Source organism: Dipodomys merriami, unplaced genomic scaffold (assembly GCF_024711535.1).
Source record: "Dipodomys merriami isolate MVZ:Mamm:240054 unplaced genomic scaffold, mDipMer1.0.p SCAF_7, whole genome shotgun sequence".
In the NCBI taxonomy this organism is placed as follows: Eukaryota; Metazoa; Chordata; class Mammalia; order Rodentia; family Heteromyidae; genus Dipodomys; species Dipodomys merriami.
The window spans coordinates 67437019-67578003 of NW_027206290.1; the positions used below are offsets into that span (position 1 = coordinate 67437019).

The window sequence follows — 140985 nt, forward strand, 5'->3', positions numbered from 1 at the left end:
ACTCGCTGGACTTGCTGCTCTTTTTGACGCTTCTTAGCTCGGCTTTCCCTGTTCGCCTTCCTGTGTGGTCCTCTCCCCGCACCTCCCCCAGCGAACCTGACCTCGGGTGTTATCACCTTGGACTCAAGTCTGTCTGTCTGTCTGTCTGTCTGTCTGTCTGTCTGTCTGTCTGTCTGTCTGTCTGTCTGTCTGTCTGTCTGTCTGTCTCTGTCTCTCTCTCTCTCTCTCTCTCACACACACACACACACACACACGGTCCAGGGTGAGGGGTTCAGAGCCCAGATCATCTGTTCTTTCTCACCTCCCCTCTCCCGATCTTATTCCTCTTTTATTAGTTCCTGGCACAGAAATCATCTGGCCCATGACTTTGGGGCAGAGCCATTTCTACCCCTCTCCCAACATTCTGGCGGGGTGTACCTTCACCAGGACAAGCCTAAGTCCACTTTTCCTGCAGAACAGCACGGGGGGGGGTAAATGGGGGGTAAATGGGGGGGTAAATGGGGGAGTGACCTGCCCTTGCAGCCGCTGCCACTCTAATACCCACACACATCCTCTTTTGGGATTTCCCAAGTGTGCAGTTCGTCTTCTGCCTCGTGTTGACCTAGCTGAAGGATCGCAAGGGACACTTTTGGGCTACCTACAACCTCAGAAGTATTCCCCCTACCCCCTCCTTTTTATGCTTCATTCCTCACCTTTAGGGGTTGCCATTGCCACTCAGACTTCTCCAGATCTCAGCTTTTACCCCTGGTAGGATTATGGATGGTGGGTCTCTCTCTGGGATGAGGTCTTTCACCATGGCCAGCCCCATCTGTTTAGCTGACTCTGTGGCCCCTGGACCAGAAGCACTAACATTAGCTGGGAGCTTGTGGGAAATGCACATTGTTAGGCCCCACCCAGACCTGTCACATCAGAACCTGCACTTGAATCTTTGAGTTGATTCTGTGCACACATTACCTTTGAGAAGCAGGGCTCTAGAGAACCCTCCAAAGCTGTTCCATACTTGCTAACTTATCTCCCTAGCTTTCACATGTATCCATGGCTCCCTAATTTCCAGTGGGCACCCTGCCTCTTACCTAGTAGTGAGGACACAGCAATCTTGGCTGAAGCCTGCTGACTTACGCATATCTCAGTCTCCTCCAGTATTCTCTTCCTTGGTCCCAGAGATGGATGTGGAACCTCTTGCTCAACCGTTTTGAAATGGTCCCAACTGATTCCCGGTTTGGTCTTGGACTCTCTTCTTTTCTCAGATCTCCCTCTTGCAAAAACATTGCCCCCAGTTCCTTCTTCAACCCGCACCCCCTCTTCTTTCTGAGGACATTTACAGGAGCACTCAAGCTTTGCCAGCCCCAGCAAGCTACTCCGGAAGGCTGCAGGCCTGTTTGTTTGTTTGTTTGTTGTCATTCATGGGGCTTGAACTCTGGGCCTGGGCACTGTCCCTGAGCTCTTCAGCTCAAAGTGAGCACTCTACCACTTAAGCCACAGTGCCACTTCTGGTTTTCTGGTGGTTGATTGGATATAAGAGTCTCAAGGACTTTCCTGCCCAGTCTGGCTTTGAACCACAATCCTCAGATCTCAGCCTCCTGGGTAGCTAGGTTTACAGGAGTGAGCCACTGGCATCCAGCTTGCTGTTTGTTCCTGTTCTCCATGGCCTCTCTTAGAGTTCAAGCATCATCATCTCACCCCACCTCCTCCTCTCATACACCTGGGGAAACTGATCTGAGCAGCAAATTTCCCTTACCCACGGAAAACCCAACCTCCAAACTGCTACCTTCCCCTTTCCTCTCCTCAGAGAATCCACGTGTTCCCCTAGCTCTGGAGCTGGGGAAATTGCTCTCCAAGCATGGGCCTCTTCCCTGTTTCTGTCTGTGCTGTCAAGTTGTAAGAACAGTGTGTGGCTGAGTGATGAGGCAGAAGAGAAATCTGTCTCCAGGGAGGGTCCCTATCATAAGTGACTCTGCCACTGGGCTATGATGGGGCTGCTTGCTCTCCACAGGCCCAGTCCTTACAACCCTGCACTTCTGTGTGTGCTCCTAACCACTTCCTGACCTGCTGCCCATCTGGTTGGGGCTAAGGAGTCATCTCTGGTATCTTTCCCTCCCTTCAGCCACTTGTTTGTGAGGTCTTAACAACTCTCCCCTCTATGTCCTTTTCCTGCTCAAGTTTTACAGAGATTGTCTGTTTTTCTTTGGTTTGGGGCAGTAATGGGGTTTGAACTCAGGGCCTTACACTTGCTAAGCTAAGATCCCAAGGACTCTACCACCACCTGAGCCATGCCTCTGGCTCACAGAATATCCTTAATAGTGAAACTTCCCCTTCTATGGACTTTGTACTACTTGGTTGTTTCTCTAGTCTCCAGCTGTGCAATCTCACCTATATTCTATCTTCAGCCCTCCTGTCACCTTTTAAAAACATTCCTTGAGGGGCTGGGAAGGTGGTAGAGTGCTTGCCTTGCATGCATGAGGCCCTGGGTTCGATTCCTTAGCACCACATAAAAAGCTGTAAGTGGTGCTGTGGCTCAAGTGGTAGGGCACTGACCTTGAGCTGAAGAGCTGAGGGACAGCACCCATGCCCAGAGTTCAGGTGCCACGACCAGCCAAAAAAAACCAAAAACATTCCTTGAATGGGGCCATCACTTGCTTAAGAACTGTTCATTGCTTTCTGTAGCTTCCCAAGTAGACAATTAGGGACTCAGTTTAGGAACCTTGTAGGCCCTTTGATGCCTGATCCAATATCTCTCACTAGCCATCTTCCCTCCCTTCCCTTGCTATGCAAATTCCTGGCTTGCCTGACACAAAGAGCTCAATATTGTTCAAACTGAGTTCCCACAATCTCAGCTGTCCCCTCCATCAAGAATGCTGTCCCTTAGGCAACGTTTTTGTTTTTTTTTTCTGTCAGGAAACACTGGGATCTCTCTGTCATTTCATGGTGTTGCATGGTGGCTTTGGAAAGTTCTCTTCAAGATAGAGTTGAGGATTAAGTGCTCAGAATTAACCTGGCTAGGTGGCATGGGTTGGTTTTTGGTGGTGGTGGTAGTTTTTAGTTGGTATTAGAGCTTGAACTCAGAGCCTAGGTGCTGTCCCTGAGATTTTTTTTTTCCACTGAAGGCTAGCGCTCTTAGCCTTGAGCTGAAGAACTGAGGGACAGCGCCCAGGCCCAGAGTTCAGGCCCCACGACCGGACCCCCCCCCCCAAAAAAAGAAGGCTAGCGCTCTACCACTTTGAGCCACAGGCCCATATCTGGTTTTCTGGTTAATTGGAGATAAGAATCTCATGGACTTTCCTGCCTAGGTTGGCTTCGATTCGTGATCCTCAGACCTCAGCCTCCTGAGATAGCTAGGGTTACAGGCATGAGCTACTAGTGTCCAGCTACCATAGGTTGGTTTTTATTCTTTACTAACCCAAGGAATAGAAAAGAGCTAGCCAGGATGGTGTTTGAAGATTCTCAAAACTTGTAGCCCCGGAACTTCTGAGTTAGAGCTGCTGAGCTAAGGAGCCAGCTGAGGAGACCAAACAAACATTCTGTTTCAGTCCTTGGAATCAGAGTTGAGTATGTAAACTCAGTGTCACTCTAGAGTGTAAATAAATAAATACACTGGGTTAAGCTCAGAAGGCTCCATGACTGTGAGGAGAGATGGGCTTCTCAGGAAGAAGAATCAGCCTATGGGAAGACTAGCAGAACTGAATGACTGGGTTTACTGCCCTTGCCTTCAAGGTAAAGGATGTTAGCACTTGGGACATCAGATTGGCTGGTGCCTGGCCTGACATACTAAAGAACTTGAATTTGTTTCTGTAAGTCTAGGTCTTAAAATAATATTTTATTCAAATTAAAAGAGAGCACTCTTCCATTATTATTATTATTATTATTATTTCCCAATCAAATGCCACTGTCCATCATAGAAAACAGATCCAAAAGTTGTTTTAGGCTGCTTTTGTGTGTTGTACTGTAGCGCCCCCTGGAGGCTTCAGAAAATCAGACACTTGGATCCAATTTTGTTAAGCTCGCCCATGGGAATTTTAAAAAGTGAGACTATAGGAATTAAAGTATGCACTCATCATAGCTATTTTGTAGTTCCATGGAGAACACAATTGCAGAGTGATTTCCTGGAATCTACAGCCCATCTCAAAGTCTTCCTTTCTGTTGACTCTTGAAATCTTCAATCCTTTCAGGAAAAACTCATACCACAAATGTTAGTCTTATCTAAGGATCCATCCCATTCCTGGCACCGAATGACGAATATATAGAAGTTGATTAATTGTGCAAATGAAATTCAGAAGGGAATGGCAGATACTGGCGGTGGAGAAGTGGTAGAGTGTAGGTCAACTACCAAGGGGAGACACAAAATATGAGAATGAACATATGGCCATCATTTAGGACGGGCCTTACCTACAGGAATTTCTCTGTTTTCATAGCACTTGAATGGCATGATAAATCTAGAAAGGGTCAGTTTTCAGTCATAGATGCTGCTTGATTGAGATGGACCAAATGATAGGGTTTTTTAGGCTGTTGCACTAAAACTAGGGCCTAAAAGATGCATTAACCACTAATCCTGCACCTCCTAGAATCTGTGATGACTCCTCACCAGTCTTCCATGGCCAGGAAAGCAATGCATCTGGTAGCTATGTCATCTTTTTTGCTAGTCCTGGGGCTTGAACTCAGGGCCTGGGCACTGTCTCTGAGCCTCTCTGTGCTCAAGCCTAGCACTCTACCACTTGAGCCACAGCACCACTTCTGGCTTTTTCTGTGTATGGGGTTATGAGGAATCAAACCCAGGGCTTTATGCATACTAGGCAAGTACTCTACCACTAAGTCACATATAATGTCATCTTTTATTCAATATTTCCCTACTCAAACCCAAACTGGTCATCTGGATGGGTCAGATAAGAGAGTGACAGAGGCAGTTACAAAATACATAAAGACTTACTGTATCTTCTACCTTGGCCTCTGTGGTCTAGTGTGTGGGAACTTGACAAGCATGTACTTAACCAAGTGGTCATTATCTCTGTGGTCTGGGATTATACTAGCCCATCAAGAGAATCCAGGCACTACAGCAGAATTAGAATTAAGTCCAGAACCCTAGGATTCCTTTTGCCAAGCCAACACCTAGAGTGTGTACCAACTAAGCTGGTGTGGGTTGCTGTTGGTAGGGCATGGAGAGAAGAATACCATTCTCAGGAATGGTCAGATCTTACCTTTTGAGAATAGCTCTATATACTCCCTTCCACTCCTTCTGTTCTGATCATTACCCAAGAAGTGGCTGAGAGGAAGTGGCCCATGGTTAGCACACAGTGTTGGCTTTTGCATCATAAACTTAGAATTCTTTACTTTGTGCCCATCCCATGATAGCAGAAGCACAATAGGCAATGGGAAAAAGGTACTGGAAATGTAGTAAAGCTCATCAAGTAGCATATTAACCAAGACTATCAGTATTGCCTTGAATTCTACCCACTTGGCAGAGTGACCAGGCCTGCTTTTGATTCTGCTGAGCTGGCACCCGGTTAAATGTGGACATGGTAAATTGTCAGCTAGTTGAACCACCAGTGTACTAAAACAAGCACTTATGGGATCCACTGTGACTCAAGGACTACATTGATCTAGCAGCTTTGCCTTCAGTAGTGAAGAGTTTTCTCCAAAGGAATTTTGGCTGCTAGGTTTTGAGTAAAAATCAAATAATGTTAAGCCCAGGCAAGCTCTGCTCTTGAACATAACATTTACATTTGTGCCTCTCTCTATTAAAGTCACCAAATCGAAGTTGACACATCACAAAGTGGAGGGTGTCAGGATGGACAGTTATGGAATCTCTAGAATGTATTTTCCTTAAAGGGGAATGTGCTTGCTGATCATGTTGGGCAGATGGCGCTGTTGGGCTGGAAAATAGTCTTTTGAATACTCTGTCTTTGAGTCTTCAGTGCTCTAATTTCTGTCCTTGAAGATCTCTACTATTTCTTTGGGCTCAACCAAGAAGGTTCTGCAGAGGTTAGAGGTGTGGTTCAGTTGGTAGAACACTAGCCAATGAGTAAAAGCAGCAAGTACTGAGTTTGAGTCCCAGTTTTAGGTCTAAAAAAGAAGGTTCCATATCACCTTTCTTCATACAGTATTCTGGGGGTTTTGTTTGTTTGTTTTTGCCAGTTTGGGGCTCAACTCAGGGCCTGGATGCTGTCCCTGAACTTTTGTACTGAAGGATAGTGCTCTACCACTTGAGCCACAGGCTACACTGTCAATATTTTGGTGCTTAATTGGAGATACGAATGTTACTGATTTTCCTGCCCAGACTGGCTTTGAACCATGATCTTCAGATCTCAGCCTTCTGAGTGGCTAAGCTTACAGCATGAGTGCCTGGCACATACAGCATTTTCTGAAGTCATGAATACCCTCATATATCTACAGTGAAAGCCCACTCAAGCATCAATACTAGGATATGTTGAATTGACTAATTGTGAGGGCCTGAGTTCTAGCCCCATATTGGCACAAAAATAAATCAATAAGCAAATCAATAAATAAATCAATAGAATTTCCCCAAATCAATAAGAATTTCCCAAAGTTAAATGAAATGCTGATTCCTCAGATAGTAAGCACACTGAGTATAAGCTAGCTATTTAGATATTACTTACAGAGTACTGTGGCAAAAAAGAAAAACACTAAACATAATGAGTTGCTTCAAAGCAAATGCCCCAAACAATTTTTAAAAAACTGCATACAAACACTGGCATCATTTTGAAATGTTGACAAATGTCTTAAAATGTTGTATGGGGATTTAGTTAGAATAACTTCATATAAACTTGTTTATTTTGGGAACTAACATTGGGACATGAACTCAGGGCCTCATGCTTTCATTTTTTTCTACTCGAGGTTGGTACTCTACCATTTGAGCCACACCCCAAGTCTGTCCATCCAAATTAAAAAATATTTCTACATAATTAATATTTTATGGCTAAAAGCAAAGTATGAAAGCAATACTCTAAACAATTGCATGTTGTAGTGAACTATTAAATAATTATTTCAAAAGATCTAGTAGATAAACACACTTTGGCTCTTAAAAGTCTGAATGTAAGCTGGTGTCAGTAGCTCATGCCTGTAATCCTAGCTACTCAGGGGTCTGAGATATGAAGATTGGTTGAAGACAGCCTGGGAAAGAAAGTCCTTGACACTCTTTTCTCCAATTAATCAAAAAGCTGGAAGTGAAACTGTGGCTCTAGTGGTAGAGCACTAGAGCCTTAAGCACAAAAGCTATGGGTCAGTGTACAAGTTCCGAGTTCAAATCCTAGGACTGACAAAAAAGCAAAACAAAAAACAAAAACAGGTCTGACTATAGCTATGTACATGTCTCTCATGCCTGTAACCCTATCTACTCAGGAGGCTGAGATCTGAGGATTGTGGTTTGAAGCCAGCCCAGGCAGGAAAATCTGTGAGACTCTATCTTTTATTAACCAAGGAAAAGCTTGTGGTGGAGGTGTGGCTCAAATAGTAGAGCACTAGCCTTGAGCAAATAAAGCCAAGTGAAAATGTGATTCCTTAAGTTCAAGCCCCAGAACTGGCATGCGTGCATGTACACACACACACACACACACACACACACACACACACACACACACACACACACACACACACACACACACACACACACCTGAAGTTAAGCACTGTAGAGCATAGAAAAAGTAAACAGTAGTATAAGAGAGCAGATTGTATGTGTGCAAGCACATGCCAGTCCCAAGACTTGAACTCAGGACTTGAGAACTGTTTCTGAGCCTTTTTTGCTCAAAGCTAGCTCTCTACTACTTGAGGCACACCTGTATCTCCCACTTTTTGCTGGTACACTGGGGAAAGAGTCTCACAGACTTTTTTGCTCCACCTGGCTTCAAACCTTGGTCCTCAGATTTCAGCTTCCTGAATAGCTAGGATTACATGTATGTGCCACCAAACCACCTACAAAGAACTTTGTAGGATACTATGCAAGAATATTTTCATAACCTAAGGTAGAGAAAAATTTCTTGGACAGGACATAAAAGTATAAATCATAAAAAAAGCTCCTGATAAATGAAAACTTTAAACTATTCTTAATAAAGACAACACAAAAAGTAGACAAGCCACGAAGTAGAAGACGTTTGTGAGACAGAATTGGTATAGAATCACTTTTCAGAAAAATAACAAGAACTCTTATTAGCCCAAAAGAAAGATCAATACCACAGCAGAAAAACAAACACCTGTTTTTTTCTTTTGAAACATTTTTATTAGCATAAATTGGTTGTATATGGAGAGGTTTCATTGTGATATTTCCATATGTACATTTATCTTGGTTAGACTCGCCTACTTCATTACTCTCCCTCATCCTGTCTTTTTCCTTCTTAAAACAACTTCAGATGTGTGTTGGTGGCTCACACTTGTAATCCTAGCTACTCAGGAGGCTGATATCTGAGGATCATCGTTCAAAGCCAGCCCAGGCATGAAAGTCTGGTGAGACTCTTATCTCCAATAAACCACCAGAACACCAGAGGTGGCATGTGGCTCAAGTGGTAGAGCACTAGCCTCCAGCTGAAGAGCTGATGGACAGCGCCCAGGCCCAGAGTTCAAGCCCCATGACCGACCAAAAAGCAAAACAAAACAAAAAAAACAAACTTCAACAGTTTTCATTGTTTTATTTTCATACACGAATGTCACTTCTACCATATTCACCTTCTCTGCCTATACTCATTCTCCCACTGGTGTTTGTGCCCCAGAGGGGACCTGTCTGACATTCTATCACAGCAATTTCTGAGAAGAGTAAAACAAAAAATTTGCAACAAAAAATTGAGATGTTTTTTCTTAGTAATCAGAGATGCAAAACAAGAGGCCAGCATGGTGGTGTGGCATAGAATCCGAGCCTCCCTCTACACACACACACACACACACACACACACACACACACACACACACACACACACACACACATAATCAGAGATGCAAAACAAGAGGCCAGCATGGTGGTGTGGCATAGAATCCGAGCCTCCCTCTACACACACACACACACACCCTCTACACACACACACACACACACACACACACACACACACACACACACACACACACACACACACACACACACACACACACACACACACACACACACACACACACACACACACACACACACACACACACACACACCCTGGAGTCAGAGGCAGGATGGTGAGTTCAGGCCGGTCTGAACAATATAGTGAGAATATTCTCAAAATAAACAAAACAAAAATGCAAGGGTTGGAGGTATGGCTCAGTTGGTAGAGGGCCAGGCAATGAGAGAAAGTATCAGGTACTGAGTTTTGAGTCCTGGTCTCAGACTTTAAAAAAAAGGAAAAAAATCATATAAGATCAATTAATTATTTGCCTTATCTTTTTGCAAATATCAAGTATAGGCAAAAATGTAGAATTATCATAACATGTATTTACTGGTCCATTTATGTTGCAAACTGCCACTCACCTGCTGTGACTGGCAACAAGGCAGTGATGGAAACAAGACTATGAAACTGGTTTTAGGGCACCAGGGGACCTGTGTCTCTCACCAGCAACAGATGCTCCAAAGTCCCATTAATAGGGTCTTTATTGATTATCAGACAGGGGAGTTTGCTTCTGATTAGCTCAAATTTAGAGTAGAATCTTGGGTCTTTGTAATGCTAGGAGCAATTGATCTTTCTCAGTCCACTCCCAGCTTTCTGAGAATCAGAAAATGTCATTCCCATTCTCTTTATTAGACTTCATGGCTCAGCATTCACAAATTCCACACATTTAGGTTAGAAGATCTTGGCTGTACCAGTACTAACAATTCTACTAATAATTAGCCATAAACTCCCCCAAACAGTTTATTTAACTGGTAAGTCCTGACTCATTAGTGGATAGCCACGTAATTATAATGACTCTTGATTAGTTTCTTCTCTCCCACCCTGCCCCTGCCACACCAGTCCTGTGGCTTGAACTCAGGATCTGGGCACTATCCCTCAGATTCTTTTGTTGAAGGCTAGAACTCTACCACTTGAGCCATAGTGCTACTTTTGGCTTTCTCTGTTTATGTGGTACTGTGGAATTGAACTCAGAGCTTCATGCATGCGAGGCAAACTCTACCACTTAGCCAAATTCCCAGCCCTTGACTAGCATTTTTTTGTTTTTATTATTACTTAAGTGTGAACTCAGGGCCCTGTGTTTTCTTCTCTGGAGCTCTACCACACTAATCACTCTCCCACCTTTTTTGCTTTGTTATGCCTCAAATAGGGTCTTCTATTTGAGACCGTAATCCACCTAATTTATGTTTCCTGCATCTGTGAGATATTTAACACATGACACCATCTTTGGCTTTTTTTTTTTTTTTTTTGGTCCAGTTGTGGGGCCTGAAATCTGGGCCTGGGCATTGTCCCTCAGCTCTTCAGCTCAAAGCTAGTGCTCTACCACTTGAGCCACAGCGCCACTTCCAGCTTTTTGCTTTTTGTGGTGCTAAGGAATTGAACCCAGGGCCTCATGCATGCAAGGCAAGTGCTCTACCACTGACCCACCTTCCCAGCCCCGGCTTTTTTTTTGGGGGGGGGGGTCGGTCATAGGGCTTGAACTCTTGAACTCTGGGCCTGGGCGCTGTCCCAGGTCAAGGCTATCACTCTACCACTTGAACAACAGCTCCACTTCCTGCTTTTTTGGTGGTTAATTGGAGATAAAAATCTCATGGGTTTCCCTGCCCAGGCTGGCTTCAAACTGCAATCCTCAGATTGCAGCCTACTGAGTAGCTAGGATTATAGGTGCCAATCTTGTTTCTTCTTTGTTTCTTCTTCTTCTCTGCTTCTAATACCCCCTCCTTCTTTTTCTTGAAACAGATCAATACGGAAAATTACAGAAAAGGAAACTTTGTCTTATATTTTTATGCCTATTAATGTACTGAAGCATAAAGCAGAATGTTTTTCTTATTGAAATAATAATACAAAAAAAACTATGGTGGAGACACTCAAGTGTACCAGTGGACCTCTTCTCAGTGTTCAGAAAAGCACTGTTTATAATAGAACAACAGTAACATGGAAACCCAAAAGTCTATAGTAGGAAATACATGGTCAAATATTCAAACAATAAAGTATTCCAGGAGAATTGTGAGTTCAATGCCAACTTGAGATACACAGCAAGACCTGATCTCAAAAAGAAAAAAAAATTGAAATTCCCTGTAGCAATGAAATTACATAAATTAGAGCTGCATGCACAACATAGTGAAAGAATATCAGGAACAGAACAATATGTTTGTTTTATTATTGTTGTTGTTTTGAAGCACTAGGGCAGGGGTTGAAAGGATGAGAAAGTGAAGGGAAAAAGAAAAGTTGCAAATAACTATTTAGAGTTCAAAAAGAGATCAAACAAATAAAATAGCTGGGTGCTGGTGGCTCACTCCTGTAATCCTAGCTACTAAGGGGGCTGAGATCTGAAGATTGTGTTTCAAAGCCATCTTGAGCAGGAAAGTCCATGAGACTCTTACCTCCAAGGAACCAGCAAAAAGCCAGAAATGGAAGTGTGGCTCAAGTGATAGAGCACCAGGCAAGCAAGAGAGCAAGAGTGAGGCTCTGAGTTCAAGCCCCCGGACTAGCACAAAATAAAAAATAGTTTAGGGAGACATATATCAAAAAGAAAGATACCCATTACCTCTAAGGGGAGGAGAGAGTATGCAAAGCAATTAAAAGGACAATTTTCTTTTTCTTCTTCTTTTTTTTTTTTGTCGGTTGTGGGGCTTGAACTCTGGGCTTGGGCACTGTCCCTGTGCTCTTCAGCTCAAGGTGAGAGCTCTACCGCTTGAGCCACAGCACCACTTCCGATTTTCTAGTGGTTTATTGGAGATAAGAGTCTCATGGAGTTTCCTGCCCGGGCTGGCTTTGAACCATGAACCTCAGATCTCAGCCTCCTGAGTAGCTAGGATTACAGGCATGAGCCACCGGCACCTGGCAAGGACAATTTTCTTGAACTGGGGATTAGATATAGGATATTCAATATATTGTATAGATACTATTGTATCTATTTAACTCGTTTTATTCATCTAAGAATATACCTCCTACACTGGATGAAGATGCTAATGTAAGACCAGCAGCTGACTGTGATGGCAGGGCCGGGACAGAAGATGCACCTGAGGTGACTGGAATAGCAGGCAGCATTGGGGTCGCTGAATCTTGAATGGTGGAGTGTGTGTGGACATAGCTGACCTTGTCTGTGATATGATTTATAGAGTCTTGATCTTGTTGGAGATTCCTCCCCCACCTTATACAGATCCTTTTTTTTTTTTTTCTTTTGTGGGTCTTGGGTCATGGGGCTTGAACTCTGGGCCTGGGTGCTGTCCCTGCACTCTTCAGCTCAAGGCGAGCACTCTACCACTTGAGCCACAGAGCCACTTCCAGTTTTCTAGTGGTTTATTGGAGACAAGAGTCTCACGGAGTTTCTTGCCTGGGCTGCCTTTGAACCGTGATCCTCAGATCTCAGCTTCCTGAGTAGCTAGGATTATAGATTCTTAATGAGAGCTTTGATGTCATCCTTAGTGGGTAGGGATGTTGGGAGTGATAATCACTCCTTTTGTTTTTCAAAGATTTGACCTACAAGTGTCAAAAGGGCATTGACTGACGTTGCCAAAGTTGATATTGTGTTGATTTGGTTTCCTTCTGTGGTATGTTGAACAAGCTCTTCAGTCCATGAATCCTCACTGGTTTCAGAGTCTGGATCCATAAAATTCTCCATATCTGTCTCAATTGCCACTGTCACAAGCAGGCTGACATTCTTGCTCAGGGTCTGAGGAGGTATCCTCCCAAGATCCTCTTCCAGGTCTGTCCGGCCTTGTTGTCAGATCTGAGGGTATATGCCTTTTCCTTCTTGTCTTCATTCTAATCTTGGACATTTGTCTCCTTATTTTTCTTTTTTTGTGTCGGTCGTGGGGCCTGAACTCTGGGCCTGGGCACTGTCCCTCAGCTCATCAGCTCAAGGCTAGTGCTCTACCACTTGAGCCATAGCGCCACTTCCAGCCTTTTCTGCTTATGTGGTGCTGAGGAATGGAATCCAGGGCTTCATGCATGCAAGGCAAGCACTCTTACCACTGAGCCATCTTCCCAGCCCCTCCTCAATTTCCATCAGGTGCTTAGTTGCTCTTGACCTGCAGAGCAGCTCAACCAAGTAAAAAGGAGTTGGTCTTCTGATAAATAACAAGTATCACTTGATTAAGATGGGTTCAACTGGTGCTTGTGGCTCATGCCTGTGATCCTTGCTGCTCAGATGGCTGAGATCTGAAGTTCAAGGTTTGAATCCAGCCTGGGTACATAGACTCTCTCATCTCCAATTAACAAGCAAAAAGCCCAAATGGAGGTATGGCTCAAGTGGTAAAGAACCAGCTCTGAGTAAAAAAGACAAGTGAGAGTGCAAATGCAAAACCTAGAATTCAAGCTCCATTACTGACACAGTTTTTTTCCCCTTAAAGCTACAATGTGTTATTGAGATGCAGCTCCATCAGAAATCAGGTAGCATCTGTATTTGATAGAGGAAAAGATACATAGAGAGGATACTGGGGCAATTAGGTAAACTTTTTTTTTGGTGTGGGGGAAAAGTTATTTTTTATGAAACTAAATTTCAGATAAGTTAATCACCTATATATCACACTAATATACATGAGACATTTTTATTGATTTATTTATTGATTGTGCCAGTTCTGGGACTTTAATTCAGGACCTAGACACTGTCCCTCACTTTTGTGTTCAAGGCTAGTACTCTAGATAAGTCTCACAGACACTCCTAACTGGGCTGACTTTGAACTACAAGCTTCAGATCTCAGCCCTAATGAGTAGCTAGGATTATAAGCATGAGCCACCAACACCCAGCTCACAAGACATTTTAACACTAGAAAACACATTTGAGAATATAGTTACCATCTTAGAATATAAACGAAAGCTAGAGCTTTGAAGGAAAAGATGGACACATTTCTACGTACATGACACATAGATACAAAATAGCATGTGCAGTCCAGGAAGAACTGGAGGCCTCTACTCTTTTCCTCCTCTGGCCTTCTTCTTGTTTGGAATGCCAGAAATGGAATATCTATCTTGACTTGAATGACTTTGAGAATCGAGGTTAGGCAAGACAGACCAGTGAGATGATGAGTATGCTTCTCTGGCACTGTAATGGGACATTGCAGCTTTAATTTATTATTTAACTTGGAGACTGAGACCTAAACTGCTCTCTTGTTTGGGTGTAGTTATGTTGTGTGTGTCATTTGAAGCTGAATCTAATCCTGATACATCAGCTCAGCCCACCAATGAAGGATCATATTGGGGGATTTCTTTTTTCTTTTTGGATGGTACTGGGGATTGAACTCAGGGCTTCTTGTTTGCTTGCCTATCCCAGACAGGAAAAAACTTAAAAGCTCTCAGGTTATTCTCACTTCTAATCAAGATGTTTAAGGCAATCTATGAAGGACTTGCCTCTCCCCATCTTTTTATGTATCTAAAGATGGCATATGAAGGATTGGGTCCTGCCTTATTCCCCAGGGTCAACCAAAGCACTCAGGTGAGTGCTCACATGCTTATCCCCAGGCAGGCCATTCCAACCTTTGCCACCAGGAAACAACAGCCCCACACACCAGGTGGAGCATTCTACTGTGGACCTGGCCAAGGACATTGCCCTGGGCCTCAAGAGACCATAACTCATTTTTTATTTATTTTATTTATTTTATTTATTTTGGGGGGGGGTGTCCGATCATGGGGCCTGAACTCTGGGCCTGGGCGCTGTCCCTCAGCTCTTCAGCTCAAGGCTAGCGCTCTACCACTTGAACCACAGCGCCACTTCTGGCTTTTTTTCTTTTTGCTTATGTGGTGCTGAGGAATCGAACCCAGGGCCTCAGGCATGCAAGGAATGCACTCTACCACTGAGCCACCTTCCCAGCCCCATAACTCATTTTTTATTCTCTGCTTTCTTATTAAGCTACATAAGCCCACCCCCAAATCCAGTCCCTTGCACAACCTCCAAACCCATGGGAAGGTCTGTGACCCTCACTATTCCTCAATAAACAGTCATGGCCTGTTGATTGAATCCGGCCTATTCCTTTTCCGTTCTCCTCCATTTTCCCAACAATCTGTACAAACCTCTTTTCCAGCTTCTTTTCTATTCTTCCAACAGTGGCTATGGTTATAGATCTGGCTCTGATTTGTGATATCTAAGAAATTTGGTGAGAAAATTCCTGGAAAAGTTTTGACATTTCTTTTTCTTTCTTTTTTTCTGGGTGGCTTTGGGGTTTGAACTCAGTGCCTTGCACTTGCTTGGCATTGAGTGCCTAGTATGTTACCTCTTGAGCCATGCTCTACTCCTTTTTTGCTTTAGTTATTTTTTTCAGATACAGTGTTACACTTTTTTGCCTTTAGCTACCATCCTACCGGTGTGTCTTGAGTAACTGGGATTACAGATATGGACCATCACGCTCAGTCAATTGGCATTGCTTATAAAAGGAAATATGTGTTGCTGAGAATGTCCATTTTCTAGCTCTGAATGCCAAGATGGAGAACAGGCACACATTGACTATGAAATGAGGATGAGGACATCAGACAGCACATGAAGGCTGGCAGAGCAGAATAGAGAGCCTGGTTGTCTAGCAGCAGCATCATGCAGCAAAACCAATCTCAGTAACCCCTACTTCAGAAACAGAAAGGGAGGGGCTGGGAAGGTGGCTCAGTGGTAGAGTGCTTGCCTTGCATGCATGAGGCCCTGGGTTCAATTCCTCAGCACCACATAAGCAGAAAAAAAAAAGCTGGAAGTGGCACTATGGCTCAAGTGGTAGAGCGCTAGCCTTAAGCTGAAGAGCTGAGGGACAGCACCCAGGCCCAGAGTTCAGGCCCCACAACCGGACCCCCCCCCACACACACACAAAAAGAAACAGAAAGGGAGAAGCCAACAGCCCCTTTATGCTGAAACACATACTCTATATACAGCAATGCTGCTGATAACAGCTGAAGATGTTGCCACATCTAGCAAACCAACTTCTTTAATAAATACACACTAATTTAAGAAAGGCCCAATAAATTCAGTAAATTCACTTTATATTGTACAGTGTTGCAGAACAAAAGAATAGGCCTGTTTACTAAGACATGGTATGGTGTCTTAGATCTCTAAGACATCTAATTTATAGTGTTGAGGGGAAAAATGTAAATCACAGAACAGTAAGCATGTTGAATATGAAACTGTATACTGAAGCACACATCCATACACCAAAAACAATACTATAGATACTGCATGTATGTCTGCATGCCCAAGTATGCACAGGAAAAAGCTTTTGAAGGAGACAACTACCTCTGAGGACAGAGCAAAGGGATTGGGGACCGTAAATGAAGTGGTAAGAAACTGCACTTTATTTACAAATTTTTAAACAATCTCTAATTAAAATTACTCAAGCAAGTCATAGGCTAGTAATTCACACCTGTAACCCTAGCTACTCAGGAGGGTGAAGTGTGAGGATTGAGGTGGTTGAAAGCCAATTTGAACAGCAAAGTCCATAAGACTCTTCAATTAACCACCAAAAAACCAGAAATGGAGCTATGGCTCAGGTGGTAGAGTGCTAGCCTTGAGCATGAAAACTCAAGAGACAGCATCTGGCTTCCGAGTTAAAGTCTAAGACAAAAAAAGCCCAAAGTGGAGGAATGATAGACTGGGACTCATTATCACTACCAGCTGTTTTACTTCCCAAAGTCCTGGTGGAAGCAAGGTCCTCTCTTTCCATCTTATCTTATTCAACTCCCATGAGGACTACTTTGTGAGTGCTTTAATTGTTTCTCACCTATATCCAGTAGATTGCTTCAGTTTTCATGTATCTCCTGCTATTACTACTACTACTACTTCTACTATTGTTATTTTGCCAGCTATCTCAACTCCCTTTTACTTCTCTCTGGAAAAATAATATGATTGGGTGAATTCAAGTGTTCATTTGTGAAATTTCATAGTTGCTGATATCATAGATCTCTCTCCATTTCTCTCAGCCACAGAACTTACACCCATCCTACTTTATTGTTATGCCTCACCAAATATGCTTCATCTCCTCATACAAGTGTCAGCTCTTCTCTGTTGCTCAGTTCCTCTTTACTAGCTGGTCTTTTTTTTTTTTTTTTGTCGGTCCTGGCATTTGAACTCTGGGCCTGGGTGCTGTTCCTCAGCTCCTCAGCTCCTCAGCTCAAGGAGAGCACTCTACCACTTGAGCCACAGGGCATTTCCTGTTTTCTGGTGGTTAATTGAAGATAAGTCTCACAGACTTTCCTGACAAGGCTGGCTTTGAACCATAATCCCCAGATCTCAGCCTCCTGAGTATCTAGGATTACAGTCATGAGCCACTGTCACCTGGCTTGGTCATTCATTCTTCCTAGCAGCTTTAGTGTTGACAATCTCCTTCTTCTGGTTGCGGTTGGGTCTGGCCTATGTCATACAATCCAAAGAAGGGCTAGTAATCCTTCAAACAGGATAACCTTGAGATGTTACTTATGCTCCAGCGTGCCCCAGATCAGGCTGAGGTCTTAACCTTTTAAAGCTCCTTATTCTTCCTTCTTCTGCTCATGCATGTGACTCCTGAGAATATTTCTTCAGTAAGTCACTTGCTTAAAAACTTATAACAGCCTATCTTGGGTTTTGCTTCTAGGCAACCTGATCCAAGACACCATCATTGTTTACAACACCATTTTCCCTGGCATGCGGACACTTTTCTGTAATCCTGTTTATCCTTTAATCACAGATTAAAGTCTTGCTCACATAAGAATCTTTTTCAGTTTTTAGTCTTCAAGGAATTATTTGTTGTATTATCCATTTGGCAATTCAGATGTAGAAAAACACCCATAAGCCCAACAACAGAAATTCTGAATTCATTGCTTGCCACAGACCTCTTTGGAAGGTCATTGAAACCTGTAGATCCCTTGTTCCTCATTTTTTTTGGGTGCCAGCCCTGGGGCTTGAACTCAGGGCCTGAACACTATCCTTGAGCATTTTTTGTTCAAGTCTAGTGCTCTACCACTTGACACATAGCTCCTCTCTAGTTTTTTTTGGTAGTTAATTGGAGATGAGAGTCTCAAGGGTTTTTCTGTATGGGCTGGCTTCAGACTGTGACCCTCAGATCTCAGTGTTCTGATTGCTAGGATTACAAGTGTGAACCACCAGTGCCCAGCTTCTGTCTTTCTTTTCCCTTTCTCCCTCTCTTTCTCTTCCCCCCTTCTCTCTCTCTTCTTTTTTGCAAGTCCTGGGGCTTGGACTCTGGGCTTGGGCACTGTCCCTGAGTGTCTTTTGCTCAAGGTTAACACTCTACCACTTGAGCCACAGCACCACTTCTAGCCTTTTCTGGGTATGTGGCACTGAGGAATCTAACTCAGGGCTTCATGCATGCAAGACAAGCACTCTACCACTAAGCCATATTCCCAGCCTCTACACTTATAAAGTAACATTTTTAAAAGTATTCTGTTGATAATAAGAATGCTTCCTTGTAATATGGCAGTATGTGTACTGCTTTATAAATGCATTAATCTAGCATTGGGACAGATGGTATCCAAGAAGGAATAAGAGCAAGGGATATTTCAAGATAACTATTGCAAATGATATGTAACATGAAAATAGCTGTTATTTCTATTAGTAACCAATACAAGTAACAGATAGCCATGAATAATGAGGAAATGCAAAAGGAGCCTAAAATGGATCATATAATCACAAGGTCTATGAGAGAAAATAGTTTAATTGAACTTCCCAACCACCTGTAGACTGGATTTAGGGATAGGACTTCTTCATAGGTGATCTCAATAAGTTCTCAAGTGTCAAAAGTTAATTGTTGTTCTCACCTTAGAGGCAATCCACTTTTATTGTATGAAGGTGTATCTGTAACAAGTACTTAACTTTTTTTTTTTTTTTTTGGGTCCGGTCGTGGGGCCTGAACTCTGGGCCTGGGTGCTGTCCCTCAGCTCTTCAGCTCAAGGCTAGTGCTCTACCACTTGAGACACAGCGCCACTTCTGGCTTTTTTCTTATGTGGTGCTGAGGAATCGAACCCAGGGCCTCTTGCATGCAAGGCAAGCACTCTACCACTGAGCTACCTTCCCAGCCCAAGTACTTAACTTTTTTATGCCATGAGTTATCTAGAAACAGTGAACAACAGCAATAGCAAAATATCCCCCCCCTACATCTCTGCTGCCTTTGTGTGCGTGGTGGTGGTGGGGTGCCATAACTCACAGCCTGGGTGCTGTCCTTTAAGCTTTTTCCTCAAGGCAAGTGCTCTACCACTTGAGCCACAGCTCCACTTTTGGGTTTTTGGTGGTTAATTAGAAATAAGAGTAACTGGGCACCAGTGGCTCACGCCTGTAATCCTAGCTACTCAGGAGGCTGAAATCTGAGGATCATGGTTCAAAGCCAGCCTGTGCAGGAAAGTCCATGAGACTCTTATCTCCAATGACCCACCAGAAAACTGGAAGTGGCACTGTGGCTCAAGTGGTAGAGCGCTCGCCTTCAGCTGAGGAGCTCAGGGACAGAGTCCAGGCCCAGCGGAAGGAAGGAAGGAAGGAAGGAAGGAAGGAAGGAAGGAAGGAAGGAAGGAAGGAAGGAAGGAAGGAATCACAGACTTTCCTGCCCCTGGATGGCTTTGAACCGCGATCCTCAGATCTCAGCCTCCTGACTAAATAGCTAGCATTACAGGCATGAGCCACTGGTGTCCTGCCTATGACTGGGATTTTAAGCATCAGTGTGAAGTTTCCTTTTTTAGTTCCACTTACAGGCTTGAACTAATTTGTAGTACCAATTATGATCCTGCTCTGAGAAGTCCAAGCTTCGAACACTTAGAGGAACAACTGCAGAGGGAGGGAAGGGTATGGGAGGGGAGAGGGAGCCCTGGTACAGCATGAGAAGGGGTGACACTGTTAAAAAAGAAATGTACTCTTTACCTGACCTATGTAACTGTAACCCCTTTGTTCATCACCTTTATAATAAAAGAACAAACAGAAAAAGCCAGAAGTGGTGCTGTGGCTCAACTGGTTGAGTGCTAGCCTTGAGCAAAAGAAGCTCAGGGGCAGTGCCTAGGCCCAAGTTCAAGCCCCCAGGACTGGCACCAAAAATTAAAAATAAATTATAATTAAAAAAAATTTTTAAAAAAACGACAGGGAAATTTGATGAACTGCAGGGTAACTTTCACACATCTGCGTGCGTCGTGCGGTGTTCACTTAATGAATGTGTCTGACATGCGTTCCGAGCGTACTGGTTAAGAGTTAACACTCAGACACACACAAAAACCATTTGCACACAGATTCTCCGGAACGGGCTCTGCACCGCAGGTCCCTCGTTGGCTAGGGTTACAAATCCCCCTTTAATATCATCCTGAAGTCACGTCATAAATTAACTATGGCGACTGAAAATAAAGCTAGCAGCGGCTGGGTGACCGCCACCCTCCACCACTTGGGAGAAGGAAGGTAAGCGGGGGAAGAAAGAAGGCCCAGGATGGCGGGGGAACGAAACAGAGCCACCCACCTCTCTCCAGGACGGACCGGAAGTCGGGCTCCCGGGCCGCGCCCGCTTCTTACGTCACTCCCGCGCGACTTCCGTGCTCTGAACATGGCGGCGCTGAGCGGTGTCCGCTGGTTGACCCGAGTGAGCCGCGGGTGGGATGCGCGCGGCAGCGGTTGGGCCGGGAAGCCGGGCAGGAGAGAGGGGGGCGGTCACTTCAGTGTTTGGGGTATAGAAGCCCCAAATACTATCCCACCGAACCCTGCTTAAGGCTGTTTTTGCCTCTGTCGCAGGGGGTGGTCGCCTCCCGGTTCCCTGGGGCATGGAGAGGTCTGAGTACCACGGCCGTCGCGCCTGCTGCTTCCAAGAATCAGGTACGGGCGATTGCCGCTGGCGCCTCTGCCACACCCCTGTGCCTTCCTCGCGACCACCCCCTGGCTCTCCCCGACCCCACCTTTCGCAAGGTCCCGGTCCCTGCCCCTGCCTCAGCTGTGCTGGCCCTACTCACAGGCCGCAGACATGAGAGTGGAGGGTGCCTTTCCTGTGACCATGCTGCCGGGAGACGGCGTGGGGCCCGAGCTCATGCACGCAGTCAAGGAGGTGTTCAAGGTGAGTGGCCTGGCGGGGGAGGGGGAGTAGTGTAGGGAGGTAGGGGGGATTCGATCACGCTGCTGGGAGGAGGAAAGTTCTTCATCTTGTGCTTCTTTGGGCTGGGGGGGACCTGTCCCTGAAGGCTGCTGATGTCCCGGTGGAGTTCCAGGAGCATCATCTGAGTGAAGTGCAGAATATGGCTTCGGAGGAGAAGCTGGAGCAGGTGTTAAGTTCCATGAAGGTGAACAAGGTTGCTATCATAGGTATGTGAAGTGAGCAATGTTCACTAATCCTCACTTTACACATAGGAATACATCAACTTCCAAAAATGTCCACTAATTGATACCTGGGCACTTGTTCCTTCTCAGTGGGAGTGTGGAAATCAGGTCATCTGTCAGCTGTCTCTGAGGGTTAAGTGTCTGTTGATACTGTATCATTCATTATCAAGTCTGGTAAACTGTTTCTAGACTGCTGGTTATGGCTGCCCCTTTTCTTTTGTCTTCCCTTCTGCTGCTGTGCTTTGTTTTCAGTCTTGGGCTTTCAGTTCTACCCCTTACAGTCTCAACTTTCACATCTCTTCTCTTGAATGCCTAACTTTCACATAGGCAAGTTAAATTCTTTTTAACAGGCCTTTGTCTTTTCTGCTTTGGTTTCCACAACACTTGTTCTGTGCTTTGATCCAACTTGACTGCTTTGGTGTCCAAATATATGTAATGCTTTGACTTGGCCCTTCCTTTCTGCATGTCAGAGTTCTCACAGTATAAGTTTCGTGTGGCTGCTGTAACAAACTACCACAGCTTGGTGGGTGGCTAAAAATAACACAGGTTCTGGGAGGGAGTTCTCTGGGAGCCGGGTGCTGGTGTCTCATGCCTGTAATCCTGACTAATAGGGTACTCCAATTAAGGCAGCATCCCAATATCCGGTCCGTGATCAAAAGAGCGAGACTGACACAAAGCGTTAAGCAAGCTTTATTTCCACACCTAGCATCAGGAAACAGACTGGTCAGTCAGGGACTGCCTCGGCAGAGATGGAGCCTGGGCTATTGTCTGACCCTATTTTTATAGCAGATTGACTACAAGGGACAAGCTGGACACGTACAAGTGACCAATAGGGTTGTAAAATTCACACGAAACTGCATAGTCATGTTGGGTCACACGCAGGTGACCAATTAGGTTGTAACCCATCTCTGGGCAGTTGTTTGAACTGGCCAATCCTTCTGGCCGATTTTGGTGCGCAGTTTTGGTGGGCAAAAGGCAAAGGTCAGTAACTTCAGTGGAAATGGGAGCCGCATATGTGCTTGTTACTAATTGGATGTTCCACCTGGCTCCTAACCTTGGTTCTCTGAGCTCTGTTATCAGGGATTTACAAATTTCCCAAGTTGACTCGGTAATTGGGGCCAATCTTACAAGATGGATGTTTAGCAAGCCATGTACTGCTTGTCACTGACATGAGGATGGGAAATACTTATAAGGAGGATATCATTTCCTCTCTGAGCACTGTTATTAGAATGGGGTCCCAACACTAAGGAGGCTGAGACCTTTTTTTTTTTTTTTTGGTTGGTTATGGGGCTTGAACTCGGCCTGGGCATTGTCCCTGTGCTCTTCAGCTCAAGGTTACTTGGAGAGTAGAGTCTCAGGGACTTTCCTGCCTGGGCTGGCTTTGAACTTCGATCCTCAGATCTCAGCCTCCTGAGTAGCTAGGATTATAGGCATGAGCCACCAGCTCCCAGCCCTGAGACTCTTATCTCTAGTAAACCACCAGAAAATGGGAAGTGTCACTGTGGCTTAAATGGTAGAGTGCTAGCCTTGAGCTGAAGAGCTCAGGGACAGCGCCAAGGCTCAGAGTTCAAGCCTACAACTGACCAAAAAGAAAAAAGAAAAAGTTCTCTTAGTCAATTCTGGAAGCCAGAAGTATGAATCTAAGATGATGACAGGGCCACAGTCCCTCTCAAAGCTTAGAGGCCTATGCTTCTTTGACCCTAGACTTTTAGATGTGATTTTTCTCTTACTGTACATGGCTTTCTCCCCCTCCCCCACAAATGTCACTGTTTCTTTAGTTCTTATTTTCCTGTGTCTGTGTGTGTTTTCAACTCAGGGCCATACAGTTGCTAAGTAGTTGTTCTACAATTTGAACATGCCCCCTGACCCTTTTTAATTACTTTGTGGATGGGTGAGTGTGTGTGTGTGTGTGTGTGTGTGTTATGAGGCTTGAATTCAGGGCCTATGCATTGTCCCTGACCCTTTTTAATTGTGTGTGTGTGTGTGTGTGTGTGTGTGTGTGTGTGTGTGTGTGTGTGTGTGTGTGTGTGTGTGTGTGTGTGTGTGTGTGTGTGTGTGTGTGTGTGTGTGTGTGTGTGTGTGTGTGTGTGTGTGTGTGTGTGTGTGTGTGTGTGTGTGAGATGAGGCTTGAATTCAGGGCCTATGCATTGTCCCTGAGCTCTTTTCACTCAAGGCTAGCACTCTAGTACTTTAAGCCACAGCACTACTTCCAGTTTTCTTGTAGTTAATTGGAGATAAGACTTTCATGGGGACTTTCAACCTGGGTTGGCTTTAAACTGCAATTCTAAAATCTCAGCCTCCTGAGTAGCTAGGATTTTTTTTGGGTTGGTAGTGGGGCTTCTTGAACTCTGGGCTTGGGCGCTGTCCCTGCGCTCTATAGCTCAAGGCCAGTGCTCTACCACTTGATCCACAGCGCACTTCTGATTTTCTAGTGGTTTATTGGAGATAAGAGTCTCACAGACTTTCCTGCTTGGGCTGGCTTTGAACCATGATCCTCAGATCTCAGCCTCCTGAGTAGCTAGGATTACAGGCGTGAGCCACAGGCTCCAGGCTAGTAGCTAGGATTATAGGAGTGAGCCACTAGTGCTGGCTTGTCTTGTGTTTTTGCCAGAGGCCAGCTTTGAACTTTGATCCACCTATGTCTTCTCTGTAGCTAGGATGACAGATGTACACTAGCATGCCCAGCTTATTGAGATGAGGTCTCATTAATATTTTGCCTGGGCTGGCCTTGGATGGTGATTCTTCCATTCTCTGCCTCCCAAGTAGTATCATGTACCACTGTACCCAGCCCCTTTGTTTCTCTAAGAGGAAGAACTTAAGTCATTAGATTTATAGCATAGAACAATTCTCAAGATTCTTTCCCTTTGCAGTCTTTTCCCAAAGATCACATTTCTGGGTTTTAGGGCATCAACTTTCCAGAAACACTATTTAACCCACTGCACTCTTAACCAAGGACTAACTGAAGCATCAGCTCTTTTGTCATTTTTCCTATTATTACAAGAACAGATTGTTTCTCAGTGCTCCTATTGTATTGCTAATACTGTTCATCTTACCTGTCTTCCTGTGTATTATTTGCTCCCTGAGGGCAGGTCAGATGATTTTGGATTGATAGGCATTTGGCCTGACAGGCATTTGTCACAGATGAGACTATCACAAAAGTAGATAGAAATATCAGGAAAACTTGTAGATCTCTAGCATTGTTTCAACCTATTGTGAAAACTATCTGTCCTCTATTAGACCATTTTGAAGTTTCAGTAGAAGTTATATATGGTAAGTAAAGCAGTAAATTAAGATGTTCTGATTCTAACTATATTGCCTTTGCTTGCCCTTCCCAGAGGCAACTAAGGGTCATAGATTTGGGGATGGAGATGGGAGTCTTGAGTTGTACTATCTTACTGGGTGGATTTGACACTGGTCTCTGCTTTCTTGGGTTTGGTCTATGCCTAACACTGCTCTCCACACTTGGTTTCCACAGGGAAGATCCATACCCCGATGGAATATAAGGGGGAACTTACCTCCTATGGTATGCGGCTAAGGTAGGTGGATGGGTGAACTTGGGTGAGAGAAGTGCTAAGCACCAAGCACAGAGCTGATGGCGCTATCTACCTTAGGCGTAAGTTGGACTTGTTTGCCAATGTTGTCCATGTGAAATCACTTCCTGGGTACCCGACTCGGCACAACAATCTAGACCTGGTGATCATTCGAGAACAGACGGAAGGGGAGTATAGCTCTCTGGAACATGAGGTGAAGCTCCAGAAATGGGTGTGGGGGTAGCGGGGACATGAATAGAAGTTGGAAAGAGGTAGATCTTCTTGCTTCTCTTACCCAGAGTGCAAAGGGAGTGATTGAGTGCCTGAAGATTGTCACTCGAAGCAAGTCTCAGCGGATTGCGAAATTTGCCTTTGACTATGCCACCAAGAAAGGCCGTGAGAAGGTTACAGCTGTCCACAAGGCCAACATCATGTGAGTTGCGTGCCTTTGTGTGGGATGGCTCATAGGAAGGTAGCTTCACATTCTCTTCACTGATTCTGTTCCCTTTGGCCTATGACCAGGAAACTTGGAGATGGCTTATTTCTGCAATGCTGTGAGGAAATTGCCGAACTGTACCCCAAAATCAAGTTTGAGACAATGATCATTGACAACTGTTGCATGCAGGTGAGGCCCTCCCCATGTCTCTCCTGTTACAGTACAGAGGGAAAGCAGGCAGTAGAACTCATTTCTCTTCTTCATGCCCACCTTACTCCTTAGCTAGTACAGAATCCTTACCAGTTTGATGTACTTGTGATGCCCAATCTCTATGGAAACATCATTGATAATTTGGCTGCTGGTCTTGTTGGGGGAGCTGGTGTGGTCCCTGGTGAGAGCTACAGTGCAGAGTATGCAGTTTTTGAGACGGTGAGTGAGGCTGCTTTCTCCATCATCTGTACTCCCCTGTTTGACCTCAGGCCTCTTTTCTCTCATTCCCCTCAATCTTAGTGTTCTTCCTCCTAAATGACCCTGGCTTCTTCCTGGGATTCCCCCAATACTTGTCAGGGACCCTAGCCTGTTCTCCCTTTCACACATGATGCCCTTTCTGGACCTCAGCCTCTACTTATGCTTGCCTCCTCCCTGAGACTGGCTTCTTTTTTTTCTACAGGGTGCCCGGCACCCATTTGCTCAAGCAGTGGGCAGGAATATAGCCAACCCCACGGCCATGCTGCTGTCAGCTTCCAACATGCTGCGGCATCTCAAGTAAGGCATGGGAGGCTGGGTGTGGTAAGGGGTAGCACAGATGGGAAAGTCAGGGGCAGGTGTTTTGGATGGAATCTCAGTTTCACCCTGTTCCATTGACAGTCTTGAATATCACTCCACTGTGATAGCAGATGCCGTGAAGAAGGTGATCAAAGTTGGCAAGGTGAGTTTAAAAGAGTGCTGGGTTCAGGGCCTTGACACTATGAGGAATCTGAAAAGGAGTCTCCTTGGTACCCAGAACATCTGCTCTTTGACTTTTGCAGGGCTGCTCACCTCCCTTCTTTTGGCTGCTTCATCTTCTTGGTCTGCCTTAGTTCCCATCTATTCCTTCTTTCTGCTCCATTGCTTCATCCACTGCCTCTTTCTTGGGCCATCCGAATGCAGACCCTGCAGCCAATGGGAGTGGCAGGGGAGAGCATGAAGGATGAGGTGCTACCTTCACCTTGGTCATACCTACAAGCCTTCTTTCCTTCCTCCCACCTGGTCTGTCTCATTTCCTGACGTAGCCTCATCCTTTCTGATATGCATCTTCCTCCCCATCCCACTGCTTGCTTGGCTTCTTATTCTGCCTTGGTGGCAGTGGATCCCTCAGTAGCTCTAGAGTAGTGAGGTCTCTGCTCCTTCACTCCTGGCTACCTCCTTCCACTCCTGCCGCATTGCATCTTCTGGCCATCTGTCACCTGTCTTGGATTCCATCTTCCTTGATTACATTGCCCTGCCCCACTTCATGGGCTCTCTTCTCTTCTTCCCCATGGCTACTGCCTGTGGTGGTTGTAGGTGCGGACTCGAGACATGGGCGGCTACAGCACCACAACTGACTTCATCAAGTCCGTCATCAGCCACCTGAACCCCCAGCACGGGGGGTAGAGCCCTTTATTCCCTCCAACTTCACAAGGACCATGCTACCCTTCAGCAGTGGACCAGGAAAGGAGACCTGGAACCTCTATAGACAGTGGACCATAATTGCTTTTGTAGGGGACCTAGGTTGTCCTGGCTGGCTTCTTTAGGGAATTGTGTTGGTTGGTGGTGGGTGGGTTTTGTTAGGTAGGGCCCCACCTCTAACAAGGTATCAAGATCATGGTAATTTTCCCCCACAGGTTCGAACTTCTGACATGGGTGGCTATGCTACTTGCATTGACTTCACTGATGCTGTCATTGCTGCCCTGCCTCAGTCCTAGGTCATGCTCATACCTGTTAAATAAAATGTCTTGAGAAAACAATTTTGTTAGTTTGTTTTTATTGGGGTTTAGGACATGGGATGAGAAAGGTCCCCTTGGGGCATGCCCTTCCCCCCAGGAAATGTCCATTCTAATCCTGGGATGCTTTTTTGAGCTTTTTCTTTTTCTTGGCACTACTTTTGCTGCTAGCAGCCTCTTCAGGCCCACTGCTGACTGGCTCCTCCTTGGAGGAGAATTTCCTCTTTTTCTTGGGAACAGGGAGGCTGGTTGCCTCTTCAGGTTCATTTGCCACTTCCTTAGGTTGCTTCTTCCTCTTGAGAGGACTTGGGCTGCCACCAGCTATCTCTTCAAGATCACTACTAACCAACTCCTCCTTGGAAAAAGCTTTCTTTTTTTTGGGTTTGGAGAAAGAGACAGAGGGCTCTGGTTCTTCCATCCCATTTTCCTGAGGAGCCTCCTGGGGCTTTTGCTTTTTCTTCTTTTTGGGTTTTTCATGTGTTTCCTAATGGGAAGAGACACAAGAACAGTGTTATTCATGGCATGTGCACCCCCCACCCCCCACTAGAATCAAGGCAAAAGGTAAACTGCAGTGCTGCTGGATGGCTGATTGGCTTGAGTTCCACCCTCAAAGCTCCTAAGTGGAAGTCAGAGAGAACAGGTGAAGATCAACTTAAGAGAAAACCCCCTCCCTTCTGGTCATAAAGCCATCACCCAAGTTGTTCCAAAAGGAACCCTAAGAAGTGTCAAACAATGAAAATCCCAAGTGATTTTAGTCCACCACACTGAAGACCTCCCCACCCCCCCACCCTGTGACCAGAGACCATTTTCTGGGACAAGCAGAGCAGGAATTTATACTACCCCCTTGGTTGAAGACTTGGAAGGCAGCTGAGGACAGAGCACACTTGCCCAGGGAATGGGGTATGTGCTACACAACCAGCTGAGCTCCAGATCAAGTCCTCTGAGCACCTATCTGCTTCCTATAGAATCAAGAGCTTGCTTTAGATGTTTCTGTTCAAAGGCCTGAACACATGATAGCTTGTAGGCAAAGCCTTTGTTCTGCTCTTGGAGATCTTACAACCTATGATCTGCTTGTTTGGAGGACTTCCCTGCTGACTGACCTCATTCTCCTCTGGAGTACTACTGCTATTTTCTGGAGATGCCATGGCAAGCGCAGCCAGTCGCTTCTTTTCTTTTTTCAAGCGTTTCTTCTCCTGTTTCTCAAGCTTCCTAGTAATTTCAGCAGCTGCTTCCTCTGCCTGACCAAGAAACAAACAAAAAGTGCTGAGTGGTTTAAAGACTCCTGGCTTATCAGATTTCCTCTCACTTTTTTTGGATCAGGCTCATTAAATCAGTATTTTTGCCTCCACTCCAAAAGGTCAGGCCAAAACAGCTCATCACTTCCAAAAACCTCTTAAAAAGTTCAGGAGCCACCCAACAAAGTCCACTGACCTGAACCATTGCTTCCTTCATAACATCCAGATTCTTTCGTGGAATCTCTCCAGTCTCATAGAAGGACAATCGTTCCTCAACTTGTTCTCGAAGCTTCTCCCCAAATACACTTGTGGGTACCTCTGAATTTGTGTGTGGAAAACAAAACCTGTCAGCTCTTGGAGGGACAAACACTGCCCACCTCCAGTATCCTTCTACCCTCAGCTTTACTCAGACCCAATGTGTCAACACTCACTAAGTGAACTCTGTTGACGAAAAATATTTACCATCATTGTAGAAGCTGTGAAGGTAGTTGGTCTCCCCTTCCCTTCCCTTCCCTCCCAGTTCTTGTTCAACTGCAATTTCCCCACTCCATACCAGAGAAGCAATCAATTCGGGAGGCAATACTGCATTTGTTTGCGAGATATCGGGAGATACGGCCTTTGTTCTTGGCTGCTGCTCGGCCAATGAAAGTGGAGTGGAAAATGAGTCCGTATTTTGGTGTGTTACCCCTTGTCTTCAGGGCTCTGAGAGAATTTTCAGAATTTGAGATTAGAAATTGCAACCCCATCAAGCCAAGGCAGATCTCCCCGCCATTGCCCAGCCTCAGGCTGGACTGGGTTCTCTACCCCAACACAACATGCCAACCCAGAGATCACTCCCAGAAGCAAAGGGAAGGCACCCAATGTCGCTGACCTGGAAACTCAGTCCCTTTGCTGGGCCCTGGGAAATCACTCAGACACCAGGACTGGCCATCACCCCTATAGCAGAGGCTTCTATAGGTCAGGGAGCCCTGAAGAGCCATCACCGTGATCCCCAAACAAGCAGTGGGCACCAGAAGTGGCACCTGAGAGGGGCAGGTGCCCTCACTGGTACCTGAACAGGGCCTTTTCAGCCCCAAGGATCTGCACTGTGGATGCTGGATACTTGGCCAGGTTGGTGAGGCTGCCAGCATGAGCAATGAGACGAGCACCTACCTGGAAAAAGATTTAGTAAGTTGAGAAATGGGAAAGTGCTGGGGACCAGTTGCATATGCCCTGCTTTCCTCCGCACCTGGAGAAGAATACTAAAAACCTCCTCCCCGATTTCTTTGTTTCCTATGACCTACCGCTTCCCCAATTAGGGCTGACAGGCTGGGGGCTACTTGGCTCATCTTGGAGCGCAGGTAAGTGTGGAGGCTCTGACGGTACTCTGATAAAGATACCACACGACTGGAGAAGCTCTCGATGTTTATCAAATCAATGGCAGATATGTCCATTCCTAGGAAACAACTAGTGTGAAGGGGGGTGGGGTGGGGAGGGAGCGCCAGAGCTCTACACCCCAGTACATTCTACTGGTTGCAGGGATCTTCACTGACCCATCGAGGACCTTGAGGCATCCAGAATAGCTTTAGCCTTGGCTCCATCCATTGTCAGTTCCTCTAGCTTCTCCAACTTTTCCTCATTCAGCTCTTTCCGGTCTCCAATAAACTGGGCAATGCGGCAGTATGTGGCATTATCATTGATGATCTTTACCAACTCTGGAAAGTGATACCCATACCACTCCCTGCAAAAAGGCACAATCACACCCTGGCTTAACTGTTGGATCAAACAGTAAAGCTTCCTTACATCTATTCTGCCTGGAGGAAATGATAAATCAGATTTAAATCCTCCCTAGCCCTTGTCTCCCCATTCACAATACAGACTAGGCACAGGCCTGGGCTGAGGTGTATATGGGGTAGGTTTATTCTGCCTCCTCTTTCTATACAGTCAGTGTAAGAACACAGCCTGTGGTAAGCACCCGGAGGCCTGCTCTCTTGGTTCTGCCTTGTTCAAGATGCAAAATTAGCTAAACTACAGGCCAATGACTTCACTGTCAGGGGTGGCCCCTGCACCTTACCTGACGCGCATAGAGAAGGTATTGATGTCTTTATCCAGCTGGTCCAGGAGGCTAATGGACTGGATGATCATGTTGTCTACCCGGTTCACATTAAACTTAACTTTGGCACGAGAATAGCTGTGTCCCAACCCTAGCTGGGCTTTACAAGCTGATAGATCAGTCAGACCCTTCACCAGATTATGGAAGTGCAGACGAACTCCTAAGATGAGGGCAGGACTGTGAGCAAGGGCTTTGAGATAGCTCCTGCATCCAGTGGTCATCAGGCAAGCAGAAGCAACCTCAAATACCCTATGATGTTTCTATAACCCACCCCCAAAATATCCAGTTGCAGGATTATCTTACCTCTCAGGATCTCAGCAATTACACCTCCAGTCTGACAGTTGTACCCTAACTCCTCTTGTATGGCCGCACCAATCTTAGGGTCCCCAACCCCCAGGAGTACTTTCTTCTTTTTTGAAGGCAGGTAGGTCTCCAGGAGCAAGCGAAGGTCCTCATGAACCACACCTCAAGACAGAACAGAACTCTTCACCAACATGCTGGAGGATACTTCCATTATGAAAGAATCCTAGCCCGTGGCTGATTATGCAGGCCCAGCAGAGCAGTCTGGGATGCTTAAATTCCTCCCCTCAGGCATTGCTCAGAGAGAAGGAGACATCAATGATTACTCTCAGGGGATTGACAGATTCACAAGTCATCATTGCAAAGCCTGGGACCTGGGAGGTATTGGGGATTGTGTTCAAAAGCCCAAGCATGAGAACTTGGACACAACTGAAAGCTTTAAACATACTCTACAGTATTTGACTTGTTGTCTTTTTATTGGTCTACTATTCAAACAATAGCACAGGGCCTTTTCATTCAAGGTATCATTAATCACTTCAGTGCCTACATCCTGGATTATGTGCTTTATCCAATCCTTTACACTATCATAGTCCTCAGACTTAAGAGCTCCCGGGAGACAAGGTTATTGCCTGCCACGTAGTCTAGGCTGACCTCTTCATCCTTGTGCCTCAGCTTCCTGGGTGCTGTAGGCCTTGTGGCACCACTCTCCACTAAGGTAATTGTTTTAATAGGTGATAAGAGTTTGAACTAGGGGCCTGGTAACTGGCCCTACTCTTTTGTTCAAGGAGTTCTACCACTTTGAGCCACACCGCTACTTCGGGCTTTCTGGGGGTTAACTGGAGATAAGTTTTATGCTACTTGGGGCTGGGAAGGTGGCTCAGTGGTAGAGCACTTGCCTTGCATGCATGAGGCCCTGGGTTCGATTCCTCAGCACCACATAAGCAAAAAGAAAAAAAGCTGGAAGGGGCGCTGTGGCTCAAGTGGTAGAGTGCTAGCCTTGAGCTGTAAGAGCTGAGGGACAGCGCCCAGGCCCAGAGTTCAGGCCCCATGACCGGACCCCCCAAAAAAAAAAATTAAAAAAAAGTTTTATGCTACCTGCTGGTGGTTCAGACCTGTAATCCTAGCTACTCAGAAGCTAAGATCTGGGCTGGAAAGGTGGCTCAGTGGTAGAGCACTTGCCCTACATGCCTGAGGCCCTGGGTTTGATTCCTCAGCACCACATAAGCAAAAAGAAAAAAAGCCGGAAGTGGCGCTGTAACTCAAGTGGTAGAGCGCTAGCCTAGAGCTGAAGAGCTGAGGGACAGCGCCCAGGCCCAGAGTTCAAGCCCCACAACCGGACCCCAAAAAAAGAAAAAAGCCGGAAGTGGCGCTGTGGCTCAAGTGGTAGAGGGCTAGCCTTGAGCTGAGGGACAGCGCCCAGGCCCAGAGTTCAGGCCCCACAACTGGACCCCCCCCCAAAAAAAGCTGAGATTTGAGGATCACGGTTCAAAGACAGCACAGGCAAGAAAATACTTATCTCCAATTGATTACCAGAAAACCGGAAGTGGCACTGTGGCTCAAATGGTAGGTAGAGCATTTGCCTTGAGCTCATGAGTTCAAGGACAGTGCCCAGGCCCATTGTTCAAGCCCCAGGGCTGACAAAAATTAGTCTCATGTCCCCAGCTGGCCTTGAACCAGGATTCTCAGATCTGAGTAGCTGGGATTACAGGCTTGAGCACCAGCTCCCGCAGCAGATTAACTGTTTTAAATTGCAAAATACTTCCCAGTAAGTTATTGCCATTAGAATGAACCAGGTAGGAAAGGGACAGTATTCACTACACAAGTCCTCCAAGAGGGTAGAAGTAGGAACTACATCTTGCTTACTTGTCTTTAATGTCTTGGCGTGGGTGGGCCAACTCACCTTCAGACACTGCATTGGCATTTTCCAAGGCAACCTGCGACGAGGAAAAAGGACTAAAGGCCACGAGACGAACGATGTTGTGGAACTTGCCCAAGTTGAGCACACATTCCTCCACCTGTGGAAAGACACGCGTTTCCTTTCTTGCATTCCGGCCTCTGCAGCGCAGGCCACCAGCAAGTTATCAGTTCTGTAGTAATTACGTACACGGATACATGGGCCCCGTTCTACTGTAATCGGTGGAGTCAGAGGGTGGGGGAATCTTCATTTCTAACTGCTCCTAAAATGATGCTCATCATAAGCCCAGGTAAGGATCCCCGGCCTCCAGCTCCCCACAACTCGCTGGGCCGGCCACGTGGGAGGGCGCGGTGCATGCTGGGGCTCGAAGGCTGGAGGGGCTGCAGCGCAAGCCCACCGAGGGCACCCACCTGCGGCAGCAGCAGACTGATCTCCTCCACTTCTTTGAGCGCCAGAAGCGCGTAGCCGACCGCGTGCTCGAACAGCACGTGCAGCAGAACCTGGAACAGGGAGCCGGGCCGCGAACGTCAGCAAAGCTCCCGATTTCATTCAGTCCCGCTCCCACAGTAGACACTGGCCCAGACCTCGGGATCGAACCCGAACCCAGACCCAAACCACGGCCTTTGCATCACCCACAAATGGTAACCACTCCTCACCATGGCGCCTGCTGCCTGCCCAGCTCGCAATGCGGCTAGCAGGCTCTGGCGCGCGGAAACAGGCTCCAGAGGCCACGCCCCTTCTGGGTCGACCAATCAGAGGCTGAAGACGGTACCATTTTCGAACCTTCGCAGGGGCAGCCGGGATGCGATCGCCCGGAAAGCGGGCAGGGGTGGCGCAGGGAGCGAACGAACCGGTTTTCTTTTGCGCCTTTTGCGGCTGCGCGGGCTCACGAGCGCGGTTGCCGGGGACGCGCGGGGCCCTGAGGGCCTGCCGGCCGCTGCAGGGCTGGGGAAGGAACAGTCACGCATGCTTTTGTCCTCTTAAGTGCTGCGCGGTGAAACCCGGGAAGCCGGACCCACGTGGGCCCGGGCGATCGTTCCAGACCGTAGAGCCTCAGAGCCGGCTTCCGGTGGCGGAGCAACCCCAGGGTCTCACATTCCTTCTTGTGCTTCTGTACCTCTCGGCCCCGGCCTGCCGCCCGGGGTCGCCCACACCACGAGAGGCCCCACCCCACCCCCTCCTCCGAGCGCCAGGCCGCGCCTTCCGCGTTTTGTTTCAGCTGCGCGCGCGGGGTGCGGAGAGCGCATGCGCACAGCCTTCAGGGCCCATGGCTCCCGGTCGCTTTCCTTCTGCTTTGGAGACTTACCACTATTGCTATTATTATCGTTATCATCATTTTCGTTTTCTTTCTTTCTTTTTAAGTGAAGACACGTAGAAAAGGAAGACAGTTCTAGGTTTTCCTAGGCCGGTTGCTTTTGCGGGGCCGCGTGTTTGCCCACCTGCTGCTTTGACCCCAAATTCAGGTAGCTCCGAATGTATGGGAGCTGCTTTACTGTCTTCTAGGTGACTATTTTAAAATAACTTTTGCCTTAAATAACTAAGTTTGGGTTATAATTCGAAAACTTAGCTATTCTTAAGTCATGTATGACCTGGTACATTAATCGTTCTAAGAGGATTTAAAACAATAACTTCCCATAATTACTTCACATCACTTCATGTATTTTGTTTTCTTAAATGATGCAGTGATTTGACAGACTTCAAGTATTCTTTTTTTTTAATCCGGTCGTGGGCCTGAACTCTGGGCCTGGGCGCTGTCCCTCAGCTTTTCAGCTCAAAGCTAGCGCTCTACCACTTGAGCCCCAGCGCCACTTCCAGCTTTTTTTTTCTGCTTATGTGGTGCTGAGGAATCGAACCCAGGGCCTCAGGCATGCAAGGCAAGCACTCTACCACTGAGCCACCTTCCCAGCCCCAAATATTCTTTTATTTTTATTGTACTCAAATGAAAATATGGTTGGTGAATCATAAAAGCCTCAAATATAGATGCCAAATAGTTAACACATATTGACTTACAGTCATGAATCTGAATCTGTTACTGTCTTTCACATTTTAAAATTGAGTCGCAAAATCAACCTGTTTACATTTTAGTATGCTGGAGTGTCTGAAATATTATAAATATTTAAAATGCCAAAATAAATGGAAAATATTAATGAAATGGAAAATAATGCTGTGATTTTACTTTTTTGCTATATTATCATTATTATTATTATTTATTGCAAGTCCTGGGGCTTGAACTCAGGGCCTGGGCACTGTCTCTGAGCCTCTTTGTGCTCAAGGCTAGCACTCTATCATTTGAGCCACAGTGCCACTTCTGGCTTTTTCTGTAGATATGGTATTGAGAAATTGAACCCAGGACTTCATGCATGCTAGGCAAGCACTCTAGCACTAAGCCACATTTCCTGTCCTTTATTATTTCTGTACTTAATCTTAAATCTTACTGGGGGTTGATTGCAGGTGCTTATCCACTAGGAAGAGGCTTTCAAGTGGGACTCAGAATCCATTAATCAGTCATTCGTGGCTAGTGTTTTACAAACTAAGAGGAAACAGTATATTTAAGAAGTATTGGTTTGTATTTGTCTCCACTGAACATACACAGATATTACACAGTACATCTTTTTCACACACGTATGTAAACTCAAATCATATATCTGAGTATTAGAGCAGGATATATTTAAGAAAAAAAAAAAAACCCAGAGTCATTCAATGAGCCAAAAGACAACCACAGTCATCCTTTGCGTGGTTCTGAAACTCTAGCAACAAAGGGGCCCCTCATGAAAGTCTGTTGATTTTATATGTCTGAAGAAAAGTGTATCTCAACTAGTGAGATGCAAATGCTTGTGATTTGATGGAAAGGTATAGTATACATACTAAAATACAACATTCCTTCGATTTTCTCATCGTTGTCCTTTCATTAAAATATCTCCCCAATACAATCCTGATCTCAGTGTGCATCTGCAAATGTAATGTCACAGACCATGTCTTCCTTCCCTTTGTGCTGGTCAGTAAATTCAGTGCTCTTGCTTAGTTCAGACCTTCATCACCAAAGTAACTCGTGTGTGTGTGTGTGTGTGTGTGTGTGTGTGTGTGTGTGTGTGTGTGTGTGTGTGTGTGTGTGTGTGTGTGTGTGTGTGTGTGTGTGTGTGTGTGTGTGTGTGTGTGTGTGTGTGTGTGTGTGTGTGTGTGTGTGTGTGTGCTGGTCCTAGGGCTTGATCTTGGGCCCTGCTGTTGTCCTTGAGCTTTTCTGCTCAAGGCTAGCACTGTACCACTTGAACCATAACTCCACTTTCAAGATTTTTTTTTTGGAGATGAGAGTCACATGGACTTTCCTGCCCAGGCTAGCTTCAAACCACTATCCTCAGATCCTAACCTCCTGAATAGCTAGGATTTCAGGTATGAGGCATCAGCACCACAAAGTGAACTTTTATTCACCTGTGATTTAGACTTTTCCAAGCCATTCTTTTTTCTCATTCATCTTCTCTACTTTTCCTTCCCTCCCTCCCTCCCTCCCTCCTTCCTTTCCTCCTGTCTTTCCTCTCTCCCTCCTGTCCTTCTCCCCTCCCTCCCTCTTTTTCTCTCTCCCTCCCCCCTTCTTGCTTGCCTGCTTACTTTTACATAGATACTTCAGACTACTCCCTGAGCCTTTCCATTCTGTCCTGAAGTATGTTGATCTCAAGCCAGATGCTCAATGTCTCGGAGCGCTGGGCTTCCTTGCTGCAGGCTTTAATTGGTTCCATGCTGTTTAGTGTTCATGTATTTCCTCACTGAGGCATGGATTGTCTTTGGAATCACCTGCCTGTACATAATGAGGACTGGGTTCATTACCAAAAGGGCTCATTACTAGAAGTACTTGGGTATCCTTTATCTGAAATGTTTGGGATCAGAAGTGATTCAGAGTTCAGTTTTTTTTTGGGGGGAGGGTAGATTTAGGGATATTTACATGTATATGATATCTAGGGGATGGGACTCAAGTTGAAACAAAATTTGTTAGCCTGAAGATAATTTAATTATTTATTTTTGAGTCTAGGTCTATGTACTGCAGGTTGTCCTCAAAATCAAGTCTCTTGAGTTCAGGGACTATAGATATGTACCACCATACCTGGCTTGGAAATAGTTTATTTATGCTGGTATTACGGCTTGAACTCAGGGCTTTGGTGTTGTCCCTTTGCATTTTTTTCTCACTCAAGGTTGATATTCTGCCACTTGAGCCACAGCTTCAGGCTTTTTGCTGATTAATTGGACATAAGAGTGTCAAGGACTTTCCAACCTGGACTGGCTTTGACTTGAGATCCTCAGATCTCAGTCTCCTGAGTAGCTAGCTAGTACAGGCATGAACAAACTGCTCCTGGCAAGACAGATCATTTTTGGTTGCCAGTTCTTATTTTTTCAAGTGCACATGCCCAATACACATCTGTTTTAGTCCTTAACTTTGTTTTTGTTTATGTGGTTCTGAGGGGTAGTACCCAGAACCTCATGTATGTTAGGCAAGCACTCTACCACTAACCCACATTCCCAGCCGTGGTTGCCTGTTTTTTTTTTTTTTTTTTTTTCTTACTGCAATCAGGAACATGAGGCCAGATGTAGAAGTTTTTTACTTGTGGTGATAGATTGGCACTCAAAATTTTTTGAATTTTGGAGTATTTCAGATTTGGGATTTTCAGATTGGACATACTTAACCTGTATTAGCATGTTTACACTTTACTAACCATTTCATTGGGTTCAGTGTGGAAGTTCTGGAAAATGTGTCAGCACATATGGCCCAAAGGGACAAATCTGCTGTTAGCTTGTTTTGTTGGATTCAAGAAAAAGTAAATGATGGCCTCACACCTACATGTTTAGGAGACTAAATCTGGCGAACTGAGGCTCAAAGCCAGCCTAAGGAAGAAGACTCTTTTGTGATTCCATCTCCAAATCAACCAGCAAAAAGCTAGAATGGAGACATGGCTCAAATAATAGAGCACCAGCCTAGCAAGCAAGCCAAGCAAGCATAAGGCCCTTGTGTGCAAATGATCAAGCAAGCCAATGAGGCCCTGGTTCAGATACCAATCCTGGCAAAACCAACAATAACAACAACAACAACAACAACAAACCCACAAGTATAAAAAACATGGGGCTGGGCATAGTGCTATGTGCCTCTAATCTTTAATACCAGCTATGTGGGAGGTGGAGTTAGGGGGATCATAATCCAAGGCTGGTGTAGGCAAAAGTGGAAGATTTTTTTTTTTTTTTTTTTGTCAGTCATGGGGCCTGAACTCTGGGCCTGGGCGCTGGCCCTCAGCTCTTCAGCTCAAGACTAGTGCTCTACCACTTGAGCCAAGCACCACTTCCAGCTTATGTGGTGTTAAAGGAATCAAACCCCAAACCCAGGGCCTCATGTATGAAAGGCAAGAAAAGAGAGAGATCTTGTCTGAAAAACATAAACTGAGCTGGGAGCTGGTGGGTCACGCCTGTAATCCTAGCTACTCAGGAGGCTGAGATCTGAGGATCACAGTTCAAAGCCAGACCCAGAGGAAAGTCCAAGAGACTCTTATCTCCAATAAACCACCAGAAAACAGGAAGTGGTGCTGCTGCTCAAGTGGTAGAGTGCTTGCCTTGAGCTGAAGAGCTGAGGGACAGCGCCCAGGCCAAGTTCAAGGCCACAACTGACAAAAAAAAAAAAAAACAAAACAAAACAACAACAACAAAAAGCACAAACTGAAAGCTATAAAGGACTGAGTGGGGGAGACTTCACAGTCCCCGGAGGTTAACAGTAATCCAGGGCTCAGATGCAGTGGTATAGAGGTTGACTGGAAAATGTGGCCTAGTACTTGTGGACTTCATGGCTAGAGAGTTTGGAGGGTATTCATAAGTCATTGTGTAGATGGAGTGTGGAAGCAAAAAGCAAAAAATAAGAACCAGTTAGAGGTGTCAAATTCAAGTTGATCAGTAGACAGGACTGAAGGTGCTAGAAGATTAAAATCTAGAGAAGCTTTGAATGAAATGATGAGTGGTTTGTCTCAGATCAGATTCTTGATTGACCATCCAACAGTTTAATTGGAGACTAATCTGGAGGTGGTTGATGTGCAAGACAGACTGACGAATGTGTTCCTACTGAGAAAACAGCCCATATGGGTAGCGGTTCTGAGGAGGCTGTGGGTTTCCTGGGTGCTTCAGGCTTTAAGTCAAGTGGCTCCTGAGACATTTTTTTCTCATTTGGTGTAGAAAAGATGATTCACTTTTGAGAAAGGATATATACAAAACCACCTGATATTTTTTTCATTTGGCCAAGCCCACAGCTGTCATTTTGGTGGAACTTGAACCAGAATTTTTGCTTTGGGCAAGATTAATGAGATTGTAAATAAAAGGTACAATTTAAAATCCTCAGCTTCAGAGAAGGAAATTGTACAAAACCACCACAAGATGGCCACATTTTACACTCATTTTGTGAGTGAGAAAATTCTCATCAAATTTGAAAGGGGTTGGGCCACTGCTGGCTCATACCTGTAATCCTGGCTACTCTGAAGGCTGAGATCTGAGGATCATGATTTGAAGCCAGCCTAGGCAGAAAGTATCTGAGACTCTTTTTTTTTTTTTTGGGGTCTGGTCGTGGGGCCTGAACTCTGGGCCTGGGTGCTGTTCCTCCGCTCTTCAGCTCAAGGCTAGCGACGCCACTTCTGGCTTTTTTTTCCTTTTTGTTTATATGGTGCTGAGGAATCAAACCCAGGGCCTCAGGCATGCAAGGCAAGCTCTCTACCACTGAGCCACCTTCCCAGCCCCATATTTGAGACTCTTATCTCTGATTAACCAGCAAAAAGCTGGACTGGAAGCTGGGTGCTGGTGGCTCACGCCTGTAATCCTAGCTACTTAGGAGGCTGAGATCTGATGACTGCAGTTCAAAACCAGCCTGGGCAGGAAAGTCCATAAGACTCTTATCTCCAGTAAACCACCAGAAAACTGGAAGTGCACTGTGGCTCAAGTGATAGAGTGCTAGCCGTAAGCTAATGAGTTCAGGGACAGCACCCCAGACCAGAGTTCAAGTTCCACGACCAAAAAAAAAAAAAAAAAAAGCTGGTCTGAAGGTGGAGCTAAAGTGGTAGAGTACCAGCTATGGGTGGGAAAAAGCTGAGTGAGAGCTGGAGGCCCTGAGTTCCAGCCTTAGTATCTGCACATGATGTGTGTGTGTGTATTCGCATGTGTGTGCACACACATGTGCATGTGTACACACACAAAGTTGAAAGGGCTTCCAGCAATTCCTGAAACCTTTCTCAAATATGGAAAGAAAATGCCACAGCATTGGTTTGTAATGAGTTATACGTATATACATCTTACACAGACACAGAAGAAGGAGAAGCCTTTTGGGTAGGTCATCACCCAGTGGTCTTTTTCTTTTGGGCATTGAAGACCTGGCAGTTTCTGAGGCCCAGACATTAATGAGGAGTATAGGGTAAGTGTATTGTTAAAACCTGAAACAGGTTATTTCTTTTTCTTTCTTTCTTTTTTTTTTTTTTAATCAGTCGTGGGGCTTGAACTCTGGGCCTGGGCGCTGTCCCTGTGCCCTTCAGCTCAAGGCAAGCACTCTACTACTTGAGCCACAGTGCCACTTCCAGTTTTCTAGTGGTTTATTGGAGATAAGAGTCTCATGGACTTTCCTGCTGGGTTTGGTTTTGAACTGAGATCCACAGATCTCAGCCTCCTGAGTAGTGAGGATTATAGGCATGAGCCACTGGTGCGCAGCTTGAAACAGATTATTTCTATGCCTATGACAATATCTGTTATATGTTGAATACTTATAATGTTAGGATTTTTTTTTTTTTTTGCTGGTTGTGGGGCCTGAACTCTGGGTCTGGGCACTGTCCCTCAGCTTTCAGTTCAAAGCTAGCACTCTACCACTTGAGCCACAGCACCACTTCTGGCTTTTTCCTTTTTCCTTTTTTTTTTTTTTTTTTTTTTTGGGTCCAGTCATGGGCCTGAACTCTGGGCCTAGGTGCTGTCCCTCAGCTCTTCAGCTCAAGGCTAGCGCTCTACCACTTGAGCCACAGCACCACTTCTGGCTTTTTTCTTTTTGCTTATGTGGTGCTGAGGAATTGAACCCAGGGCCTCATGCCTGCAAGGCAAGCGCTCTACCACTGAGCCACCTTCCCAGCCCACTTCTGGCTTTTTCTGCTTATGTGGTGCTGAGGAATTGAACCCAGGGCCTCATGCATGCAAGGCAAGCACTCTACCACTGAGCCACCTTCCCAGCCCTAATGTTAGGATTTTTGTAGTTTTACCCAAATTGTTAAATCTTCATGATGCAATTTGGAAGTTGTTTTTTTGTTTTGTTGTATTAGGGGTTGAACTCAAGGCCTCATGCTTTCTAGGCATGTGTGGTATCATTTGAGCTAAGCTCCTGTAGGAGTTAGCCTGGGAAAGCAAGAATGGGTTCACAATACATAACAAGTACATTACTTTATATAAAAATATGTTTCATTATGCCAGGCTCTGGCGGTTCATGCCTGTAATCCCAGCTACTCAGGAGGCTAAGGATTGCAGTTGGAAACCAGCCTAGGTAAGACAGTTCATGAAACTCTTATCTACAATTATTTTTAAAAAAATCTGGAATTGAGCTTTGGCTCATGTGCTAGAGAAATAGCCTTAAGCAGAAAAGCTAGCTACTCAGGCTCTGAGTTCAAGCCCCAGGACCAACTCTGGAAAAAAAACAAACAAACAATAAAGCTTCATTAGAAGAGGGAGTATGTTTGAATTGTGCTCAATGTTTAGGCACATTGGTAACCATCTGAGACATAGCATAATAACTGGCAAGCAGGTTCCCCGTGTCTTCCCTTCCCTGGGACTGGCATTATTCCCAGACAGGACGATATTGAAGGGGTGGCTCTTCATGGAGTTTCCAGAGCTGACTGGCTAGATTAGAGTAACTATATTCCTGTGATGAAGTCTCAGCTGGGTAAGCATATAGACACCAGTGTGTTTGCTCTCAGAAGGAGGCCTATGATGACATTCAGGCAGCATTGGATTGGGGGCTTGCTGGGGCCTTGTGGAAATGATTCATCACTACCTCTCTAATTCTCCTGGAGATGGACTATGGTAAAGAATTTTATCCGGTTTCTACTGGTCATATGGCTCCATTCCCAGGCCATATCAGGTTGTATGTGAAATGTGACTCTAAATTGAGAAGGAACTGGAACTTGAACATCATTTATTACAAAATCTTACTAATCTCTTCCTTAGAGCTTTGCCTGACTTTCAGAGTGTAGGAGATGCCTTCGAGAGCCTGCAGGACCCTGAGTGATGGCTGTAATCACACTGACCAAGGGAGAGGATTCCTTTTTTTTGGCTGGTCATGGGGCCTGAACTCTGGGCCTGGGCACTGTCCCTCAGCTCTTCAACTCAAGGCTGATGCTCTACTGAAGCCATAGTGCCACTTCTGGCTTTTTCTGCTTATGTGGTCTGAGGAATCGAACCCAGGGCCTCATGCATGCAAGGCAAGCATTCTACCACTGAACCACCTTTCTAGCCCGAGAGGATTCCTTTTAGAATGCTCAAGAGACATTCTTGTCAGAGTAAGATGGCCGCCCCTTGCTGCTGAAGTCACACTAGCAGCACAAGCAGACGAAAGGAAGAAGCCAGTTGTAAGATGGCTTGGGGGCAGTAGGAGAGCCTTAGACTCCTGCCCTGCTAAGTCCTTGCCCCTGCTGGCAGTCTCTTTAATGGTGTGACTGTCTGACTAAATGCCCACTAGGAGACATTCTGCATAGAACTAAATGGATATATCATCAGAAAGAAGGTTCGTGTGTTGTGCTTTCTCAAACTCTGCAAAGACGTCACCTTCGAGATTTCTTGTCCAGTAAGCAGGTTATCAAATTCTTTTTTAAAACTTGCTGCATTGAAAATACTTTTCTGTTCTGAGCAGCTTTTAAGTTTCCCTCAGTTAGATCAGGAGAACTTGTTTCTTAGTCTTGCTGCTGAGGCTCCAGTGAATGTCTGGTGCTTCGTTGGCCTTAGCTTTCCTCAGGCTGGATGTTGGGCATCACTCTCCTTCTCACTTACTATGTAGAGAATTGGACTTCTTTGCCTTTATTTCCATTGCGTCTTGGATCTTTTATTTAAACCACCTCACCTCCTTTGGGGAAAGGTGATAGTGAGAAAGGGAAGCCCTTTTGCATTGCCTCCAGGTTATGCAGAAACCAGGGTCCCAACATGTGCTCTATGAAGTCTGAGAGGGGAGTCATCCTGACCCCACCCCACTCCTCTGTAAGTCTGGAGCTGAGGGAAACCACTAGCCAGTGAGCCCCAAAGCTGCCCTAACCAAGACATTGGCAAGAGCAGTTAGTGCAAGGAAGGCTTCTGCTCCAACCCTTTCCCACAAGCCAGGGGAAGCCTTTGTTCTTCTCTTTTAATGGCTGAGACCAAGTAAGTAATCAAAAACTACTCATCCTAAATAAGAGGAAAGAGACCATGCCTGTTTGAGAAAGGCAAGGAGAACACCAGTTTGGGATGTGTGAAAGGGTGGGAGCTGAGGATCAGTCCCAGGACCTATGTTCCATAAGTCCCAATTGTCAGCGGGGAGTCCTTTGAATACTCTTTCCAGTGGCTGACCTGAAGGGGTGCGTTTGAGGCTGGGATTGTCCAGCATCTGGTTTGACTCCCAGAGACTGAGAACCTGGAGGCCTGGAGGCCGGCTGTGGGATCTTCCTGGCAGAACTGGAGGTTGCAGTATTCCCTGTCTTCTTGTCCAGGGTTTGGCATTGGCTGGCAGAGAGAGGCATGGGCTCTGGAAAATGAAGATAAGAATGAAGATATGGGAGATTCTGCTTAGATTTATTCAATTTCATTTTGAAAAAAAAAATCTAGGTTTAGCCAGACACTGGAGGCTGAAGGCTGAGGATTGCAGTTCAAAGCCAGCCTAGGCAGGAAAGTCTGTGAGGCTCTTATTTCCAATTAACTACCCCAAAGCAGGAAATATTGCTGTGTGTTATAGCTCAAAGTGGTAGAACACTAGCCTTGAGCACCAAAGCTGGATAGTGTCTAGGCCCTGGGTATAAGTCCCAGGACCTGCACAAAAAAAGTAGTAAAAAAAAGAATAAATCAAATGTAATGCCTAAGAAATTGGAACACTTAAATGTTTCATACATATAATCTTAGCTCCGTGGGAGGCTGAAATCTGAGGATCATGATTTGAAGCCAGTGGGCAGGAAAGTCCATGAGACACTTATCTTCAATTAACTACCCAAAAAGTGGAGGTGTGGCTCAATTGGTAGAGTGTCAGCTGTGAGTGGGGAAAACTTAAGGGGCAGCAAGCAGGCCCTTAGTTCAAGCCCCAGTACTGGCATAAGTAAACACTTTGGGGAGTATGTAAGTGTACACAAATGTATTAATTGAAATGGTAGATTCAGGGAAGAACTCAAACAGTATTGTTCCTTAAAAAGGTTAATCAAAGTTCAATAAAAATGTAAGGGAAGGGGCAACATTGAAAGGGGTAACACTGATCAAGATGTACTAATAAACTACTTGGTTGAAGGACAACTCCTTTGTACAACTACTTAAATATTATATATACATATATAATTAAAAAAGAAAAGAATTGAAACATTTGTAAAAAATATTCTAACTCTGAAATTCAGTCATTTCTTGGTATCTTGCTCAGTTTTCAAACCCAGGACCATCATTATCACATGCTGACAATATTTAACTTAAAAGCAGAGGTAGTCTCTGGAAAATGGAACCACCCCAGAGGCTCTTACTTGACCTTTCTTCCCTCCTGAGTTGGAGCTGGTCTGTGATCACTCCCCTTCAAAGCTCTGAGACACTTTTTCTCATGAAAATTCTTATGAGTCCTTTTCTTCTAGATATTCCAGAGTTTCTATTCTTCTTCTTCTTCTTTTTTTTTTTAGAGAGAATACAAGCTTCTACTACCAGTGAGTATTCATTGATGTGTTCTGTGTGTCAGGAATTGGGTTAAGCACTTTCCATGTACTTTCCCCTTTCGTGAAGGAAGTAGGTACTATGTTTAGTCCCATATTAACTTCCCGAGTTCACTTAGCTCATCATCAACATTCTGATTCCAACCCTATATCAATCCAATTTAACATGATATGTTCTTGATAATTTTCCAGGTGGCCTAGTAAAAAGCCATCATTCTGGGAAACAATTTACCTTCTTTAGTAAGTTGCAGCTGAGTGTCATTTTGGTGTTTTGATCTGTTCTCTGAATTGCTAGCTCTGCGTTTGACAGATTTGTGGCTCTTCTCAATTTCACGAAGCTGTAGGAAAAAAACAAAACAAAACAAAACAACAACTCACAAAAAACTTTAGTCCCAGCCACGAACTTAGGTGTCTAAAGCTTAGAACCCAGGGGAGAAGTAGAGAGTAGAGAGTAGAACTATGTTTTCAGTTCTTGCCAATGGTTTTCTGTATATACCTTCCCTTCCTTTTCCTTTTTTGTTTTTGGTGGGGCTTGAACTCGGGGCTGGGCCTGGGTGTTGTCCCTCAGCTCTACCTCTTGAGCCACAGCGCCACTTCTGGTTTTCTGGTGGTTAATTGGAGATAAGAGTCTAATGGACTTTCCTGCCGGGGCTGGATTTGAACCACCATCCTCAGATCTCAGCTTCCTGAGTAGCTAGGATTACAGGCATAAGCCACCAGCACCCAGGCCATCTTATATTATTAGTTTGACTCTGTGGAAATTGTTGTAGGTACTGGCTTTATTATGTATGAGCACTGGCCTAGCCCAATGCATTTCTCCTGTTCTTAAGAAGAATTTCTCATTATTAGTATGAATTCCCACCAAATGGTCACAATATATGTGTATGCTTTGGGATTTAGTTTATTAGAAAGCCATGGAGATCATACAATTGGAACCATAGAGAAAAGTAGGAAGAAACAGAATCATGACAGCTTTCTCCCCTCTAGGTTGAAATTTCCAATTGACTCACTGCTTGGATTTTCTTCCTCAGCTGGGCATTAGCTCGGGAAAGGCCTTTCGAAACTGAGTTCAGGTAGTAGATGGCCAGGCTGCAAGAGAAAAACATGCTGCTTGTAGTCCTGGAATGTTGGAAAATGCTGAGAGCACTTTCCCACAGAAGTCAAGATGGGGTTCTGCTTTTTGGCAGAGTTGAGGGAGGCCCTATATCCCAAATTCTCTTTTCAGCGTGGAGAGGGTCTTGGAAACCACAACTGCTTCTCCAGTTTATTGAATGTGGTCATGACTAACATAATCTCTGTCTCTGAGAGTGCTCATTAAAGGTTGTCAAAAGGAATCACCACTCTTTTGGTAAATCTGAAGGGTGAGGGAGTGGTAGGTTTCTGTCTACAGAAGCTGCTCATGTTTTTGGACACCTGCCCTCCCTGTGCCAGGCTCTGTGCCCTGTGTAGATACACCCCATCCCATATCTCCCTGGTTTTGATGAAAACTGTAGATTGCAAAGGATGACCCCCACATTTACAGGGCATACCTGGGAATTCAGAAAGGTGAAATAATTGTCCAAGGTCATCCCATCCTTCAGTATTCATTGGAATCTTTCTACAATCTTTTTCTACAAAGCTTTTCTACAAAGTTCTTTCTATAATGTTTAAATCCTATGAGAAGAGAGATGTTCCATGATTGCCTAGCAACATAACTGCAGATGCCCTGAAGGTCCTACACAGGAAACATTGGCATGTCTGGACTTAGGACTTTTAGAGTCTAGGTCCCACTGGCTCCCTAGGTAACTGGTGTCCTTTGAGGCTGCAACCTGGGCTTCCTGTAGCTGTGTACTATAGCATCTCGGGGGGGGGAGGTGGGGGGACACAGCCAGAACATCATCTGAGTTGCATGCTCTGCTATTTACCTGTGAATTTTTAGGCCATCCTTATTAGTCATTATCCTCCATGAATCTTAAGCTTAAGCTCTTCTAGCAAGGGTTTTCTGAGCCTTCCTTCTCAAGGTTGGGTGACTGCATTAGTGCTCTATTCAGCTAGAGATGAGGAACTACACTGTTCTTGGAGCAATGCAGGGGGTCTGAGGCTATCATGTGACTCTAGATCAGGGACTCACAGGCCTGTGGACAGATGGTGGGGAAAAGAACAGGCAAAGGAACCGATATCTGCTTTTCTGAGGCCTGCCCTGTGCCAGGCCTCTGAGTCTCTCCCAATTAGCCATTAACCAGAGATTTAACCAGATTTAACAGAAGCTTTAAAACTAGGAGAGCCAGGCATCAGTGAGTGGCTCATGCCTGTAATCCTAGGTACTCAGGAGGTTAAGATCTGAGGATCATAGTTTGAAGCCAGCCTGGGCACAAAAGTCTGTGAGACTCTTATCTTTAATTAACCACACAAAAGCTTGATATGGAAAAGCTCAGGGACAGTGCCCAGGCACTGAGTTCAAGCTCCAGAATTGCTACACACACACACACACACACACACACACACACACACACACACACACACACACACACACACACACACACACACACACACACACACACACACACACACACACACACACACACACACACACACTTGAAAGATCATCAAGCGCCATGCCTTTCCCTTTCCCTTCCTTGTCTCAATTATTAGCCCCCTCTCTGATAAACTGCCCGCACTTGACTTTCTCTCTCTCTCAGGGAACTTGCTTCTGGGGAATCTAGTAGAAGCAGGGAAATAGGAGGACCTGTTCAGGAAGTCTCAGTTGTAAGGGAAGGTTCTAGCCATAGTCCATGGCTAACTTACAACATCAGCAGGATGGCTGGGATGATCAGGCCTGGATTGGCAAGGAAAGCAAAGATCTTGCCTAGGAAGGTTGGGAAATCATTTTCAATGGTCTCCTGGAGGACATCGTACATTCTGTTTTTCCCACTGAAAAGAGGAGTGGACACAAGACAGCCTGTAACAATGATCATAGGGTATACCTGCCCTGTCCACACCCTACAGCTCCAAAGCTACTACTGCTTCCTGGTAGAACCAGATCTCTGCTCCAAATGGACTGCAAGGAAACAATGCCCTAGGGCCTGCCTCTTGGGCCAGGATGTATAGCTGAGTCTGAACCGTAGCTCGCAGCTTCCTACTTCACAACCTCTCAATTTACAATCGTCTTCTTTGTTTGATTCCTCACAAGAAAAAGTGTGTGTGTGTTTTCTTTTGTCTCACATATTCTTTATTATTATTTTTTTTTTGGTACCAGTTCTGGGGTTCGAATTCAAGGCCTAGGTGTTGTCCTGAGCTTTTTTGGCTCAAGGATAGCACTCTACCACTTGAGCCACAGTGCCACTTCTGGCCTTTTCTGAATAGTTTATTGGAGATAAAGAATCCCATGGACTTTCCTACCCATGCTGGCTTTGAACCACGATCCTCAGATCTCAGCCTCCTTAGTATCTAGGATTACAGGTGTGAGCCTCCAGCACCTGTCTTCTTTATTCTTTTAAGAGTTAAGGTCTAGCTATGCTCCCCAGGCTATCCTTAGACTCTTGGACTCAAGTATTCCTCCTAGTTTGGCTTCTCAAATAACTGGGACTATAGGTGTGAGCCACTATATCCAGCTTTCTCATACACTCTAATAGGAGAAAATTTCTTGTGATATAGCTACAACACCAATATAAAGCTTCCTGGCATAGAAAAAGTTCCCCCGAGGCTGATAAAATGAAAACTTTGTATATTGGGTAGCATACAACATTTCCATCCTTGCAGAAAGCTCTACTGAATGGCACTGATGATTTACCCAAAGCTCTATGATCCCTTAACAAGCTGAAACCAGAACTAGAATTCTAAGCCAGGCCCTACGCAGAATGTCTCAAAAGGACCTGCTCCCAACACCTGAGATTCTGTACCTGAATGGACCGCAGTCAAAGGAGGGTGGGAGGGACATGATGGTGTAGGCCACTGGCAGGAGGCTAAGGAAGAGCACTAGCAGCAGCAGGCCCATGTAGAAGTTGTTGGACCGGGAGGCTTTGAACACACGTTCGTGGGGGACGTTGCTGCTCATCACTGCCCAGCACTGGAAGTACATGGAGGTCAGCAAGCGCAGGACATTAATGCCCAGCAGTCCTGGAGCGTAGAAGGAGCCCATCCTTGAAGGGCAGAAATGGGACACCTAGTTGGCCTGGTAATAAGAAAGGTGAAGGACTGCTGATAGAAGGAAATGAGATGGATAGGTTTAGGAGCATGAGACCAAGTTGCTTTTCTGTAGGTCTCAAGATCAGGGGTGTCTCATTTAGTGAGGACATTAGTCACCCAGCCATAGCCACCCAGTCCTCAGGAGAATGATACACTGAGCCTTTCTGGCTTGGGCACTGCTCATGATTTTACTGTACTAACCTATTTCTCCATGGTCTCCATATACAGTTTACCATGGGATAGAGGCTGTCAGGCTTTCTTTAGCATCTCAAGTGTCTTTGGCTCAAGTTATGCAGCCTCCTCTTTCACTCTCTTTCTAAAGAAGGAAGTTCCTTTGTTTAGCTGCCCCCTTCTCTGTTTTTCTGCCTCATTTTCCCTTGTTCCCTCATTCTTTCTTTTCCCTTTCTTTTTTTCTTTCTTCTTTCTTTCCTCTTCTCCCTACTTCCTTCTCTCTCTTCTCTGTCTAGCTTTCAAGTAGCATGTGGATGTCAGAAACTATTCTAGTTCTCATCCAGCTTTGACTTCTATTTTTCATGTCAAAGAGGGAACTCAGAAGCTAAGGTAGTTTATCCAAGCCTATGATTCTAGGCTTTAAAAAAAAAACAACTAACTTTTAATACTAGTTTTTTTGACTCCCCAAATTAGGTGATCTATAGATAAACTGGATAACTCACCAGATCATTCCTTAAACTGGATAACTCACCAGATCATTCCTTGATGACTGGATAACTCACCAGATCATTCCTTGATTGAAGATCAAACCCAGCACATTTCCACTAATATCAAATTCAGCATATGAAGGCTGGGGGGAGTGAGAGAATGAGAGAAATAGGAGAGAGAGAGAGAGAGAGAAAGAGAGAGAAAAAGAGAGAGAGAAAGAGAGAGAAAAAGAGAGAGAGAAAGAGAGAGAAAGAGAATGTTAAGTGGTATCAGCCAGCCAATTGGTTAAACCAATGTCAATCTATCCTAAAGAGGCTGCTACATTGCTGAAAAAGAAGTCTGATGTTCTTTGTCAGATTTTTTGTTTGTTTGTTTGTGCTGATACTAGGGCTTGAACTCAGGGCCTGAGTGCTGAGCTTGAGCTTTTTTGTTCAAGGCTAGCACTTTACCACTTGAGCTACAACTTACATCCAGCTTTTTTTTTTTTTTTTGTAGTTTATTGGAGATAAAAGTCTCATGGACTTTCCTTTCTGGGATGGCTTTGAACCACAATTCTTAGATCTCAGCCTCCTAAATAATTTGGATTATAGATGTAAGCCACCAATGCCCAGCAGGTTTTTTTTTTTTTTTTTTTTTTTTTGTCGGTTGGGGGCTTGAACTTTGGGCTTGGGCGCTGTTCCTGCACTCTTCAGCTCAAGGCTAGCGCTCTAGCACCACTTCCGCTTTTCTAGTAGTTTATTGGAAATAAGAGTCTCACAAACTTTCCTGCCCAGGCTGGCTTTGAACCTCAGTCCTCAGATCTCAGCCTCCTGAGTAGCTAGTATTACAGGTATGAGCCTCTGGCACCCAGCAGGTTTTTGCCTTTTAAAGGAAAATTTTGAGATTCTCAAAGCTGAAACTTTTTCCTAATAAAAACTGTTAATACTACCTTTTACAGCCTACAGGCTGGCCCTATGTTCCTGGGAGGAGCTTATCCCTAAAAGAATATTTTATACATGATTTAATCAGAAATTAACCTTGAAATTATAATCCAGGAGTAAATCTAATAAATAATGAGATACAAATAATTAATTGAAGAATCAAATGGAAAGACACCTTTGTAACAAATAAAAGCCAAATTATTCTTTTTTTTTCCAAATTATTCTTCTACCTGTCATTCCTTCTTGTCTTCCTCCAGTATGGGAGCAATTTGCAGAAAGAAAAAGGCCAAAGCCTGGTGCCAGTGGCTCATGCCTGTAATCCTAGCTATTCAGAAGTTAAGATCTGAGGATAGTGATTTAAAGCCAACCAGAGCAGACCCTTATCTCTAATCAGTAAAAATTCAGAAGTGGAGGTGTTGCTCAACTGGTAGAGTGCCAGCCTTGAGGAACAAGCTAAGGGACCGTGCTCAGGTCCTGTGTTCAAGCCCCAAGACCAAGCAGTGTGTGTGCGTGCATATACACACACACAGACACACACAAATCAAAACAAAAATACAGACATGTATATTTCCTTTCTGACTAATTTTCATTTTTGATGACTTGTTAAGTATTTGAAACAATATAAAGCTGAGGATCTCTTGAAACATGGTTATTTATATATCTGCTTCTCAATTTGTCTTCTAGATGTGCAGATGAAAGGGTGATAAGAATAAGAAAAGGAAGAATAAGAAAAGGAAGAATGAGGAAATAGGGAAAAGAGAAAAGGAGGCCAGAAAAACATAGATCAAAGTAGGAAAGCTGTGTAATACAAATGCCTGTGGGTTAAAGGTTGGGATTTTTAAAGGTTAGATTTTAATATTTTAAACACATTTTGTGTTTTGCTTAGAAAAATCTTTCTCATTCCTCAAGATTCTAAGCTTCTATAATGCTTTCCCTTATAAATTTATGATTTCTTTTTTTCTTTCTTTTTTTTTTTTTTTTGCCAGTCCTGGGCTTGAACTCAGGGCCTGGGCGCTGTCCCTGAGCTTCTTTTGCTCAAGGCTAGCACTCTACCACTTGAGCCATAGCACTACTTCCAGCTTTTTCTGTGTATGTGGTACTGAGGAATCAAACCCAGGGCTTCATGCATGCTAGGCAAGCACTGAACCACTAAGCCACATTCCCAGCCCGATTTCATTTTTTTGTTGTTTAAAACTTTGATTCATCTGCAATTAATTTATCAAGGTGAAATGGTAAGAGAGGTACTATCTCCTCCCCACTGCCAGTTCATTTTCATACAATCCTTTTCCAAACTGATCTGAAAGGCTCCTATATCATAAATCCCACTATTGGTTGTATCTACTTCTGGATATTTCTGTTCTGTTCCATTCATAAATTTGTTAATTTTTACATCTTTTTTTTTTTTTGGGGGGTCCGGTCTTGGGGCCTGAACTCTGGGTCTGAGCGCTGTCCCTCAGCTCTTCAGCTCAAGGCTAGCGCTTTACTACTTGAGCCACAGTGCCACTTCCAGCTTTTTTGCTTTTTGCTTATGTGGTGCTGAGGAATCGAACCCAGGGCCTCAGGCATGTAAGGCAAGTGCTCTACCACTGAGCCAACTTCCCAGCCCAATTTTTACATCTTTAATGTGTGTGTGTGTGTGTATACATACATATATATATATATATATATATATATATATATATATATATATATATATATATATATATATATATATAGTTGTTGTTGGTCGTGGGGCTTGAACTCTGGGCTTGGGTGCTATCCCTATCCCTCAGCTCTTCAGCTCAAGGCGAGCGCTCTATCGCTTGAGCCACAGTGCCACTTCCTGTTTTCGAGTGGTTTATTAGAGATAAGAGTCTCACGGACTTTCCTGCCTGGGCTGGCTTTGAACTGTGATCTTCAGATCTCAGCCTCCTGAGTAGCTAGCATGAGCCAATGGCGCCTGACTATGTTTTTTAAATAATGGTAATTCTAGTCCATTTTGGTCTTCCTTCTAAAATAATTCCAGATGCTTATTTTTAAAATAAACTTTAGGATAACTTTGGAATCTTACTGAAATTATAAATCAATATGAGGCCAGTTTACCAAAGATGTCATTCTTTCTGAGCACCAAAATTTTTTTTTGCCTGTATTCTCAGACATAGTTACGAAGTCTTCTGTGGCTGGAATTGAGTAGACTTGTTTAAAATTGTGGTGGTACTAAAAAAAGGATGTCAGAAACCTGTAACTGAGGCCCTTACCTGTCAGGCACCCTAATGTGGGCCAGGATGAGGGCTACACAGGTAACCAGGATATGGAGCCTTTTATTAGGAGCCCAGTTAAGGGAGACTCCTTTCACCCCCAACACTAATGACTGATGAGTCACCAATGAGGTTCTGCAGAAAGACATGCATAAGACAAATGAGTGAGCCAGAGGGCTGACAGACATAGAAAGTCATTGTAGACCCTCTTGGCACCAATGACACATGTTTGGGATAAGCAGTTTGCTACCTATGTAAGGAAGAGGAGCATTCTGGGTGGAAAAAAACAAGAGTCAAAAGAAATTTCTCCAGGTATAATTCAGAAAACAGTACAATAGCTATTGTGTTCTTGGTATATTTCAGGACTTGGTAAATATTCATATCCATCCTAGGACTTCAGCCTCCCTGGTGAGAGTAATGTCCCTCAGGCATTTTTCCCACCAAGTATCTGCTCAGAACTGAAGTGCACGGTCTGCCTTTTCTCAAAGCTGTCTGCCACCATTGCCCAGATAAGGTCATAAGGGGAAAAAAGCAGAATTGCTTCAATGAAGACAAAGAGAGCCCTGAAAGGAAATGAAGATTAAATACTGTACTGCTTCACAGAGCAGAGATTTGCAGTAAGAATCCAAAGATGCACAGAAATTCATCCAATATTAAGTATCAAAGAAGGTGGTTAGAACACCTTTACTGCAGAATGTATATGAAAGGGTAACCTACAAAACCAGCCTCCAGGTCCCAGCACCAGCAGTGATTCATGAACCGGACAAAACAAGCCCGGAGGAAGTCCCCCACCAAGATGGTGATGTAGGTTACCAGCATGTCGGACACTGTCAGCCTCATGAATTCCTAAAAGAAGAAACACAGATAATGGGCACGGTCAGAGTTTTTCCTTGCCTACTTCTCCCACTGACTGCAGACGCAAACTCTCACCTGAACCCATTGCCCCATTGCTATGACTTTCTAGTTTTCTCTCCCCTGCCCCCTCCTCATCTTTTGCAGTCCTGGTGCTTGAACTGAAGGTCTGGGAGCTGTCCTTTAACTTTTGTGCTCAAGGCTAGTACTCTACCACTTACAGCCACAGCTCTACTTCCAGGGTTTTCTTTTTTTGATAGTTAATTGGAGATAAGAACATCACAGACTTTCCTGCTTGTGCTGGCTTGAAATCATGATCCTTGAGTAGCTAAGATCACAGGTGTGAGGTGCCAGTGCTTGGCTACCTTCGAGTTCTTTATAGAAAGTGGTGATGTTGCCAGGCCCAAAGAAACATAGGTCCCCTGGTTTCCCTTATTTGCAATAACTAGGATATGTCTAGGACAAGCAGAAAAGGTCAAAAGCTATGTAAATATGACCGTATAAGATGATGTTAAGTGAAACGAACCCCAGGATAGGGACACAAGTGGTTTTTTTTTTTTTTTTTTTTTTGCTATTGCTTTTAACGTATTTACAATGTACTGTGTGATTTTTTTTTGTTTCTCTTGTATGTTTGTCCCCCACGGTATAACCCCTATTTTCACTGTATTTGATGCTGGTGCCCTGCATCTTGTATATACATTTTTCTAATTTGGGGAGGGGAAGGGAAATAACAAAATGCTGAAATAAGGACACATCGTAACAATGAGATGTACAAGACACTATGTTGAAAACGAACTTTACAACTTGCGGGGGGGTGGGGGGGAGGGAGGAGTTGGGGAGGTAGGGAGGAAAGGGATGGTAGGGGAAAAACAAAGAAGGAGGTAACAATGTTTGATAAGAAATGTACTCATTACCTTACTCATGTAACTGTAACCCCTCTGTACAGTATTTTTACAATGAAACACACACACACATATAAAAGAAAGTGGTGATGTGAGAAAGGGTCTCAGGCTTTGGAGGATGCTTAAATCACAGTTCTACATATTATTAGTTGCATGGCTTTGGAATAATATTTGACATAGGAACACCCTTTTTTGTGGTACTTTAGTTTGAACTCAGGGCCTCTCACTTGCAAGGCAGCTACTCTACCAATTGTGAGCCATACCTCCAGAATCTTATGCCTGGTCGCCTGGTCTATTTGTGCTTTCCCATTTGGCTGAGGGTGACAGGTATGTGCCACCACACCTAGCCATTGGTTGAAATAGAGTCTCTTGAACTTTTTTTTTTTTTTTTTGGTCCGGTGTGGGGCCTGAACTCTGGGCCTGGGCACTGTCCCTCAGCTCTTCAGCTCAAGACTAGCACTCTACCACTTGAGCCACAGCACCACTTCCGGCTTTTTTTCTTTTTGCTTATGTGGTGCTGAGAAATCGAACCCAGGGCCTCAGGCATGCAAGGCAAGCGCTCTACCACTGAGCCAACTTCCCAGCCCTCTCTTGAACTTTTATGATGGACCTAGCCTTGAACCATGATCCCCTGATCTCTACCTCTCAGGTAGCTGGGTTTATAGGCTTGAATATCATACTAGGCTTCTGGGAACATCTTGAAGTTGATAATGATATCACCCCTGTAGAGTTAATGAGAAGCCTGGCGATTACATATGTAAATTGTCTGGTATGTTGGGGATACCCAGTGCAGAGTGGTTATTACTAGGATCTCCAGGCTTACAACCTGCTCTGAAATGTCAGTTGTCCCTTCTAAGACCATCAATCCCTGGGGACCACAGCTGGCTCTTTTACCTCCTACTAAATCAGATTTTATTCTTTGTATATAAAGATATCAACAGATTGATATAAAGATAAACCTGGAAAGATTCAGACTCTATCACGTGTTTTCTTTTTTTTTTTTTCTGTACTGCAATTTGAACTTAGGGCCTCATGTTAATTAGGCGAGAAGTCTACCACTTGAGTCATGCCTGCAGCCTCTCATCACAATATTTAAGTCAGAAATAGATTTGGAGTTCTCAGGGAGCACAGGATATGCTTTCCCCTCATTTTGTGCTTTCCAAGACGATTAAGAAGTGCTTGTTAGAGTGGACAGTTGATGAGTGTTTAGGGTTATTGCTTACATGGAAATACCAAGAAAGGAAAACAAAGAACTGAGACTGAAAACAAGGGATCATCTTTGCAGGGAGTGAAACTACTCACGATGCCCACAGCTGTCTCCCAGCAAGAACCCCGGGGCACATCTGCAGGGTGCAAGGGTGGCCGGGGGACACTGTCATTCCAACCTGAGGAATTGTAATAGTTAAACAGGGTCCAGTGAGTGATGTTCTTTATTGTTTCTTCATTAGCAAGCTAGAACAGAAGATGGAGATGTGGGGTTGGAAGGAGCCAGCAATGGTTCAACATTTTCCACAGGAGCAATTAAATTAGCAAATGCTGTAATCCTGCCATCTGGACTCTGTTCCTGGACAGTCTCTTCAAAAATGTTCTTTCTAGGAAGTGGCGCTGTGGCTCAAGCAGCAGAGCACTCGCCTTGAGCTGAAGAGCGCAGGGACAGCGCCCAAGCCCAGAGTTCAAGCCCACGACCAACCCCCCCAAAAAAAAAATTACTCAAAAAAAAATGTTCTTTCTAGGCTTTCAAGTCCTTGGCTCTTCACTGTTAGCTCATTATCTTCTCTAAGTAAGCATCCACCTACCCAACCATCTCTCCATCCATCTACCCACATACCCACCTATCTATCCATCCACCCCCATACCCATTCATCCACCTGCCCGCCCATCCATCCATCCATCATCCATCCATCCATCCAGTCATTCATTACTTTTTTGTTTTTGTTTTTGTCAGTTATGGGGCTTGAACTCTGGGCTTGGGCATTGTCCCTCAGCTCTTCAGCTGAAGGCGAGCACTCTACCGCTTGAGCCACAGCACCACTCCCAGTTTTTGAGTGGTTTATTGGAGATAAGACTTTCCTGCCCGGGCTGGCTTTGAACCTCCATCCTCAGATCTCAGTCTCCTGATTAGCTAGGTTTATAGGCGTGAGCCACTGGCACCCCGGCTCATTCATTACTTTTTGAAAATAGTTTATTCCAGGTCTATTTTGGGCATACTAGGCAGTGGTGACCCAGGAGTGATCAAGAGAGATGAAGTTTCTATTGGGAAGTTCACAGTCTCATAAACAACCGGGATGAACAGAAAGACAATTATAGAACAGAATGATACAAGCTGTGGGAAGCTTTCTCTGGAGGCTGAAGAATATCCATGTTAGATAGTGGGTGTACACAGAGACTTTCTGGAGGCAGTGACATTTGGCCACACACAACTCAGGAAGGATCAGTTAAGAAGTCACAGGAAACAAGAGAGAGCTAAGAGAGAACTTTGCCCCATGGAGACAATGTGTGGCTCAGAAGTATGGGACAGACTCTTGGGGTAGAAAGGAAGGAACAGAATGAGGAAAAAGGCCACATGCAGTCAAGCTGGCACTTAGACCCTTCCAACAGTTTCCTGTTAATAGCAGGAAACAGTTCCTGTAGAGCAATATTGAGGACAGAGGATTGGGGAGTGTATATCATCTGGCCCTCTACCCTCCAGTCTAATTCTCACTTCTTTCCCTCCACTCCATTCTCTAGCCATCCTCAACACCCCTGTGGCACCAGCGCTTCCCCCTGGTAAGATTCCTGAAGGTGACAGCCTAGACCACTTCTGATGCATTTCCATGCTGCCCTGGGCTTGTTCTCAACACAGCACAGCCCACACCATGCTGTAATGAATGAGTTGTCTCCCACCCCAGAGCATGAATGCTCTTGAAACAGGACTGCATCTTCCTACAGGTCTGCTGTGCCTGAGGACCTCACACAGTGGACACTCCACAACTTTGGGGAGCCTTGGTGGGCCACAAAGTCAATGAGGGCATATCACCTCTACAGGATATCGCTTAAATCACAATATAGAAAGGGGTGCAGATAAAATATTACCGATGCCAAGTAACATGAAAAAAATAAGGATAACCTAAGGGAAAAAATCAGGAAAGAATCACAACAAAATACTGGCATCTGTGGTCATTCTTCATTTTCCTTTTCTAAACTTCCAACATTTATTGCATTAAGTTATGCATAGTGAAAAATACTTTACTTCAAAAGGGAATGCAGTGGGTAGCAGACATTGGTGGAGCTTATGGTTTTTACCTTGAGGTGGACATCATCCATCAGGGCCAAAAGAAATGTATATAGATTTCCCAGGAAGAGGGCAAAGATGCGCCCCAGCTGCCACTTCAGCCCAATGCGTGGGTGGTAATTCTCCAAGGCAGCGATGGTTTCGAACAGAGGAGGGCAAAACATCCCAAGTAGGGACATCACAATCTCCACCTGAGAAATCCAGAAAGCCTGGGTTATTTATGTTATTGAGTCTACCTTGCTTGGCCCCCATTCCTGTACCCCATGGCCATCCCTCTCCCTGATACCCCTCTTTGGTCCCTAGAGATGCCTTTGGGCTTTCCCATCTTTCTGTGTGGCCTTAGCTAAGCCATCAGCATAACCCTGAACAGTCAGCCCATGCCTACACATCATAATTCCTAGGGTACTGGCTGCTCTCCTGATTGTTGCGATTAACATTGACTTAAAAAGCAAACTTTCCTTGAGAAGCAAATGAGTTCACTTATGGGGTAGTGCTTGGTGTTCTACAAAAGTTGTTAGACAGGAATCACCTAGATAGCCCTCAACTCAAGAGGATTGAAGACAGGAAAATTAGGTCATAGAAAGGAACCAACAGGGGCTAGGAATGTGGCTTGGTGGTTCAGTGCTTGCCTAGCATGTATAAAGCCCTGGGTACGATTCCTCAGTACCACATCAACAAAAAAAAGCCAGGAATGGTGGCTCAAGTGGTAGAGTGCTAGCCTTGAGCAAAAGAAGCTCAGGGACAGTGTCCAGGCCATGAGTTCAAGCTCCAGAACTGGCCAAAAAAAAAAAAAAAAAGGAACCAACACTAGTAGTTAGGAGTGTGATTAAGACTTTGGCATTTGGATCTAACATGTGTGTGTGTGTGTGTACTGAGGCTTGAACTCAGGGCCTTGAGCTCTCACTTAGCTTTTTCTCTCAATACAGGTACTTTATCACTTGAGCCATACCTCTACTTCTGGCTTTTTGGTGGTTAATTGGAGATAATAGTCCCATGGAGTTTTTCTGTCTGACTGTCTTAACATCTTGATTCTCAGATCTCAGCCTTCTGAGTAGCTAGGATTACAAGTCTGAGCCATTTGCCCTGGGCTGAAGAGTCATCTTTTAAAATAATTGGTATTAGGACAACTGGCTACCTAGCTGATTGACATGTTATATTCCTGTTTTATGTAGTTATAAATCTCGGTTCTTAATGTCTAATAACAGATGATTCTCAGTTCAAGATTTCATGCTAATTGAAAGTGATATGATTTTACGTTTTATAACAAGTTCTATAATACAAACTTCCAGGAAGTCTTCTGAATGGCACAAAACCCAGCGATTCTAGCATTTGCTCCACCAGTGATATCCTTCTTACCTCATTCCTTTCATACCAGCTGACATTCTGCATTTTGGAAAATTCCTGGGATCGCTTCACCACAAAGTAAATGAGGTATCCACTCCCACACAAGCAGCAGATGATGAGAAAGTTGGCCAGGACACGAAGGAATCTTGTCAGATGGACATTTTCTTCTTTGTTACTCTCTTGTTCATCCACTATTGATTCCTTAGTGTGTGCAAAGGAGAGGTGACTAATATCAGGCCAGGAAGCAACAAGAACCATGCTTGTTGGGTTTCTGAGAATACTACTTCCTTGTATTTCCAGAAATAAATAACAGAGGGGTGATGGAATTCTCTGTGCCCTGTGAAGAGATTCTCTGCCCCTTAGAGAAGTGGGAACTACTTTGGGGTGACTACCTTGAAGCTGGTAGTGATGGAGGCATATTTGTTGTCGGCTGTCTCTGAATTCCCAATCAGGTAGTCCCAGCTGGTGAACATTTTGAAACTGAAGGTGAAGTTATCATTCTCTCCCTCACCTGTGCTCCCCTGGGTGTTGCTGGCCATCCTGAAGGGAACAAAGCCCTGTCAGCATGCCTGTCCTATTTCTGCTACATTACCCCGAGAAAACCTTGGCCTACATTGTGGGCAAGGTATTAGACATCTAATGAGGGAATAAGCCAGAGAAGAACTTGAACCAGATCCAGAGCACTTGCCCTTCCCTCCACTACCAAATTCAGAGTCTCCTGAAAACACACATGGCTTCAATTGGACCACAAGGAGCCCATGGGCTTCAGGGCCCTTGTCCTCCACCATAGCACTTGATTTTCTGTGGCTTGGGTTACCTGCAAATACATTTGCCAGTTCTATAAGGGATCTCTCCTCTCAAATCATCTATTTTCTTGGATAACACATCTATTTCTCTCTGATATAAAACCTAGTAACCCCTGGAGAGGTTGATATGGCCATCAGGAAACACATCCTTTTCTAAGGCAAGCTTGGCTTGAAGAAGCTTGAACCTTCCTTGTTATCTACCTGTTTCATCCTACCTCTCCATGCTCCTGGGAGTTCAGTCCTGTGTAGCTGTGGGCATCACAGCATTCCAAGCAAGGGCTTTGTTGATACTGTAGGGGATTTAGTGTTCCTCCCTCATTTCTTTTTACCTTTTGCCTTTTTGTATTTGCTGTCCTGTAGGACGTAGCTTTTTTAGTCTATCATAAAAACATTTTCTATCTCTTTGCTTATGAAGGATCAAAGCCGGCAAAAAAAAACCCCAAAACACATGAGGGTCAAGAAATAAAACCAAGCCTTCTTCTTGTTCTTTCTCTTTTATTTTTTATTTTTTGTTGGTTGTGGGGCTTGGACTCTGGGCCTGGGCACTGTCCCTCAGTTCTTCAGCTCAAGGCTAGTGCTCTACCAATTGCTACCAATTGAGCCAAAGTCAGAAGTCCAAGTTTTCCTGCTTATGTGGTGCAGAGGAATTGAACCCAGGGCCTCATGCATACAAGGAAGGACTCTACCACTGAGCACCTTCCCAGCCCTTTCTCTTTAATTTAATAGTGCTAAGTGAATTGATAGCACCTCATGCTCATGGTTGAATACTGGGCAGGGTCTTTCTTGTGAACAGCAGTACTCTCTCCTTGAGGGAGGATACAGCAGAAAGCCTAGTCAAGCTCCCCCATCTCCCTTTCTGGGATTCGAATCAGGCTCTGAGAGTGCTCAGGAGACACAGCCACCCATGCTACCCTGGGAATGGAGGACCCCTATGGTTCTTCTCCTGGTGGTCAGGAGAAGAACCACAAACTCTTAGCAATGGTTGGATGGGTCTCCTGACCCTTATGAAGGTAATTTATGAGCTTGGCCATTTTTTTTCTAAGAGTATGAATTAAAAGACACAGTCATATTAAAAGGTCATTTTTGACCACCACAGTGACAGGCGGATCCTGTGCTAGAGAGGGTGTGGTGATTCACCACAGATGTGCCTATTTAGTTTAAATTAATTGTTTTATCTTTTTAAGTGCTAGGCTTAGTTCCAAGTGCTAGAGAAAAACAGAAACAAGCCTTGCAAAGCCCTCCAGCCTCACTTTCCCAGAGACAATGCTCCCTCTCACGCTGTTTTGGACATTTGACAGTCTGGGGACACACAGGGATGTTTGTTGCTTCAGGTACTTTGAGCACGCTCTTCCTCTGTCCAAAATTCTGCACTTCAGGCTTTCAGCATGGCCGACAATTCTCAGCCTCATCTAAAGGTGTTTCTACGGCATTTCCAAGAACTTTCCATATTACCTGGCTTACAACTTTTATACCCATACTTGATAACCTGCATTTGCTTTGTGTATTTGTTTCCATGTTTTTTTTTCTAAGTGCACCATTAGAAAGTAAGTAGCCACAGTGAGACCTAATGAAGGATTGTTTATGTGATTAAAAAGCCAACATCTGTTTAGGAGACAGTCATACTTACGATCTAATGACAATCATCAGGCTGTAGCCGAACACGCTGACCCCCACCATAAAGTAAGCCATGGGCAGTCTGTACCTTAGCCACCCAATGGTCCTCTGGTTGTTGTAGTAGCCATAGAAGAGTGCAGAATATTTGATGTAGCCCTGTGGGACAGTAAATGCAAATGTTCAGGGTTTGTAAGTTCAGAGCAGAGGGTCATCAGACACTTCCATTCCACCAGAGATTTGGGGCTCTGAGTTTTAACCGAGTCTAAGGGGCCCAAGGAAGAGTTCTGGTTGTTCTTGCTCTTCCTTTTACTCCCCTAGTGACTCCAGAGTCCACCCCTCCCTTTCTTCACATTTCTCTGTCACACAGAGTACAGGAGGGAGGGGAGAGTATTGTGAGCTTCACAATGAAACTGGGGGATAAAGGTTGTGTGCATGTGTGTGCCCACACAAGTATGTAATGCTTCCAATTGTTTCTCCTCCCAAGACCTGAACATGATGCCTGTAACCCTAACTACTCAGGAGGCTGAGATGTAAGGAATGTGGTTTATAGCCAGCTAGGACAAGAGAGCCTATGAGAGAGACTCTTATCTCCAATTAGCCACCAAAAGAGTGGAGCCCCAGTACCTACACACACACACACACACAAACACACACACACACACACACACTCACACACTCACACACTCACACACACCACAGGGCTAGAGAAAAGGGAGCTGCCAGGTAGTGGGTTGCGACTGGCAGTCCTTCCATTTGGGAGTGGAAAGGAATGAATATCTGAGGTAGGAAAGTGAGAGGGCCAGTCTGCTCTAGGAGCAGAGGGAATGGGGATTTTAAGGGCTATGTATAGGCAAGGAGATGAGGGAGAAAGTTCCCATAGCTCTCTGGATATAACGAGAACTATAGGAAAAGCATTTTATCTAACTCTGGGATCCTATTTGATGAAAGCACTAGTTTTTCAATAACTAAATGAATCATTGCAGGTTTCTCTGTGCAACCCTGGGCCTTCCAAACACAAAATGGAAGTTCAGTGGTGTGTTGTTGATAATACTTCAAAATCCCAAAGGACAGCGAAGTCCATGGCTTTTGCTTCCTCAGCCCGAGGCACAGTCTTCCTGGGGATACTTCCATAGGGCACGCCCATCAGCACCTGGTGACCGAGAGGGACAGGAGCACAAATGAGAAAATAGGAACACATAGAGACGTGTAGAGACTGGGTCAGACACTTCCTCTCAGAGCAGGGGACAACTGTTTTCCTCTTTAAATGACATTAATCATTTTTCCTCATTAAAAATGAAATACACATTATAGAAAATATACAGAAGAGCATTTAAAAAGTATATATAAACTAGGCACCAGGGCTCACACCTGTAATCCTATGTACTCAGAAGGCTGAGATTTGAGGATTGAGCCAGCTTGGGCAGGAAAGTCTGCGAGACTCTTATCTCCATTTAACCACAAAAAGCCAGAAGTAGAGCTGTGGCTCAAGTGGTAGAGTGCTAGCCTTGAGAAAAAAACAAAACAAAACAAAACAAAAAAACCCCTCAGGGACAGCACCAAAGCCCAGAGTTCAAGCCCTAGGACTGGGAAAAAATTTACATATTACCCATTGACAAAGATTGCCTGTCAATGATACATTTCATTAAAGTTATTTGAGTTCTATACATCTTTGTCTGGTATTTAGCTTAATATTATGATCAATTTCCTATGTCATAAGACATAATAAAAATGACTCCAGGGGCTGGGAAGGTGGCTCAGTGGTAGAGTGCTTGCCTTGCATGACTGAGGCCCTGGGTTCAATTCCTCAGTACCACATAAGAAAAAAGAAAAAAGCCGGAAGTGGCGTTGTGGCTCAAGTGGTAGAGCGCTAGCCATGAGCTGAAGAGCTAAGGGACGGCCCAGGCTCAGAGTTCAGGCCCCACGACCGGACCCCCCCCAAAAAAAAAAAACTATAAAAGTATATAATCATGCATACATGTACCATAAAAGCACTTGACCAATTCCCTATTGTTTAATTCTGCATGTATATCCTCAATCAGCAACCTAGGGTGCTGTCCCTGAGCCTTTGTGCTCAAGGTTAGTGTTCTACCTCTTGAGCCACAGTTCTACTTCTGGCTTTCTTGCAATAGAGCATTTCCTGCTCTGCCTGAGTATCCTCATACACCTGTCCTTATTCACATCCTCACTGATGCAGAAAGTCAGAACTGGCTTAAATTTATATATTCATTTAGGAAAGACTTTTTCCCCCTGTGAAGACAAGAATAGCAAGTTCTGTTTTTTACCTCTGGAATTATTACTAGACCAAATATTAAACCAAAAAGGACAAGGTTGACTCCATACATCCACCGGAGGAAGATGAAATAGGATGCCACGGAAGAACCAAAATGACCTGGAGAGGGAAAAGATAAAGATCTAAGTGTGCGGATAGAGAACATCGACTCCATTGAGTATTTTGTGCGCGTTTTAGACTCAAGTTTCACATTGGTGTGAGACTAGATAGCCTGACCTCCATTTCCTTTTAGTGGATAAATAAACCTGAGACTCTGTGAGGGTCAACAGACCTGCCACAGCATCCAGAACCAGACAGGGAGGAAGCTCAGTTCAAACTTTGTTCTTTTTTTTTTTTTTTTTTTGGTCCGGTTGTGGGGCCTGAACTCTGGGCCTGGGCGCTGTCCCTCAGCTCTTCAACTCAAGGCTAGTGCTCTACCACTTGAGCCACAGTGCCACTTGTGGCTTTTTTCTTTTTTACTTATGTGGTGCTGAGGAATCGAACCCAGGGCCTCAGGCTTGCAAGGCAAGCGCTCTACCACTGAGCCACCTTCCCAGTCCAAACCTTGTTCTTTCTAGTCTCAAACTGCTCTAGGAAGTTCTTTCCTTCCCTATGCCAACAGAAGCTATGAAACAATCCAATATAAAGGTCAGTACACATTCCAAATTCTTGGGGAAATCAACTATAGGAGGACACTAAAAGACACTCACTAAAGGACACTCACTTTCAATGTCTTTGATCTTCATTTCCCAGGGGATACATTGAGTCTTGAAATTATCAAAGTCTCTCTTAAACTTGACCCATTTCTGAAATGAAACAAGTAAAACACTCAGTAACTAACATGTGGAGCTGGAGTACAAGGAGGCACGTCGAGGGGACATGTGCGGTTGACCTGTGGGTGGCTGCGGGTGCCATCTTGGAGTCCTCATCTCGTGCATCCTTGAGTCTGGGCTCATAAACTCTTGCTTCCTCAAAGTGAGGGGTGGTGTGAGAGAAATGCCAGAGCAACAGCAATGCCTTCTATTTGTCTCTAGTGCTGAGGATATCTCAGGTTTGGACAGTTTACATATGAACCTAGAAATTCTGTGCACAGGGTGTTGAATTTGGTTAGCAACTTCTAATACAATTTTCTTCATCTTAAAACAAAAATTCATGGGAAAAAGATTTCACAAGTCTTATATTCATACCTGGCAGGCAGACACATACCTACGTCTTGTAAGAATTGGTGCTAAACTATGAGGCTGGTGGAAATAGTAAACTGATCTCAGCCCTTGGCTGCTCATTCTTCTCCCAAGGAACTAACCAACAGCTTTGTTTTTATGAACGAAATAAAGAAGGTATTTCCCCCCTCCTACCATGCTATAATTTGGATCTGGGATATCCTCAAAAGGCTCACATGTTAAAGGCTTGTTTCCCTAGCGTTGTGCTATTTGGAGGTTGTGAGATCTTTAAAAGGTACTGTGTAGGTGGCTCACATCTATAATCCTAGCTACTTAGGAGGCTGAGATCTGAATATCGTAGTTCAAAGCCAGCCCAGGCAGGAAAGATTGTGAGACTCTTATCTCAAATAAACCACTCAGAAAACTGGAAGTGGGGGGCTGGGAAGGTGGCTCAGTGGTAGAGTGCTTGCCTTGCATGCATGAGGCCCTGGGTTCGATTCCTCAGCACCACATAAGCAAAAAGAAAAAAGCCGGAAGTGGCGCTGTGGCTCAAGTGGTAGAGCGCTAGCCTTGAGCTGAAGAGCTGAGGGACAGCGCCCAGGCCCAGAGTCCAGGCCCCAGGACCGGACCCAAAAAAAAAAAAAAAAAAAAGAAAACTGGAAGTGGCGCTGTGGCTCAAGTGGTAGAGCACTAGCCTTGAGCTGAAGAGCTCAGGGATAGCGCCCATGAGTTCAAGCCCCATGACCCCCCCCCAAAAAAAAGGTATTATGTAGTGAGAGATCTTCAGCTCATTGGGGGGTGTTCCTTTTTTTTTGCTAGTCTCAGGGCTTGAACTTAGAGCCTGGGCACTGTCCCTGAGCTCCTTTTGCTCAAGGCTAGCACTCTGCCACTTGGACCACAGTGCCACTTCTGGCTTTTTCTTTTTCTTTCTTTCTTTTTTTTTTGGGGGGGGGGTCCGGTCGTGGGGCTTGAACTCTGGGCCTGGGCGCTGTCCCTCAGCTTTTCAGCTCAAGGCTAGCACTCAACCACTTGAGCCACAGCGCCACTTCCAGCTTTTTTTCTTTTTGCTTATGTGTTGCTGGGGAATCGAACCCAGGGCCTCATGCGTGCAAGGCAAGTGCTCTACCACTGAGCCACCTTCCCAGCCCCACTTCTGGCATTTTCTGTGATTAATTGGAGATAAAAGTCTCATGGACTTTCCTGCCTGGATTGGCTTTGAACTTTGATCCTCAGATCTCAGCCTCCTAAGTAGCTAGAATTACAGGTGTGAGCCAATGGCTCACCCATCTGGAGATGTTCCTTTGAAGAGAATAATGAAACTCTAGCTACTCCTCTAATCCTTCCCTCCTTCCCCCAAGACAGGATCTTATTATGTAACTCAGGCTAGCCTGACATTCAAGATTCTTCTGCCTAGGCTTCTCAATTGTTGGGATTACAGGTAAATGCCACCATACCTGGCCTTTGTCCTCTCTTTTTGCATTCTGGCCATGCATGACTATTTTGCTCTGCTATATGATCCAACCATGATGTGCTGCTCATGGACTAGAATCTCCAAAAATGCTAGTCTAACTAATGTTTCTCTTCATAAGTCAATTATCTCAGGTGTTTGTTACAATGAGAGAATGCAGATGAATGCACACGGGTCTGTCTACAGTTTGATATGTAGAGTTTATATCAACTGGAAATGGAAGCATCTTATTTGATGGGATATTCTTTCGATCATTCCAGGAGATGCAGTCCATAATCCCTGTTTCTGGATTAAATCCACTTGGAATTTAAAAAAGGTCTTAGAAAACAGAAGATTAGGAGATAGGAGAGAACAGATCCTGAAATTGTAGTTGTTGTTGATATTATTAAAAAGTCTCCTAAAAACTTACTTATGCAGGAGATGAGATTTTATTTCCCTTGTAAATATAGTAAAGGGCGAAAGGGTTATGTGAAGGTAGCAGGCAGGCTCCAGACCTGGTTTTCCAGCTGTGGTTTCCAGCACAAGCTGGTAGAATGATTATGATATGGTTGTAGATGCAGAAGAGGTGAGGGGTTCACAAGCAGAAGGCTGAATACAAAAATCTGAATGGCAGGTGATGATAGCCTTGGGCTGCTGTAGCCCCACAGCTTAATCCCCCATCCCTGGTTCTGATTCTGGCCTCAAAAATAATCTTTTGCTTATTCATCTTCCTATTAGCTCTGCATAACACGAGCATTTTGTGATGCCCTGGGCTGTGTGTATTTTGGCTTGTATGGCAGTGACTTTCATTAATAGATTGCAGTTGAGATAATGGTTTAGCTTTCCCTAGAACTAATTCAACTAGCCAACATGAAAAACATTGCTGATGTGGACTTTGAATTTTCTGGCACTTGCACCAGTCATTTCTCCTTATAAATGAATAATTCAGTATCTGGTTTTATATATCAGTTTCATAATCTTTATTCATGTGAGTTGTCCCTTGAGAGATCGATCTCATGTCAGGATGCTGATACAATCAGTATGAAATACGTAGACATGCAAAGGCTGGGGTCCCACAGGGGCAATGGATGCAGCCAGATGGCGCAGCCTGCTCATAGGTCCCTTGGCAACCAACCACCTGACAGTTCCTCAAGGCTGTAGACATATTAGATGACAAATGATGCCGGGAGCCTGGGAGAAGATGACCATTGAAACTCTTGCTCTTTATTGGTTCAGCTCAGAAAATTAGATTGGGTGGGGCAAGGGCAGAAGACCCCCAAGTCCCTGCCTCAGGACTGTATGAGATGAGGCAGTTGGCCCTGGGACTGAGCTGTCAGTACTCATGTCATCTTGTGCTCCAGCTACATGTAGGGAACAGGTTTCAAGTGGTGGTTGACCCAAATCCAACCAAGACAGCATGCATGGGCACATGCGTGCACACACACACACACACACACACACACACACACACACACACACACACACACACACATTTCGATCAATCTTATGAAAACTTACATAAAAAACTATAGGGGCTGGGAAGGTGGCTCAGTGGTAGAGTGCTTGCCTAGCATGCATGAGGCCCTGGGTTTGATTCCTCAGCACCACATACACAGAAAAAGCTGGAAGTGGTGCTGTGGCTCAAGTGTTAAGAGTGCTAGCCTTGAGTAAAAGAAGCTCAGAGACAGTGCCCAGGGCCAGAGTTCAGGCCCATGACCAACAAAAACAAACAAACAAACAAACAAAACTATAAACAAAATACCATAATACCAAAATATATCCATGGAATTAAAAATAATTTACTGCAACTGATATTATCTCAGAAGAAAGAGGTTTCATAACAAGGAAAAGTGTTTAATAAAAATAGAATATAATAAAAATGGAAGTCTTAATAAACTATAACTAGAAGATAATTTCTCATCCTGAGTAAGTCTATTGGAGCTGATAACTCTTATAAACACAATGTGAAGTGCTATAGTCTTTCTCACTGAAGTAGTGAGAAGATCATGAAGTCTATAATCACTGCTGTCCATGGAAGCTGTCTTAGAATTACTAATCCACACTTTAGGGTAGGAATGAGATATCACATTCAGAAGAACCCTACAAAAACATCTTTATATACATAATCAGATAAAACTAGAACAACTTGGCATTAATAAGACAGTGCAAAGGGTTGGGAGGATGCAGGGCAGTGACAGAATACTTGCCTACAATGTGAGAGGACCGAGGCTTAATCCCCAGCATTCCCAGATAAAAAGGAGGTACAATAAAAGAACTAGATGTAACTTTGACACACAAATCTCTCTCTCTCTCTCTCTCTCTCTCTCTCTCTCTGTATGTGTGTGTGTGTAAGTACATGCACATGCATGCTGATTTTGGGACTTAAACTCAGGGCCTAGTGCTCACTGCTTGGCTTTTTCTGTTCAAGGTTATTTGTTTGAGCCACACCTCTACTTGTGGCTTTTTGGTGGTTAATTGGAGATAAGAGTAATTCTACCCACTCAGGAGATTGAGATCTGAGGATCCCAAGTTGGGATACTCAGCCTCGGTAGGCAAATCCAAGAGATTCTTATCTCTGTTAATGAGCAAAATGTCAGAAGTACACGTCTGTCTCAACTGGTAGAGCACTAACCTTAAGCAAAAAAATCCAATCAAGAGTATGTAAGTCCCTGAGTTCAAGCCCCAGTGCTGGCAGAAACATTCACACACCCACACCCACCCCACACCCCCACATTTTTTTTTTTTTTGGTAATGATGATGAGGAGCTAGGTGTTGGTGGCTCACATCTGTAATACAACCGACTAAGGAAGACAAGATCTGGAGAACTGAACTTCAAGGCCATCCTAGAGAGAAAAGGCCACAAGATTCCATTTGAAAAAATAGCCAGAAAAGCTAAGTGCTTGTAGCTGATGCCTGTAATACTAGCTGCTCAGGAGGTTGATATCTAAGGATCATAGTGTGAAGCCAGAGTGGGCAGGAAAGCCCAGGAGACTCTTATCTCCAATAGCCACCAAAAAGTCAGAAATGGACTTGTGGCTCAAGTGGTGAAGCACTAGCCTTGAGCAAAATAAGCTCAGGGACAGCACCTATGCCCTGAGTTCAAGCTCCAGGACCAGCGCACACAACACAGACCCAGATAGACAGGCACACACAGTAATAAAAACCACTGAAAATATCCTCCCTCTCATGAAGTAGGCCCTCCTTGGGGTTTGCTTCCTTACAGCACTAACCTTCGCCATCTGCATCCTGTAGGCATAGAGCCTCTTGCCTTTCCCCTTTCCCAAGGCTCCTTCATAGTTCTCCACAAATGCTTGGGCCTCCCTGGGCAGGCAAAAAAATGAGCAGGAATTCAATTAGCACCCAATTCAAGGAAATCTCAGCCACAAGGACTTGCATGAGGTTGAAAGCCTGTATGTGTTTATAGCCTTAATTAGGACAGAAATTCCATGATGGCAGGGCATTTTGTCTGTTGAGTCTCTTGACATTTCTGAGTGCCAAGAATAATATTTGTGTATAGAAGATACTTGTTGTGGTGGGCAGTATTTTGTCATTGTTCTCCTAGCTCTTTGCCCTTTCATGGTCCAACTGTGAATAAATTATTACATGTAAAAAGACATGGAAGATGTAATTAAAACTCTTTAGTTGGGTACCCCTGGCTCATGCCTGTAAGCCTACCTACTCAGGGGGCTGATGATTATGCTTTAAAGCCAGCCTGGGCAGGAAAGTCTATGAGACTTTTCTTAAAAAAAGCAGATCCTGGGGCTTGAACATAGGGCCTGGGCTCTATCCCTGAGCCTCGAGCCACAACACTACTTTTGGCTTTCTCTGAGTAGTTTATTGGAGAAAAGAGTCTATGGACTTTCTTGTCTGAGCTGGCCTTGAACTGTGATCTTCAGATCTCAGCCTCCTGGGTAGGTAAAATTATAGGCCTGAGCCACCAGCACCCAGCCTATGAAACTCTCATTTCCAATTAACCAGCAAAAAGATGGAAGTGGAAGGGCTAGGAAGGTGGCTCAGTGGTAGAGCGCTTGCCTTGCATGCATGAGGCCCTGGGTTCGATTCCTCAGCACCACATAAGCAAAAAGAAAAAAGCCGGAAGTGGCGCTGTGGCTCAAGTGGTAGAGTGCTAGCCTTGAGCTGAATAGCTGAGGGACAGCGCCCAGGCCCAGAGTTCAGGCCCCACGACTGGACCCCCCCAAAAAAAAGATGGAAGTGGAGATGTGTTTCACATGGTAGAGTGCCAGCCCTGAATGGAAAAGCCAAATAAGAACTTGAAGCTCTGAGTTCAAGATCCAGTGCAGGCTATAAGCTTGAACTCTGGGCCTAGGCACTGTCCCTGAGCTCTTCACTTCAAGGCTAGGGCTCTGCCACTTGAGCCACAGTGCCACTTCTGGTTTTCTGGTGGTTAATTGGAGATAAGAGTCTCATGAACTTACCTGCCCAGGCTGGCTTTGAACCACACCATCCTCAGATCTCAGCCTCCTGAGTAGCCAGGAGTATATGTATGAGCTACCAGAGCCCAGCTTATATTTATGTATTTGTGTGTGTGTGTGTGTGTGTGTGTGTGTGTGTGTGTGTGTGTGTGTGTGTGTGTGTGTGTGTGTGTGTGTGTGTGTGTGTGTGTATTGTGTATTCCTGACTTTAAAATGGATTATTGTGATTATCTGAATGGGCCCAATGTAATTATATGAGCTTTTATAACATACAAAGCAGGGAAAAGAGGGCAGATGTGGCAGAGAGAGAGATGTCTGAGAAGTGAGAAGCAGGGAAATTCTTTTTTTTCTTTTTAATGAACTTCCTGAGTCTCCATTTATTATTATTATTATCATCATCATCATCATCCTCTGCTCTATCCCTGAGCTTTATTGGCTCAAGGCTAGCACTCTCCCACTTTGAACCACAGCTTTACTTCTAAACTAAACAAGGAAATTCTTTTTTTTTTCTTTTTTTTTTTTTGGGTCCGGTCGTGGGGCCTGAACTCTGGGCTTGGGTGCTGTCCCTCAGTTCTTCAGCTCAAGGCTAGCGCTCTACCACTTGAGCCACAGCACCACTTCCGGCTTTTTTCTTTTTGCTTATGTGGTGCTGAGGAATCGAACCCAGGGCCTCATGCATGCAAGGCAAGTGCTCTACCACTGAGCCACCTTCCCAGCCCCTAAACAAGGAAATTCTTTTTTTTTTTTTGGGGGGTCCGGTTGTGGGGCCTGAACTCTGGGCCTGGGCGCTGTCCCTCAGCTCTTCAGCTCAAGGCTAGCGCTCTACCACTTGAGCCACAGTGCCACTTCCGGCTTTTTGCTTATGTGGTGCTGAGGAATCGAACCCAGGGCCTCATGCATGCAAGGCAAGCACTCTACCACTGGGCCACCTTCCCAGCCCCAACAAGGAAATTCTTAACCCTCTGTTGCCCAGGCTCTTCTTGAGAGGACCTCTCTGCACAGTATGGGAGGGGCAGCAGCCAGTTGGCATGCAAGAGGACTTCAAACCCTAGACGGGAACCATAGCCCAGCTAATACATTGAGGTTGCCAGTTTCTCCAGTGTCCAGTCTGAGATACAGAAGACAAAAAGAAAACCCAAGGAACTCAATGCCCTGCCATTCTTAGCCAATTTGCTACCTTCTCTCCACCAAATCTCCTTTTGTTAGCCTTATGTGTAACATCTAGGGTTTCAGTTGCAATGGGAAGAACAGAGGAAAAGTATGTAAACTCTGTCTTTCTAGAGATAGACATCTTTTGCTCACTCTGAAGACAGAGTCTGGATAACCTTCTGAGATATCAAGCTTCTAACAAAGGCAATTGTCTCACCTGACAGTGAGGAAAGCAGTATCTCCAACTCATGGACCCTCATTCTTTTTTTTTTTTTGGGTCCGGTCGTGGGGTCTGAACTCTGGGCTTGGGCGCTGTCCCTCAGCTCTTCAGCTCAAGGCTAGCGCTCTACCACTTGAGCCACAGCACCACTTCTGGCTTTTTTTTTCTGCTTATGTGGTGCTGAGGAATCGAACCCAGGGCCTCATGCATGCAAGGCAAGCACTCTACCACTGAGCCACCTTCTCAGCCCTGATGGACCCTAATTCTTACAGCAATATCACTTCCTACCTCATTGTTAATCAGGTCTGTGTGCTTCTCTGATGCCCAACCTCATCTCTCAGCAGCCAGCATAAAATCTGGCATAGAAGATGCTCAAGTCTTGATAACAGCAATAATTACTATTTATCAACTTCATAGTCTATGTTAAAGCACTTACATGAATAGTTCTGAATTTATAGAACAACCCTGTGAGGTATTTATTTTCCACATCTGTACCAATGAGGAACATGAGGCTTAGAGAGGCCCAAGGAAGGAAACAAGCCCAAGGGATTGAGGAGCAGCCAAAGCCACTTGGATGAGGCAAAAGCATATTCTTAGATTTGCTCTAATTCACTGCAATTGCTTTTCTTGCCTTGCTATTCTTCTTAGAGTCTACAATTATTATACTTGAGTTAACCAGCTGCATGGTTGGGCTGTTTTGTAAAACTTTGCTTCTAGGTTGGGAATGTGGTTTAGTGGTAGAATGCTTGCTTAACATGAATGAAGCCCCAGTTTGATTCTTCAATACTTCTTAAACAGAAAAATCCAGAACTCATACTGTGGCTCAAGTGGTAGAGTGTTAGCAAAAGCTCAGGGACAGTGCCTAGGCCCTGAGTTCAAGGCTCAGGACTGGCAAACAAACAAACAAAAAACAACAAAAACTTTTCCTCTAAAATGGAGGATGTAGTCTGGGAAAGCTACCTGCAGCTGAAGACAACTGCCAGAGGATGAAATCATAGAGCAGGCAAAGGGGTGCATTCTAGAATACCTGGCCATTCTGGAGAGGTGATTATAAGTGAACATATGGGTTCTGGAGCCAAAATTCCCAAGTTCAAATCCTAGCTGGCCACTAAACTTGTCACCTCCCTTTCCTCATTAGTGGGATGGAGCTGATAATGGTACCTTCATTGGTTTAAATGCTGCACTCATACATGCTACATTCAGAACAGTGCTTGGTCCCTGGGATACACTCAGCCAATGGGAACCATTTATAAAAGAGGAACACTGTTAAATGGTAAATAACACACAGCTCTGCTGTTAGGTGAGAGGATAGAGCTTTGGGGATCAGGGGAACAAAATACAGCTGAGTCTGAATGGGGACTTCTGTAAGGAAGGGACATTTGGCCTCAGTCTTACTGAGTGTGTGGGAATTAGCCAGATGAACTTCCCAGAAAGCAAAGGTTTTCCGGGCAGAGCCTGGTTGAATGGTGACCCAGAGACTGGGGAGCCTTAGACTTGAGCCTACACTGAGGCTTCTTGGGGAAGGAAAGAAAAAGGGCGAGGAAGAAGGGAGGTGTGGAGGAAAGAAACCCACGATTTGATGGAGAGAGATGTCTCAGTGAGGGAGACATCATGGTTTCTTCTGCTTCCTAGGCCTTAGTCACTGCCTACCTTACCAGCAGTCCCTACCAGCAGGGATTCTGCCCTTAGAGGCAAGCACACATGCAAATGTCCCCTCTGGGCAGGCAGCCTTCTGCTGGTTGCCCAGACTTCCAGCCAGCTGGAGATCTCATTCCAACAAGCATCTGTGGTTTTCTTTTTCCACTGTTAATAAAAGATGTGTTCAGGTGACACCTGAGGGAAGGTAAGGACGTGTGAGAGTGACAGGTGGCGGATCAGACCTGTTGAGAGGAGGAAGAACCAGCCTGAAAAGAGTGGTGTAAAGGAACTTGGGAGGAGGCTGGAAAGAAGCCAGATCATTCCCTAGAGCTGAGCTTGTCCTATAACCTGTAGCTGCTAGCCATGTGGAATATTTGCATTTTAAATACTGGGGCTTAAACTAAGGGTGCCATGCTCTTGGTTAGCTTTTTCTGCTCAAGGCTAGTACTCTACTAACTTGGGCTACATCTCCACTTGTAGCTTTTGTTTGGTTAATTGGAGATAAGAGTCTCTTGGGTTTGTTTGCCTGGACTGGCTTCAAACCTCAGTCCTCAAATCTCAGCTTCCTGAGTAACTAGGATTACAGGTGTGAGGCACCAGCACCTGATTAATTTTTTTCTTTTTCTTTTTCTTTTCTTTCCTTTTTTTTTGGTCAGTTGTGGGGCTTTAACTCAGGGCCTGGGCCCTGTCCCTGAGCCTCTTTGTGCTCAAGGCTAGCACTCTATCACTTGAGCCACAGTGCTACTTCTGGTTTTTGGGTGATTAATTGGAGATAAGAGTCTCATGGGGACTTTTCTGTCTGGTCTGGCTTCAAACCATGATCCTCAGATCTCAGCCTCCAGAGTAGCTAGGATTATAAGCACAAGTTACGGCTTATGGTTATAAATTCTTTTTCTACCTTATTTTGATTGACAACTGAGAAATGTAATTATTTTTGGTATATAACATGATATTTTGATAAGTATGTAATGGCTAAATCAAACTAATTAAAGTTAAGTTAGGTACTATGCATTACCTTAGAAATTTTTTGTAGTGAGAGCCATTAATATCTACTCTGAAAAAATTTCAAGTATATAACACACCGTTATTAACTATCAACACCATATATACTTAAATAAATTTAAATTTAAATAGAAGAGCTTGGGCTGGGCCCAATCTTATGCAGTGTAAAGCCTGTTCTCATCTCAGAACTGCATTTGAGATCCAACAATCATAAATTCCTTGGCATGCCATCCCTTCCTATGGAAACCAGAGAAGCAAGTAAGAGGCAAGTGGCATGAATTGGAGGTCCATGATCATTTCCAGAACCAGCTTCATGGAGCAGCATTCCCCACATGGCCAGGCACTGGGCTATAGACCTTCCTCCCACTCCTTGTACAGTTCACCGCCTATGGGAGTAGGGTGCACATGGAGAGAGGCTGGGGGCATACAGAAAGAATGTTAAGAGAATGCTGATTTCACTGGGGAATATCATGTACATCTGATTTCTGTGCTGTGTCATGTGTTTACGCTGGGGTGGGTCGGGAGATGAATCTCCATGTTGTCCGTCCTCGAGATAAAGAGGAGGAAGGGATCCCATCCCTATCAGAAGGAGCTGCACCCTGTGGACACTGAGAACCGGAGTTGGTCAGGATGGAGAGCTCAGGTGACAGTTGCTTACCTGAGTTCTGTCAGCTTCTTTGCCATGGGCCAGGGCTTGTTCCTCATGGTGGCAATGAGTTTCTTTTTTTCTTCCACTTGCTCTAGGATCCGGGCCAGTTCTTCCTCAGATAGAGACTCATCGCTAGAGGTACTGGAGACCAAGGAAGATGACCTAGGGGTAGAGCCAGGGGAAGACTCAGAGAAGTAGAAAGGAGGGGGAAGGGATTCATGAGGTCTGAACGTGGAGGAGCTCACAGCCTGACCCTTACAAGGCTGACAGAGCCTGCTCCTGCCCCCAGAGATCTCCACTACCTGTCATGTGAGACCAAAGCTCTGTCCTGTAGCCCATGACACCACAAGGATGCGTCTTTCAACTCCCTCTCTCTGAATTCTCCATTCCCACACCAGTGCTGCCCAAGAGAAATAGAATGCGAGCCACTTGTAATTTAAAGTTTCTAGTAGCCACATTTAAATAGTAACAAGAAATGGATAGAACTAGTATTAATATGACCTCATTTCAAGCCAGGCACCAGTGGCTCACACCTATTACCCTTAGCTACTCTGGAGGCTGAGATCTAAGCATCATGGTTCAAAGCCAACCTGGGCAGGGAATTCTGTGAGACTCTAATCTCTAATAAACTACCATAAAAAGGTGGAAGTGGAGATGTGACTCAAGTGTTAGAGTGCTAGCCTTGAGTAAAAAAGCTAAAGGGAGAGTGCTCAGGCCCTGAGTTCAGGCCTCAGCACAGCACCTATACCCTCACCCCCTCCTCCAGCAAAAAGTTCATTTTAGCCAACAGATCAAAATTAGAGTTTGAACATGTGCTCAATAAATACATTGAGATGGTTTAGTCTTTTTTTGGTTCTATCTTCCAAATACACTATTCACTTTGTACTTAAAGATTATGTCAATGCAGACATTAAATTTCCATTGGCCATATTTGATCTGTATTTGGATTTCATAAAGTTGTATTTGAAAAGGTGGATTCCCATAGGCAAATTGTTTTCAATATAAAGTTTCCCAATAAGTGAATCATGTGGCAAGATGTCATTTTCCTGATGTCTGCATCTTCAATGATAAATTATCTTTTTGTAGAAGACATGTTTTGGCTTTAAAGTCAAATCAAATTGATTTAAAAACTACATCTGTCTTTCCAAGTTAAATAAACTCACTCTTGCATCAATAGTATCAACACTGAATTAAAATGATGTCAAAACAAATTAAAGTGGAAATTCAGTTCATCAGTCACACTGAGGGAACACACTGCTTCAAGCACATAACAGCTACATTTGGCTTGTGGCTATGACATTGGATCACTTAGGAGACAGATATCAGGAGGGTAGAGATCTGAGAGTAGCTTGGGCAAAATGTTAGTGAGATACCATGTTGACCAACAAGCCAGCCATGTTGGTATATATTTGTAATCCCAGAGCTGTGCAGGAGGCATAGATGGAAGGACTGTTGTGTGAGACTGGCCCTAAAATAAAAATAACGAAATCAACTTTTAAAAAAGGTTGGAAGCCGGGCGCTGGTGGCTCACGCCTGTAATCCTAGCTACTCAGGAGGCTGAGATCTGAGGATCGTGGTTCAAAGCCAGCCCAGGCAGGAAAGACCTGAGACTCCTATCTCCAATAAATCACCAGAAAACCGGAAGTGGCGCTGTAGCTCAAGAGGTAGAGCGCTCGCCTTGAGCTGAAGAGCTGAGGGACAGCACCCAGGCCCAGAGTTCAAGACCCATGACCGACAAAAAAAAAAAAAGGGTTGGAGAAATGGCTCAAGTGGTAATGGGATTGCCTAGTAAGTACCAGGCCCTGAGTTCAAACCCCAGTGATAGGGATGTGGAGAGAGAGAGACAGAGACAGACAGACAGACAGACAGGCAGGCAGGCAGGCAGGCAGGCAGACAGACAGACATACAGACAGAGACAGAGAGCTAGAAACAGAGATGGAGAGAGACCAGAAGAAGAAACGCTAGCTCTTTGTCATAATCCTAACACTCAAAACTATTTCAAAAGCATCCCCAGTCATTGCCACAGGAGAATCAACTAAGGTCTAAACTATTTCCACTGAGAGTGACAGACATCCTATCAAAATCAGTTCACCCAAAAATGAACTGAAAACCCTGACCTGCAGATTTAAGCTGGCTCTGTCCATTACCCAGCATGGACCAGCACTAGTGGAACAAAAACAAACAAAACAGTGAAATTCCCCAATCCTAGAATTTCAGAACTGGCAGAAGTCATGGAAGTTTAGAGCAACTCCTGGTTTCCAGAAGAAAAATAATGGTTTGGGTAGGGGAAGGGATGTGCCTTGGGGGTGATCCTCAAGTCTGAAGTAGATGGTTTTTCTCAGCTCCTGTGTTGGAGCAGCAGAGCTGAGTCAGTGGCTGAAATTCAGAGCTCTTGTGATCCTGTCCCATGCTGCTTAGGCCACCTCCTCACAAGGTGACAGGTGTCATTTACGACGGTGTCCACCGAGTGAGAGACGCCCATTCCACCTGTGACCCTGGTGCAAGGCAGGGCAGAGAGAAGCAGGAGCAAGTGCAAGGCTGCTGTCACAAAGGAGGGGGAACAGGGGAGGATGACAGTCCTCAGTGGATGGAGAGCATGTGATCAGAACCACAGCTCACCTGGGTTTCTTCAGCTCCTTCCCCACAACCTCCTTTTCCTTCTTTGGGTGTGCTCTCTGCTCCTTGAAGGAAGTCCTCCCATCTCTCTTCCTCCTTCCCTGGCAGGTCCTTTCCTCCACTGAGCTCCGCTCTAGTCGGCGCAGCCCCTCCGGCCTGCTCTTGCGCGCTGGGCGTTCCATGGGCTTCCTCTGGGGAGACCCAGGTCTAGGGCTGCCCCCAGGCCTCTCCTTCTGGCTGGGCTGGACTCCATGCTGGGCCCGTGAACCCTTGGCTTTGGAAGTCCGCTTGGTTGAGGGTCTCCTCCCTGATCTGTCACCTGAAGGGGCAGAAAGGAGACAGTACTGACCAACTTCAGCCACCGGAAAGTGTCCCACCCCACCCTGTGAGAAATCTAAGTCCAAGATGTCCTGGGGTTGAGACCTCTGCATCTTGGTGCATAGACTGTTTTCTGCTGAAGAGAATGGAGAATGAAGGTCATTCTGACCTCCCTCCTCATCCCCCTGAAGACCCACCCTGAAGTGGCTTGCTCTGTTGCTTTTTAGGAAAGAATGTTACAGGAAGAACCTAACAACAAACAGTCTTGTCTAGGTTCTTAATTCTCAGTTGTCATTAGCTTTTTGTCCTCCAAGCCTATTTCTAAATTGTTGGCCTTAAAAAGAGTTTCCCTCTTGGTCTTCTGATTTTCATTTCAGGCATATTGCACTTAAGTGAGCCAGGCATCGGTGGCTCATGCCTGTAATCCTAGCTACTCAAGGGGCTGAGATGTGAGGGTCATGGTTCAAAGCCAGCCCAGGTAGGAAAGTCGTGAGACTCTTATCTCCAATTAACTAATGAAAAAGCTGGGATTGGAGCTGTGGCTTAAGTGGTAGAGCACTAGCCTTGAGCACAAAAACTCAGGGACAGTGCCAAGCCCTGGGTTCAAGCCTCAGAACTGGCACACACACACACACACACACACACACACACACACACACACACACACACACACACACACACACACACACTAAAACAACTTAAATGAACTTGTATGCTTTTTTCTCCTGTGTCTATCTTTTTCTGTAGAAGTCTCATAAAAATTCCAATGTCATTCTTCACAGAGATAGAAAAAAAGTCATGCCTAAAATTCATGTGGAACCATACAAGAACTGAAAAGGCCAAGCAATCTTTAGAAAAACAAATTCTGGAGGTTATCACAATACTGACCTGCTGTGAATTATGCTATACAGTGGTAGAACACGAATAGCATGATTCTGACACAAAAACAGACAGGAAGGCCAGAAGACCCATAACTAAATGTACACAGTTACAGCCATCTGATTTTTGATCAAGGAGCCAAAAATATACAGTGGGAAAAAAAAGACAAGCCTCTTCAAGAAATGGTGATTTCTCTGTATAGCCAAAACTAGATCCCTACCTCTCACCCTGTACTAATATCAGTTCAAAGCAGATCAAGGATTTTAATGCAAAACATAAAACACTGAAACTACTCCAGGAAAGAATAAGGGAACACTAGAACACATAGGCATGGACAGTAACCTCTGTATAATTGAAGACAGCTGAAAAATACCAGAGTATTTTGAGATTAAACAATTTGTTTCTCTTCCTTCCATCCTTCTTTCTTTTTTTTTCCTTTTTTCTTTTGTTGGTCATGGGGCTTGAACTATGGGCCTAGGCGCTGTCCCTCACCTCTTTTACCTCTAGGCTAGCACTGTACCACTTGAGTCACAGAGCCACTTCTGGTTTTCTGAGTGGTTTATTGGAGATAAGAGTCTCACGGACTTTCCTGCCTGGGCTGAGTTTGAACTGCAATCCTCAGATCTCACCCTCCTGAGTAGCTAGGATTACGGGTGTGAGCCACTGATGCCCAAGCTCCTTCTTTCTTTCTTTCTTTCTTTTCCCTCCCTCCCTCCCTCCCTCCCTCCTTCCTTCCTTCCTTCCTTCCTTCCTTCCTTCCTTCCTTCCTTCCTTCCTTTCTGTACTTGGGTTTAGATGTAGACTATACTTGCTAGGGAAAGTGTGGTGCCACTTGGGCATGCATACCCTCAGCCCTTTTTGCTTTTTCAAACAAGGTCTCACATTTATGTCTGAGGCAGCCTGAACCACAATCCTCCTATTTACACTTCCCATGTAGCTGGGATGAGAGTCGCATACTGTCACATCCAGCTTTTGATTTGCTGAAGTGAATGTTGGTATTTTTGTCTGGGCTAGCCTCAAACTATTAGGCATAAATGCAGCCAAATCCTATGACACATGAGCCAAGGAAACATGAGGGAGAAAGTAGCCTTTTCCAGAAATGGTGTAGGAACAACTAGACAGATACATTAAAAAACATTAAGACATGGACCTTTCACCTCTCACAAAAATCACTTTCAAATGGATCATAAACATAAATGTAAAACATGAAGAAAACACAGGGAAAAGTCTATATGGCCCTGGATTTGACAATAACTTAAAAGCAAAAGTTACAGTAGGGATTTTAGTATAAATTATGGTTAAATGAAGGAGAAACAGGGAAGAGAGAAACATTTTTTGCTTCCCCAAGCAGGAAATGGGAACTAAAAACCCCAACAATAACTTTTTAGATGCAACACCAAAAGCATGATCTATGAAGGAAATATTGATAAGTTGTAGCTTATCAAAATTAAAAGAGAATAAAAAGGCAAGACAGACTGGGAGGAAGAAATTACAAAATACAAACAAGAATGAAAAAACTTTTTAAATAGGGGAAAGGGATTTGGGGTATAGTTCAGTGGTAGAGCATTTGTGTCACATGCACAAGGCTCTGGTTCCATTCCCAAAACAGAAACAAGGGTGAAAGGAAGGAGGGGAAAGGAAAGGAAGGAAGCAAAGGGACAGGAAGGGAAGGAAGGAAGGAAAAGAAAATAGGGGGGAAAGAAGAATAAGATATCTGAACAGATATTTCACCAAAGAAAGTATATAACCTAGGTGCTGGGTGTCATGCCTGTAATCCTAGCTACTTGGGATACTGAGATTGAGAAGACTGAAGTTCCAGGTCAGTTTTTGGCAGACAGGTCTGTGAAATCCCTTTTCTTTTCTTTTCTTTTTTTTTTGGGTCGGGTTATAGCACCTGAACTCTGGGCCTGGGCGCTGTCCCTCAGCTCTTCAGCTCAAGGCTAGCGCTCTACCACTTGAGCCACAGCACCACTTCCGGCTTTTTTCTCTTTGCTTATGTGGTGCTGAGGAATCAAACCCAGGGCCTCAGGCATGCAAGGCAAGTGCTCTTCCACTGAGCCACCATCCCAGCCCCTGAAATCCCTTTTCAATGGAACAGGTTTACACCTGTTATCCTTTACAGTGGAAAGCTTAAAATAGGAGAATCAAGGCCCAGACTTAGCTAGGGCCAAAAAAAAAAAAAAGACATATCTCAAAATAAGCAATGCAAAAAGAGCTAGCTCAATAGTCTAGTGCCTTCCTAGGTTCAAATTCCACATGGCCAAACAAAACAAAACAAAACAAAAATCCCACCAAAACAAAAAAAAATATGAGAAAATAGACAGATGGCCAATTAGCATGCAGAAAGATCTTGTTCTTCCTGTGGCATTAGAGAACTCAGGAGGCTAAGGATCGAGGTTTGAAGCCATCCTGGCAGAAAAGTCCCTGTGAGACTCTTATCTCCAATTAACCACTAACAGCCAGAAGTGGGGCTATAGCTCAAAGTGGTAGAGTGCTAGCCTTGAATAAAAGAGCTCAGGGACAGTGCCTAGCCCCTGAGTTCAAGCCCCACAGCTGGAATGAAAGAAAGGAAGCAAGGAAGAGAGAAAGAAAGAAGGAAAGAAAGAAGAAAGAAGAAAGGAAGGAAGGAAGGAAGGAAGGAAGGAAGGAAGGAAGGAAGGAAGGAAAGAAGGAAGGAAGGAAGGGAGAGAGAAAGAAAGAAGGAAAGTAAGATCCATGAGACTCAATCTCTGTGGAGAAAAGCTGGATGTGATGTTATGTGCCTGTGAGCCTAGTGAGGACAGAAATTCTAAAATAGGTAGACTGTAGCTTTACAAAGGGGTGAGATACTATAAGAAAGGTTGCGAGGAAGAGGGACTGTAATAATGAGAGGTTGGGAGGGAGGAGGGGATGTGGGTACAGGAAGGGCTGTGGGAATTCCAGGGGTGTATCCAGGCCTGTCTCCCATCAAAGCTCCTTGCCCCACCCTCACTGACGTCTCAGGACCCCAGTAGTGGGGAGTCGTGAGGAAGGAGTAGAAGTCCCTGCTGGAGGAGGTAGGTCATGGTGGCACCTTCTCCACATGGGGCTGAGTCTATCCCCTGCAGAATTGAGTAGAGTGATCTCTTCCAGCTCCTTAAAGGCCTCAGTACCTCCTCATCTACAAGTGGGGTCCAGCCTCACTGGGGATGTGAAGAGAAGAAAATGGTCCTTCAACCATCATGATTTGTGGCCTGGAGTATAGTGCCCAAGCTCCGTGTGTGTGTGTGTGTGTGTGTGTGTGTGTGTGTGTGTGACTTCTTATCCCTTCTCCTCATGGCAGTGTGTGTGTGGTTCTCCCCTGCCTGTGGCTTCCTGGGGCTCCCCAGTTTCTCCTTGGTGGTGGCTAGATCACTCCCGGGCGCACTGACGAGCTGTGATCACATTTCTGATGGAAGGTGCTTGGGCATCTGCTACTGCTGGACTCTTAGGAGGCCTGAGAGTGCCCTCTACAGTGCAGTGGCCTGGGACTTGTCCTGTCCACCGCCTGTCTCACACAGTCCTGTCCCCTGACTAGTGAATATTCTGGCTTTGCAAGGCTCTGGTTAAAGTGTTTCTATCCCCAGGCATGTTCCCCTGACACTCATGGCTGAGGAGCAGAATAGCTCTGTGTGACATTCTGTTCCCTCTCCAGTTAAGCCACCCACCTCCCAGGACAGCTTGTGTAGGGTGAATGATTGGGGGAGGGAGGGAAGGATGGAGGGAGGAAGGAGACAGGAAGGGAGGAAGGAGGATGTGGGGCTGGCAGCTGGACTGCAGGGCTGTGAATCATACCCCCCCCCCCAGCCCTTCTCACCTGGGTGTGGATGCCCACTCCGGGCCCTCCCTCTCACTCCACCACCTGCTGGAAGGGACAAGAACAGGATAAATGGCTGCCTTCTGCAAAGTCCTTTCTCCTCCAGCACCCCACTGTCATGGGAAGAACCCTCAGACTGGAACCTGGCTCCAGTTATTTTATTTAACAAGCCCCAAGTCCCTAGCTTGGGATATTTCTCTAACACTTTGAAAAAGTCTTGGGGTCAGAACCCCTCCATCCCCACCCTCATGCCCTAGACAGACAGGGGAGAGGAAGTGGTGAGATGAACAGGTAACTAAAGTCAGGATAGGAGGCTGAGAGACCCTGAGGGCTCTAAAGACATTGGGGGGCCTGTGATGGCCCCCATCAGGGACTCGGGCCACAGTCTTTCACAAAGGTCATTTTCAGTGTCTCCTGAGGCCCTTGAAGGCAGTGCTGTCATCCCATGGAAACAGGGAGAAGCTGAATAGCCAGTCTGCGGTCACTCAATACACAAATGCCGGGTCTCCCATGCCTGTGCAGATGGCTTCCACGCCCTACTTTGCCCGGGACCCCCTATGGGGTGGGTCTCTCCAGGATGAGGCTAGGGCTTACCTTCCTTCTCCAGGACCTTTAGCTGATGGCTCATGGTCAGCAGGGCTCCTTGGGTCCCACAAAGACTTACATAGCTTGCTTGTCACTCTACATCTCCATCCTGGGGAGCTTTCCTGTCCTCATTATGTCTGGCCTCCCTTCTTGGGCCTTGATAGAAGTCAGGGATCCTTGGTTTGAGCTTGAATGCAGAGGTAGGCAAAGAGAGAGAGAGAGAGAGAGAGAGAGAGAGAGAGAGAGAGAGAGAGAGAGAGAGAGAGAGAGAGAGAGAGAGAGAGAGAGAGAGAGAGAGTTGGGGAAGGAGGCAGCAAATTCCCAGCCCATCAATCCGGCTGCACACTCCTCTGCTCATATTTCCCTGCTAAGGGTGTTGTGGCCTCACGTTTCAGGCATTACTAATAAATGAGGGGCCCTGGAGGGGCCAAGAACCACAGGCTCATCTCCTGGCAATGACACCACTGGCATTCCAGCCAGGGGAGGTGCGAGCTACATCCTAGGGCTCTTTCTACTGCCTTAGCCCTGCCTGGGACAAAGGCACAGGAGAACTCAAGGATGATTATGTAAATTGCCACCTGGGCTTCTACTTAAAATGCAGATTCCCAGGATGGACCCTGGTCATTTGAATCACCAACCTTAGGTCAGGTTCCAGGAACCTTCATTCTGGTTCTGGCCTACGAATCCTGAGCCCACCCTGATATATGTTCCCACTTCAGCCACTTGTTCATTCGCTCAATAGCTTTGCCCACTGCTGCCTTCTGGAGGGCAGATTTGGCTGTTTGAAAACCATTTCTGGGTCAGGCATTGGTAGCTCACACCTGTCGTTCTAACTACACAGGAGGCTAAGACGTGGAGGATTGCAGTTCAAAGCCAACTTATGTAGAAAAGTCTGTGAGACATACTCTCCAATGAACAGACAAAATGCTGGGCTGGAGATGTGGCTCAAGTGGTGGAGTGCCAGTTGAGCAAGCAAACTATGTCAAGAAAATGAGAGGTTCTGAGTTCAAACCCCAGTAACAGTAAGTAAAGAGAGAAAGAAGAAAAGAAAGAAAGGAAGGAAGGAAGGAAAGGAAGAAAGAAGAAAAAAAAAGGAAAAAAAGAGAGAAACTTGTGCAGTAGGAGGCAGAAATCAGGAGGATTGTGATTTAAGGCCAGCCTAAGGGAGAAAATTCATGAGAGCTCAATTGCAATAAAAACCTGGGTACAGTGGTTCATACCAGTCATTCAGCTATGCTGGTAGCATAAGTGGGGATCCAGATTAGCACAGGCCCAAAGTGAAAATCCTATATGAAAAATAAGGAAAGCAAAAAGGGATGGAGGCTTGGCTCAAGTGATAGAGTGCCTGCCTAGCAAGTGCCAAGTCTTTAGTGCAAACCCCAGTACTGAAACAACAAAACAAAACAAGTCTCATTCGGGTTTCATACATCTCCAGCCTCTGGCCAGACCTGTGTCTCCTCACTTGCCCCGTTTTCAAGGGGTCAGGAGCTACATAGTGTGTCACCTAGTGAAGGGAGGGGGCACAGGAACTGCCATGTGTGGCAGCATCTCAAGCTTCTAAACGTATCCCTTTGTCATCTCATCTTGGTTTCAGATCCAACTGGTTCCTGCAGGACCTACTTGGCCCTGGGGTCAGTGGGGCAGCAGGGCATCAGGGGGCCCTCACTGGTATCTGTTCCTTCTATACAGTGAGCCTACAGGTGCCTGTTTGGCAAGGAACCTGTGTGCGGAGAGCCAGCCCTGCTGACTCTACAGGAATGAAACAATTTTGGAACTCAAGTGCTAAATACAAAGCATTTTGTCTTTTTCTTCATGCTTATGAGACTATCCTGAGAACTCTCGGTAGAAGATGAGCTCCAGAATCTTATGACAACAGCCCATCTTTGAGGACAAACTATGTCCTTAAATAACTGTATCTGAGGACTGAATGCAATCTTTTAGAAGATTCTTTTTCTGCTGTGATCATGGGGTTTGCAAATATTCCTCAAGATTTGCCTTTCCTGCTGGGTTTGGCGGCTGATGCTTGAAGCACAGTTACTCAGGAGGCAGTGTTAGTGAGGAAGGATGACAGTCGGAGGCCAAACCTAACCATGAAGTGTGTGTGAAGTGTATGGTTCACCATCCCAGCTTCATAGGAGGCATATACAGAAAGACTGTGGTTGGGGTCAGTCTAGGCAAAAATGAAAGACTCTATTTGAAGAATAACTCAAATTAAAAGGGCTGGGGGCATGGCTCAAGTAGAAGAAAATATGAGGCCTTGAATTCAAAATAGGTTGTTTCAAAACAAAATTGTTTGTGTTGAAAGGTTAAAGTTTGAGGCAGTGACCACCACGTGTTGCTTGTTTCTGTCTAGCAAAGCAACACGTGGTGGTAATCAAAACACCTGGTTGATTGTGTGCCTATAGAAGACCTGCAAATCCTTAGCTCAGGGCTCTCCTCCTGGGCTCCTCTGTGTCTGTGTTGGAGTGTAGGACGAGGCCTGAGCTGCAGCCCGCTTAAATAAAACAGTAGAGTCTGACTCTCGGTGGTCTTCTTGCCGGGAGGGGTCCTGCGACCTTGGCATAACAGTGTGATTTCAACATGCCTATAAAAACTTCTTTTTTTTTTTTTTTTTAATAAAAACTTCTTGATTTTACACACTTGCAAGTTTTAAGAAAACTAGAAAAATAATTTAGTTTGAAGATAATGAAAAAAATTAGGTAGCACAAAAACATGTCTTTTAACCTGTGATAAAATTGGTTTTCCTTCAAAGTCTTGATCTAATTAATACTTTTGTGTTTGCTGAATACTGGGGCTTGAATTCAGAGCCTTACATTCTTGCTTGTCCTTTTTGGCTCAAGGCAGACACTCTATTAGTTGAGCCACAGCTTTACTTCTGGCTTTTTGCTGGTTAATTAGAGAAAAGAGTCTCACAGACTTTCCTGCCTGGACTAGCTACAAACTGTGACCCTCAGATTTTAGCTTCCTGAGTAGCTAGGCACTAGCGCCCAGCCTAATTACTATTCAACTTAACATTGATTGTGCATTCAGCTCAACAGAAATAAACATTGCCCTGAGAAGTAATAATATTGGGAGGGGGTGTTCTCATAATTCATCAGGGTGCTGAACATTGCTACAGCTTAAACTAAGGATAGTAAGCTTTGTAATAATCTTTCAGGAGTGTGATGGAAGAAAATAAAACCAATATTACAGCAAGAAAAAAAATGACCAAGAGCGATCCCAAGCACAGGTTGCAGGGCATCCAATTCCAGAGGCACTTTCATCACAAAACCCTTGTCAACAGGGAAGCTTCCAGGACTATCTCGCTAATTTACCCCTCCAATTAAAAGCATATATAGATATAATTAGCTATGAGTATCTGCTTACAAAACATCCAGTGTCGCTCACGGAACCTTGTAAAGCAGCACAATGGGGAGGATCCAGTTACCAGCTGGTAACACCCTAGCTGGAGAATGAGAGCTGCTGCTGTATCACCGCCCCTCCTCCCCCCAACTCATTCCAAAGAGCTGAGGAATGGGTGATGTGGGGGAGGGGAGGGGAGGCTGTGGGGATCTGGTGGTAACAATGTTTCCCTTTTCCTAAGAGCTTTTCTGTATGAGTTATGAACAGACTGTCTTTTTTCCCCTCCTTCCTTCCTTCCTTCCTTCCTTCCTTCCTTCCTTCCTTCCTTCCTTCCTTCCTTCCTCCCTCTCTCCCTCTCTCCCTCCCTTCTTCCCTCCCTTATCCCTCTCTTCTTTATGGTGCTGGTATTGGGGCTTGAACTCAAGGCTTTGTGTTCTCACTTGTCTGCTTGTGTTCAAGGCCAGTGCTCAACCACTGGAGCTGTTTTTCTTTTTTTCTCTTTTTGTACAAGCAGACTTCATTTGTAGAGGTTTTACATTCACAGCAAAAGAGAGTAGAAGGGACGGAGATTTCCTATCAATGGCACTTACATCCTTGTATTTTATTTAAATGGCTCTGTATAAGTCATCTGTAGGATGAGTGAGTCACAGTGGTGGACTATGGGGAGGTTTACAGTAGAACAAATGTCTCCTTTGGAAACGCATTGTTCTCAAGTGACACCAAGTGACACCGTTCCTTTCACTCACCTTTTGTTGTTCCAGGCAAGTCACAAGGTCAAGCCCATTATCAGGGGCAGGGAAGAATAATAACCAGGAAAGATAATGAAATCTATTATGTGGGCCTGTTTGATTCTGTTCACATTGTAGCGGGAGGGGGGGCATGGCTCAAGTGGTAGAACTCCTGCTTAGCAAGTGCAAGGCCCTGAGTTCAAATCTCAGTACAGCCAGAAAAAAGCTTACATTCTAGCAAAAGTTATATAAACAGAGGAATTGAAGTGTGATATGATTATGGCAGCACAACTTCTAACCACATAAATGGACCATGGAATGTGCTTGAGGACTATGTAGGATGGAGAACTTTGGGTTGGGCTCTATCTCCAATAAGTTGGAGGGGTTGTCTTTGGAGAAGACTGAAGACCTAGAGCTCTCCCTTACAACGGACCCAGCAGTCTTAAAGAGTACAGTGCCATAGAGGATGGAACAGATGGATCCTTGGGCCACAGGAGTCAGGAGCTGAGTTCTGTATGCCCAAACGGGTATGGAAAGAGATATTCAGAGGCTCCTTCTCCATGGACATGATCCTGAGCTCTGTCTTCTCCCTGACTCAGGTTCTAGGCAACAGAGATTGGTCCAAATCATGGAGTTTAAATCTGAGAGGCAGGGGTGGAGGAAATTGTAAATCTTGAAAGGTTAGTGGCAGAGGAAAGGTGAGAGCCAATCAGAAAGGATTGGAAGCAGACAGCCAGGCAAACTCCAAGTTTGTCGAATGAAGATCGCTGTATGTTACAGTACTTCTCCATCCCACCACTTTTATGATGATGGTTGGGGCAGAAACCCATTTTAAGATGGAACGATCTGGCCCTCTGGTGGAATTTTGAGGTATACTCTCGATTTATTCTGGGCTCAATCTGGCACTGATGTTGCCAGATTCACCTGTTACAGGATGGTGGGAATGGAGACAGACCAGGTACAAGGGAAGAACTCAGCAGATCTCTGGAGCTAGGCTGTCTTTTCTTGTCACGGATTGCCTGTTGGCTTCTAGGAAAGCTCCGCATCTTGAATGTCCTTCCTTCTGTCTTGTCTCTGTTCAGGTCTCTGTGAATCCTTCTCTATCTGGTTCCTCAATGGTCTGTTTACAGCTCCCGTTCCAGGAACTCTTTTGCTATGTCCATCTGCAGCCTTCCAGATTCTGGGGACATTCTGGATTCCAGGCTTAGGTCCTTCTAGTCTTAAAGTGTTCTGCAGTCGTGGGTCGGTGTGCTGGGCCTTGTAACTACTCCTACAATCAATGATAATGTGTCCAAAGATCCCTAGACACAGCTCCAGTTTCAATGTTCCCTCAGCATCCAACCCTAGGACCCAGTTCTGCTAATGATATGCCCACTTTATGATTCTAATAACTGCTTCAGGACAACTTTTTTAAAACCTCTCCATTGTTTTTCCAACTAAACGGTTACTCTTCAACTATACACTCTTCTACTTTTCTCAAAGAACCAGATTGCTCAGAATTTTTACCATCCCACACGCCCTCATTCTGACATTGGTTGAGGTCAATATCAGCTCACTAGAGAGGGGCTGCCTAGGCTCTACCAAATTCATTTATCCAGTTTGAGTTGGCCAGATTAAAAAATGGCTATTAGGCCTGGAAAAAATTTAAAGTAATATATGCATGGATGATAGGGTTGGTGGCTGGGTAACGCTTGGGGGCATAGGAACAGCTGAGGAGCCAAATGGAGCTCTGCACATTCCCAGTCTGCCTGTCACGCTGGATGGGCTTGTTTACCTCTCTGGATCTCCATGTTGTCACCTACAGGCTTCAGAAACAGGACAAGAGAATATACTCCTTAGCAATGGTGTGAAAATGAGAAGCTCTGAGATGAGGTGTCAGGTAAGAGTGAATAGGATAAATATTTTCTTTGTAACATGTTAAATTTACTGTACCCATTTAGACAGCTATGCCAAATAGATGGCTAGATATCAAAGACCAAGAGTTAGGAAAGACTAGGGTGTTGGTGGCTCATGCCTGTAATCCTAGCTGTTTGGGAGGTTGAGATTTGAGGATCATAGGTTGAAGCCAGATTGGACAGGAAAATCCAAGAGACTCTTATTTCTAGTTAATCAGAAAAAAACTGGAAGTAGAGGTATGGCTCAGGTGGCAGGGTGCCAGCTTTGAGTGAAAAAACTAAGGGCCCTGAGTTTAAGCCCCAGTAATAGCACATACACATACACACACACACACACACACACACACACACACACACACACACACACACACACTAAAAAGACTATGGTGAGAGGAATAAATTAGAAGGTCCTAGGTACATAGATAACAATTAGAAATTATGAGACATAATGAGATTGACTCATTAATTCATTCACCAAATTCTTATTGAGCCCTTTGTCCTAAGCAATGTCTTAGGTATTATAGTACTAAATATAACAATATACAAAGAAGGTTCATTTCCATATGGACTTTACATTCCAGCAAGAAGTAATTCATACTTTTTGTTTTGTTTTCTCTGAGACAAAATCTCATTATGATATTCCTCGCTTAACTTCCCAAGTGCTGGGCTTATAGGAGTGAAATATCATGGCTGGCAATTTTTAAGTTTTAAATTGCACACCATTTAGAGATGCATTATGAAATACTATGCCTTCCTGCTTTGCCCTGCCTAGGACATGAACCGACCCTTTGTTCAGAATATCCATGCTGTATATACTACTCTCCTATTAGTCACTTAGCCACTCTATGGGTTAACAGACCGTCAGGGCTGTGTTCAAGTAGACTTATTTTATTTAAAAATGGCCCTGGAGTGCAAGAGTAGATAATAGCAACTCAAAATTGACATAGAGTATTCCCTAGTGAAAAGGAGAAAGTTTATCACAGGTATGTATATGTAGGAAAAATATGACATATCCAGGACTTGGTACTCTCCTCAGTTTCAAGAAGACACTGGGAATCTTGGAATAGATCCCCCTGGGATAATATCTCACTGTTGTAGAGCGAGTAAGACAGCAATCAACAATAAGAGAAACATAAGCAGAGGTGGGTGTGAGGCAGACAGGAAGGTGGGAATTTAAAGGTGAAGGGAATCCTCTCGGTGCCAATGTTATTTCAGCTTCAATCTTGATGGAGGTGAGGACTTCAATTTGTACACATACCTGGGGCTAGGATTCCAGTAAATGCTGGGGCAGGAGCTCCTGCAACCGGTTAGTAAAAATCAAGAATTGTGAGTGTACTAGGGAGAGCACGGGTAGGAGGTAAAAGTCCAGAGATGGTGAACACAGGAAGGAGAGAAAAACCAGAAAACAGGAAGGTGTCAATCTCAGGATCTTAAAATTCTTCAAAGCTCCAGGCTAACACTGCCCTGGGCCCCGCCCTCTAGCCGGGTCTCCGCCCTGCCAATAACTCCGCCCCAGGGGCCGGAACAAAAAGGGCGAGGGCAGGGACCGGAAGTGGCTTCATACCCGGCCGCAATTTGCTGGGTGCATTTCCGTTAGCAGCGGCGGGAACTGGGTTAGTGGCGGGCAGCTAGGCCTCGGAGGAGGCGAATCCGGCGCGAATCCGATCCATCAGGGCCGCCACCATGGTGAGAAGACGCTGGGTAGCGGCGTTTGGGCTCCCGAATGTGTTGTGGTGTCGAGGCCGCGGCTGGTGGGTTCGGAAGCCGAGGGCTGGCGCTTCTTTGTGAAGGCCCCGGCCGCGGGGCTTCGCCTGTGGGGCCGGGCCGGGCCGGGAGCGGGAAGAAGGGAATCCGGAACTGGGGATTGGAGGCCCGGCCGCTCGGTGGTGGCGGAGGTGGCACCGCTGTCGTGGGCCTCTCCACACGGACGGTAGCTGTAATGCCCGGGACACTGCGGGCACGGAGTAAACTTGTGCTGAATAAAGACATGTCGGGGGGGAGGGCGGTTCGGAGCACATACGAGCTCCTTGAGCAAAGTGGGTGAGAGGCCGAGAAATTGTCCGGAACTGGAATCTTGGGAAGAAGGGAGGGGGGGAGGGGGTCAATGAGAATGTTGGTTGGAGGAGTTAAACTCTGGTTACGCTTGTTTATCTCGGACTTCTCAGGCGCTGGGGCAGCACCAGAAAAACACATTTTCTTCCTTCCCTGAGTTCACTTTCTAGTGGAGGACACGGATAGTAAATAGCATTTAGTGGAGTAATTCAGCATTAGGCAGAAGTAACGGCGCGGGGTGGGATAAGAACGCCTAACTTTCTTGGTGAAAATGGGAGGGGCTGTTATATATCCTAGAACTTAGAGATCAAAGAGGGTAGGTAGCTCATCATTGGAAATTGTTAATAGGAAAAGGGAGAAATAGAAAAAGAGGTGGGAGGAATTGGCAGGAACCCGATTATTAAGGGCTTTGCATCTTTGGTAAAGTGTTATCTTTGAAGGATTTTTAACAACAGGCATGAACTCAGGGGCTTAGAAAAATGACTGAAGAGCCCATCAAGTGGTAAAATGTCAACCACAAGCAAACAGGCTGGGCAAGTGGGAGGTCCTGAGTAAGTTCAGGTTCTGGTACTGGCACCAAAAAAAAAAAAAGGAAAAAAGAAAAGTCACAGTTAGAGCATGTTGGCCCATGCCTGGAGGCTAGGACAGGAGGGTTGAGAGTTTGAGGCTAGCCAGGGCTACATAAACCTTGTCTCAAAACAAAAATGAAATGTCACTCTAGCTGTTGTGTAGCAGGAGAAAGAAAAAAAAAAAAGCAGAAAGGCAGGGAAACCTAGCTACTAAAATTGTCTGACTACACAGCTTTCCACCTGTGAAACATTGTTACTTAACACATCTTGCAGTATTTGTGGCCTGTTTTATCAGTAAAAAATGATAATGGGCCTAGTTCAGAAGATTAAATGAGATGTACAGTGCTTATCATGGTGCCTGACTACACAGCACTCAGTAGGTCTGACTGTAGACCTACATGAAATATTTTTCTTTCCTGGGGGGGAGCTGTTTAGAAGCCCTTCAAAATGATCATCTAAAAAATAAAAATAAATAAAGTGACCATGTAAGACAGAACAATATACCTGGGTTTTAGAATGGCAGTCTAACTTGGAGACATAGTTTGGGTCCACAGATTTAAGAGTTCAGAAAGTTGTCCTTGCTCAGGATCAGAGAAATGAACATGGAGAAGGCATTTGGATAAGTTAGTCTGGTTCCTTATTCCCATTCTTCCTCTGACTGGCCTGCACCAGTCAGACTGATGGGAAGCTGATAATAAGATACTAAATGTCAGGTGGGATTTTCTAGACAGAAAGAAAATGCCAGGAGCCAAGCTATAAAAGCATAGTTGCAAAGTAAGAAATAAGTGTAGCAAGTTAAATATTCTTAAAAACCACCAGAAGATTTTTGTCTCTCCCCAGAAGGCAAGCTCTTGGAGACAAATTCTTTGTTTGAGGGTTCCATTTCCCTCAATTTAGAGTTGGTCAGTTCCTTTCTGGTAATAATAAGCTGTTCCTTCATTGGAATTTTTTTGGGTGCAAATGCTTTTGCAGCTCTTCTTTTATTCAGGTTGTAAAGAAATTTGGATGTGTCTGAACACTTGAACCTCACTTTTGCTGATTTATCCTTGCAGACGGTCGGCAAGAGCAGCAAGATGCTGCAGCACATTGACTACAGAATGAGATGCATTCTGCAAGATGGCCGGATATTCATCGGGACTTTCAAGGCTTTCGACAAACATATGAATTTGATCCTCTGTGATTGTGATGAGTTCCGGAAGATTAAGTAAGGAGAGGGCTTGTTGGGGGGAGGAAGAATTGGAAAAGGAACTGAATGGGTTGGGTGGGCTGAGTGACAGATGGTGATGCAGGTAGTTGGTTCCTCTCTGCTTGCTTTCCTGCTTTTGAAGACTGATGTCAGTGGGAACATGAACGCTAAGAAATCTTCTGAGTCCAGCAAGCCTTCTCTTGTTTTGGCAATGTGCAAGTTGTGAGGAGGACTGTTAGGCTTTTGATTGTAGTTACCTTGCGTCCCCCTGGGTATTGGGGTAAAGGGCTCTCGTGTTCTCCCCACAGGTGTGTGAGGGGGGAGAACTTGGTTTTCTGGCCTCATTACCTATTTGTAAAGCTGTAGCCTAAAGGGCTCTCACAATGCGGCCTGGTCTGAAACTGCTTTAAGAAGCCTCTGACCCTCTTCAGGGTAAGTGCTCTGCTCCCCTTGTGAGTTTGGGGCCACTGATTTTTGTTGACATTTTAGAAACAATTGGCAATTTCTGCTTTGCCAGAATTCTGTACTTTATTTCATACTCCTTTATTTTAAATCTCAATCTTCAGCTTCTGGCTCATTAATGAAGCTTTCTGACCTATTATACTCAAGACATCTTGCAGTCTAAAGAGATTATGTGTCTTTCAGGTCATATGCACACTTGTGTCACATGTAGTATTCATATGTCACTAGCTCTGAGTTCCCTTTGATGCTTTTTGGGGGTTATTTTCTATTGTGTCTCAAGGTTGAGAAGTACAGGATAAAAACATAGAAATGCTTAAGTGCCTGGTAATGTTAGAGAGGGGACAGGAGATCAGTGTGGAACTATTCTAGACAGTCTTTTTTTATTCTGATTAAAATTCAATGAAAAATTAAATCTCCCATAGGGTTTTCTCTTATTTAAAAGAAGTACTTTGCTATTTAAAAGTAAGAAATGAAGGTCTACTCACAGAAAATCAGTTACAGTAATAAAAAATACTATAAAAATAAAATCTTACAAGTTTTTAAAAATCACAGTATTTTGTCTTTAGTTTACATTTTTGTTGTGTTTATCTTTTTCTGGTTGCTCATTGGTGATTTCTGGTTTGTGCTTTTTGAGGAATTGATGTGAAATTTCTTGCAAGCAGATGTAGAAATTCAACTTCTATGAATGTGAAAGCTCTTTTACCTTTTCCTTCATCACTTCTATTTCTGATGTAAAGGACAGAATTATAGATCTATGAGGTTGAATTGGTAGTGTAAGGATACCACATGGAAGTGAGGTGATGACCATTCACTTGCTTTGAGGAATTGTCTGACATTGAATAGATACTAGTGAAGAACACTTGACTGAGGGAAAGCTTGTTACAGTTGCCTATAGAAGAGCATCTGAGCAGGGCTGGGCTTTCTTGGGCTTTCTTTTGTTCTTCTCTTGGTGTGTGCATCCTCTTAGCTTGATAGAAAACAGGTAGGCTAAGGGGTCACAGACTTAGCCTATGGATACTGTAGAACCTGTCTCAGACAAAGTTGATGTGCCATTTGTCAGGATTGTAATATAAAGAAGACTGCTCCTAGGCAGGTGAATCTGAACTTTATACATTTTGTAACGCTTTCATTTTTTCCTCTTCTAAATGTTTCTTTAGGCCAAAGAATTCCAAACAAGCAGAAAGGGAAGAGAAGCGAGTCCTTGGTTTGGTGCTGCTTCGTGGGGAAAACCTGGTTTCAATGACAGTAGAAGGACCACCTCCTAAAGACGTGAGTCTGAGCAGAATCCACAGGGGTGGAAGGAGGCCCTGCCTGGAATCAGACTCTACATTAGATTCCCTGCACATAAATGGAGAGAGAACTAGAGTTCTTACTTTGACCTTTCTTCCTCAGTTGGTACACGAGGTGTAGGCAACACACCTAAGGCCATCTGGGTCATGGCCCTGATACGATGACAGGGTCTAAGTGGCCTTAAAATTTATCACTCTAGAATGCTTGTATGTTTTGTACACTTACAGATTGCTGTGCACTGAGCACTTCAGTATTTTGTTTAATCCTTGTAACAGTTACTTAAGGTATTACATTCATCTTGTAGATGAATGAAACAGTAGTTTAGTGACTTTCCTAAGATGCCAGCTAGTAAATGATGATAAAGTGACATTTGATCCAAGACAGTTTTGGTTTGTTAATGCTAAATTACAAATGCTTATAAGTAGAGCAAGCTTTAGATATAATCTAACCAAACTTATTATCCCCTTTTCATTTAAGACATTGTTACTCAAGTGAATAATTGTATCCTGGGTTCATGCATATACACATACTTTTTTGTCTTTATTAACACATAACATGCATTCAATAACATTTTTGATACCTACTTCCAGTAAAGTTGGCTACTTTATTGTAGTCTATTATAAACCTGTATGACCATAGCCAGTTTACCATAATGCCATCATTTCAGATAAGGAAAATCTCAGAATTGTGGAATTAGTTGCCTAGTATCAGTATACCAGTGAAAATTGGGGCTGAAAATAGATCTCATGTCCTTTTCTTGCCAGATCAGTTGATATTGTCTACTGATTCAGATGGAATCGTGGGTCTATGCTCTGGGTTTAGTTTTCACAGGAAAGCTATGTGTGGTGACATGCTCTTGTAACTATCTCTTGGGAGAAGGAGGCAGGAGGATTCTAAGTTTGTGACCAAGCTGAGCTCCATATGTGAAACATTTTTTCAAACCAAACAATGTGAATAAGTAAATCCATTTTCATAGGAGTACCTATAGGTGGTTGAGTTTTGGCATGTTTCTTTAGATTGAAGTTCTAGTTTCCTTCAAGGTGACAGAAATGTAGTCTTCTTCAGAAGAAGAATGGTATTAGCACATGTGGGCAGGTAGTGTTTACAAGCAGTTTTAATGCCTTATGAATCTGAGGGGCTTTCAACAGTACTCTGATTCTCTAGGCCGTTGACAGTTTTCTTTATTTTTCAGACTGGAATTGCCCGAGTGCCACTTGCTGGAGCTGCGGGCGGCCCAGGAATTGGCAGGGCTGCTGGCAGAGGAATTCCAGCTGGTGTTCCCATGCCCCAGGCCCCTGCAGGACTTGCTGGACCAGTCCGTGGGGTTGGTGGGCCATCCCAACAGGTGATACATAGGGGAAAGGATACCACTCTCTGGTGGATAAAACAAAAGATAAAGGGAGGGTCTGCCCTTGGGGAATAGTGGAATTACCAGTCCATGATTGTCTGGCTGTCAGTGTTTCTTTAAAGTGAGGAGAGCACAAATATTATTTTGAATTTGAATTGAATTTGAGCAGAATGTTTCCATGATAACATAAAACTTTAGAACCTAGAGCTGGGAAGGTGGCTCAGTGTAGAGCGCTAGTTTTCCTTGCATGCATGAGGCCCTGGGTTCGATTCCTCAGCAGCACATAAGCAAAAAGAAAAAAGCCGGAAGTGGCGTGGCTCAAGTGGTAGAGCGCTAGCCTTGAGCTGAAGAGCTGAGGGACAGCACCCAGGCCCAGAGTTCAGGTCCCACGAATGGACCAAAAAAAAAAAAAACAACTTTAGAACCTATTATCAGTCTTACTTGTAAGTCTTATACGTCACCCTTAGACTCTGGCCTAGAAGATGGGTGGAAGTTGGGTATTTGAGTGATTATTTCATGGGATTTGTGTCTGGTATTTCTTAACTGAATTGGGGGAGGAGAATGGGAAGCTGAACTAATATTCTGCTTAACTCCGACTTCTCTTAGGTTATGACCCCCCAAGGAAGAGGTACTGTTGCAGCTGCTGCAGCTGCTGCCACAGCCAGTATTGCAGGGGCTCCAACCCAGTACCCACCTGGCCGTGCGGGTCCTCCTCCACCTATGGGCAGAGGGGCACCTCCTCCAGGTGAGAAGCCCATAAAGAAACCAGTGCTAACTGATAGGAAGTGCCTTAGCTGGATTCATGATGAGATAGATCCTTGACTGAAATGGGTGATGAGTTTATATAATTAAGCAGGATTACTCTGAAATCCAGCCTGGCTGACTGACTTTGGAAGTAGTTTGACAAAAGCCACGGGGAGCACTAGCTTTTCAGCTCAAGTGCCTCTGTATGTTTCCTGTAGCAGAGGCTGAGAGGGTAGAAAGGTATTTCTCACTCAGTAGATAGCTTTGTATGTTTGCTGATACTTTTTTTTTGTGTGTGTGAAAATACAGTACAGAGGAGTTGCAGTTACATGGGCAAGATAACGAGTACATTTCTTATCAAGCACTGTTGCCTCCTCTTTGTTTCCCCTTCCCATCCCTTCCCATACTCCCCCCCACCGCCCATCAAAGTTGTAAAGTTCATTTTTTGACATAACGACTTGTACATCTCCTTGTTGCAATGGGTCCACCTGTCCTGATACTTTTTAAGATGGACATTTGAGGCATGTTTCCTGGGCTTTTCTCTTTTAGGCATGATGGGCCCACCTCCTGGCATGAGGCCTCCCATGGGTCCTCCAATGGGGATTCCGCCTGGCCGAGGGACTCCAATGGGCATGCCCCCTCCCGGGATGCGGCCCCCTCCTCCAGGGATGAGAGGTAAGTGCCCCAAGCAGCACTGACTGGCTTCCTTCATGAGCCTAGGCAGATGGAAAGTAGAAGGAAATTGGATTTAGACTTGTATCTGGTCTTTCATGGCTTCAGCTTAATGAGTATTTGGAGGATAACTTAGGAAGATCCCAACAGAGATTAGGATATTGTTAATGTCCTCCAATTTGATAGTGTCTGGTAATTAAGAGGGTCTCTGGGTTTTGTGATACTAATTATTATGCATTCTTGCTTAATTCCAGTTTGACTCCACATGGGTAAGAAAATAGATCCAGAAAATACTTAGCATCCTGATTCTCAGCCTTGTGTTCTTTCAATGAAAGCATAGTAGCTCTTAAGATAACTCAAAAAACCAAACTAGAGAGTCCCTGTGTTTCTAGTTTGGATTTTCCAGGCCTTCTTAGAAGGCCAGGCAACCCTAGAGACATTCTAAGTCAGCCACATACAAAGTGTTTTTCTTTCTGGTTGCTAGGTAAATGTAGAGGGGTATAACTGGGGATTTGAGTTCCAGATCAGGCACTGATGAAACTTCTCTTACTTTGGGCCATAGTTACAGAAGTAGCTCCACAGAGGCATGGGACCCATTCCCCAAAGCCATGTTGCCATAGACCTGTTGTTTATTATGCAGTTGTTGGTGTAGTCTCATTGGATTGTCTGGTTTCCCTTTCAGGGCCCCCTCCCCCGGGAATGCGCTAGACTCATCTCGGCCCTCAACTCCCTGCGTGTTTTCCGAAAGGCTGTACATAGTCCTTTTATTTCTGTGGCTTCTGAAACTGGTTTATAATAAACTCTTAAGAGAATGTAAATGCACCTGATGTATGCATTTATTTTTAGACAAGCCTTTGGTATATTGGATATTTAATAGAGTCAGAAAGAATCACCTAGTTCTAAACTTCTACTATGTATAATTACATCTAAAATGATGTAACTTATGTACTTTGAAAATAAAACAATCGAGCTTCAGTGACACAGTTTTGCTTATCAAAGCAAGGCGTTAAATACCTTGGAAAGACATCTGGATAGCTCCTTGACCAGTATATTTGTTATATGCCTACAATCTAATAAAAATAGAATTTGAATTGAAGGATCACTGATTTCTTCTACCCAATTTGTTCAGCTGATATCTGGTCACTGAGCAGTATTCAAGTAGTACTTAGTATATTGAATTTCAAGGGTTTGAAAATAAGAGGTGAACACTACTTCTAAAAGCAATGAGAAGCTGGGCATAGTAGTGAATACCTGTAATCCCAGCACTTTGGAAGCTGATTCAGGAAGATATGGAGTTTGAGCCCAGCCTTGTCTCAAAGGAATGGAGATGCTAATAATGAAGAGGAAAGACAAGAGGAGTACTGTAGGAGTGTTATGGTTTCCTTAGGAATGTAAGGGTCTTTTTTTTTAATATCAGTCAATGAAACATACCATACTAAGAAGAAAAGAGCCATAGATTTTTACAAAGAACTTGAGCAATAAAACCATTTTAAAAATGATCCAAGTAATTTAGTACACAGTTCCTCAGAGGATATAGCCAACAAGCACCTGTAAAGTCATTCAAGTTCTTGGTTCCTTCCAAAGAAATGCAAATCAATATATGCAAGATGCTGCTACTTTAGACCTACTAGGATGACTAGTGAAAAAGCCAAAAAGGAGCCCTGGTGCCATGCAGGTGGGGATGGAAGATGCAGCAGCAAGGGGAAACAGATGCGGCAGTTACTCAGCGCTGCAGAATTGCCATATGGTCCAACTGCTCTATATAAATCTGGTATGTAGGATTATTTGGTATTTGTCCCTGGTTCCTGTTGCCAAGCTCCCAAACCTTTAGAATTTCCTGTGCAATAGTCATAATCCCCTTGGTAACACCCAAGTTGATATTAATGAAGTGACAGGATGGGTCCTTAGGTAGCCTTATAATGTGAACAGTCGCCAGAAGACGGTGGATGGTTGCAGACCAGGCTCTTGAAAACTTGTACAGTGAGATGTGAGCTTCCAGCTTGCTGAACACACGGAGAGTGCTTATGCCTGGAGATGGCAGGAAAGCTGAGTCCCTTCATACTACCCTAACAACCTCTATCCTTAATCTAAGTGTTCCTCTGAGTTCTGAGCCATCCTAGAAATTACTAATGAGAGGTGAGACAGTGGTTCTTTCCACCCTTAAGTTTATGGCTGGTTCCTGAGTCAGGTCACACTTGAAGCTTAGCAGCTTGTACCCAAGGACAAGCCTGAGCTCTTCTGTGGGATCTGACATGACCTAGGAAAGTTGGTCTCTAGTGGACAATTGATTGTAAGTGAGACCCTCCCCTCTCCCATCTTGTCACAGAAGTGTTCTGTGTTGTGACTGGAGAGTAGGAATGGTGGGTGTGGTGCTCTCTAGAATTGGTGTCAGGTATGTGAATGTAGAGAAAATTCTCAGTCCCCAAGAGGATGAAAATAGGTTTATATAGAACTTAGGTTTCAGCAACATAACAGTCAAAAGGTAGAACTGGTCTATCAATAGATTGTAACAACGCAATGAGTTCACATCTTGGTGAGTACAAAGCCAAAACAGCCAATGCATAAAACGGATTTACTCCATGAAGCAGGTAAGGAGAGCATGGGAGTAGGTTCCAGAGCAATTCCCTAAACCAAAGGAGGCAGAAGCTTTATTTAGGGAGCCTGTGCATATTCATAGGAAAGCACTTTAGGGGTGGGCACATTCTTGTGCATATCCATCTTGAGGTTATAATTTAAGATAGCAGGCACATTTTTGTTCATACTTAAAATCAGGGTCATGGATACAACACATGTTCAAAGGGTTAAAATGATAGACGAATGCCTATGGCCATTCTCAGCATATATCATAAAATTTTAGCTAAAAATAAAGGAACTTTGAAGTTGCATTAATAGAAGTTCATTCCTAAAAGTGACTACCTTGCTTAGTGGGTAATAAGTTCCCTAGAGACATTTCTCATTTTAGAGGGGCTCAGGGTGGGAAGTCATTTTGTAACTACTTCTGGCTGATGGGTTCTCTTTTCCTAGTGAGAGGAATGAAACTGTTGATGCTAAAGCAAGGGAAGTCTTAGGATCACCAGAGACATTGTCTAATGTCATTTTTGGAATTCTTCCCATAATAGTTTTGCTCTCAAATGTTTCGAGGTACATCTAATTCTGACATGAGTAAAGTCAGTAAATTAGATGTTCTTAATTTATATAACCCAGAAAATACAGAAAATACCTGCTTCCCAAGGAAGCAGGTTAAAATACTGTTAAGTAACAGGCAAACAGGTCAACTAAAAAAATAGGAAGGAATGCTTACTGTTGTGTCTTTTTTTTAGAGGTTACTAGACTTTTTTTTTTTTATTGTGAAAATACTGTACAGAGGGGTTACAATTACATGGGTAAGATAATGAGCACGTTTTTTATCAAGCATTGTAGCCTCCTGCTTTGTTTCCCCTTCCCATCCCTTCGTATCCTCCCCCTCCTCCCCCCCCCGTCCCCACCCACTAAAGTTGTAAAGTTCGTTTTTCGACATAATGACTTGTACATCTCATTGTTACAATGGGTCCTCCTGTATCCCTGTTTTAACAATTTCTTTTTTCCCTTCCCCTCCACATATACCAACATCATATATAGTGAAATGTTGTCTTTTTTTATAGTTGCCTCAAATGTAATTTTAAGCCTTTAGTTAAGACACAAAGGAGAAGCATTCAGAAGATTAGAAACTGTACAAATAGACCAATTAGAAAAGAAGGGTAAGATCAGTTATTTACTGCTTGGCTCTACCTACAATGATTAGCTTTAGTTTGAGTCCTGGTCCAGCTCATTGAAGCATTTTCAGGCTTTATTATTATTATTAGTATTTAGTATAGTATTATTTGAGTCCTAAGTATATATTTGAGTCTTTAATATATTAATTTTAGTATAATGATTCTAAGGAGAGAATTAGTAATATTAAATAAGGTCCTGTCCAGATGGAGTTAGGTTGAGAAGATCTGGACTTTCAGATTTCAAATGCATCTAATACTTGATGCACAGGGGTTGAAGTCTTTACCTTCATAGAGGGAAATTTTAGGTTCCTTGCCTAGTAAGGGGCAACATAATCTACCTTAGATATTTATTGCCAGTTCAATTTCTAGGATGTATTTTAGAGCAGGTTCTCCCCTGTAGAGGACCTTCAATGCAACATTTTAAAGGTGCTGAGCTTGCTGGGTGCAGTGACTCAAGTCTAATCCAGCCAATTTGGAGGTGGAGACTGGGGGATTTCAGTGTAAGGCCATCTCAGGCAAAAAGAAAATTGGCAAAGCCAGCCCTGACAGAAAAGTCCATGAGACTCTTATCTCCAATAAACTACTCAGAAAAAGTCAGAAGTGGCACTGTGGCTTAAGTGGTAGAGCACAAAGGACAGCACCCAGGCCCTGAGTTCAATCCCCAGACCTGGTGGGGGAAAAGTTAGAAAGACTTCATCTCCAGGCAATGGCTGGGTGCAGTGGTGCATGCTTGTTGTCTACAGTAAGACTGGGACACACAGATAGAGTGCATTGGGAGGGACTGGGAGAGAGTGAGGGAACGGAAGACACTGTACTAAAGGAAATGTACTCGTTACCTGACTCGTAATTGTAATTGTATATCACCTTTATAATAACAATAAAGTAAATAAACAACAACAAAATTACTAAGTATAAAAAAAGGAAAAAGAAAGAACTACATGTAAAAAGATGGAAGGTACATGCTTGTAATACTAGCTACTCAGGAAGCAGAAGGAAGAGGATTTCTTTTTTTTCTTTCTTTTCTTTTCTTTTTTTTTTTTTTGCAGATCATGGGGCTTGAACTCTGGGCCTAGGTGCTGTCCCTCAGATCTTCAGCTCAAGGCAAGTGCTCTACCACTTGAGCCATAGCACCACTTCCAAGGAGGAGGATTTCTAAGGGGGGAAAAACTAAACCAAAAAAAAAGGGCTGGAGGTATGATTTAGGTGATAAAATTCCTGCCTACCAAGTTCAAGGCCCTTGAGTTCAATCCCCAGTATGGGCTAAATAAACAAAAATAAAGATGTTAAGCTTGGGTTTCTCCTTGGAGGCAGTTCTGATGTAGCTCAGAACCATAGGTACAAGTATTAACCAAATTTTGAGCTTTCACACAGTTTGGTCAAGTGTGTGATGGATTAAGTATATGATTTACTCATTCAGTTTTGCCAGGGTTTCCATGTCACATGTAACACCTGTATTGTATTCCTAGTATGTGGAAAAATTTCTCACCTTTGAAATACAAATGGGTCCTTTGTTACTAGATAGATCCATGTAACCCAAACTTGGAGATCATCCCTTTTAAAAATCATTGAATAATTTCTGCTCTTTTTGTAAGGGAAAGCTTTTATCAACCTAGTAAAAATATCTGCAAGAATTGAGAGATAATGAATTGCCCTTGGGGCTGTTGGCGTGATTGTAAAATCTATTGGTCAGTCCCCTCTCATGTCTCTGGTTTGTATTGTCCTTTTTCAGGAAGCACAGGTGGCTTCATTGGAATGTTATTTTTCTGGCAGTATAACACACTGTTCTGTTAGTTTAACTATGATCTCCTTTAAATCTAGAGCTTTAATTACTCCAGGAAGCTCGTTGTACAGAGTTTCTTTTCCATAATGAGTTGAACTATGGGCAAATGTAATAATCAGGCAGGTCACCTTTTCTAGCAAGGAGACTTTTCCTTGCTTGTCAGTTGCCAACCCTGCTGAGAGGAGACATTTGAAAGCCTGCCCTTTTTGCTTCTTCTTGTCTTCCTCCCAGTAGGAGGGAACAAATTTGTCGAGGCCTGGAGAGGATCAAAGGCAGCTGTTGAATCTCTCTGCACAAAGCTTTTACGTTTAGCTCCACAGTTTCCTTTTCTTATTTCTGAGTCTCCCCTCTGATGCCCCCTGCAGGCTACAACTGCCACTTTCGTAGGGTCATTTGCTCCCTGAAATAGTCTATGGAACTTAAGTCCATAAAATTTCCTCACTGGTAGCATTATGAAGATGATTCTTTCCATTTGTATTGTGGATCGCTGAGAAGTCACAACTGGAATCTGTATATATAATCCCCCCTCTTATTAAGTGCCCCAGTCAGCTTTTTGGGTGTGTTGGAAGGGGGGCCTTTGGCATCAATAATCTCATAGTCAGAGATGCTATAACCAGCCTGTCATTGAGCACCATTGATAGAATTGCTCCTATCAACATATCATACTTTTTAGAGCTTTGCAGGTGTTCACCCTGAAGGTCCTTTATGCTTGAGTGTACCTAGTCTTTGAGTTCCAAGCAGTCATCATGTATTAGAGGCTAGGATGGCTGGGTTTAGTGTTGGGCAAGGGTTTGGAATCGGATGAGGACATTTAATGTTTGAGCCTAGCTTTGGGACATTGGCCGCTTGTTAGCCAAGGATGGCCTTTGTATCCACAACACTATCCCCTGAGGTGGGGGTCTGACTGTCAGTGGCTGCCCCATAGTTTAACTGGTCTTTTTGTAAGATGAAAATGAGGCACTCCAGAATAGACAGAAATGAGTGCTTTAAAACCAGGTGGGAGCCGGGTGCTGGTAGCTTACACCTGTAATCCTAGGGGGCTGAGATTTGAGAATTATGGTTCAAAGCCAGCCCGGGCAGGAAAGCCTATGAGACTCTTATCTCCAATTAACCACCAGAAAACTAGAAGTGGTGCTGTGGCTCAAGTGGTAGAGTGCTAGCCTTGAGCTGAATTGCCCAGGGACAGTGCTCAGACCCAGAGTTCAAACCCCATGGGCAACAAAGAAAAACTAAAACAAAAACCTGGTAAGGAAATGGCAATGTGACTCAAAGTGGTAGAGCTAGCCTTGAGTGAAAAAGCTCAGGGACAGTGCGCAGGCCCTGAATTCAAGCCCCATGACCAACAAAGGAAAAAAAAAAGATAAAATTATGCCAGATGCTGTGGTTCATCCCTGTAATCCTAGCTACTCAGAAGGCTGAGATCTTAAGATAATAGTTTGAAGCCAGCCTGGGCAGGAAAGAATGAGCAACTCTTATCTCCAATTAGTCACAGAAAAAGCCAGAAGTGGATCTGTGGTAGAGCACTAGCCTTCAGCAAAAGAAGCTCAGGGACAGTACTCAAGCCCTAAGTTCAAGCCCCAGGTCTGGAAAAAAACAAAAACAAAAACCAACAACCTGGGAGGTTGGAGGTTCAAGAAACCATTTTGTTTCTCTTTTTTGATAGCACCTCTTATATTTTCTCTTGGAAAGACCACCCCTTTTAGTAGTTAGCAGAGGATGTGGCTCTGTTATAGTATTGAGTCAAACTCAGTGTTTCCAGTTACAGCTAAGATAACACAGGCCTCTGCGGGAAATCTCATTTGTACTAAAGGGTGGAGCAAGGACTCCCTTGGTCCCTTTAACTCACCTGTGGGAGGGAATTGAAAGAAGCCAGTTGCTTGGCTTCTTTGCCCTCGTTCCCTCCGAGCATCCCTCTTCCCTTGTCCCTTCTGCTTTTGGAATGCACACTGTGGCCCCAGCTGTAGTGGGTCCAATGCTGGGTCCAAGTGGGAACATGGTCTTCTTTGGAGGGTAACTGCCATCAGGGCAGCTTGTCCTTGGTTTTCCTTAGCAGTCTCATCTCTGTGGTTGAAAGCCTTAAAGACAATCTCTACCAGTTGAGAGTCTGCTCTACAGCTATGAATTTTCTCTGGGTATCAGGAGCATTCTGAGATAAAGGAAGTAGGTTTCTAGGATGATCTCCTGTGCTTTGATTTTGCATGGTCCCAGGGCCTGAAGCTTCCCAGGCAAGTGCTCTAACATTTGAGTCACATCGCTAAGCCACCTCCCTTGACTTTTGGAATCTTTTCCTCTCTGATCAGCTATCCCAAAGAATATGAGCTCATCAGATTGGGATGGCCTGGAAAATCAGAGACCTCCAGTCATAAGTCACAAGGGAATTTCCGGCTGCCATGACCAAGATGCATTGTGGTTTTTTGGAGTTTGAGGTCTGCAGGTAGTGAAGGCAGTCCCACATCAGAACTGAAAGGATTAGAAGCAATTCCTAAGTTAAATGGTCCTTATATGAGAAGATTGTAAGACTTGTGTTATTTCCTCAAGGTCACAGACTAACAACCTTCATGATTAAGGTCTGCTGCACACATGAAGAAATGCTGGCACTTACACCACCAGACAAACTAGGAGAAAATAAGAGCAATTGCATAAATCATAGTCTCTGGACTTTGATGCAGAAGTCTCTGTGCTGAGTGGTTATACCTGTGAACTTAGAGTCCTCTGAGACTTCTTGTAAAGCCTTCATAAGATGTGTCTGTGTATAAGAGTGGGTTAATTTCCATGTTAAGTAAAAATGGCCAACTTTTTTTTTTTGGGGTCCGGTCCTGGGGCCTGAACTCTGAGCCTGGGCGCTGTCCCTCAGCTCTTCAGCTCAAGGCTAGCACGCTACTACTTGAGTCATAGCACCACTTCAGGCTTTTTTTTTTCCTGCTTATATGGTGCTGAGGAATCGAACCCAGGGCCTCATGCATGCAAGGCAAGTGCTCTACCACTGAGCCACCTTCTCAGCCCATGACCAATTCTTTAAGAGGAAAAGGTACTGCATCTTTGGAAAGATCTGCTGTCTCTTGGATAGAATTATCTAAGAGTTGAAAAGTTGTGTTTTTTTTTTTCTTTTTTGCTGTGGGACCTGAATTCTGGGCCAGGGCGTTGTCCCTCAGCTTGTCAGATCAAGGCTAGTGCTCTACCACTTGCGCCTCAGCACCACTTCCAGCTTTTTCTGCTTATGTGGTGCTGAGGAATTGAACCTAGGGCCTTATGCATGCAAGGCAAGCACTCTACCACTGAGCTACCTTCCCAGCCCCTAGAGAGCTTAACTTTACTAATACTGTGAGCTTTATCCATAACCTTTTAGATTCAATTTTTATTATTAAAATAGCAATTAAAATAAACTACCAATTACAAATTGAGTGCCCAAATTTGAAAGAAAATATAATACACTTAGTGTTCTAACCAAATGTTTTAGCCAATTACTCCTAAGTCAATTTTTTCACTTTACTGTCAAATAAAATGATGTGATTTAATGCACATTTAATAGGCAAAGTAATATTAACACAGTGACTAATTCTAAGAAGAAACTTTCTTTTTTATTAAAAATTTTGTATTATATATACATACTCATTAAAGAATGTTGAGGGGGAGGCTGGGAAGGGAAAACAAGGGAGGAGGCTACAATGCTTGATAAGAAATGTACTCATTATCTTGTCCATGTAATTGTAACCCCTCTGTACAGTATTTTCACAATAAAAAAAATAAAAAATAAAATAAAATGACAAAAAAAAAAAAAAAAGGAATGTTGAGCTGGTACCAGTAGCTCAGGCCTGTAATCCTAACAACTTGGGAGGCTGAGATCCCAGGATCACAGTTTAAAGCTAGCCTGGGCAGACAATTATGTGAGACTCTTATCTCCAATTAACCAGCAAAAAGCTGGAAGTGGAGCTGTGGCTCGTGTGGTAGAGCATTGGCCTTGAGTGAAAAGTGAAGCTCAGGTACCATGCCCGGACCCAGACAAGCCCCATGAGCTGCACAAAAACAAAACAAAACAAAACAAAAACTACAAAAAAACTGTTGAAAGTAATCACTCAGACCTAAGGAAAAAGGAGCCTCAACACCCCCAAATATTCAAATATTTGTCTGCCTTTTGGGGTTGTAATCATTTCTTTTGATATCAAACATATCCACAAAGCTTTACAAAGATAATGACTTCAGTATCTCATCAGTTGAACATACGAGTATTTACTTGACCAATTCTCTATGGACATTAGCTTAGATTTTTCACTAGTAATGTTATGACCATATTTTTTGGCTAAGTATTATCATATATTCAGGTAGTTAAAATGGAATTTGTGAGTCAAAGGATGTAAACATTTTGATTAACAAGAAAGTTGATTAAAGTTAATTAACTTAAAAGCTTGAGCTAATTTTCCCTATTACAAATCAGACACAACTTACTTTTTTTTCACAAAATGCTTCTCAGAATTGGTAATTATCAGGAAAAAGTACATTTTCTAGTCCTGCAGCTGAAAATGGGTACATCATTGCCATACTGTGTTTTTATGAGATGTAACAAGCTATAATTTTTAAAAATATATTTCCTCTTTTGAGTATTATATATTTTTTTGTTTGTTTATGTGGCACTAAGGAATTGAATGCACTGCCTAATGCATGCTAGGCAAGAACTCTACCACTAAGCCACGCTTCCAGCCCTTGGCATTATCTTTTAAAAATATCTTGTGATGGACCTAAGTTCTCCATAACTTGGTCATTCCTCCATCTGGGGAATTCATTCATTTCTGAGTTTTCTTGAGTACAAATCAAACAGCAATTTATTAGCTTGTATGGAAATATTTTTTTTCTGAGATTGTATGCGTGTGTGTGTGTGTGTGTGTGTGTGTGTGTGTGTGTGTGTGTGTGTGTGTTGATCCTAGAGCTTGAACTATGGGCCTGAGCACTGTTCCTGAGCTGCTGCTTCTTTTTTTTTTTTTTTTCCTGTGGGGTCTGAACTCGGCCTGGGTGCTATCCCTCAGCTCTTCAGGTCAAGGCTAGTGGTCTTCCACTTGAGCTACAGCACCACTTCTGGTTTTCGGAGTGGTTTATTGGAGGTAAGAGTCTAATGGACTTTCTTGCCCGGGCTGGCTTTGAACCGAGATCCTCATATCGCAGCCTCCTGAGTAGCTAGGATTACAAGTATGAGTCACTGATGCCTGGCTCCTGAGCTTCTTTTGCTCAAGGCTGGTGCTCTACCACTTGAGCCACAGCTAGCTCCATTTCTGGCTTTTTTGGTAGTTTAGTGGAAATAAGAGTCTCAGCATTTCTTGCCCAGACTGGCTTTACTACAGTTCTCAGCTCTGAGAATCCTGAGTAGCTAGGATTATAGGTATGAGTCACTGTGCCAGGCTGGATTTTTCTGTTTTAAGGAGCAGTATTCATGACTTACAGGCAGGAGCTGAAAGAAAATAATGGTCACTAAATGCAGACATGTACAGTGAGTATCTTTGCAAGGTTGTATATGGATTTGCCCTATTTGCTTGCTCATGGGGAAAGAAACCTGGTTTGAAGGGAACAGAAACAAAAGGAAGAGTTTTAGAGTATGTTTAGAACCTTTTAAATATTGATAGTGTAAGTGTGTTACCAAGTTTGTTTTGTTCTGTTTTTTGTCAGTCATGGGTTTAGAACTCTGGGCTTGGGCATTTCAGCTCAAAGCTAATGCTCTACTACTTGAGCCACAGTGCCACTTCTGGTTTTCTGGTAGTTTATTGGAGATAAGAGTCTCATGGACTTTCCTGCCTGAGCTGGCTTTGAACAACAATCCTCAGATCTCAGCCTCCTGAGCAGCTAGGATTACAGGTGTGAGACACCAGTGCCCAGCACATTACCAAAATTTAAAACTGTACATTAAAGAAAAAAGGGTGAAATAATGAAGGAAAAAAATCCACCAGGGGGCAGAATTGCTCTATCAGGGGAAAGTTGAACAACAAAATGCATGGGCTATTGGGACTCTGTTTTTTCCTTACTTTTTATATTGTTTCAGTTTTCTATAAATGTCTATATAGAAATAAAATGCACTTTATTTAAACAAAGAAGGACGTGGAGGACCCTTGTCCCATTTCAGGTATGGGTACATGTAAGCATGTATGCATGTAGTAGAGTTATTGAGGAAGAGTGGGATTACATTTAAAATGGGGTGCAGCTTAGTGGTGAAGTGCTTGCCTACTAGACCCTGGGTTCAATCCCTAGCATTATAAAGAAGAAATAAAAGTTAACAGTATATCAAGTGTGATGTGACAGTACAGTATCTACTGATCTGTATACTCAGCACATAATGTGAATGAAGGAAAAGGAACTTCCTTCCTTCCTTCCTTCCTTCCCTCCCTCCCTCCCTCCCTTCCTTCCTTCCTTCCTTCCTTCCTTTTCTCCTTCCCTCCATTCCCCCTCTCTTTCTTTCTCTCTTTCCTTCTCTCTTTCTTTCCTTTCTTTCTCTCCTTCCTTCCTTCTTTCCTTCCTTCCTTCCTTCCTTCCTTCCTTCCTTCCTTCCTTCCTTCCCTCCCTCCTTCCCTCTCTCTCTCTCTCTCTCTCTCTCTCTCTCTCTCTCTCTCTCTCTCTCTCTCTCTCTCTCTCTCTCTCTTTCTTTCTTTCTTTCTTAATTTCTAGTCCTGGAGCTTGAACTCAGGGCCTGGGGACTGTCCCTAAGCTACTTTTGCTCAAGGCTAGCACTCTACCACTTGAGCCACAGCACCAATTCCAGCTTTTTCTATGTTTGTGGTCCTGAGGATTCAAACCCAGGGCTTCTTGCATGCTAGGCATACCCTGTACCACTGAACCACATTCCCAGCTGGAAAAGGAACTTTAATGCACTCTTGTATTTGTCTTAGGGTACCCAATATAAGGGTCTCACAAGAGGGCCACGGCTTGCCTGGATCTGGAGAAGGCAGTCCACAGGCTTCTACTGGGTTTTCCCTGACCTGGATCAAGAGAATGAGACATGTGTACGTAGAGGGGGTTGGGTGCTTGAGGGCTGTGAGCAGTCACCTATGAAAAAATGGAGTCAGACTTTATATTAAAGCACAAAAGTACCTCACCTCATGTAAACTTAAATCTGTACTGAGGTAATGTGCCTAGTGTAGGGAGGGTTAGTAAATCCTTGTCATCATTGGTGTTGGGTCTACGTTTGTGACAAGGCCTTTCCTTTGAATCTTACTATACTCTGTTCTTTGAGGTAATGAGATGTGTAGCTAAGGGTTTGGCTACTCTATACATGAGACAGTCTCCCACTGAGCCCTGGACAGTGTTTATTCTGGCATCAAAGAAAGAACACACCAGTTTCCAGAATGCTTTGTGTTGAGGGCATGCTCAGTGTAACTGTGTCTCCACTGCTGTGCCAAGGAATGCTAACTGACACAGGTTAGGCCTTGGCCTGCCCCGCCCATTCCCCCGCCCCCATGTCCCTTCCCTTCCTTGGTGTATACAAGAGTGGTGTATACAAGAGTGAATAAGAGAGTCCTCTGAAGAAAGGAAAGACAGGCAACAAATAATAACATGAGAAGGATAGTAAAGAACAGAAATCTCTGCTATGGATAAAAGAAATCAGGGAGAAAACCTGAGAGTTCCAAGATTATAGCTCTACTGAGAGCAGTTAGGGAGGGATATGATTGGGAACAAGACAATTTCTGATTGAGGGCACAGCAACTGCAAAGGGCACCAGATTGAGAGTTGTTTTCCCCCCCCAGAGAACATCAAGAGGGTGGGAGCAGCAGGTAGCCGCTTATTGTATCTCAATCTTTGTATGATATTTAGGTTTGTCAGTAGAGGGTGCCAGAGATACATTGCAGGAAGAGAGGCATTCGTTGCTGGTTCTGAGGGGTCCTCTCTGCTGGCTTCTGCAGCCTGCCCCCTTCTCCAGTGCCTGGCTCAAAGCCTGGCGATTTCTCTGGCATCAGCTTCTGTAGGGAAGATGGCGTTTGCAGGGCATAGCAGCCCTCAGCCCTCAGTAGCTTCCTCTGAGGAAGATACTTCAGGAAGGGCTTTCTCTGGTACCTGGGGGGCAGATTCTAGCAAATTCTGTTAGTGAGGCAGCATGGTGGTTTCTCTGTCCTCTAGGGAGCCAAAGTATGCTCTTTCCAGCAAATCTTGAGTCCACCTTGCTCAGGGCAGGCTGGGAAGGTGCTCTTCTTTGTACTCTGTCTCAACCCTAGGGACTCCTAAAATCTGCCATTCCTGATTTCTTTGGTGTTCTCTATTTCTTCCTAGCTAACCTGCAATTGTTCCTACCCCCTCATATGAAAAACATTTATATGCCTGGGCTCTACCACTTGAGCCATGATCCCAGCTCACAACCATTTCCTGAAGGTATGTTTCCCCATACATATTGCCACATGCTTTTGTCTCATGAGTAGACCCTGACTGGTAAGAGATCTCCTGGTATAAAGGAATAAGTGAGATACAAGGAGGAGAAGTCAGAGAAGAGCCCTCTGAAGGACACTTCATTTCACTTTCAATGGGATGGGGCACCCATGGAAGGGACTTGAACAAAGGAATGATATTTTGTAACTCACAAACTGAAAGTGTCCTCCTGACTGCCTGGAGGAGAAGGGGCAGAGTGGAGACAGGAGCAGAAGCAGGGTGCCCACAGTTCCAAACCGGAACTGATAGGTGTGAATCGGACTAGTGATGGTGGTAGTGGGAGACAGATGGATTCTGGGAAAATGGCGATCACTTGCAGCTAGGTTTTGTGAGGTGATGGGGAAAAATAGGACAAAGGGTTTTTGACCTGAGGAGCTGAGAGTTTTCCTTTCCGTTAAGAGAGGACAGAGAGGGGTCAGAGATTCAGTTTAGGATAGACAGTTATTTACATGCTTGATTTAGGATTATTTGACTTTACATCAGTGTGAAAGCCACATGTATTTAGTAGAGACTGTACTTCAAAATTCGCAGTTTGAATTCTGACTTGCTCCTAGTGATGCATGTATGGTCATCTCCTGGGGCTGTCACTTTTATTTTGTTGTTGGCATCCCTAAATTTAATGGCTTTGGGGGGGGGGAGAATTTATTTACTTGTTTACTTTCTCATTTTGCCTTCCGTATCTTTTTATTTTCTGTTTGTTTCTTTTTGGCCGTACTGGGGATTGAAGTCAGGGCCTCCCACTTGCTAGCTGGGTCCTGAACAGCAGATCCACACCCCCAGCTCTCTACAGCTTTAAAAATGTCATGATTAATCTCTGTCTTCACTAGCTGGAGGGGGTCCCTGTGAGGACCTTGTGTTGCTGCCCTGTCCTGGGAGGTGATGAGTGCAGAGTGGGGCTGGGGACCCAGTCCAGACCCCCGCAGTGTGGGGCTTGTTCCAGCTGGTGAGGTGCTGCCATCAGATAGCCTCACTCAGGCTGCCATCTGATTCAGGGACGTTCCTGCTGTGGCGAGTTCTTTTGCCCAAAGTCACACCCTTTTCTGGACAAATCAGTGACAGGTCCAGTCCTTTCTGCCCAGCCCATTCCAGCTCCACAGCTGCCGGTGGGATTCTGATGCATCATGCATCATTCCTGTGTAATTGCTCACCTCACTTCTCTTCATCCCCGGCCCCAGGCATCGTCCCCAGGTCACTCTTCAGTCCGTATTCTGTACCCTAGGCTCCATTTCAGGATTGGCTTCCTGAGAAACAAGTGAGGCTAAGTGAATAGAGGAAGACAGGCAGGAAGACCAAATCAGAGGCTCTATGAGGCCGGGGCTGTGAATGAAGATTCTCACCTGGGACAGAGGGACAAGGCATTTGTCATGCCTCTCCAGTGTTTCTACCCAATGTCCTCAAAGGGAAAGGAAGGAGAGAGTACTGGTCCCAGAAGACAGGACAGGTCGAGGGGCTGGGATGTGGGTCCCACTTCAGAAGCTCAGATCTAGATAGAAAATCCAAAAGTGGAGGCCCACAGCCAGGTCTAGCTAGGTCTGAGTGAGGTCAGGTCTGGGCATGTGGTTCAGGTTCAGTCTGAGATCAGGATTCAGTCAGAGATCAGGACTGGACTGGAGTATGGGCTCAGGACCTTGAGGTCAGTTTCAATAGGACTTCAGAGAGATTAGTTTTGGGTCAGGGCTCTGTATGGACAGAATTGTCTTTATCCATCCGAAGTCAGGATTCAACATGGCAGGAGCCAGGACTTGGTGTGAAACAAGGTTAAGGAACTGTTTGCTCTAGCCTTAGGGTCATGAGGCAGCCCAGCTCTGAGATATGACTCTATTTGGGGGTCAATGACACTATTTGTTTGACCCCGATTAAAACTCAGCCCACTGCATGTTCTTGTAAATAAAGTTTTATTGAAACACATCCATACACATCTGTTTACACATGATGACAGCTTCAACACTATAGAAGCAGAGTTCAGCAGCTACAAGAGACCTTGTAGATGCAAGGCCTGAAATACCTACTCTAGGCCTTGATGGGAAAGCTTGCCAAGCAAGTTCCAGAAACTGGAGCACCCTCCCCCACCCCCCACCACCCAGTTCAGTGTCCAGTGCTCCTGTGGATGTTTAGATTGTGTTTAAGGAACCAAAGTGACTTAGCGGAAGAATGGGGATCTTCATGTAAAGCTTGTTGCTAGCATCCTTTGGGGTCCTCATAACCATAACCAGCCAAGTCAATTCCAAGCCCAAGTCTTTTTCAGCCTTTTCTTTTCTTTTTGGTGCTGGTACTGGGGCTTGAACTCAGGGCCTCACACTCTTGCTTGACTTTCTTTTGTTCAAGGCTGGCACTCTACCACTAGAGCCATACTTCCACTTCTCGCTACCTGCTAATTAGTTGGATATAAGAGTCTTTTGGAATTGTTTACCAGGGCTGGCTCTAAACGGTGATCCTCAGATCTCAGCCTCCCGGGCAGCGAGGATGACATGCATGAGCCAGTATGTTCTCAGTCTTGAACTACCCATTTCTATCCTGCTGGCCACAGGTAATCTGAGTCTGCACAATTCTTCCGAGGCTAGACCTCTGAGCTGTCCTCTCTCCTTTCTCACCCCCAGCCAGTGCCCTCTGATTGGCTGCTGAGTTGGCCACTGCTTTCTGCCAGGCTGAGCTAACCTGTGGGGCCAGTTTGTTCCTCTTAAAAAGTGCTACTTCAGCTCAGCTGAGAGGTGCCAAGGGTAGGAGAGTTGAACAGGAAACAGCTAGCTGGCAGGTGGCCCTTGTAGTCTTTAGCTACTTTCCTCACGCGCGCACGCGCGCGCGCGCACACACACACACACACACACACACACACACACACATGCCTCACAGTTTCATCAATGGAGCTGCTTATGGGGTCCTTTGAGGCTGTCACCTGGATACAACTCCTTCAGAATTGGCTTCCTGGAAAAATCAGCTAGAGCAGGTAACCTGGAAGAAGACAAGCACATGCTGGAAGAGTGGGGAGTGTGGGGCCACACCATGAGCTACCTGCTGGAGGGTTCTATTTGTTAGTGGTTTAAGGCCTGTTGACTCCATCCCCAAAGAAAGGTCTGCCTGTCATAAGGCAATCTATGGTTGCCCTTGTAATCTGGGACCCAGACCAAAAACCTAGTTTGGGAAGGTGCGTGTGTGTATGTGTGTGTGTGTGTGTGTGTGTGTGTGTGTGTGTGTGTGTGTGCGCGTGTGCACGTGTGTGTGTGTGTGTGTGTATGTGTGTGGTGTCCTGGAGCCAAGGCAACCCAAGGGCCTGATTCTAAACACTCCCACTCATTTGGTTGCCAAGTATCCCCACATCCTGTGAAATCACTAGAGAAGTGCCCACACAAGGGGCCACAAAGACCGTCCATCACACCTTGTCGATGTCTTTGCCTGACTCTCAGCAAAGACCTTGTACACTGATTATTCTTTGAATTGCCGTCAGTTGTGTTGTTGCTGGCATTCAGATCTCCTAACTTGTGATACAGATTTTAATTCTTTTATTATATAGACCATTTCAGAGCGGCACTGCCTTTCTATCACCATCATCTTTAAGGCTGGTGGTGGCTGCGTTATCCTGGGTTCTGACTTGAATCCAAGCTCGTGATTGGCAGAGTGCAGGCTGCTGGAGATGTTTTGCAAAAGTCAGTGTTGTTCTGCTTTCCAAAGAAAGAAACAGTGGCTTTAGCTGGGCAGATCAGACGTGGAGCTGTTGGTTATAGGAGAATACAGTCCAGTCTGGTGTCCCTCCTTTGTCCTGTTTTCAAGCAGCTGAAGGCCCTGAGATGCAGAGAACTTGTCTCCATTGAGGGAAAATCTCCCACTGCTTAAAAATATCCTGGCTTTTAGAAACGTGACTTTGGGGGTAGCATTGTAATGGGATGAATGGCAGGCCTCTGACTCTGCCTGTATTCTTGGCAAGCTCCTCTTGTTCTGTGGGGAGTTTATGGGGATGTTCAGGTTCCAGCGCTAACATTTTGGGCTGTCAGTCAGGTCTGGGGCAGGAGTCTGGGATCTGGATGTGGTTAGGGCACTTGGAGAGCTGGGAGAGAAGTGAGGAGAGGTAAGTGAGCTGGCCAGAAGTGGCAGAAGTGGGAGGTCTAGCGCTCCTTGGATGCTTGGTGTGCCAGCCTCACAGCCGGTGAAAGAAAAGACAGAGGATCTCTAGGTTCCTACATCAGCCATTTGTCCAGAAGGGTAAGGGTTACTGAACCTAACACCTCATTTCACAGATGGGGAAACAGGCCCAAGAGGAAAGGGACTTGCCTAAACTCACAGAGGAGGATAGAGACTGAAGCAGGACCAACTCAGGGCGCCTGGCTCCTACATGGGAGAGACAGAGAGATGGACAGGAGGATCAGGGGGCTACATCCTCCTTTCAGTCCCATGTGGCCCATCACTTGGCTGTGGCCACGTGGACGATCACAAAGCCCTTGATGTCTGGGAAGTGGGGGCTGACGAGGTCCACCTGCAGCTGCCTCGGGCCACTCTTGGAGGGGGTGATGTTGAACTGGACCAAGGCTCTCTCCTGGGGCTCCAGGATGGGCACACTGGAGACACAAGCAAGGGGAAAGATAGAGCGTCAGTCCTCTCTCCTGAGTCTGGTCGGCCAGTCCATGGCTCCTCGGGAACCCTCAAGGCCAAGGTCACATTGTGACTTACCATTCACATTTCATCATGTGTTTCCAGCCTTACCCCACCCCATCCCTACCTCACTCTCATTCAAAAGCTATCTTGGATCCTCTGGACTTTAGGGGGGTCCCCTGTTTGCCCAAATCATACTCTTCTCAGGGGAAGGGCCAACTCCCTTCTCAACAATTTACATGTGGCTCAGGATTGCATGAGCAGAAAGTGAATAATGGAAGTGAATCGGTGAGTGACTGACCATGTAAATGAGGCCATGCATGACTGGAACGTGTGAGAAAGTGAATGAATGCATAAGCAAATGAGTAAGTGAGCAAGTTAAAGGAGGGGAGGGGGAGGGGGATGAGGGAGAAGAGCGTTGGAGGGGTGAGGCTGATCGAGGAGCATTGTGTGACTATAGATCAAAGTGAAAAGCCCTGGCACCATTCACTGATGCTAATAAAACCATGAGAAATAAGGCATGAGTATGTGTGGAAGACCAGAGCAAGGGGAACAAGAGTGTGTGATGGGGTAAATATGATCAAAGTACATGTGATTCATGTACAACACTATCTTCATGAAGCCCATTCCTTTGTAAATGCAAGCATGAGAATGAGTGAGTGGATGAACGATCCAGTCAAAACCCAGTTGGGTAGAGGAATAAACAGGTGAGAGAATGAGGGAGTGAACAATGTGATGACAGAGTAATGAAGTCGAGTGTGGTGGCGCATTCTTGGAATCCCAGTACTTGGAAAGCGGAGGCAGGACGATGGCGAGTCTTAGGCCAGTCTGGGCTATGTGAGTCCTCTGTGCCGCGAGGTGAGAAACCAAAAGCCAAAACCAAACAAACAAGAAACGAAAACAAATAAACCAAAAGAGTGATTGAAGGAGAGAGAGCTGATGAGGGAGAGAGTGATGGGTAAGTCGGTGGCTAGGTAATGCTTAAAAGGCGAAGGCTGATCTGTGTGGGCAGTGGACTTGTTCCTGTCTGGCCTTCACCTAAGCTGCTTCTCTCTGGCCATCCCACAAGGTAGGTGCCCCCCCCCCTCTCCCATTCCCTGGCTGGCTCTTGTGATAGGGCTTATCAAAACTTATTGTCTTAGAGCTTACTCTTAAGCCTCTGTCACTCCGTTTTGCTTTTGTGACTCCATCTTAAAGAAAGGACTGCACCCCCAACCCATGAGACTAGTTCCTTATAGTTTGACATTTAAAGATATATGTTGCCATTTTTCTGATTGTGTTCCTAGGTAACAACCATAGAGACAATCATAGGAACGGGTCATGCTGCCCTTGCTCAATGCTTGCTTACAGCATTGTCTAACTTAGGCTTCTGTAACTTCCTACTTGGCTTGCACCTGCAGGAAAGAACTGTTAAGGACTTTCCACCCCTGAACAAACAAGGACGTAAAGTTTTGCTTAAAAGTGGCCCTCAAAGGGAACTCAGGACTGCCCATTGTAGTCCTGGCCTGCTAGTAATAAAGACTTTCTATGGGCTGCACTCTGTGTCTGTGTGGGCTCTCCTGGTGGGCATCCCCACAACATACTTACTCAATGCTGAGCTGTCCTTGGAGCAGGCCACTGCCCTCCACCATCAGCACACAGTCCTTCGCTCCCTCCAAGAGGGGATTGACCACCATCACCTCCACTGCCACGGCCACTCCCACCACGGCAGGCCCCAGCACCTAAGGGGAGTAGCAGCACTGAGTCACCCTGAGTCCTTCCATCACCCCATGAAAGCCATGGTTCTGGCTCTGCCAGAGGGTGGAGCATCATTTGTGTCCCCTGCCTCCACCTATCCCATGACAGCATCCCTATCACAGCCGTCCCCTGCCTCCACATCCTCTCCACCCTCGAGAGGAAGCCGGTGACAAGGACACCCATCCTGAGCTCTGCTAGGAACAGCATGGTGGATGTGGACGGAAGTCACCTTGATGGTGATGAAGTCCTCCAGAGTAATGTCCTTCTCCACCAGCAGCTTCTCTCCTTTGGTGACAAAGCACATGGCGGCCAATAGGATCTTCTTGTCATCTGTCAGGTCTTCTTTGTACTGAGAGTAAGATATTGCCACTGGTATCTTCTTCTCTGAAAACAGAGATGGGAGTTGGGGCTTGACCTTCTTCTTCATGGTATCCAGCTAAGCTGGCCTTGGACTATAATCCTCTCAATCTCTGCTTCCCTGGTAGCTAAAATGACAGATGTGAGCCACCATACCTGATGTTACAGGACAATTTTTATCATTGAATACAAATGTAGAAGAGAAGGTAGATTTTCAATTAATAATCGAAACTTCTATTTTTGCCAATCTGGAAAAGTTAAACCCATTAGAAACAGAACAAAGGGAATGAGAACAAATTAGAACAGATATCAATGTTCACTGAAAGCAGGAATCAAAGAAAATCAACAAAACCTCAAATTGATTCTTTGAAAAAAAATCAGTAAAAGCAATGAGCTTCTAGCTAGGCTCAGTTAAGAAATACACATCATTAGTATCAGAAATACAAGAAGGGACATCACCACAGATCTTCTGTATATAACAGACAATAAAGGAATGTGATGGACAAGCATATGCCCTCCAATTTGACACAGGAAATTTCCTTGAAAGATACACTTGGTTCAAATGCACACAAAGAAATATAGTATCGCTGGATGCAGATGGCTCATGCATAGAAATTCAGAAGGCTGAGATCTGAAGATTGCAGTTTGAAGCTTGCCCCAGTGGAAACATCTGGGTGACTCTATCTCCAATCAACCAGCAAAAACCAGGGTTGGAGGCATGGTTCAAATAGTAGCGTTCCAGCTGAGTAAAAACCCTGGATTCAAACCTCAGTGCCAGCACTCACTCAGTCCATCAAAATCAACAGATAAGGAAAGAAAGAAATGTAATCCATAACTAATGACTTTCCAAAACAGAAAGCAGCAAGCCCTAATGGGTTTACTAGAGAACTTTGCCAAGTATTTGAAGAAGAAATTATACAAATTCTCTAAAGTCCTTTCCAGAAGCTGGAAGTAAGGAATATTTCCAAACTCAGCCCATGAAGCTGTATTACTTTAGCACCAAAACCATGGAAAAATGACAAGAAAACTATGGATGATTATCTCTCATGAACAAAGATGTAAAGTCCTCAACAAAATTCTTACAAATTGAATCCAACAATGAATTGTATACCATAAGCAAGGTGGGATTTACTTCAGATGTGCAAGGCTAGTTCAATACTGAAAATCAATCAATGTACCCATAGAATCAATAGAAGAAAAAGCACACAGCTCTCACAATAGATGCAGAAAAGGAATCTGACAAAATCCAGCATCCATCCATGATAAGAGCTCTTGGGAGACTAGGGACAGAAAGGACAGAGACTAGGGACAGAAAGGGACATCTTTGATTTGATAAAGAACAACAAAAGACCTACAGCAAACTTCAAATTTCATGGTGAGAAGTTAGAAACTCTCTCCAAGACCAGGATCATAGTAAGGATATTCCCTCTTGCTGTTCCTTTTCATGTTGGAATTCCTAGCTAGTGCAATAAGACAAGAAAGGAAGCTGGATACCGGTGGCTCCTGCCTGTAATTCTAGCTACTCAGGAGGCTGAGATCTGAGGACCATAGTTTGAAGCCAGCCTGGGCAGGAAAGTCATGAGACTCTTATCTTCAATTAACCACCAGAAAACTGGAAGTGGAGCTGTGTCTCAAAGCATTAGTGTACTAACTTTGAGCAAAAAATCTCAGCAGGGACAGCACCTAAGTCCTGAATTCAAGCCCCATGAATGGCAAAAAAAAGACAAGAGAAAAAAATAAAGGATTGGGAAAAAAGGAATTAAAAGTCTGCTCACTAATAACACGTTTGCTTATATGTAGGAAATCCAAAAGAATTGACAGTGATAACCAAACTATTGATTATAGAAATGTCTAATAAGATAAAGGATTAATATAAAAAGTCACTTTCTTATATCAGCATGATTCATGAAGGGAAAAATGATGAAAAAGACTTTATTAAAATTAAAAAATCTGGCCAGTCATCAGTGGCAGTCAGCCCAGGTAGGCAAGTCCGTGAGACTCATCTCCAATTAACCACAAAAAAAGCCAGAAGTGGAGCATTATATAAAATACAGCATTAGCCTTGAGCACAAAAGGCTCAGGGACATCTCCTAGGCCCTGAGTTCAATCCCCAGGATTTGAGTGCGCTCGCCTGTGTGCGCGCGCGTGCACACACACACACACACACACACACAAATTAAAAACTCTGCCTTACAAAAGAGAATGAGATCAGACACAGACTTGGGGAAACAATATTTACAAAAAGACATGTCAGATTAAAGACTATTATTTGAAGTATACAAAGACTTCCTAAAACACAACAATAAAACAACAAGCCACCCAATTAAAAAATGAGCAAAAAGATCTAGATGCTTCTTCCAAGAAGAAAGACAGATGCCAAATAAGCATATGAAAAGATGCTCAACATCATACTTCATTAGGGAACTGAAAAGTAGAACAACAACAAGACACAATGACATACTTGCGAGAATGGCAAGAATCTAAAGCACACAGCATCCAGAGCTGGGAAGTATCACTGGAGAACAGAAACTATGGAGGGCAGCCATGATGGAAGGCAGCCATGATGGAAGAGAGCTTGTCAGACCCTTTGTAATGAAACCTACTCTTACGATATGACCTCAACATTGACATCCCTTCTCTCTATACAAACAAATGGAAAACTTATGCCCCTGCAAACCTCCACACATGGATATTCTTTTGGTTTGCCTGTTTATGTATTGGAGGCTTGGTTTCCATGGTGACAGTATTGGGAGATGGTGGGGCCTTCAGAGCTGGGGATTCAGGGTATTCTTTAGGGGATATATGTTCTTGAAAGACACGGTGGGAAACCAGTGTCTCTTGCTTCCTTCTTCTGAGACATAATCTTTCCTGCGAACATTTGTCAGGGGCCTCTGCTTGTCAGAGCCTATGACATGCTATTTGGATTTTCAGCTTGGACAACTGTGAGTTAGATAACTATCTCTCTGTCTCTGTCTCTTTCTCGTCTCTCTCTCTGTATCAAATCCAAGACCTTTTACATGCTAGATATACACTCTGCCTCTCAGCTATCTTCTCCATCTCTAAACCTCATTCCTTTATAAAGTTATCCTGCCTTAGGTACTTCTTTTTTTCTTTTTCTTTTCTTTTCTTTTTTGTTAGTCCTGCATCTTGAACTGTGGATCTGGGTTGTCCCTAAGCTCCTTTTGCTCAAGGCTAGCACTTGAACTACAGCAATACTTCTGGCTTTTTCTCTGACTAATCGGAGATAAGGGTCTCACAGACTTTCCTTTGGCTTTGAACTGCCATCCTCAGATCTCGGCCTCCTGAATAGCTAGGATTACAGGTGTGATTACAGGATTACTTAGGGTGCATGGCTGCCCTAACTATTTCACTGTAGTAGCACAAAATGGACTCATACAGCCATTTAAAGTAGCTTGATTTCTAACTGCTCCAAGTTGGAGACTGTCAAGATGAATAGACAAAACAGTATGTCCACATAATGGAATACTACTCAGGGGTGAAAGAAAATGAGATCTCAATGGACAAGCAAAACATGGGAGGTTCCTAAGTACATGAGGAAGAGAAACCACCCTGAAAAGGTGATAAACTATATGATTCCAACTATGGTTCCAGAAGAGACAAACCATGGACATAGTTGAAAGGTCAGTGGTTGGCTGGAGGTGCTCTGACAGAGGAAAGAAAGGAGAGTGAAAGTGAGGTAGGGAGGTAGGAAGGGAGGCAGGAAGGTCAGGCAAAACACTGAAGATGACACTATGAGGGTGGTGACATTGTTTTGTATGACTCTAATAGCAACTACATGCTACACATGTTCAAAACCCAGAGAATATACAACATTGAGATTGAAATTATAATGTTGGCTTTGGCTTTTGGCTAAAAGCTGGCTCATCAATTGTAGCACTAATGGGAAATATTAATCAGAGACGAGTGGGTAGAGAGGGAAGATGGCAATTCTCTGTTCTTTCCTTTTGATAGGCCCTGAGTTCAAACCCCAGTACCATCAAACAAAAACTTAACAACTAAAATACGGCCTATTAATTAAGAAGTAAGTTTCATATTTTAATAAATTACATATTTTAATAAATAATTTGGCTCACGAATTCCATCATTGTGTATCTATTCTAACAACATAGACCAAAATCCAGAAGAAAAGAAAAGAGTTTTGTTTTGTTTTGCTGGGCATTGATGGTTCAAAGCCAGCTGGGGCAGGAAAGTCTGTGAAACTCTTATCTCCAACAAACTGAAAGTGGAGTTGTAGCTCAAGTGGTAGAGTGTTAACTTCAAGCAAAAAAGCTCGAGACAGTGCTTAATCCCTGAGTTCAAGACCCAGGATGGGACCAAAAAAAAGTATTTTTCTGGCAAGATATTTACTTTAGTGTTGTTTTTAATAGCAATGTTCTGGTAACTACTCAAAAGATTAAAAAATAAATCACTATATATTTATTTAAACATTGGTTATCAAATTACATTGTATCTATAAAGAGCTTATAAAATATTTAAATTACAATGCAAGAAGAGTAGGGCACCAGTGAATGTATCTGCAATATTTAACTAGAGCTGTTTTTCAAAAAGCAAATAGGCATTAAAAGTTGGAAGGAAACTTGCTAACAGTTTGGAGGTGGGTGGTAAGATCACAGGCAATTTTTCTCTTTGGCTTTTGAAATCTTTAATGAATATGTATTACTTTCAACATGAAAAAAATTGCCAAAAGCCAGGGGAAAGTGAATGTTAATTAATATTTTATTATGAAGTGTTATTCTGTGATTTAGATTTTGTGACAGAAAAATGACACAAAGAGCTAAAAAAAAATGTGTGGCACCTCCTTCATGTGTTTTCATCCCTGTCAAAACTCATAAAGTGCACTTGCCAGGAATTGGTCTAGAGGAGCAACTGCAATTCAACTTTGTTCACTGAATCTTTAGAGTTTAGATGGTATGAGAAAGAAGACATAGATAAATAGAGAGAGAGAATATTTCTCTCTCTCTATTCTAGAAAGATATATAGAGATGAATAGAGTCAGCAGTAAATATAGACATACAGAAAGACTTGGAGAGACAGAGATAGAGACATATATACAGAGAAACAGAGATAAATAAAAAGTTATAGAAAGTGAGGAGAAATATACATATGTATATACACACACATAGAGAGATAACTGAAGAGACACGAAGAAACACAAAGAGGAGTAATGTGCATGCGCATGTGTGCACATACATTGTAGACTTCTAGTATCCGCAGGTTCATGGAGACTAAGCTGAGGAAAACCCACCCATGCCCAGGATGCCAAGTTCAGCCAATTCTTGATTTATTTCTGCCAATTCTTGATTTATTTTTCCCTTAATGCCACTCAACTTCCACCTTACAACAGATCTCAGATTTTTTTACTTAAATGAAGCACATTCACTTTGACGTTGCTCTTTAGACATCATTTGCTTTTTGGGAGACAGACTTTCACAGAATTAAGGGCAGGGAATACTCAGCAGATCACACAGTGGTTTAAATACAACTGATGATAAGGTGGGGCTGGGAGCATCTTCCTGTCAGCCAAGCTGTGAAGTGTGTGTGGGAATCAAGCATGTTGTTCTGGAATTCCTTTCGATTTTTGAATTCCTTTCGATTTTTAAGTTTAGTTTTTGACCACACTTGGTCAAAACTGCATGTAGTAGGGACTGGGAATGTGGCTTAGTGGTAAAGTGCTTGCCTAGCATGCATGAAGCACTGGGTTCCTCAGTACCACATAAACAGAAAAAGCTGGAAGTGGTGCTGTGGCTCAAGTGGTACAGTGCTAGCCTTGAGCAAAAGAAGCTTGGGGACAGTGCCCAGGCCCTGAGTTCAAGCCCCAGGACTGGCAAGAAACTAAAAATTAAAAAAAAACAGCATGTAATAAACTTGTAAATAAAATGGGCTTATTATACATATCTATACTTCTTTCTTCACATGTACATATACACAGATAGACACACAGAGAAAAGACAAGCTATGAAGAGGAGATCCATTCAGTACATCATGCATGAAGTGCTAAGTGTTTAAAGATCATGAAACAAACAAAAACAAAACCCTTCATATATTAGCACAAAACCAATAAAGTTAGTTAAAATATACAAAATCCTTCCCAAGGCCCGGGACCATTTCTTGTTGGGATGAAGTTCTGAGGATGGATTTTAGGCAACTGTCCCTAGGGCATGGCTTCCACACCAAGCATGAATGACCTTTACAGCGGCCTCACTGCACAGCCTGTAGTGGCTGGGCCAGCTGAGGCCTGTGCCCTTGCCCTGCCCCGACCTTGGCTGGGCGACCTGGGTGTGCCTTCTGTATGCCTTGCATCAACCCTGTGACTTTTGGACAGGACTTTTCTCCTCGTTGGCAGGACGGAGCCACCCCTGGGACCCGTGAGCGGCTGCGGGTCCTGCCTCTCCTCCCCTCTGAGTTCTCAGGATGGCTTGGCACACATCAGCACTTAGTGAACAGTTCCTACGGAGCAGCTGCTGAGGCAGGGTATCTGGAGCCCGATGGACTCCAGGCGTGTTTTGGATTTTAGAAAGGTCACCCTTAGCACACCGCACACTATGGGGCTGCGGCGAGCCGACTAATTGGGATGATGTAGGGGCTGACTACAAATCACCTCTCCCTCAGGCCATTTTGCTACTACCAGGTGACTTGTGGGCTTTTATTGTCCTAAAATCGTAGACGGAGCGATCATGATTTCCAGGCCCCAGTTTCCCCTTCTGTAAAGTAGGGACAAAGGGCACCGAGCACCCTTCCTCCCAGAATGAACGACACTCCATCCCCATCCCCATTCCCACCCCTCTCCATGCTCCCGCAAAGGGGGTGGACTGCCAGGTCCCACCAGGCCAGGCCAGGCCCGGCCCGGGCTCACCTTCCTGCGGTCCCAGCCTCACGGTGTGGGATTCGTGCAGGATCTCGGCCACCGGCCGGCGCGTGTAGAGGATGGTGGCTCCGCTGATGTTCACTCGGACCCGCTGCGCCCGCGCGGTGAGGTTGGCCAAGCACAGAGCCAGCCTCAGGTCGTGGCCCAGCGCCAGCGGCTCCAGCACCTTGAACTTGCCCGCGATGCTGGGCTTGGTGGCGGGCTCCAGGAGGTCCTCGCGCCAGAGGCCGCGCCCGCCGGCCCTGCGGACGCGGGTCCTGCGCCCCGAGGCCTCCACGCTCAGCAGCTTCTTCACCGCCTTGCTGTACACCTGCCGCTCCTTGCGGGACCCTGCGGGACACGGCCAACGCAGCCATCACAGCGGCGGCGGCCCTCCCCCTGCCTCCGCCCAGCCTTCCGTGTAAGTAAAAATTTACATTTGCCAACAACTTTCCATCAGGAAATGTCACCAAAAAAAGCCTCTCATATTTCCAGGGTCTATGACAACTGCATGGGAGAAGTCCCATTGTTATGGAATGGATGTTGACTTTTTAAAAATGTCAGCAGTCCTGGGGATCGAACTCAGGACCTCAATCGCCTTGCCTCTAATCCCTTGGGTATTTTCAAAGTACGGTCTCACTTTGTGACCAGGCTGGTTTGGACTGCGATCCTCCTTTTTGTACTTCCCTGTGTTACTGGGGGATCACAGGCCTGAGCTACTGCATCCAGCTATTGTGCCTCTCCTATAGTTGGGGATAACAGGAGTGTGCCACTATACCCAGCCATTGGTTGAGATGGAGTCTCAGAAAGCTTTTGTTTTTGTTTTTCCAGGTTGGCTTCAAACCATATCCCCTAATGTCTGCCTAGATAGGATAACAGGCTTGAGCCACTGTGCCCAACTAGGATGTTGGCATCTTCTGAGGGTTTAGCCAAAGCTTAGGACAAAAACCCCCAAAGACCCCATGTTCTAGGTTCTAAAAGCTCATCATAGATGCAAACAGATATTAATGAATAGGATCTAGGAGACAGATGATACCTCAGCCTGACCATTGTGACTCACTGCCATCCCAACTGCCAATTGTCAAGCAAACCCCAAATTCTTAAAGATGGGACCAGCAGTGCTTGTGAGGATGTGTGTGGGGGGGTGCGGATGCTTGAAAGAATCAACGTTAGGTCAACAACAAGAAGGGGCTGACTAGTAAGCAGTGGGACTGGCCACAGAGGAGGAAGCAGGCATTGTACTCCCTGAGGGAATACAATGGAGCCTTAGTTTATCTAAGCAGGAGAGAGACTCAAACAGGGGAGCTCTAATGGAGACAGCCAGTGAAGACCTCACTCTCCTCCCCTGGAGGAGGTGTCTGGAGCAGACCAGTCCCCTCTTCCAGCAACCTTGGGGGGTGGGAGGGGATCACTGCTGTAGTTTTGCTCAGGGGGAGAGGAGGGACAAGCTCTGAACTGAATCGGAAGAGAATGTTCTATTGACTTGGAAACAGTGGAGGCACAGTGCTTGTAGCTCATGCCTGTAATCCTGAGGCTGGAAATCTTAGCCTCAGGTGGCTGAGACCTGAGGTTAAAAGCCAGCCAGGACAGATGCATCAAAGAGAGTCTCTTACTTCCAATTAACCAGCAAAAAGCCAGAAGTGGAGGTATGATTCCAGCTGTGATCCTCACCTTAACATTCCAGAGAGGATCCAGCCCCAGACCGCCTGCAGCCCACCAGTCATCCTGGGGAAACTGATAAAGGCTTCCATGTGGTCCTTACCTTCAGGGTACTTGTAGAGGCTGGTGATGTCCACACGGTTGTCGCTGCCCACAGCCTTGGTGCTGATGCACCTCCCGATCTTTTTGGTGTCCGAATAGACCCGCTCCCGCTTCTCGTCATCCTCATGCCACAGCCAGGTGATGTAGTCCGCATTGACCTCCGCGAACACAAAGGGGCTGTCGTGGGCCAGGTGCACATCGCCCTCTCGAATAGCGGTGACAGAGGCTGGGCCACACTGAAACACACCTGGGAGGGAAAAGGTGGGTGTGAGCCATGTTGGAGAGGAACTGCAGGATCTGGGGCCCGCCTCCAGAGTCCTACCTTCACTCTCCTCCTGGGGCGTGGCATCCAGAACCTGCCAGCCATTGTAAGAGGAACCCAGGTCCTGCCGTGCAAACCAGCTCTCATTCCACACGTGGAAATTCCTGCCACATGGAGATGATGGTGAGCAGAGGCACAGGTGAGCAGAGGCCTGAAGGAGAGAGGTCCTGCCCTAGACCAGGGGATGGATCTCAACTTGGCATGAACGTTGTGCTGTCCCTGAATCTTATTGATGAACACCTGCCATTCACATACATGTTTGTGTGTGTACATGCATGTGTGTCTATAACAAACACATTCCTTTTTAAGATAGCAGAAAAGCTATTGCAAATAAGAGTGGATTCTTGCTTCCAGGCAGCCTACATTCTCACAAAGGGGAGAGACACAGGCAGTGTTAAGCTAGCAGACGGAACAAGTGCAAGCGACAACAAATGTTGTGAAGAAAAGGAGGGCTGTGTGCTCGTTCTTCACTGCCGGAGGCCTCACTCTAAGTAAATGACATTGAAGGTGAGATCTAAATACTATACAAGAGCCAACCAGAGGAGGGATGAAGGGACCAATGTTTCTGGCAGGAGGAACAGCAGGTGCAAAAGTTGAGAAGCAAGAAGGAAAGCTTAGTGTGTTTGAAGAATGTAATGCGTATATCTCTGGGCGATGGCAAATGTAGAGTAACCCCTAGGAAAGAGTTCCCCATTTATTTTCAACTTCTTATGTTCATGGTGAGAATGTAAGACCAGGAAGTGATATTTACTAGCCCAAGGTCACACAGGAAGAAAGCAGTAGAGGGAGATCCAACTCTTGCTTTGTTTGACTTGATTGGCATCCATACAGATCATCAGAATTCCTCTTGGGGAAGTCTCTGTCTTTGGAAAAATACTCTCTCTCTCTCTCTCTCTCTCTCTCTCTCTCTCTCTCTCTCTCTCTCTCTCTCTCTCTTGCTCTCTCTTTCTGTGTGTATGGTAGTACTGGGGCTTGAACTCAGGGCCTGGGTGCTGTCCCTTAGCTTTTACATTCATGGCTGGTGCTCAATCACTTAAGCCACAGCTCTACTTCCAGATTTTTTTTAAATTGTAGGTAAGAGTCTCATGGACTTCCCTGTCAGGGCTGGCTTCAAACTATGATCCTCAGACCTCAGCTTCCTGAGTAGCTAGGATTACAGGTGTGAGCCACTGGTGCCCAGCCGTGAAAAAAAAAGATGTCTTGAGAAATATTTGGGGTCAAGAGGGGTGATCCTGCCAACCAGAGTGGCGACAGAAACCCCATATAGAAATAAATGTCTATATGAGGAGAAGAAAGAGAATGGAGCATTTAGAGCTGGGCTGGGCTGGGCAGAGCAGCCTCTAACCTCAGCCTGGAGTCACCGTGCCCTGGGACCTACCACATGCTGTCTTCTGTCAGGTCCTCCAGGGTGCGTCCAAAGGAGTCCACATACTTGTCCACACTCAGGTTCTTGTCAGTGTCATGGGCCGAGTTGAAGTTGGACACCACCCGGGTTGCAATCCCCAGGCACCTGAGGACTGCAGAGCAGAGGGCTGGGAGGTAAGAGGAGCTGCGGGACCCAGGCCTACAGAGGGGCACCTGGCCCCAGCAGAAGGGTCTACCCATTCCTCCCTCCCCTCAGTCTTTGTCTGTCGTCTGTTTTGCCAAGGGGCAAGGCTAAGACTCTTTGCCCTCAGAAATACTACCATTCTTTGGGCATTTTGTCAGATAGTCTCTGAGGCTGGCAAGATCTTGGGGTCACATGTCACCTTTAGTCTAAGGGACCGTAAGACCCACCTAAACCACTCAATGAGCTAGAGGCAAAGGGAGATGGACTTCTGCCAAAGAAAAGATCAAAAGTCAAGAAGAATAAAGGGCTCACACCAGTGACACACACCTATAATCCCAGCTAGCCAGGAAGCTGAGATCTGAGGATCTTAATTGACAGCCAGCTCTGCAGACAAATCCAACAGACTTCTATTTCTGATTAGTTAGCAAAAACCTGGAATTGCTGCTGTGGCTTAGCCTTGAGTGAAAAAGCCAAGGGACAGTGTATGGTCCTGAGTTCAAGCCCAGCCACTCCCCCCACAAAGTCCCGTTTCTCTATTCATTCATCAGACTTCCATTTCTTCCTTGTGAATGAAGACTGATTACAGCAGATGCAAATATATGCAAATATATGTAAATAAGCACATGCATGGGCCCAGGCTGATGAGAGGGGCCCTCTTTGATGGTACCTGTGCACATGACTCCAGCGAAGACCCAGCACTGGCCATATTTGACTGGCTTGTACCTGCCCTTGAACCACTTCTGCAGAATGGCCACGCTGCCTCTCCAGTGCAGGGGGCTGGTGCCGCTGCCATACTTGCCCTGCCACTGGCCTTGTACCACACCCCGGTCATTGTTGCTGTTCACCTGGGCACAGGAGGTATGGCTAGTTTATTATATTGCCTGAAAATTGGGTGTTGAGGGGAGGGGGCTCTGCCCTCTTCAAATATCTGCTTTTCTCAGGTTGCAGGTATGTGACTCAGTAGTAGATCATGCGGTTAGCATTCTTGAGGCCTGGGGATTGATCTTCAACACACACACACACACACACACACACACACACACACGAGTTCCCCACCCCCCAGAGAAATCTAGCCTACTTTTTTGGGGTGCTATTAAGAATTTGCAACTGTCTTCCATGTTATGTTGCTAAAATCATCTATGACTGCAGGGTGTTTCCTGTTTTCTATACTTTGGGGTTCTGGGTAGCACCATCATTGCAAAGATGGTTGGCATTTGCACATTAAAATTAACCTGTTTTAAGTCTACAATGTACATTCTATTATTCTTGCCTTCTCTCCCTTTTCAGATGAAAAAACTGAAGCTCAGAGGGATGAAGGGATTTGTCCAGATCACTTAGTGAGCTTGCATGAGCTCACTTGGACTTGGGGCCAGCATGGCTGTCCATTGGGTTATAATACTGTCTATTGGGTTATAATACTTTACTGTGAGGGACTGGTCACCACTGTGAATTCCCCTGTCCTCCATGTTTCTGAGGTCTTGAGGAATTGAGGGCACTAAATATGAGAAATACAGTGTTGCCTAGTTTAGGAATCTCAGCTCCCCAGCCCAGGCCTTAACTCCTACACCAGGTAGGCCGTAGGCCTTTGAGCTGCCAATTCAAGTGGGCCTCCAGGGAAGCAGGGGTCTGTGTCTCTTGAGTCTGAGCTGGCCTGGAATTCTTTAAATCTCTGACAATGGTGGAGGTGTTGCTGGGCCAGTTTCCTGGGCCCAGGCTTTGCTTGGAAGGTGGGCAGCTTCTACTTCCTCTTTCTTGGAACAATTGCTGGCATGGGGAAGCCAGCTGCTATGTGTGATTCTGCCTCGAGGAAGCCCACACTAGCCACATGGAGAGGCTGCAAGAACAGAACGCATGATGACTAGCCAGTTCCTGCTGTTCCAGCCACGCCAGCCTAGGGGCCTGTAGGAGGATGTGGAAACTACCTTGGACAGCTCCAACTCCAAGAGCCTCAGATATGCAGGGAACAACCAGAACAATGGGCCCAGATCTAAGGTTAGTCAGACAGCCTCAGACATCTGCAGCCATTTACCCCACTCATCACCCCTAGCTGAAGCATCCTGAAGCAGATACAAGTCTTGCTCCCTGTGCCCTGCCTCAACTCCTCACCACGAGGTTGTAAACTTAATGTGAGGTGTTGGGTGTAAAACAAGACACAGGGATAATGGGGAGAATCTTCTCTAGCTGTAGGTCTGGGGTTGGTCTGGGGTACTCACCATGGCACTGATGATCCTGGTGACATAGACAGGGTCGTGGCGGTGGGACACATCGGTGGCTGGGTCATTCTGGTGACTAGGGCTTCGGTCCAAGATGGAGAGGCAGATGTCCAGGATGTCCTCTTCAAACTGCTCCCAGAGAAGCTGTGCTCAGAGGCTGATGCCTCGGCCATAATCCCAGACCCTCACACAACCCGCCTGGTTAATAAAGTATGTGTGGGCAGGGTAACTTGCCCTAACTCACCTCCTAGATAGATCACAGACATCCCTAACCATCAGGAACCCTCAAGGAGTCACGTGGGGAACGAGAGAATCGACCTTGACCATGTCCTCCACTTTCTCCATAACCCCCCACCCAGCCTCCCCACTGTTCACATTAAAGGCAAAAACCTTGTGATTCCTGAGGCAGACCTGCCCCACTGACAGGCATTTGCCTACGTATCTTCAGTCAGGTATGTTTGGAATAGTTGACAAAACTTAAAAACTGGGAGAAAATTTTAAACATTTGATTTGGTTTTGTTTTTTTTTTTCCCCTCTGAAAATGTGGAAGGGCTGTTGCTTCTGAGCTGACTTGTCTCCATGGCAACAGGAAGTGGGTGCTGAGTAGTGGTAAGCCTTTAGATGGAATCTCAGTTTCCCTGTGTATCATCTATACCCAGGCCGTGAGCCTCAAATGCTTTCAACTAGTGGCCAGTGGCAGATTCTTCAGCTAGAGAGGGGTCAAGTCCTTAACTTATCTGTCCCAGCTTCCTTACTTCCTGGAAGGGAGCCCAGGACTCACTTCCCTGCCACCTGGAGTTGACCCATCAACTCTTCCCTCTCCCTGTCTAGGCCTTGCTTGACTTTGGAGACCCAACCCTAATATTGGGAAACCTTCCACAACCCCCAGGGTGTATGTGTGGGTCCTTCACTTTCTTCTGGGACCCTCTTTTGCTTCCATCTCTCCTACCCTCATTTTCCTCAATCTGTTATAACTAGCATCGAAGTGACAGCCAGCCCTCTACATCTGTGAGTTCTCAAAGTATAGTGACTCTCAAAGGATAGTACTAGGCCCCAATTATCAGCATCACTGGAAACTCATTAAAATGTAGATTGTCAGGCCTGGCCCTGCACCTGCTCAGCCCAGTGACTCTGGGGGGAGAAGCTCACTTGTCTGTTTTAAGGAGCACTCTGTGTGACTCTGAGATACACTGTGGCTTAAGATGCAATGATTGAAGAGATTTATCATTCTACACAGAACTGACTTCCTAGCTATCTTCAAAATATCTCCGCTTCCTAAAGGCTCAACATTGGCTCTGGCACAGGAATAGCCGACAAATGGATAGTGAGTAGATGGATGGATGGATGGATGGACCCCATCCATCCTTCCAGGAAGGAGTGGACAAAAGATTCACACTGACTTTTTCCATGACCCATCCCTATCCCTGTTTGTCTCTGCCCCTGGAGACCTGCCCGTAGTTCCAGCCCTGGGCTCGAATGTGCTTCTCCACGCCTCGGAAGATGATGCCGCTGTCGTTGAGCACATACTCTTGTCTCTCCTCTTCGGAGGCCAGAAATACATCGTCCTCTGAAAAGCAGTCATCAGGCCTGTTGTGGGCCGGGGCACTGGCCCTGCCCACCTGGGAAGGGGCTGTGACAGGGCTGAGCTGCAGGATGGAGCCTGGAGGCTGACTGGGATAGGATGGGGCAGGAGGGGTTTGCCAGCCTCCAGGCTGCTAGCCTGTTAAGCTCTACTCTTCCTTGGTGGTATTTCCCCACTAACTCAAGGAATGAGGATTTGGGGAGTCCTGACCCTTTGGGTGTCCCTCCTCGATGCCAAGAGAAGCCTCCTACTCTTTAAACATCAAGGAGCATACCAACCCTCACTGCCCCTTACTGAGGCCTTGTGGTGGACTTTGTACTTGACAGCATTGGCTCTGTGGTTTCCTACCATAGCCCCAAGAGTTAGGCTGTTAGCAGTCCCATAGCTCAGATAGGAGCCAACCTGAGGGAAGCAACTTAGCAGAGTTGGTCTGATTCCCAAATCCCAGCTCTTCACCACTCCTGGGCCTCTCTGGCCATCAGGCCCCACCCTTGTAGTTCCTACCTGGGCACCAAGGGTTGAATAGGAGAATGAACTCCCCCAGTTTCCGGTCACTGTGTTTCCGGCGGGAGGAAGGCCTGGCACTCAGCAGGTAGCGGCCGATGACAGCATTGGGAGGGCTGGCAAGGCTGACGGTCATGGTGTTCCCTGTCTGCTCCCCCTTTGCTGCTGTCCAGGTATCGCCTACCTCCAGCTCTGCTGTCTGGAACATGGCTTTGGTGTGGAGGGCCTCGGATGCCTGGGGCCCTGGCAGAGGGAAGAAAGGATCAAGAGACACTGCCTCTTTGGAGAAGCCCAGCCTTCACTCTTGAAATGCTGGGGGACAGTGGGGAAAAGAACCCAATAAGTACAAACAGGCCAGTGGCACAGAAGATTCCCTTGTCAGCCCTGACTCCAGCCATCTCCTAGGACCAGGAGAAAGTGACAATGCCCAAAGTCTCCCTTACAACTGTCCGGGAAAGGAAAGATGATCTTGGGCTCCAAAAGCTCCAGAGTCCTGGATTCCTAATATCAGATGCCTTCAGGGTTTTAGATTCAGCCCACCAGCAGAGGTTGGCTTTCCTTTAAGCCTGGGCTGCTGACCAGTGTCTTAGATCTTAAGACACAGCTCTTCTACTACCCACCTGTAGGGGGTGCTGGTGAGCCCAGTTACCTGTCTCCACTGTGAATACCAGGGCCTCTTCACTGTCCAGGTCTCCACTTAAATCCAGGGTGAGTTTGAACAGCTGGCCCCTGCGAACCACCAGCTCTGGGCAAGGGTATTCCTGGGTATGGTGGGCGGCACCATTCCCAGACCGCTGCCAGTCCACCTTGGTGACTCTGATTCCTATGAAGGCAGAGGACAGGAAGGTGAGCTGATGCCTGGCTGGTTCTCCCATGCTTCCTCTTGCTGGTTGTGGTTCATCCTAACACTTTACATCTGCTTTTGATTCTCATTATTTGTAATAGTTACCATCTTTGTGTGTGTGTGTGTGTGTGTGTGTGTGTGTGTGTGTGTGTGTATGTGTGTGTGTGATTATTTGTAAATAAGAGTTGCATGGACTTTCCTGCTTGGGCTGGCTTTGAACCGTTATCCTCAGATCTCAACCTCCTGAGTTGCTAGGATTATAGGCCTGAGCCACCAGAGCCAGGTCTTTAAAGCCCCTGCAAACACTGAATTAGCAAAGTCTGAAAGGGTTGTCTGCAAGCAAAACACAAGGGGTAGGTCCTTGCAATTCTGGGGTCCAAACTTAATTATTAACCCACCAATATATAACTTTTTGTGTTTTTGTTTAAAGACACTTTAGTCAGTATGCATTGTCAGTTTGCCATTGAACTCGCTGTACCAACAGCACTGTAATTCACCCCTGAGTAAAATTTCTTGAAAACACACACAGTTCCCTGCAAGGCACCACACAGCTTTGGAGCACTTAGACAACTTTTCTTACACTTAAGAGCACTAGACAACCCTGACATCCTATGCTCCAGGGCTGTTGTAAGCTGTGAAATCACCCCCTCCCCCCAAAAAAGCACAGAAATATAAAAAGCATGGTTTAAAATGGACCAAGAAAGGATATTTACTTACGCATGAAAACAGAAACCTGAAGTCAGAGCAGTGCCTATTTAACTTCATCTGGGAATACGAAAGTAGGGCCCCCTCCCCCCCTTTTCTATGGCATATTTGTGAATGACCAAGAAAGTGCCAAGAAAATCCATTTTGGAGTTAGAAATAAAAAATTTGCATACAGTAAATCTGACACTGGTGATGATGTACGACTATACATTCTCTTTGCCAGGTGCTGGAAGTATATTGGTGAACAGGAGAGACAGAGCCTCACTCTCACTGGATGAGAGCATGGTGAGGCTGGGTGACTCAGTGGGACTTTGGGAGCAGCTGACATGAGTTCAAATCCTGACTTGTCCATTTACTGGCTTAGCCACTTTCTACTTGATCTCTCTGTACCCTCTGCAAACTTGGAATAGGGATGCCTCTGCAGTTGCTGGGAGGAAAATTTCTGGTCCCTGAGGGCCCCTAGAAGGCCGGAGGTAAATAAGCGTAGTTATTGGGGTGACATGTGGATGGGTAAGGCCCCACCTGACTAATTATTATTTTGATACATACTGAGGAGTACAGGAATTGAAGGACACATGACAGAAGGGCCCGGTGTGGTCTGAAGGATGATAAACAAGACTTCTTTGAGAAGGTAACAGGAGGCTGAGTCTTGAAATGGACTGTGTTCCCAGAGGAGAAGAGTATAATGAGCCTGGCTTCGATCACATTGTCCTTTTCCTCCATCTATTTGGGCTTCATTCGTTTAGGTGTTGTATGTGATATTGGGTGCTGGAGACCTGACATATAAAATGTACACTGGACGTGACAGAGGTAGTTGAAAGCCTCGTGGGGGGAGTGGCATTAAACCACAAATCTAGGCGTAGGCTTTGAAAAGTCCTCCCAAAAGAGAGCTGTAGGGAGCTCAGGATCACCAGGCCGGGCTGGTGGGGCCCTGGCCTACAGGCATAAGCCATGGTGCCAGGAGCAGAGGGAACGTGGTAACTTCTGACAGGTAAGAGAAAGTGCCCTGTAAAGAAGGCACAGTCCAGACCACCAACACTTTGGAAAGGGGTGAAGAGTCTTCCCTTTATCCTAAGAGCCATGATAATTCAATAGGAATTTAGAGTAGGGGCTAGATATAATCTGGCTTGTACCTTGGGAAGATCCCTCTGAGCTGTGCAGAAGAGTAATTAATGCTATCCCCTGAACTGCTTTGTGGCGTGAAGAGCTTTTCTCCCTTAAACTGCTTTCCTGTCTTGTTACAAGCATGCCTGCACCCAAATCTCCACTGGAGGTCCCATTGAAATTGGACAGACTACTTATGATCTGCCCAAATGCCTTCATTTTGGACAAAAGACCCAACAGAATCCTTGTTTCCCAACCCTGCAGCTCACCTCCCATCCCTGCTCCTCCATCCTTAGATCTTCTATGTCAGACAGGCCTCCTAACTTCCTGCCCATGTGCTCTATAGCTTGCTTGCTCTGGCTCCTTCCTGTATCCTTCCCTTCACTTTCTGTCTGCCATCAGGTGAACAGCTCTCCTTCAGCATGTGCTCCTACTGCCATGATATTCTGCCCAAGCATATAGGCCCAAGGATCACTTTCCTACCTCACCATGACCTTAGGCCCCTCTTGGTTGGGGGGTTGATGATTGTCTTCTGAGATGTCCTTGCCAATGGAGTCTATCTCTCCTTTGTAGAAGCAGCTGTTAGGTTTGGAATAATGCAAATTCAATAACAAAAGTTCTGCATGTAACTATTCCATGAAGGAGGTGCTACCATCCTGCCTGTTTTCTAGATGTAGTCAGTGTTTACTGGCTTCCTGCTTCTCTTCTGGGGCCTCAGGGCCCATTCTCAACACAGCAGTCAGGAGGACTCAATGTCTACCTCACATCTCTGAAACTTTCTTAGCGGTTTTGAAGTCCTGGCAGTGACTCACAGCCCTTTGGTATCTTTCTGGGTTTTTGGGTTCTCTGCGCCTTTCTCATCTCTTTATCCACACCGTTCTTTTTACTGTTCCTTAAACCTGCTGGGCATGCTCCCTCTTCAGGACCTTGGCACATGCTATTCTCTCTATGTGGTTCACAGAAAAAAGATGGTGGCCTTGTTCTCCATGGAGACAGAGCTGTTCTCATTGGGAGTGGCCCAGGGAATGATGTTCCCCCAGGAGCTTTCTGGCTATTTGCAAAAACGTTGTTTGGCTGCTGCAATGATAGAAAGAGACCAGAAGTGTCAGACATCCTGAAATGCGAAGGATAGGATGAATGTCCCAGGTCCCACACAATATTAAATTGTCCCACTGGATATTCATACAGAAAAAAATCTATTTATTATTATCAGTGCCCCAAGTACAACTCTTTTATATGTGCATACTCAGCAGGTTTTGTAACATTTTAAAATTTACTGAATTCCTAAGAATGCAACTGTTATGTAATTGACAATTATGCCATAAATGTTATGGTTTGAATGTAAAATATCCTCTGCCAGGCTCATCAATTGGGAACTTGGTTGCTAGCCGGTAAGTTTTGGGAAGTGATTGGGTTCCAAGTTCTGTATCCTAATCAATGAGTTAATCTCTTGATGGATTCATAAAATGACAGCATTATTGGGAGGTGGTGTAAAGGAGATGGAACCTAGTTGGAGGACATCAGTCACTGGAGGAGTTTCCTTAGGCTCTATAGCTTGCCTAGATCCTTCCTGTCTTCTCCCCATCACTTCCTGTCCACCATGAAGTGAACAGCTCTCCTCTACCATGTGCCATGTTGTTCTGCCCAAGCTCCTGGGGCCAAGTGACTGTGGGCTGAACCTTCTGAAATCAGAGCCGAGGAAAATCATTCCTCCTTTAAGTTGTTTATGTCAGGCATTCTGTCACAGCAACCAGGAAAAAACCCAATATGCTTACATTATTTGGGACTTTTTCAGGCTCCTTGTTTTTGGAAAGGCTTCCAGGATTTTTTGGAAAGTCCTCTCACAAATGCTAATGTTGCTTGAGTGGAGCCAGGGCCCAACACAGCCCACAGGAGTGAGTCACTATTGGCAGGTGCCATCTTCAGGATGCTTTTGCATACAGTAGCATCTGACCACTTTGTCATGTCTGCCAGTGAAGTCAAATGTTGTCAACTAAGATGTGATCTACTCTTATTTACCTTTTATATTAACTATAGTTAGAATATGCCCATTTGGAAAAATGACTCATGGTGGTCTTAATAGGCATCAATTTGATTTCAGGACAGAAAAAGGTATTAGAAGATATTTGTTATAAGGAGAAGAGCTTATATATACTTTTTTCTGGGTGTTGTCTTGGACTTGAACTCAGGGCCTCAGTGCTATCCCTGAGCTTTTTTTCACTCAAAGATATTGCTCTACACTTGAGCCATCACTCTACTTCTGGCTTTTTGATAGTATTATTTTTTTAAATTGGAGATAGAGTCTTATAGACTTTTCTGCCCAAGCTAGCTTTGAACTATGAACCTAAGATCTCAGCATCTGGAGTAGCTAAGATTATAGGCATGAGCTACCAGCACCTGACAAGAACTGAGAGCTGTTGCTGCTTTACCAACTTTCCAGACTCAGAGTTTCCATTCAGGAAAACCAGGATCATCCTCTATTGTTAATGGCTTTTGTGAGTCAGGAGCTTGAATTGTGTGCAGATAGTCAGTCCATGCTTAGACTTCCTCATGCAGTTGCAGTCACACATCAGAGGGGCTGCATTCATCTGGAAGCTTGCCTGGGACCAAGGAAGTGGAGGACACTTCCAAGATGGTTAACTTTCACAGTTGGAGGACTGGTTTTGGCATGACTTGAGAACCACCTTTCCACTCTACATGGGCCTCCCCTAGGACTGCTTTTGTGTCCTTGTGGCATGGTGGCTGGTTTCCCCTTGGGCAAGTGATCTGAGACACAAGGGGGAAGCTGCCATCTTTTATAACCTGATCTCAGGAGTCATACTCATTGCCTTCATTGTATTCCATTGGTCAAGGTAGTTAGAAAGGTCTGCTCAGATTCAAGGAAAGGAAAAATGCTCTACTTCTTGCTGAAAGTATACCATATGGAAAGAATGCAGAACATGAATTTGACCATCTAGTAATAGCACTAAGTACTTACTCCTTGCCTAAGGTACCTGGCATGTAGCTCTTGTCTCCATTTTCATTTTTTTCTATTCTTTTTTGGTACTGGGAATTGAACCCAGGACATTGTACTTCCTAGACAAGTGCTTTGCCATTGAACTACAGCGTAGCCCTCTATTTTCTTTAGTGCTTAGGAATACCACAGGTATTTAGTAATTGTGTTCTAAACGATTGCATAGGTTTTATTTAGTAAAACTTCCGTGAACCAAGCAGTTTTCTCAGTATTTTATAAATATTATTTTCTTCAATCTTTATAAGCCATGTGAGAGATGTATTAATATTATATCAACTTCACCAATGAGGAAACAGAGACTTAGGGTCACATGGCCTTGGAATTGATAGAGCTCCGGAGTCTGTGCTTGTTTAGAACACCTCTGCCTCTGACCCCATCGGACCTATTGACCCAGTAGTCCCAGATCCCAAAACACTATATAAGCTTGAACTTTGAACATCAGAACAGTGGGTTCAGTCTGGGTAAGGCCCTTAGTCTGGATAGGGTAGGTCAAAATGCTTCACTTTTTAAAGATCCTAGGACTATCACATAATCTTTTAGTTTCAGGGAGTAGGGCAGACTGTATTTTCCAAAGATAATTGCAGCAATTTCATTCACCTCACATACTGTCTTACAATTTGATGTTGACAGTCCTCTCATTGAGAAAATGAGTTTATAGACCACCTCCTGTTAAGTCTTTAGCTAGAACAGAACAATACTCCGACTTCCAATACTGACACGGACTTCTAGATAATAAACATTGTTACGGCTACCTCCTGACTCCCTTGATTTCCTGTTCTTGGAAACCCAGCCACCATGCCATGAACAAGCCTAAGTGGCTGTGCAGAAGCTCACATGGAAAGGAACAGGCCTCCAGCCTCCAGCCTGCTGAGTTGACAGCTGACAGCCAGCCCTCACTTGGCAGCCATGGAGTGAGCCAACTTGTAAGCAGATCCTTCAGCCCCCAGTCATGCTACCCCAGCTGGTACCAAATGAAGCAGAGATGAGCTGGCCCTGCTGGGTTCTGCTCAGATTGCAAAAGAATGATTGTTGTTGTCTTAAGCCCCTAAGTGTGGGAGTGGTTTGTCACACTGTGGTACATAACTGAAACAGAGGGGCCATGTTTCTCATTGCAGTTTAGCAACAGTTCCTAACTGGTCTCTACTTGTGATTTGTCTGGACTGCTGCCATGAAAGATTTATGGAAAAGCCTGGCACCCTGACTGGGGTAATGTCTAAGCGTGCAAGTAAGAATTCACACAGCTGACTTAGGCATACCAAGTTTGGAAGCTCCTGCTTGGTGAACAGGACTACGCAGGACTTGTGTTTCACAGCGCCTCCATGTGTCAGAAACTGAAACAAATTCTTAGATTGGAAAGTGGACCCGAATCTTCCCAGGATTTAGTCCTAGTAGTTCTTACATAGGCACAGGCCTTGAAAACCCCTGAATGTTGAGAGCTTTGGTGGCCTTTGTTTAGTCTGAAAACACAGACTTGTGTAGGAAATTGATAACAGCACAGCCAGAAGAGCCATTAGAAGTCCAGGTTCCCACTTACTGCCATAGGAAAAGAGCTGGAACCGGACACCAGTGGCTCACCCTTGTAATCCTCGCTACTCAGGAGGCTGAGATCTAGAGAATGATGGTTCAAAGCCAGCTCAGGCAGAAAAAAAGATGCTAGAGTCCATCTTCAAAATAACCAGGAAGAAGGCTGGAGACATGGCTCAACTGACAAAGTGCCAACTGGAGCAAAGAAGCTAAGCAAGCACAAGGCCCTGAGTTTGAAACCTTGCACCACAAAAAAGAAGAAAAAAGAATAAACAGAGATGGAAGAGGGAGGCTTCTTGCCAAAGGACAATTAACTTCTGTGGCTTGTGAATTCAATTTGCTACTTCCCAGCCCAGCGTGGGCAGGTGCGAGCAAGAGCAGGATGCTATTGAGGTTTCTTTTTTTTTTCTCCTTTTGGGGGGTGAGTCAGGAACAGGCAATGACATTATTGGGTAGGCGGTAATTATCTCAGCCATGGCA

General features: G+C 45.0%; 5 protein-coding genes and 5 non-coding genes across 11 annotated transcripts; 2 read left to right on the forward strand and 8 right to left on the reverse strand.

Annotated features, from left to right (window-relative positions):
- Window positions 1–20509: 20509 nt before the first annotated feature.
- Idh3b (isocitrate dehydrogenase (NAD(+)) 3 non-catalytic subunit beta) lies at window positions 20510–27272 on the forward strand. Of its 2 annotated transcripts, none has more exons than XM_070006904.1 (12): window positions 20510–20596; window positions 20746–20826; window positions 20963–21061; window positions 21186–21306; window positions 24797–24857; window positions 24933–25065; window positions 25151–25284; window positions 25374–25476; window positions 25570–25716; window positions 25958–26052; window positions 26155–26215; window positions 26830–27272. In XM_070006904.1, exons 1-12 carry the CDS (start codon window positions 20561–20563, stop codon window positions 26917–26919), a joined length of 1161 nt encoding a protein of 386 aa, XP_069863005.1. In that variant the 5' UTR covers window positions 20510–20560; the 3' UTR covers window positions 26920–27272. The 2 variants fall into 2 exon arrangements, with proteins under 2 accessions (XP_069863005.1, XP_069863006.1); XM_070006905.1 differs by having other exon boundaries at window positions 27150–27272.
- Nop56 (NOP56 ribonucleoprotein) lies at window positions 27259–33507 on the reverse strand. The gene is made up of 12 exons (XM_070006903.1): window positions 33447–33507; window positions 33201–33290; window positions 32776–32890; window positions 30879–31040; window positions 30537–30735; window positions 30016–30203; window positions 29763–29918; window positions 29535–29631; window positions 29037–29185; window positions 28680–28801; window positions 28349–28486; window positions 27259–27732 (listed from the first exon to the last, which is right to left on the reverse strand). The coding sequence occupies exons 1-12, from the start codon at window positions 33447–33449 to the stop codon at window positions 27361–27363; spliced, it is 1791 nt and encodes a 596-aa protein (XP_069863004.1). The 5' UTR covers window positions 33450–33507; the 3' UTR covers window positions 27259–27360.
- Window positions 28562–28633, reverse strand: LOC138817366 (small nucleolar RNA SNORD57). Its single transcript, XR_011368824.1, has one exon. It is a non-coding gene; the product is annotated as a small nucleolar RNA SNORD57 (small nucleolar RNA).
- Window positions 28886–28956, reverse strand: LOC138817368 (small nucleolar RNA SNORD56). Its single transcript, XR_011368826.1, has one exon. It is a non-coding gene; the product is annotated as a small nucleolar RNA SNORD56 (small nucleolar RNA).
- LOC138817397 (small nucleolar RNA SNORD86) lies at window positions 29388–29473 on the reverse strand. The gene has a single exon (XR_011368850.1). It is a non-coding gene; the product is annotated as a small nucleolar RNA SNORD86 (small nucleolar RNA).
- On the reverse strand, window positions 30316–30446 carry LOC138817378 (small nucleolar RNA SNORA51). The gene has a single exon (XR_011368835.1). It is a non-coding gene; the product is annotated as a small nucleolar RNA SNORA51 (small nucleolar RNA).
- Window positions 31170–31239, reverse strand: LOC138817398 (small nucleolar RNA SNORD110). The gene has a single exon (XR_011368851.1). It is a non-coding gene; the product is annotated as a small nucleolar RNA SNORD110 (small nucleolar RNA).
- Window positions 33508–43319: 9812 nt separating the features above from the next.
- On the reverse strand, window positions 43320–83676 carry Tmc2 (transmembrane channel like 2). Its single transcript, XM_070007510.1, has 20 exons — window positions 83643–83676; window positions 83049–83096; window positions 78041–78356; window positions 75431–75583; window positions 69561–69651; window positions 64448–64529; window positions 63737–63843; window positions 62506–62604; window positions 61468–61610; window positions 59427–59574; window positions 59047–59235; window positions 57702–57881; window positions 55722–55871; window positions 53383–53511; window positions 49583–49650; window positions 48563–48802; window positions 47469–47594; window positions 45695–45773; window positions 44917–45022; window positions 43320–43534 (listed from the first exon to the last, which is right to left on the reverse strand). Exons 1-20 carry the CDS (start codon window positions 83674–83676, stop codon window positions 43320–43322), a joined length of 2703 nt encoding a protein of 900 aa, XP_069863611.1.
- A 7494-nt stretch (window positions 83677–91170) lies between these two features.
- Window positions 91171–98743, forward strand: Snrpb (small nuclear ribonucleoprotein polypeptides B and B1). Its single transcript, XM_070006906.1, has 7 exons — window positions 91171–91284; window positions 93272–93423; window positions 95025–95136; window positions 96350–96502; window positions 97112–97250; window positions 97799–97924; window positions 98604–98743. Exons 1-7 carry the CDS (start codon window positions 91282–91284, stop codon window positions 98627–98629), a joined length of 711 nt encoding a protein of 236 aa, XP_069863007.1. The 5' UTR covers window positions 91171–91281; the 3' UTR covers window positions 98630–98743.
- Window positions 98744–116237: 17494 nt separating this feature from the next.
- Window positions 116238–134129, reverse strand: Tgm6 (transglutaminase 6). Its single transcript, XM_070007752.1, has 12 exons — window positions 133965–134129; window positions 133316–133558; window positions 132678–132796; window positions 131230–131358; window positions 129684–129861; window positions 128846–128984; window positions 127468–127571; window positions 127147–127392; window positions 125394–125735; window positions 118392–118546; window positions 118013–118146; window positions 116238–116391 (listed from the first exon to the last, which is right to left on the reverse strand). The coding sequence occupies exons 2-12, from the start codon at window positions 133521–133523 to the stop codon at window positions 116238–116240; spliced, it is 1908 nt and encodes a 635-aa protein (XP_069863853.1). The 5' UTR covers window positions 133524–133558; window positions 133965–134129.
- Between the last annotated feature and the right edge of the window lie 6856 nt (window positions 134130–140985).

Coding starts and splice junctions, on each gene's coding strand:
- Idh3b (XM_070006904.1), top strand. CDS start 20,561: ATGGCGGCGCTGAGCGGTGTCCGCTGGTTGACCCGA. Junction 25,285..25,373: donor GTCCACAAGGCCAACATCAT/GTGAGTTGCGTG, acceptor GCCTATGACCAG/GAAACTTGGAGATGGCTTAT. Junction 25,717..25,957: donor AGTATGCAGTTTTTGAGACG/GTGAGTGAGGCT, acceptor TTTTTTCTACAG/GGTGCCCGGCACCCATTTGC.
- Nop56 (XM_070006903.1), bottom strand. Junction 32,891..33,200: donor TCAGTCTGCTGCTGCCGCAG/GTGGGTGCCCTC, acceptor GTCTTTCCACAG/GTGGAGGAATGTGTGCTCAA. Junction 30,204..30,536: donor ACCTTCTCTATGCGCGTCAG/GTAAGGTGCAGG, acceptor GCCTTTTTGCAG/GGAGTGGTATGGGTATCACT.
- Tmc2 (XM_070007510.1), bottom strand. CDS start 83,676: ATGAGCCATCAGCTAAAGGTCCTGGAGAAGGAAG. Junction 57,882..59,046: donor GCTGGTATGAAAGGAATGAG/GTAAGAAGGATA, acceptor TGGATTTCTCAG/GTGGAGATTGTGATGTCCCT. Junction 48,803..49,582: donor TTCAATCAAGGAATGATCTG/GTGAGTTATCCA, acceptor CTGCCCTTCAAG/GATGGGCTCCTTCTACGCTC.
- Snrpb (XM_070006906.1), top strand. Junction 97,251..97,798: donor CAGAGGGGCACCTCCTCCAG/GTGAGAAGCCCA, acceptor TTTCTCTTTTAG/GCATGATGGGCCCACCTCCT. Junction 97,925..98,603: donor CCCTCCTCCAGGGATGAGAG/GTAAGTGCCCCA, acceptor TTTCCCTTTCAG/GGCCCCCTCCCCCGGGAATG.
- Tgm6 (XM_070007752.1), bottom strand. CDS start 133,523: ATGTTCCAGACAGCAGAGCTGGAGGTAGGCGATACCTGGACAGCAGCA. Junction 129,862..131,229: donor CCAGGATCATCAGTGCCATG/GTGAGTACCCCA, acceptor TCCTGTGCCCAG/GTGAACAGCAACAATGACCG. Junction 127,572..128,845: donor CTGACAGAAGACAGCATGTG/GTAGGTCCCAGG, acceptor TCCATGTGGCAG/GAATTTCCACGTGTGGAATG.